We start from the raw sequence: 144,179 nt of genomic DNA on the forward strand, positions 1-144,179 counted from the left end.
AGCGTAATTAATTTTTCATCATTTTTTCCATTTTCTTTCCCACCATCATCAAACCCTGGAGTAAGTGTGTGAACGCCGTTTCACAATTGTCCATCGACACTGGGTGGGTTTTATGGTGGTTAATAATAACTAGAGTGAAGTTGTTGAGTTTAACGAGAAAATCCCTCCCCCTCCCCCTCCCCGGGAACGTTTATCTCCTCCCATACACATGCGAGAAGAAGGCAAATGGGATTGTGTTAAAAGTTTTCCACCGACAATTTTCATCATCCTACAACCGGTTCAAAACCGGCGCAAGGACTCATCTTTCGAAAAACTTCTTCAACAACCGGCAGGGCTTGATCTGCTTTGGTTTGGGTTTTCCCTTCTCCGACGAGGAAACAAGTTGCCGGCAAGTTGCGTTTGAGTGGGGAAGTTTTCCCCGGAGATAAAAGAGAAAATCAAATGCGGTACCGTTAAAGATCGATATGAACTCATTTCGGACGAGCATCGGTAGAGTTCTCGCCCCGGCAAAATGTAAGAAAACGAATGTACGAAACTCGATCGAAGGAAGGTTCGCTTTTAAAGCGCTCGGTACTTCGGTTTTTTCCTGACTCATCAGCCTCGAGGGAGGGAAAAAAGGCCGCCCGGACACTTGCTGCCCTGCCAACGGACGCAATCAGCCCAACCCGGAAACGTACTCCCGATATCGGAAAAAAGGACCATACGAAATACAATGCCTTCTGGGAAACGAAAGGGTTTGCTGAAGACGCTTGATTATTAACCCCCAAGTTTCAGGAACTTTCCCGAAGAATCCGATTTCCCTAGGCCGGTCAATATACTTTTTGCCAGCCAAACCGCCTCGAGACGCGTGAGAACATTCTCGGGAGAATATGGTGTGAGAATGTCCCGCTCCTTCGGTTGCAAGCAGCGGCCCGCGGCGATTCGGGGAAGTAGTACGAGAAAAAGCTTCGCGTGCTTATGAAGCTTTCCGGAAAGCTCACGGAGAGCGGAGAGCCGGAGGCAGAGAGTCGCGCAAAGCTCTCTCGAAGGATACGTCCGAAGGTGGACGTTTTTATTGATCCTTCAACCGGGAGCCGGAAAAAAGGCGCATCGCATGAAATATTAAAAATGTGTGTCATCATTTTTAATGAATAGCGTTTCGTAGGCACATTTTCGAAGGAGAGAACTCATTCTTTTTTCGAATCTAAATGTTCCAAAAAAAATCGTTTAAAAATGCCTTCTTTGAAATGGAGGAAAACCTTTGAAGCTTAGTTTAATTTTCACCGCGCGAAAACCCCCCTCTTTATGGTCGCACTCAAATAGAAGAAGTACTTATCCTCACGTTCTCTTCAAGACGATTGCTTCCATGCATTTCGCAAAGCATCCTCACAAAATGAATGTGTTCGTTAACGCTTCTTTCGGTGCTTGCATTTGTTCGCCTGTACTTACTTTTCACCTTCAGCCCACACACGCACACCTCCTCCGAAAGGGGGTTGGTGGGTGGTAGAATAAAAATAAAACGAAACAACTACTGAATTGGCATCGGTTTTTAGCCGGAAGGGGTAGGAATGCCAGGAGACCGAAACCAGAAAGTGGAGCTACGAAGGAGCACTCATTAAAACAATATCAAATAACTGCTCTGTTTGTGTGAGAAAGGACATACATTTATATGTATTTGTATGGGAAGACGCGAATGTGGCTCCAACCGTCGTTTGGAGTGCGAAAGGAGGAGGAGGAGGTCAACATGTTGGGTACCGTTTTTGTCGCGTACGGGAAAATCGCATGTGTTGAACAAGTTACGAGCAGGAGGAGCAAAGCAAAGCAAGGATGTTACACCTCGTTCGCATGTTAAGCCCATGTTTAACATTAACAAAAAGGCCTTACCGTACTTTCAAATCTTTCGCCGTCCGAACGGAGGAAGGTTAGATTGCGGTGCAATATTATTTTGCAACGTTATGTTTTCAGAATGAGAATCTTTTACGCGTTTTATGGAACGCTTGAACCTTTCAGATGAGGTCCTAAACCGTGTAGTGTATGAAATTGCTTGTTACAGTTCCCTTTCCATAAATCGCTTTGACTGAACCTTCAGTAAACCATTTTTTGGATTTATTTCCAATCCATAAGCTAATGGTGGGTAAATAAACATGTTCAATCATGTTGACACAAATAATTAATCGCTCTTACTACATGCTTATGAATGTATGGGCATTCAACCAAACGCATTTTCGAAGTAAATGAATCGTTAAACTATCCATGTTGGTCCAGTTTACGCTCGATAAATTCAAACGCTTGAGCGGAAGCGTCTGAGCAGTTTGCGCCGAAATGTATGCCATCAGTTGTGCGTGTAACCAGAGTTCGGCAATCTGCAGAACGCAGGTCGGGTGAGTACATTTCTTACTGCGCAAGGGAAGACTAACGAAATCAACTAATTAATTACTTCTGTTTTAGTATCAGTTTCACACTGTAGCATAAATCTTCTTAAATATTTTTTTTCTTGTTATTAAAACTGAGCCATTAAATATAAAGTTACTAGTAATAAATATTAATGTTTGGTACAAGTTTACCCTTTTTTACCCTTTTTCATCAATAACGTGCAATTTTGTTTCGTAAACGTTCATCAACAAGTTAGGTCTTGGATATTCTGCTATGATTAAACGAACCCATAAATGAAACTATGTATATGTCGACCCCTGCTATTTACCGACTGATAATTTGTTCTACACACGAATGTCAAAAATGTATGCAACATGCGTCCTCAGAGGGGGAACTTTGTCAATCGGGGGAATTACAAGCCTCCCCGTACCGCGGGAATCCCCGAAACAAGCCAGGTAAGGTAACTGTCTTTAGAAGTAAAGATTAATCTTCCCCTCGATGGTTAGCCGTTCTTTGCTGGGATTTATCAATTGTCTTCTACCATGCGGTAACGTGGTGGTGGTGGTGCCGGTCCGGGAAGTTCGCGAAACACCCTCCGCGACCTTGCCCGACTCACCGCGAACTCGATCTTCCCGACCCCGGCTGTGTTCCGCGGGGTCGTACACCGCTTGATCGGTCGTTAGAACTCGTTTTTCCAAGCGGCTCGATCCGGTCTCGCGGATTGTCCCATGGCTGTGTGTGCGTGCACGTGTGGATGGGTTTTTCGGTGTTGCGTCAGTGGTTCACTCATCCGAAAACAAAACCTGATTTCACCTGGCACCGGGCAGGTTTAACACAACACGTAAAAAAGCCTTCGGCCAAAAAGCTGATGCCCGCCGCCTGATGCTACTACCACTGGTGCGCGGTCGCGGCCGCATGTCGTAGCCCGTTTCGCTTGATGGTGTGTAACCGCAGCAACCATGATCTCCATGTATCGCGCCCGCTTACTATCGATATCCGTGCGCGCGCGGTATCGTCATCACCTCGTCGGCCGGACCTCGAGACGCACAGACGCTTCACAGACGCAGCCTGCCGGAGAAGGGCATCCGATCCGGTCAGTGTCGATTCGGACGGCACAGGTAGCGGACTACAATCGCGGTTCGCACGCACGCGGCGAAATAAACGGCCGTGTAGAACTCTGCCGATTTTGTGCGTGAACTCTGCGATCGAGGCGGCATGGCTTTGTAGTACAGTTCATTCGATTGCCGAAGTTCGCATCTGGCAGTTCGAGCGTTGTGGCACGGAGACTCGGCGCTGTTCCTAAAGCAAAAGTATAAGCCGACCTACAAGCAAGTTGGACGGGATTTGCGCAAGTGGTTTAGGGTGTATTTTTGTCCCAGATTTTATCGCGTCTGTGTGTCAAATTGTGATAACACTTCTGTTCTAGTGATATTATTGAGGGCAACGAAAAGTGACAGTGTTCTGGCACCTCTTATCCAATACAAGAAATGGCCTCTCCAAGGACACTGTGTGCGCTATCGGTGTGGAGTGTCGGCGTCGCGGTCCTGCTGCTGGCGATCGTGCCCGATCGGACCGACGCCAACTTCATCACGTATGTCGACGATTCCGGGGAGAGCGTCACGGATGACTACGTGATCGATCCGCAGCATCGGCGGAAAAAAGTGAACCCGAAGGACTACAACGAAGCACTGGATCGGCTGATCGCGACGGCACTGAATCAAAGCACGCCGGCAGGCAATGACTCCGTGTCGTCGGAGCTTGCATCCAGCTCGGCGGAACAGAGTGTGGCCTGCATCGGAGACCGCAAGGTAGGCTAGCAGGCGAAGCAAAACACACACCAGAACCTCCCATGGCCAATGTCGAGCTTACGCAATGATCGTGGTGAGAGCAACCAGGATTGCCAAAGACCAGGCCTGTCTTTTTGTTTTGGGGCAAGAGGCTACCTTTTCGGAGCTTTTTTGTTAGCCAACCTTCACCCCGAACTGGGGGATCGTAACGAAACGCCCTGGTGAATGTCGTAGACGCTCGAATAGCATCATGTTTTGCCGTTTCGGTGCAACAACAGCTGTACGGTTAGTGGGGCGTCAACATATCCAGATTTACACAAGTGGCGCCCCTCGCGCGGTAGCTTCTTCAAAACAAAATAAGGAAATGTCATCAATTATCCAGCTGGAGTTGTCCAGTGTTTCTAAAATGTAAATTCCCATCCCCTAACTTCAGTGGTTCACCTTGATGAAGTGATTTCTTATGCCTGCACGGGGGCAAGTGATCATCGGTGGTGTGCTTGTGTGCGAATGCACTCACACGGAAAGTGCGAGACTCATTTAGCGTCCATCAGCACGAATCAGGACGACCGAAGCTGTTAATTGCATCGACCCCAGCTACCTGACAGGCTGGATGTGGATCTCTTTCTGTCTTTACTGCCGAAGCCCCCTCCGGGACACTTTAGTTTCTTTTCTTTTGTTTCATCACATCAGGTTAATAATGAGGCGGTATATGGCACTATGGCGAGTTGAAGTTATTAATGCTGTCCCAGCCGGGGCAATAGGTGCGTTGTATAACAGTCCTAATAGCACACGTCCGCCGTAACGGGCACACACGTGTGAGGTTTCCGGGCGAGCAAAACTAGATCCATGCCTGTGTTCTCCTTTCTACCCAGCCTGACAGGGCACAAAATGTTAAACGGCCAGTGTGCGAAGCTGTGTCGCCAGCAGGCTTATGACATGGGGCACTAATCTCCGGCTTGCCAATCGAGTTCCCTTTATTGCGGCCTATTCCTTTTGACGCGTTTGTCGCTGACTGCTCAGAACTTTCCTCCGCGGTGATCACTAAATATGGCCGTCATCGGTATAAGCGGTTCCCAATAAAACTGTTCCAGCCTAAAACTCTGCGAAAAGCTGGCGGGCTAATCGCTTGCAACATATGTAAATGGACGGTTTGTGTTAAGTCTGGCGAACGAAAGCGCCTCCACCGTTTTTGTTGTTGTTAATGTTGTTATTGGCGTCTCCCGCCGATGCCGTTTTTGCTACATTCTATTTCCATTCCGATGAATTATGCATACCGAACGTCATATCAACGCCAGTATCACTGACCTTGGTGGCTTAGAGATATGGAACGAGGAAGCGATCGAACCACAATCCCACAACGCAGCCTAGATTTGAACGACTCAAGCGCCCACCAGTTGCAGTGATCAACGAAAGGGTAAACGGCAATCCCGTTCTGATGATCAAGCTAGATATAAAATGTTTATCAAGTTTAATATCAATAGCCTACAGTACTTGTTGCACCTGCGATACAATCTTACCCGTGCGTGAGCTGCATCGGATGGTGCGGCAGGATTTCTTCACCTTCGTAACGCTCACGAAGGACATTACTTTCTACCGCTCGCCTGCATGCCTCGGTGCCATGTGGCATTCGCACAGTAGGAGGTTAAAAATTGCCAAAGTTAACGTGTCCGTTGGCTTCTCTTCCACCCCGGTCTTACCGCGTACCGTGTACCGATGCACCGGAAAACACAATACCGATCCAACGTTGCACATCTGAATTCCGCATGGACGTCGGAAACTTGATCATGAAACCGAACTGGAATCGTTTCGCCTTCGCGTTAAAACGCAACGCTTGAATGCAGTCGTATCGCGGATCGGATGTGCGAAGGTGCACGATTTGTTTTATGTGCTCAACCTTCCAACCAAGACCGGTTAGGGAAATGTTAAAGTTACCTCCGTCTGGAAACTCGGTGGGGAATCGGATTCCTTTAAAAAGGTTCGTAAGTGTACCAAAAATTTGCCAATCGACCAACAATTTTCGACGAAAACCAAAATGAAGCCCACGAAACCGGACGAATCATGTCCGAGAGGAGTTTTATTTATGGCCAAACTGGTTCCCGATGCGATCATTTATTTTGTGCCAGCGAGCCTTCGCTGGGATCGCGCTGGAAAAACCTTGCCACCAACTCTGCTGGCACTCTGCAGTGATTGATATTAATCGTTCTGGGAGGAAATCGTATCGAAGGCATCTTTGGACTTTCAAAGTAAAAATTACCCTAAATCCAATGAAAGACACTTTCTTCGCTGCCGAACGATTTCTTTTTTTGTCAGAACTGGCTACGAAGTAGGCTAAAGAACGGGTATGCAAATATAATCTTTTTAAAAATTAGCATAACTTATGGCAGCTTCCAGATGGAGACATGGCTTTCAGACAGAGTATCATTTCGGAACATTTTTCTATTGCACCGAAGTAAACGTTTGGGAAGGCAATATGTGTCTAGAAGTCTCGCCAAATTGATTATGAAATCGCCTTTCAGAAGATAGAAAAACAGAAAACCTAAATGTTTACCTTTTTTCCTTACGATAATAAATAATTGTAATCGAAGAAAGATTTAACCAGTGACAGGATAATCATTAATTTGACTATGTTTCACGTTTCTTCCTCATCAATAATCACTCCCCCGGGGATGTAGCCGCTACAGATCCACACCCTGGACAAGCTGACCGTGCGCAAGTGCTGCCCCAAGGGCCAGTCGTTCCATCGTCTAAGCATAACCACCTGTCACCCGATAGATCTGTACGAGCACATGAGCCGCTTCTCGTTGCTAGCCCGCCAGCTGGACTATTACGGGCCGGGATGTCACGAGTACGGCAGATATCTGCGCTACAACACGACGATCGACAAGAAGTGCGTCGGACAGCGGTAGGTGCCAGGCGGTGATCGAAGTGACATAAACAAACAAAACTAATGACTGGAACTGTTCGCTCTCCGGTTTCCCCCAACAGGTTGATATTCAACGATCGCGGCACACAGATGATGCTCATCCAGAACGGATCGTTGCTGGTGACGCGAGGCGATCGGTTCGAGTTCTACGATGACTTTTGCGTGGAGGAATCGGGCAACATGGTGCTGGCGGCGCACATCTGCGAATCGCCGACGGCCGAGACGGATCTGTTCTCCGGATGGTTGGGCACGGTGATGATTGTCCTGGCGCTGATCGCATCGGTTATCACCGTGCTGGCGTACATCTTCGATCGTACCCTACCGCATCGGTACGGGCCTCTGATAGGGAGCCATGCGGGATTCCTTGCGCTTGCCATTCTGTTCGAGCTTCTTTTCGACACTATCCACGAAGGTAGGAGGAAAAGAAGTTGAAGTCGATTTGACGGCGATAATGACACGGTGTTTCCTTCCCGTTCATTCCAGAACAATACCGCCCGATCGTGGAAGTCCTGGTGGAGATTTCATACGCCCTCTTCGTGCTCTTCAGCTCGATACTGTTCTTTTCGTCCGCCACCGGAACGACCAGCATTAACTATCGACTGCTGCTGGTGGCGGTGTTCTTCATCTCCTCCTGCTCGCTGATCGCCATGGCACTGACATTCTACTCCGAAAGCGTCCTATTTCTGACGGTCTTGGCCAGTTTGACGATCACGTTGACCATCAGTGCGGCTAACATCTACACCTCCTTCGGACGCAACCATCTTGGGTTCAATAGCAGCGAGAATCCGTTCGAAATGATCAACGAAGGCAGCACGGCCAAGCGAATGGACCAACGAAAGGAGCTGTACGTATAGTGGTACTCGCGTATCTCCCAAGGATCAACTGACATTAATCGCCTGTGTCTTTTCTTCCAGCACGATCGTTTCCACGTTCGCCTGTGCCACCCAGATCATCGTGTGGATACCGTACTCGATGAACAAGTATACGCTGCTCTCCGTCCTCGCCTGGAATGCCATCATCATTTTCGTCGTGTTTGTTGGCCTGAGGCGTCGTTCGATCGGCCTGTGCAACGTTGGCCAGCGGCTGAAGGCCCAAAATCCCGGAACTCCGTACGCCGAGCATCAGATGCCGCGAGATACGCAAACGGTCCTACCTTCGGGGTACGCGGATGACGATGCGGACGAGCTGCGGGTGGTATGAAAGGACGTACCACTTGCGTGCCCCTGATCCGTACTTAGAAGAGATTATTCTTAGGCACCTCCATAATTCGACTTTATTTCATTAAAACTAGCATATAGCGGCATTGTACATAAGACGAGGACGCTGGGAGTTGATTATAGTTTGTTTCGGGTAGCGGAATAGTAAAAATTGTAACTCACGGCCTCACTAGGAGTCAGCATCGCACAACTTTCACGAAACCGAGTCACCACTTCGCGCAGGCTGCAGCAGCCCCGGGGACATTTTATTTTGCGAAGAAAATATAAAATAAATCAATAAAACAAACAAAAGCCAACGCGACCACGGACTGTGGGTTTTGTTTTTTGGTTTTATTTGCAGAATTAGTGTTCCCGAGAAGAAGCGAAACAAACTTACCAGCCGGCTCAAACCTGGGCGAGAACCGGTTTCCGGGCCGCGACCGAATCGCGGCAGTTTCGAGCGGTTCGAATCGGGCCGGCTGGTGGCCTTGAAGATGCTTTAGGGTAGCGACTTTTGTGGCGATGCCTTCTTTCTTTCGCGAAGCTCTCGATTTTCTGCAGCTGACCGAGGTCGCAAAATGTTTTACAGCGTTTTCGGTTCCATACGAGGTTCGCTCGGTGGCCTGGTTTTTGGCGATGAGATTGCGAATTCAACCCAGACGGGGGTCATGTAACAAAATTGGCAACAGCAGTGTCAGCGCAGCCGAAGGTGAGGCTTTTAAGACGACTTCCTTTTGGCTTATGTTTTGTGAATGTTTTTCTGCATTAGCATGAGCATTTTTATGAGAAGAAAATAAGAAAAAGTTCTTTATTTACCATTGTAACAAGTTGCGTTATATTCTTTATTTATACATGAGTGCTTTTTTGACTGTTTTTACAATTTACTTGCAGAAGTGAATGCTGTCAGCAGAGGGTGATTTAGGGCACTACAAGAGGTAACCAATGGTGGTCATTTCCAGCGACAGGAGAAAGACATGTACACGTAAGTACCAAAAATGGATAAGTTTGGGCGAACAACGGGAATAGCAATGTGAAACAGCTCCCACAGGGGGAATTAAAAGAAAAACATTAAACAAAACCCATGGAAAAGAAACTTTGTAGTACAATCCTGTACGCAGGCGTTAACAAACAACAAAAAAAGGTAGTGCAATTAAACTATCCCATGCACATTCACCCTGAGGGGAAAATACCCAACCCACCGCGGTGGGGTAGTTGGATTTTCCAGCAGTTATAAAAACATCCCCATGCGATCGGGTACATAAAGCGATAAGACGTCCTTGGGTGAAGAAAGGTATTGCTGGAAACCTGTTGGCGAGCGAAGGGGTTTTTTTCAACTGGTGACGCATCCTCGAATGGGAAAATATGTTCAGTGAGCTGTTGGAGCAGGGTTAAAGTAGTTTGATTGGTGAGAGATTACTTTAAACTGATTTTGGTCGACTAATTGTGATGAATAATTTCAAACATTTTGAAACACGTTTTACTTCAAGCTGATATCACATGTTTCACTTTAAGATCAATATTTTAATTCACAGAATCCAAGAGCCTTGAGCATGATTAATAAACTTTTTGTTTATGAGTAATTATTTAAATTTTATTTTTTTTTTCCCAATTGTTCTGTTGAATCAATCGCAACAAAAATTCAATTCATTCATAATAAAAAGGTATAGAGTTAGTAATATGATTAACTGAGAATTTTTTATTTTGGGTAAAGTTGTGCAATGTGATGCAATAAAATGTAATACATTTTTATATAAAAAAATTATAGAACATTTAAATGGTCAAAAAAATACCAGCATCAACTGATGTTCCTTCCTCCGTATAACTTCGCATCCGTTGTTAAGTGTCACATTTCAAGAAGAAGATCAAAGAAAGAGACGTTTAAAAAACACTGCTCATTTATGCATGGCATGCTCCGACGAGCTGCACCCATCTGCGTACAGCTCGAATGATCATAGCGATCTGCCTTCCGACAACAACAGAACAATAAAACAAAAATCTACCGGAAAAGGAAGTGTGCTCAACGCTCCCGCGCATGACTCCCGGAACGAAGTTATATCGTTTTTAAACCCTTAAAGGAATAGTGTTGGTTTTTTTTTATTGCTTGAAACGTTTCACTTACTTATTTCGTACCGACTGTTGACAGATAATATTGAGAAGATCGAAGACATCGAAGTAAACTACAGAAAGAAAGGTAAGTAAAATAACCGAAATTGATAAATTTACTTCAATGAAATAACAGAAATAATCAATTGTGCGAATAAATTCCAATTTTAATAAAATTACGAATTACGACGATGACAAGCTCAAAATCGATGGCCGCTCCTTCAAACAACTACCTTAAGGCCGTAATATGGCACTTGCTTTGTATCCAAAGAAAAATAATAAAAAACATTTGGGATTCCATTTAAAGAGAGAATAAAAACAGACTGCGCTCACAAATAGTTAGTCACAAATCAACTGTTTCTTTAAGGCGTGGCCACTGTGGTTTTGTTGACCATCATCGTAGCACTATTGTCGCCATTGCAATTTGCTTATTGGTCATCATAGTTTTGCTTTGGAAAAGTTGCTCAGTTGGAAAGAACTATAAAAATGGGGTAAAAGCTGTTGATATAATTAAAATTTTTTCATAAGATTTTCATAAACCGAGATTATTTATTGCCTTTGATTATTATCATTTCATCATACAGAATCATTTATTCCGTCACAGGCTGTCAAGGGTTGAAAATAAATCTCCAAAAAAGGGTAAACCTTTCGATATGTTTACGCTATGTTTGCTTGCGTAACCCAACATATTGGGCTATTAGGTTGGGCCGGGCTGGAGGAGTGTGTAGTTGTGCGATAAAGGGTTTTGTGTTTCGGCTGCATTTCTGTTTGGCAAACTCGTATCGAAAAGCGTTGTTCTTCGGAGCACGGTAAGATTCCGGCGTTTCGGTAAGATTAGATAAAGCTTATCATTCGCCGCAGGTTACCACGCAGGCGAGGGTGAATCCTAGTAGCAGCAGGGTGGATAGTATTGTTTCGTCTTCAACCCGGGGCGCCACACGGCGATCGCGACCATGATCGCATTTTGGTTGGGTTTTTGTTTTTTTCTAGACCACTCTGAGACCGGTTCGGAAATCCAATACCGTCATTTGGCTTTGGCGCGACCGGATCGTGAATAAATTAGCTATTGCTCGAACTGCCTGGTCACAATCGAGCTCAAGTTGTGTGTGGCCACAGTAGTGCCCGATCGCGCACATGGTCGCCGTCTGTCGTGGTGTGTGGAGTTGCGCGCGCGTTTCCAGCTTCAAAAGAGAGCTCCAACTCACCCCCCGAGAGGGTGCGAGCTTTTCGGAGTTTTTGTAGCATCCCCGTGTTGTTCGGTAGAATAGTCCACCCTTCTCTGGAGTGTGTGTATGTGTGTAAGTGTGGTTTAATCTGTAAAACGGCACAGAGGCGTGCATCAACCGCAGTGCAGCCCCGAGGGCTTAGTAGCTAAGTGACGCTCTGCGGGGGTTTGCAAGTGTGTCTCACTCTCGTTCTCAATGTCTGTGGTTCTCTCCATTGTCATAGCAAAACGACCACCAGTGCAAAGGGTGGATTCGACTCCGCAGGCTAGTGCTCAAACTTCCGAGCTCGATCATCAGGCTCCAATTGCCGATCAACACCCGTGGTTCGATGGTGCCTCGTATCATTAGTCGCTCGATACGCGCCGTTTCATCGTTTAAGGTGTGGCCTACGGGTTAACACAATTCGTCTGCCGACGGCGGACACGAAAACAAGGGTGCGAAAAGACGGAAAAGTGAAACGATAGGCCGGACGAACCCCGGTTGGTGCGTTATGCAAGCTACCTGGACGGTATCCGGGTGTTGCTCCAGTTCCCGCAAGTAAAACAAACACGGTCCGTCCTCGGCCGGGCACGGGTGCGAGCAGGTAAGGAAGGGTCAATTGGAAGTGCGTGCCATGACGTTAAGTCCGTGCGCGTTTGCGGAAAGTGACTTGGTCCAAAAATATCTCCCCAAAGCTTGGAGAGTTTAAATCGTGACTGATAAATTTAATACAGCAAGATATCGTCCTTCCTAGACGGTTATCTTCCCGGTTGGTTCGAATCGGTGTCAGTAGTGTTTGTGCTAAGGTGAAGAATCGACGATCGACAAAGCCCTCCAGGGACCGGCACAATCCACCCCACGGAGATGCCATGTGGACGTGACGTGCAGGCGTGATGAATCAGTGCTACCGGTAACCGGTTCGCTCGTACCGCGTTCGTGGTGGTGAATTAATAGCACGCTTCGCCGAGCACCCAAGAGCTGCGTAAGACACCTCGAGCACGAGCTCGTCGACGTCGGAGGTTGCATTTGTGCTGCGGCGGCCGTCAGACACACGGCCATATAACCGGAGGGTTCTTGTTGCTTTCTGGAGTGTGCGCGCGTGACAAATCCGGTTGCGCCATGCGGCTACAAGTGGGATACCGTCGCCGATGGCTGTTGGCGCTGGTGGTGCTACTGGTATCGCTAGCGGACGGGAGCTTGGCCACGATAGATAACGCTACCGGCGCGATACGCGAGAACTCGCTGCCAATCCCGGGTGACGTGCTGTCAAGTGTCGCTCCATCGAACAGTGCAGAAGTTGATCAATCAACTACTACCGAGGTGCCTCCGGTGAGCGCGGATACTACGACCAACGCACGGCCTATTACGACTCCTTCCACAACGACGGAGGAGACCACGAGCACCAATGCGGCACAAGTGGTTAGCACAACGCGTGTGCCGACAACAACGACCTCGACAACGCCTCCAGTCCCCAGCACGACGAGTGTAAAAACAACAAGCGTCGCCTCTGTTACCACCGGGCGAAGTTCCACCGGGGACGCCGGCAACGATGATGACGCACTGCCCTCGAATTGCTCGGAATTCAACGTAAGTAGAGTAGTACGTTTTACATGCCATCGCCGTGACTTGGCGTGGTTGTGATATGGTGGCGTCAATGACACCGATAAGGATGGGAATTCGTGGATATTCACAAAGGTGCATCATTCTTAAAAATGGCGCATGAGCAATTGGGCGATATTGGTTCGTACCTATCCTGAAGTTCTGCTACCGGGGGTCACCATCTCATAATTGCCATTTAATGACCGACGTCAAATTGTCTCGACGTTTGGCCATCGAAAGAAATGGAGTGAAAAAAAATCTATCCCAGACGGACGCAGTGACATTAGTCTCGTCACACACCTATATCTAGTCATTCTGTCGTCATCGTTTCACGACGACCATGAAGGAAGCAACCAGTCCGCCAAACTGTACGGTCGAACTCTTTTACGATGACGTTCGCCCGGAAATGGACGAAGAAACGAAGGGTGATAATTTGATATGCAAATCATCATCGTCGCATTGGGAGTTGGGTCCACTGGAGTCGTAATAACTACACACATTTGTGTAGGACGTGGACGTTCCGGAGGAATTTAAAACGTATTGAGCTAATGGGTCGTGAAAGATTTGAAACCAGGAACATTCATTGGAACACAGGACGGGTGCGATGTTGACGTCGTCCCTTTATTCCACTGAGTGTATCCAAATTGTGGAATGTCCCCCGGCAATTAGCATAATTTATTCTCATGCTGAAAGAATCATGGGCATAACGAATTCATCTTCGGCCGGTTTAAAAAGATGTGAATCGAACGATTTATTGGAAAGAGTTGACGGAAACGGATGTGTCTTGTTCCATTCGCAGGTGTCCTCCATCCGGCTGGTGTACAATGAAAAGGCACACATTCGCAAATGTTGCCCCAAGGGGCAGATGATAAAGCCAAGCAGTAACGAGTGCGTCCCGGGAAACCTGGAGCTGAAGATCGAGGCGATCGACGCATACTTCTACGGCAACAACGAGTGCATTGAGATGGGCGAGGAAGAAATCACCCTGGAGGTCCAAGGGGACCAGGACCAGTGTAGGGATGAGATCGCTCTGGTGTACAGTGCTGACCAGGGCGATTCAATGTACGTGCTGCAGAATGGATCCTTGCTGGTGCTGGAAAGCGGATCGACCGTGTCCGTGTTCGATGCCTACTGTGTGGAGATGACCAGCGACGCCGACAATATGCTGCTGGCGAAGGTGTGCCTGCCAAAGTCGGGGTGGCCCCGGTGGCTCATCATAGTCGGTATCACCCTGGCAACGGTGACGCTGCTGTTCGCCGCTCTTTGCTACTCGTTCGTGCCGAAGCTGAACACCACGTTCGGGTATCTTATCGCGGCCCATGCGGGCACGTTTGCGATCGGGACCATATTTTTAGGCCTTGCACGATGTGGTGTCGGTTGCATCAGTTCTGGCGGCATAGGTAAGAGTAATTTTCCGGCCCTGACTTGGAAGCTCGGAAATAACCTTCCTAATGGCTTTTCCCTTTTTCTGCTTTTAGGCGTGATGGAAATGTTTGCCAACGGACTGCTCGGAACTTCGGTCTTCATATTCTTCCTTATGAACGTCTTCAATATGATGTACGTGAGCTATTACATACCGAATGGGCTGGAGTACGATAACAAGAACAAGCGTGAGATGTACGCGTTTCTAGCGGTGCTCTATACCATCACCTTGATACCACTGTTCCTGTTGCCTAAGGGTGAGTTACTTAGGGTCCATATATTGGTTTTTTTTTTACTAAACTAACCTATCATTACCTGATTCTCCAACGCAGGTGCCCTGATATGCATGGTGTTTATATACTTTGGCGCCATCGTTGTATCGCACGTCCTAGCCTATTACTTCGCAGGAAGGCTTTCCTCGGGCAGCTATCGAAGCATAGTTGATACGAACGGGGGGCAAACAAAGATCGATCAGGAACGATTGAAATACATCAACCAACAGTAAGTTCATACCCGGTCCATAACAGTTCTAGAGTATCGTTACTAATCGCTCCTCCGTTCTCTTTATCGGTACAGGAAGAAACTCTGCCTCATGGAGACCGTTTTCTCGCTGCTGTGCTGGATTTTTTTCGCAGCACTTACACTACAATTCGGTACGTCGGCAGTGGCCAAAGTATTCATCGTGTACAGTGTCGCCCTGCAGGGCATGTTCATCGGACTGGTGTATACGACCGGCCGGCAACGTTGGACAATCATACGCGAGTGCTGGAGCAACTCGGGATCGTTGAACTTGCGTGATGCGGAGAATGGCACAGAAATGAAAACGCTACAGCGAAAGATGCTGCATACCGTGAAGAACGGAGATGCATACGAGTAGTGCTACTGCTGATCCGGAGATACTCGTTAACCCGGGCACCCAAGAGCGCCATATGCTACGAACTGTGATGAACGACGTGACGGGACTGTAGAATCGCATTTGCACGCTAGAGACCGCTGCGGTCCGTTTGCCAACGACTGAGCTCCTCCCGCGCACTGGTCGATTCAATTCAAGTCAGGATTATGAGTGAACAAAGTCTAGTGTCGGTTAGAAACTATATAGTAACTAAACGCTGTCGAGTCCGTGATTACCAAATGTTTACACAACGCTTCAGGAAACCAGAACAGAGGAAAATACCTCACGAAATAGCAGTTTACCGCGCGATCGAGAGTATGTTTAGGGTATTCATGTGCCAAACTGGACAGGTTTTAACGATCACTGGGTTCCAAAAGCTGGACCAGCCGTTTCGAGATCAAAACTATTCAAAACCAATGTATTCGAATGTAGGCAATAGCTTTAGTTTGTGCTAGCGTGTTAATTAAGATATAAATAGGAAAACTCACTGGCGAAATAATTGAGATTCACGAAATGAAAAGAAAATCACGGAGCACTTATTTTAAAAACTTAATTTTAACACTCGGTCGATTCCAAAACTATTACGAAAGGGAAATAGTAATAGTAGTAGTAGAAAAACAAATCCCGTTGTATTTTCCCAAAAAACATATTTATTTGAGAATAAGCGAGTCATATTTTAAGATGCACATAATAATATGAGGTCTTTATGTTTTGTCAACATTAAGTTTATGTTGATTATCAGGTTAAGGGCGTGTTCTGTAAAAACAACGTCGTTTTTCTGTAACTGAGTTGAAAAAACTTATGAATAAAGAATAACTGAACAAACACTATAGGCCTTGGGTGACATCCTAGTTGGCTTCTTGGATTTGAAAGAAGTATAAAATTATAGGAGGGCATGATGTCGGCTGAAAGGTTTTCCGTGCATTAACAATTTTATCCAATAATGTAATAATAATAGGGACTGCATCGCCTGAACACGTCAATTTTGTGTCACAAAACAGGCCACTGCTATTAAGCGAAGTGTAAGTACATACATTCGATGTCAGATCTAAATTGGTTCGGTCACATATTTTACAGTGCATCGCAAACCATGCGTTGCGTACACCACGTTCTACTTCAAAAGGGCGAGATATTGAGCCGACATCTCATGACGACGGCGACCCACTCGGTGGCCGACTATCTCCGATCGGTAACGCTACGGACGTCGTCGTCATCGTCTGTCCTTTGTCTCAACATGGCGATTTGTACTTGTGATTGCTTGCCCGCGCTCTCGGCCACACATATTACATAACAGGGCCATTCCCTCCACAATGCGGGTTTGGAGTTGTTCAAATATTCACTTCCGGTAATCGCTGATTAAACCGCGCCAAAGTTCATACATTTATCGAAGTCCAAACATTTCCCGGCGAACGTTTTCGGAAGGGAACGGTCTCTTCCCTCAACGTATTGGTTATCTGTATGTGGTTCCTGGCTGATAAAAAAAAACAGGCCGTCTCCAGGTCGGCATTGGCGTCTGGTAGAAATGTAAGTGAGATGGCGATTTGGGAAGCTACACAGGTGCGTTGGTCGGCGGGGTTCGGGCACCACAATGCCAGCGGTTTCCGTCAGTTTGCGCCGCGCTGCGATCGACTTTGGATGCATCTTCACGCAAATCGAACGTTTTGTGTTTGCCTCAACGCATGTGCGTTTTATCTTTAGTCCCACGGTGTGCATGGTTTGTTTTGGGGTTTATCAACATCCAGCCCAAAGCAGCCGGTTTCGGACGGGTGGAGTCGAAGGCACACCCTTAAACCCGGCGATCGTCACGGCCGGAAATTTCGGAATCACTTTGCACCTCTTGCAGCGAGTCGTGCATCAACTCCGCAGGCTGTGGTGTAGTGGTAATGTTCGATTTCGCAACCGTCTTCGTCTCTCTTGTATCGGTACAAATCGGTATCATTTGTCTACTGACCGGTTACGGCGGTGATTAACGATTCAGCTATCGCTTATCAGTTTATCAGTCTGTGAAGCGCCTGCTGTACGGGTACGTCTAGTGTTTACCCAAGTGAACGAATATTGAAGGAAGAGTATTCAAGAGTGAGCCGCCATCAGAGACAGACCCCAGTAACGATGGTGCGCGGCTAGTGTTAGACCTAAGTTCCGCCCGAATAAGAGAAGCTCAAAAGTCACAGAAGTGTTTCGTGTGAGTGTGTTATTTGGTCAACGTGGGTAGCAGGAGCGCTTTGACGACATTTTCAAATACCCTTCCCGATGTGGGCCATATAAAACCTGTCCGGCAAAGCTGCGGTGTTTATCTATCGATCGCGGTGTGTATCTGGGTAGCTCGTAGGGAGTCGGAAGTAAAAATCGAAGAAGAACCTGAAGTGGACTCTCCAAACACGACAGACCTCGTGGTCTGGGTGCAGCCAACAGTTTCGCGCATAACCCTGAAGCGAGTGCTTAATCAAGCGTTAGTGACGATGCTGCTGTTTAGTAGAGCGGACGAATCCTTTCGGAGTTCGGTGGTGTTCTGGTGTGTCTTGATGGTGTGCGCGGTTTTAACCATGGGTAATGCCGCACGGCTTGAAGGCAGTGGACAAGGTGAGTACTCCACGTACGAGGAGTACGACGATGAAGGTCCCTATCATAGGCCGTTCGAATTGCCCGACACGGTCGGTGACGATGGGCTGGAAGATTTTGAAGATCACCGTCTGGTGGTGGATGATGTGCTCGATCCGATCACTGACGATGACATTTCTTACTCAGGATACTACGACGAAGATGGGCAGGACGTCGTGTCCGGAAGTACAGTGACCGCGGGTGAAGGAAGTTCTGTCGTTCCGAAACCGAACGTGTCGGTTAGTGGTACTCCAGAGCACGCTCCCACGGACGTGCAGCAGTTCGTGGCACCAGTGAAGCAAACCACAGTGAGTTCCAAAGAAGACGTTGACCTAGCCGTGGAGAATATCTATACCAACATGACCACCATAGATGATGCGATGCCCATGCAGAATGTGACGACCTGCGCTGGATATCAGGTAGGCACCGGCAGATACCGCCCATATCGCATATTATGTCATACGTTTGGCATGCCGTTATTTATGGAAATGAGGGATCGAACATGGCGATAAAGTTTGAGTCACGCCCCGCTCTTTCGAAACGGGAGTATTACTCGTCATATCAACAGCACGTAGGGCATTTGCAAGAAAAAGTGTTGAATTCCAGACAAACGTGTTACATTCTTGCGATAAGCTTCCGCCGTGCAAAACCCATGATGTCATTGCTATATTGCTTCATTTTGATTTTAGACACTCTCAGAACAACCGGTGTACATTGGACCGGCGGTGAATTTTATCCGAAAATGCTGCCCCCAAGGACAGCGTATGGTGCACGACAGGGTTAACATAATCTCCTGCCAGCAGGAAGGGCCTCAGGTAAACAGTTCCACCATGAGCGCCATCGTAGCAAAATTCTATGATGGATGCATCGAAGATTTAGAGGAAGACGCTGGGCTTGGGTTTAACTACGGTAATCCGTGCGCCACGGAGCGGGGTCTGGTGAGCTTTGGGGCCCACTCCATGGACACACTGTACGTCATCCAGAACGGGTCTCTGCTCGTTATCTACAAGAGGCCATACGATTTCGAAGTCTTCAACAGCTACTGCTTGGATTACCACGCCACGGAGGGTACGATCATGGCGTATGTGTGCCCGGAAGAGGTTACCTTAGGCACGGACGTATTCGCGGGCCAGCTGGTTTTGCTCGACGTGTGCCTGATATTCGCCATTCCGCTGCTGCTGCTGACGGCTACCTTCTATATGATCATCCCGGAGCTGCACGATCTGCACGGGAAGGCGTTGGCGATGAATTGTGTTAACTTTGCTATCGCACTGCTGCTGGAATCGTTCTTCCAGCATAAAGCCCGCGGAAAGCGGATGAACGCCGAGCAGGTCGTGCTGGAGAACTACGCGGAGTACTTCGTCCTGGCGACGTTCTTTTGGCTGCTGGTCAACAGTGCGAACAACACTTTCCATGCCTGGTAAGAGATGCTAACAGGCGGCTGGTGCTAGTGGATACCCAGGTGTAACCCGTGCCCTTTCCATCCATTCAGGTTCTACACACCGAGAGCAAAGGATGTCACTGCACGATGGGAAAACCGTCGATTTATCGGATACGCTTTAGTAGCTCAATTAGTTCCTCTTTGGATCATACTATCCTTCTCAATCACGTCGCAAGGTAGGAGTGGTGCTTCTCTCTTCTCTTTCTCTCTCTCTTTCCGAATTGCTTCATATTTTCCCTTTTCCCCTCAGGGAATCCGGCCATAAAGCATTACTTTTTCTGGACGATAATGGTGATTTTGGTGCTAACCTTGGTTTGTCTGACCGCCTGCTATGTCGGTTTACGGCGAGTGATAAATCTTTTCACATTCTACCACGAGGTCAGGCAACGCTTACTAGACCGGGGGCACGAATTCAATATTGGGCAAATGGCTCCAACACATATTCCGGCGAGAAAAATCAACAAAGTTATCTATATGTGAGTTGGGCAACTGCACCCCATTTGCGTGAAGCAATCAAAGGTAGGCCAGCCGATGATCGACCGTATCTTCTTCTTGTTGTAGGACAAACTACACCGCCTTACTTTTCGTCGTGATGGCGGCCGTGTGGACCGTCATGACGGTGACGTACTACACCTCGTACGAGCTGCCTATCTTCTACGACATTCTTTTCGGCCTGCAGGGTATCCTCATGTTTATCATTTTCGTCTGTTTGCCCAAACCGTTGGCTACGGTGAAACGGTGGCTTCGGCATAAAAATTGTGGCTGTACCTACGTGGAATCGACGGAGTGCCCACCGTGCGAGCCTGCCAACGGTCACCTCATGGCCCAACGGTGCGTCGCACCGATGGAGCAGTTCGTAGATGTGGCCAAACTTCGCAAATCCAACGTCAACAATCCCTTCAAGTATTTACCCGAGTAACGCGAGTGGCTTGGAAAATGGAAAGCCGTCCTTTTTTCATGTCGACCAATTTCTCTAATATAGGTGTTTAATATCTTATCATTTATTGATATTCGGCCATAGTCTCCCGAAATTGTCTATTTTGGATAACATTCTTCTCAAAAATTATTTTCACTACACTGATTAATATACATAATGACAATTCCAGAAAAAAACAAACTTAGGAGGGTAAATTGAACGAATAGGTTGTAAGAATGGCATAGTTACAATTACACAGAGAAATATTTTTAACAGCGAAAATAAAACTTACGCAAAACATTATATAAACCATAACGATCCGGTAGATCTCGTTTAACAAAATTTCCTTTGGAGGTTTACTGCCATATAGAGTAGAACGTCGAGCATCCCGGGTGTTCGGGTTGCCGGAAGATTGAACCATCATCCGAATCATACTGGATTCGTCAAAGAAAAGTTAATTGTACCCAAAATAGGTCAAACAACCATTTTTATCAATCTAACAGTCTTTAAAAAAAATCCAACACGTTTGGGTAGCTGTGGACCCACGAATAGACCGACCAACCCCGGATAATCGTCGAATATTTTGTGAAATCCATTGATTTTATTCGATATTCGATTCGATTTGGCCCCTAGTATGCTTGAAAATGATAGTACACATTGTCGAAGAGAAAGATCGAGTCAGTTGTATTCAGAGAGTGATTGGAAGAGACAAATTAAGTAAGCACAAGGAAACCTGAAATCCTTCATACAGCATCCTTCTTATTGTTCGCTTATCTACTTAAACTGTACATTCACCGGTAGACTTAGTGTATCTTCTTAGACCAGGATCAGAACAAACGATAGAAAATAAAAGTAGCATCTTTCTTTTGTATTTTTACATTTATTGGTCGTATTCGTTCATGCGAAAGACAATGTGTTTTAAGATTCACAAGAGCAATGGAAAATTAACAAGTAGAATATAAGGGACGTGACGTCTACACTTTTCGGCATTTTGATTGGCGTACACATTTGCTGGTCTGGAATTTCTGCTCTTCTAGTGGTTTGGCGAAACAACTAACTTGTAGTGTTTAAGTATATGCATGTGTATAAATATCGTAGTAAATGGTACCCGTGATGTGTGACCTACACTCGTGTGTTCAGGTGGAAAGAGAGAGAGAGAAAGTGAACATTCTTATAACAGAAACAAAAATAAAAAAATAAAATGAACCAAATAAAACTCTTCACAAAATTGCTAACAGTAAACTGTTGCTTACTTAAGGTAAAACATGTTGAACAATCAATCGGTTACGTAATTCACCCTGCACACCAGTCGCTCTAAGGCGGTCTAAATTGAAAAATCGAATGTTTGATAATGCTATTTTTGCAAGCGATAAGTTCTGTTGATAATAGTTTGGCGGCAGCTATATGGTGCTCATAAACAAGATCAGATATCAGCACTGATATCATATAGCTGAATTGAACTGATCGATGTGTAAGTGCACCGTGAGTTAAAGTGTTTAATTGCATTAATCTAGGTAAGCTTACGCAGTAAGGCCTCCATCCTGATAAAGTGTGAATTTCTTTGATTCCGACAAACCTTCGCTTGCAGACAATGTATGGCGCTCTGATAACGGTGACCGGGACGGGGAAATCCTTTCACCATTTCATTTTGATGGTATTGTTTGAAATATTGGAAGATAATTCTAACCGACAACGGTTGTAAATGTTTTGTTTAAAAAGAACGAATTAACCATTGTAATACGTGTCCCGAAACCTATACCGTAAGAAGGTTTCGGTAACGAACTGTGATTGACCACCGGGCGAGGAAACCACCGGTCGATCATCGGATTTCCCCAGCGATTTTTTTTCGTGAGGGACGTCCGGATATCGATCGGGGTTCTGTTAGTAGCGTTTCACCCGGTGCAATCAATCGATATCGTCGAAGGAGGGCGACGGGCAGCGCTTCTCGACCGCGAATGGTTCACTGATACCGACGAGACCGGTAACACCACGCGTACCGGTGCTCTGGAAGTAGAGCAGCTGGTAGCGTTCCCCTAGCGGGAGGCTGACATTCTCGGAGAAGGTCAGCTGCACGGTGCGTGTGTTTTGCAGATGCTGAATTTGCTGCTCGTTCAGCTGGTGCTGCTTATCCTTGTACGTTTCCGTATACTCGTACGCAAGGTATTCGCTCAGACTAGTGAAGTTTTCCTGCAATCAAGTGTAATAAGTTAAGTGGGAGTATTAATAGGAACACGGTACGATCGTCGCCCGGAGAACCCGACGAACCACTTACCCGATAGATTCCGATCCAGTCGGCATTGCTCTCCTCGAAACCAGTCGGAATGACGTACTCGATCGTGTTCGGTTCCCCAACGAGCCATAGGTCGATCGGCCGGAAGGTGATCGTACGCTCGGTCGTGTCCTCGTACACCTGTCCGTCGGTCAGATCCGCGACGATATCGTCGAAAGAGTGAATATCGGTATTGTTAGCCATGGCGAGCTTATAACTGAGCCGATTATTGTGATACTTCCGGAAGTGTTCAGCATTGTACTGGGATTTACGACTGATCTGTTTGTGGGTGTGTTTTTTTTAAACGAACCGCACACAGCCAACACGTGCGAGTGCGAAAATAGGTTCGAGTGGAACGCGGTATAAAGGAAACGCCACAGCGCCGATTGAAAGGAGACGCGCAAAACCCGGACCCACGACCGGACCGTGCACATACAGCAATCCGGCGGCAAACCGGCCATGGTTTGGCCATGATGTTAGTTTGGTGGTGATACGAGTGGAACGTAGGTGCGGAGCGTGCGTGCGTGCGTGCATTTTGCGGACATACGTTACGATTCGATTTGTTTATTTATTATTGCGTGCATCCATTACATTACGATTACGTGCAGTTAAGTAGCAGCGTGCCAGTGAAGTTGTTGTAAATAAAAGAAAGAAAAAAAAGGAAAAAATACATTTACCACCCATAAGCGAATAAGGCAAACTATAAAGCAACAATTATTGGTTAAATTAGTTTTACCCATATACTGAAAGTGTGTTAGTAACAAGCTAAAGCATGCATTTGAAGTGACAAAACAAAAATATCTCACGCCATACAGTACAGTAATAAGCAGGAAAAATAAAGCTTTTTCCTAAATAACTTTCACCGGTTTTGAACAAATAATCAAATAGGAAAATGAAGTAGTTTTTTGCGGAAAGTACTAGAGATTGAAAAGGGTTATTCTTACTATTTAATACGATCGCAAGAATCGCCTTATGTTTTTTGCCTCTAAATACGAGTTGTTTTTCTAAATATTTCATGTTATTTTTGTTCAACTCCTTTACATATCTTATAACAAATGCTAATTTAGCTACACAAGATACATCAAAAAGTGAATTGAAAATGCTTAGTTTTGTTGCCGTTTTGAAATCTTGAACAATTTCTGATTAGATATCGATTATTTCTATAAATGGATCTTCTTAGTTTCATTCTGTTGAAAATATAAGTTAAAATTTGGAAATTCGTGCATATTCACATAAGCAATCTAAAGCAGTTAAAGTTTCTTTTCCCATTCGAATAATACTGTTCAGTGTGGTCAGGAAATCCTTAATCAACTAAACTAAATACCAAAGTTACCATGCCTTAAAATATATGATAAAGTGATCGAAATGGTTAAACACACACGGTTTGCCAACCATCTTCCCGAATGAATGAACGGAAAAGGCTGTTTGTGCGATCGATAAGCGTCCTGAAGCTAGCGGCTTTACGCAAGACCGGCAAAAGTCGAACTCACCCTAGCTGCCTCCCTAGGGGTGTCAACTAGTGCGCTCGTTCGGTTCGGCGCCACGGGACGTCGTTTCTTGCGCCTTATCGTCTTGTGCTTGCCGCTGGCCGCCTGCTCGGTGGCGTACTGCACATTGCCATTCTCGTCCTGACTAACCCCAAGCGAACACTGTGTCAGAGGTCGGGGCCCGCGTATCAACGGGCGCCAGTAAGGTAGGACGGTTTGGTTACAAATGAAACAGAAAGGAAGTTAGAAGGACAAGAAACAAAAAAAAACAAACACAAAGACACACACACAAACAAACATACAGGGCAGGTTTTTTCGCAGACGTTATGGAATGGAATGGGAAAATGGAAAACTCATCGAACATCGGGAGATGGGGATGTGATTAGATTCTCTTGTAAACATCACAGCCTGATCAGGCACGATTGAGGACGGAGGACGAAATTGGATTTCCTTGTCGGTTGTGGCTAGTTAGTAAATCGTTCAATCAGGGACCCTTCATGGTAGCACATGAGCACATTGATCACCCGGTGTGCAGATTGATCACCCGGGATGAATGTATTTGTACAATGGTGAACACCCGGAAGATCCTCGGCGGGTGAGTGAGTGGGAATAAATGTATCCTGGGTGGATGTGTTCCAATGGAATGGATAACTCTTTCGTGTTGATAAACACACACATATGTATCTTAACCACACCACATTGTTCACACAAACCCCTTCTTTCCCAGGCACGCACAAAAATGACCAGGTCTCGGAAGCCATCGTCATGTGCCGCCAGCAATCGATCACGTCACATACCTTGAGGGTAAACTCACTGGTGACCGGCTTGTGGTCGCTAATACTGTAGCTCGGATGGCTCTTGTAGGAGGTTTGCTCCACCGTAAGCCGCACGTTGCGGTAGTTGTTCTCATTCACGGCGTACAATATCCGATCGGTCCAGGCGGGTCGTCGTCTAAAAGAAAGTATCGTTAGTTATCGCTCCCGATATCGACTATTGCAAGATGGAGTGGTTTGCGCTCGCCTATCCTTACTTCATGTCATACTCGCTCGTGCCATGCTCGAACTTGAACGTCGGCGGAAACTGAGGCAACCGTTCCTGGAGCTTCTGGAACGCGCGGCCTTCGCGGCGCACTAGTAACAGCTGGTCCTTTTCGATCAGCTGCTTCAGCTCGTCGCGAGCCACCATGGCACGGATTTCATCGGCGGACGTCGTCGCTTCACCGGTCAGTCGGAAGTTCAGGTCACCGAACCAGAACACATAACTGGCAGTGGGGGAAAAGAAATGGCACGGATTAGCGCAAGGTGGTTTCAGGGAAGTACTCGCACGATGTTTACTCATGGTCAAAAATGGACTCCTTCGCCTTGATGTGGAATTTCTGCTCCTGCACGATACGTTCGTAGTCGCTAATACGCTCCTCCAGCATATGGTCGTGTGCGGGCAGGTGGGAGTTCACCAGACAGATTGAGCTACCGTACACGTTCAACCGTATGCTGACCGCTCCCTTGTTGCCCTGCAAGAAGCGTTCGATTTGTTGTTGGATTAAGTTCCCTTGGCCCACCGTTGTTTCGCAAAAGCCCTACCCAGATTCCACCGAGACCCGTACGGGTGTACTCCGTTTCGACCTGGCGAAGATGCAGCAGGTGTTTCCGGCGGGCAAATACCGACAGCAAAAGCCCCTGCATCTGTTCCGTCTTGATAACGACATAGTCCCGCTCCTTCAGCACCTCCTTGAACTTCTGCGTCCATAGATCATCCTTGAACAGGTTGAACAGCGTGTTCTGCGGCTGAGCGTTTACCTCTTGCAACCTAAAATCGAACACAATAACGCGATATAAAAGTGGGTCATAGAAATATTTTCGTTTCATTTCCGTTTCCACTTACCCAATCACGAAAAAATCCGGAAGGTGTGTGTCCTGTTCCGGTCGGTTCTCCAGGCCGAGCAGTTTGTTGAGCGAAATGTTTTCCGGAAACTTGGTGCTCACGTTCCAGGTCACGATGTAGATTCTGAGGGTGATGGGAAGCAAAAAGGTAAGACTGAAGGTTTACATAGACGGTCATAAAGGTAGATCCTAGTACTAAATACACTAAACACAATAGATTAAGTTAGATCTAATCCAACGAAATCGGTGTTGAAAGTGTACCGAAAATATCTCAATATCTGTATAAAAAATGATCAGTAAAAAAATTCTGTTAACTAAAGGATGCCACGATTCATTTAAAATTTATTTCGTAAGGAATGACGAAATTAGTTAAATTCAAAATACACAATCTTCAACGTAATGCTGCCAAAGCATGTAAAAAACTAAAACAAGGAAACATAATAAACAATAAAGTTTACAGACATCATACACGACGTCACTGACGGAAGCATTAAGAAAAAAGACTAATGCTATTACCCATTATCCTACACTCTCTTTTTATTCGATTAATTCACTGAAAAGCGCGTTGCATAAACCGCATTACCCAAAAAACCTTCCGTTCACGTGCAGGAAGCAAAGCGTCGGCATGTCCATCATGTCCGATGATTTTTTTTTGCATTTTCCGTTCGAAAACCAATTTGCTATCAATTGGCCTTAATTTCAATCCTTCGTTATCAACAGTTCCGCATGTGCATTCGCGTACGATATACGAGCCACTTGACCGTTCTACGAGTAGTTAAGTTTTAGTTGTAAAGATAAGGGCTCGCGATGACAGGCAAATCTTTTGGAAATTAAAGTACTCCGACTTTTTGAGGTGCGGCATGAATTGCTAGCCACGGTGGGCTTATGGCCTGCTTTGCTACCCAGGGTTATCGTTACCTATGCGAATGGTGCGTTCGATACGCCTGCTTTGCGGGATAAGATTTCCGACGACGCTTGGAAGATTTGCGCCCGAACATTGTTGTCGTAAGTCTTCTCTTGCACACGCCCCAAAAAAGAATGTCTCTTTGTTGGGAGATAAAGATCACAGATGAAAAACGCTAGACAGGTTTATTGTACACTTCTTACTCGAAGCACGATCGTTAAAAACACAGAACCGTTTGCAAAAGCGTCACGATTCTTCACAAATTCGCTCCCGGTTTTCCACTTTCCACCGATCGGACGCGTGCCTCGCGCGGGCAGTAGCGATCTTGAACTGATGATGATCGCACTGGATCGGATCGGATTTCGACTCGGAAAATGTTAACGGTGCCTCTTCACGAGCCCGCACGCCCGCGGCTGGCCGTCAGCTGGGGTTCGAGGTAATATCAGCCAAACGCACCAACACACACACGGTGGTCAAGTGGCCGCCAACAATTACCAGCGTAACCCGAAAAAAAAGCGCTTCCATTGCACGCGGAAAGCGCGGGGAAAACAAGTTCGCATGGTAAGGCCGGAAAATAAAATTTCGCAGCGTTTGACTCACGAAAGGGTGTATGCGTGTGCTGGTGCCTTTTTCCTTTTTTTCTGCCGTAGCGGAATTGACCGATAAAAGCAGCAGGCCGTTTGGGGTGGGTTGGGTATCTCGGAGGGGCAATGTTGCTTTTCCGCGGTCTAGCGGAACTTAAAGGAACAGTGTTCCAATATGCACCTTCCAGCTTAGTGTTTCAAAAATGATTAATCCATTATCACATTTAAATTTTTATCGTTAAGAAACAGCTTTAAATACGTTAACATCTTGATTACTAGCTACTTTTAGCAACTTCGAACATTTTTAACTCATTGGTTCATGCGATCCATCCTGTGCAGTATGGATTAAAAGGTAATGTAAAAGTATATTCACCATTTAACCTCCCGTGAATGATTTGTTTAAACCGTTATGTCCTTTAAACGAACCGCTAGCGTTCAAATATTCGAAAAAAGGCATGTGTCACGTTTTGCATAGCTTCAGGATCGCGGTCGGGGCTTCATTTATATTTTTACCTTTTTTGCTTTTTACATATGGCTGGAGAGGTTTGAGTTTTTTGTTCATGAATTTATAAATATGAAGTCATTCGATTGCGACGAGAAGGGGGCCTTATTGGGGATTTTACTCCATATGATTCAAGATTAAACAAAAGGTAAAAGAGTAAATGAGGCCCCGGGCTAGATTCTCCTCTTCCTACTGGTTTACATTAAGCGCCTGAAGCTATGCAAAGCGCGACGCATGCATACTTTTCAAATATTTGATCGCTAACGGTTCGCTTAAAAGAACATAACGGTTTAAACTAATCACGCAGTGGAGGTTGAATGCGGGTTAATATACTTTTACATGTTAAGTTACTGTAAGTTACTAGTAACTAAACTATACCACACATGATGGACAGCATGAAACAATGAGTTTAGTCGAAGAAATGAGTTGGAAACGGCGGCGCGCCCGCAGCGAGCGCAGCGAGCGGACTGCGCTAGGTCTACTGAAAAAGAGAGTTTGTTATAGTTTTGAGAAATAAGGGGGGCCCGTGGGCCCCCCTCATACCGCACCCCTAGGTTGATTGCGTAGCCGAAATTAACGGTACACACTACGATTCAAATACTCGTAGGTTGAATTTAACGAATTAATGTATCACCAATTGCATACATTCAGTTTAAACGTCCACAAGAGGTGTACCCACGATCGAAAACATGGCGGCCGGGGCCTCATTTACTCTTTTACCAAACAAAATTTTTATCGTCAAATTTGCGGGCCAGCCGAATTTTAAAAGAATGAAGCAAACGAATTTAAAAACATACAATATTCTGCCCAAATAGGTACGGTGCCTTTCGCCCCACCGGTGTATATTGGAACACTTTCCCCTAAGCTGAACTAAAAACTAGGACGAATTGCAATGATGATCGGATGGGCCTTAAAAGGTGGGGCGGCTGACGGGCGTGAAAATCGAATGTCATTATTACCTGCACCGTTTTTGTATTTTCTTTTTCCAAACTATAACCATGCATTGCAAATGTACGTTTCCGCAGTGGGTGAATCGATAAGTTAGATGAAGGGGATTTCAATCGAGTTTTAGTTCTCAAAAATGGCTGTAAAAGTAACTATTATGTCGAGTAAAAGGGTGTCAATGTTTTCGAGCAATAACAATTGCAACACTTTGTACGTTTTACTTGAAAAACTACATAAATAAAGCAAGAAACGATTGGGAAACATAAACATGCGTTATTTATGAGCAGATGCTCTTTACTGGCCCGTTATTAATGTGCGCTTTTCACGAAAACTGTGTGTACACACCGATGCCGGTTTCCTCATGCGCATGGCAAAGAGCGAGGTTGTTTTGATGCGATTGTCCTACCGCTACTACCACTCCTTCGCCTCGACACCACCGCTCGAAGTGCCCTCGGTCGACGCAATTGCATACTAAAGGCTAGGCGCCACCAGCCTTTGCCCAAATGTTGGATGGTCTGCGTTCGCCGGACATTCATCCAAAAGGCGCGACGAAGTACCGTGACGGAATTCCTCACCCGCAACCGAATCACCGGCAACACGTGGATGCCATTGCGCAACCTCCACCACCACCACAACCACCCACGGGGGTGTGCACGCAAACAATTTGGCAAATGAAGGAAAACAATACACTTCGCCCAACACCTCCACACCGGCGAGGAGGTTGGAGGGGTTTAACCATCGTTTCTGGCAGCAGGAAGCGCAAGCAATGGTGATGAATTATTTGTCCATTCCTTTCGTGAACTGCAAACCTCCTCAGGTGTAAAGCAATGATGGCAAACCTAGTCCCGCGTGTTTGATCGAGATGATGTTGGAAAGGTACTTTAAATTTTATGTTTTCCATGCTCGCGAAACCCGGGTGTACAATTCTACTGATTCATTGCGAAATTAATGACCTAAGGTAAAGGGTGTGCTGTCGTCATCAGCTGGAGATCAGATTGCGATTATTTAACACTACAATTACTCCAATTTATTTCTTAAGTTTAAACAATTCTACCAAATGTTAATGCATGACTTTCACTCATCGAATAGAATGTTAATTTTTATATATTCAAAAATAAAATTCTCTTTTAAAAATTAAACATAAACCGCGGTAAAGTTTCAAACGTGAAAATCGCGATAGTTCTAGTGTTTACCAGCAGTTTAACGCAGTTTAAAGTTGTTATTTAGCTTGGTAATATCTTCTATGGATACATAATTACATAAGAAAAATAAGGATCATGAAAAAAATGCCTTCAACTGCAATCACGTGCAGTGCGAAGTCTCGGGAATTCCCGGAAGATTCATTAGGCGCTAGCATTCTATTAGTGTGCCCCCTAGTGACCCATTAATTTGCCGGTGGTTGGCGCGTGTCTAGCGTTTGGTGTGACCGTGCGCAGACACTACCCACACTGCGATTGCCAGTGACGGATGCACCGACATCGATGAGCAGCATGAGTTCATCTGATAATGGCACGTGATGTCATGGATGGAGTTTGTTTTCTAATCTACTTTTCTTTATCGATATAGGCAAAGAGTAAACATGTTGAAACCATAAGAAGAAAAAAACTAGATTACTTTTAGGAGGCAGACTAAAAATTGATAAACTGTAGATTAGCGGAGGACTACACAGTTCGTCTTCCAGAAAGCAAATTTATTGTAAAGAGACCATGCGGAAAGTTGGCTTGTCACCCATTGCATTCCTTTAGGCACCATTGTCCAAACAAAGGGTGACCGAGTAGCCCTTTGAGGCCTAGCCTTGGCTCACATTTGTGCCGCAAGCTATGCAAAGCGTAACACATGCATTATTTTCGAATATTTGAGCGTTAACGGTTCACTTAAAAGAACATAACGGTTTAAACTAATCATGCACTGCCCACACTCGCATATCAGTCCCATTTGACTATTCATCACTTTTGAGCACACCATGACTAATTTTCGTTTTCAATATATTTTCGAAAAAATATCTCAAAATGGCCATTTAGTGCATGCAAATGTGAAAAAAAATACCATATTGATTGCGTCCCATATTGAAAGTCTCATATATGTTTTCTTTGCTAAAATTAAAGAAATGTCATAGTTATTGAAACTTTAACAATTTTGTAATATAAAGTAATTGAAATAAACAACAAATGGTTGTAATTCAAGCGTTTTTTAAAAATTATATTATACTCTGTTAAAGTGCAAACATCCGTATGGAATGAAAAACCAAACATCCATGTTTTTACGTCCAAGGTAAACAAAGTATCATATAGGATGGGACTGATATGCGAGTACTTTTGCTTTCGCCTTCGAAAGTACCCGCATATCGTGTCCCATATGGTTTATTTTCACCATTTTAGTATTGAAAAATTTATTTAATATAAATGTCGTTCTCAAGGAAATGTTTGTGTTATAATACAAAAGTTGTGATCAACCAAACATAGATTTTATATCACTAATAACAGCAAAACATAATCTTATGTTAAGATTTTCAATCGCTATTTTCTCAATATGATGATGTTTCAAATGGGACTCATATTCGAGTATAGTGCAGTGGAGTTTGAGTAAAGGGGTAATATACTTTTAAATATTAATTAATCTTTTAAATGATACTACACAGGATGAATAGCAGGAGTTTAGCCAAAGAAATGAATTTTAAACGCGATTTGTGGCGATTTATTTATGCAGCAACATTTTGGCTTGGCGTAGTTTATTATTTTCCTGGGATGGAATGCATAGTACAATTTTAATTCAACGCTTTACACTCAACCCTACTGAAGATACACAACATTAACCAATCACAAGATAATGGAACGCTAATGTCCTACAAACCTGTGGACATTCTAATTTATGTTCCCACCGCCATTAGGTTTCGTTGGTAAGGCTCTATTTTCGATATGTTATTATCATTGAGTCTATGAGGACTACTTTTCTTCAAAACCGAGCATTGAATGATATTTTAATTTTGCTAGACAGCGTAAAGGTATAAAAATAATCATAAAACCAGCCCAAATGTAACGCTGTCCAGCTGTCTAATGGGTTTTACCGGTAAAAATAGATTCTAAACCAATCCAGACGAACCTAGAGAGGCAGGTACGAGACCGGGATGGAGTGTTTTAGAGCGCACAAACTACCTCTCCGCGGTGTCAGGATGTTTATTTTTGAAAACTTACCATTGACCTGTTGCATCGAGATTATGCATAAATAAATTTTGCATGTCTTGTGCGCGAAAATGGTTAGGGGAGGGGAGTAAAATAGTTTACCCCGAGAACTGGTTTAGTTTGCGTGCTCTAGGGTGATCATTTCCTACACCATTCCAATGGTACGCAGCTAAAGAGGAACGTTGGGCAATAAACCTAACACCGTGCAGTACAAACCCTTTCCGGCAGGAGCAATTGCAATCGCCCGCAAGGATAGGCACAAATAGTGGCGAGTGCAAACATGAAATATGCAAAATCAATAGTTTTCCAATCCGGGAGCGTCGTTGCCTCTTTCACTCTCCTTGGTTTTCTCTGTGCATGCGACTGCTGGGCCTGCACACACACAATACGGTAAAAAGCAAGCAGGACAATACGAAAACGGAACTACTGGGGTGGGAAAAGGCTCGAGTGCCTCTGGACGGAAGATGCCCTTGCAGTGCACTGCACCAGAAGGGGCTACTGCTATTACATAGTCTTTTTCGTTCGCTTTCAACGTCCGCGGTGTTACGTGAGGGCAGCACTTTTAGGTCACCCGATGCTTTTAAGATGAAAGGGTTCCTCCCGACCCCCAAGAGGGAGGTGACGATGGGACGCACGCTTTCGCGGAGGTCATGATCGATATCGTGACACCACAGCTGGTGCACGCCGCCAACATGGTCATGAAAACGGTGGCCCCCCCCCCACCAAAGGAACACGCCATAATGACATGGGCAGACGAGAGCTCCATGGCGGCGATGTAGTTGGATTTTGCGTCAGAAACTAGTGCGCACTCGTGGATAAGGATCAGATTGTGTGGCGGCCAGATAATTGAACGAAAAGTAATACAAAGGTAGTGAATGCACAAAAGCAGTAATTTTACCCACATTGAATGTTCAATGGATATTATGGACACAAGAGTAGTGTTGGGCCTTATGAATCTTTCACCTAAGATTCATCGAGATTGATTCGTGGATCTTTTGGGATTCGAATGTTGAAACATTAACGAATCATATGAAACCTTAATAAATCTTCATGCATTTTTTTGTGAATCTTAGACGAATCTTCAAGATTCTTCCATCAACGAGGCGAACAAAAAAAGGAAGGCCTCTCTTCCCAGTTTTTCCTTTTCGTTGGGTTTACTTTGCTGATTTTTTTAACATTAACGAATCATTGGGATTCATTTCAGATGTCAGATTTTTATTTTGAACATTTTAAAGCATCATCAAATTAATGTATAAGCTTCAAGAAATTAACGTACCTAAAAACCACTTTTAGTAATTTGTAAAGCATTTGATAATAAGAATGTTTTCTACAATTATTTTAACTTTTCATTGTGTGTTATGAAAATGTGTATGAATCAACGATAAAAACTCTTTTTCGTTATCTGGTAGCTGCATTATGGCTTACGCAGAACATGACAATTTTAATAGTTTCTGTAGTGTAATTCTATTAGCGTAAGCATAAACTATTTTTTGTTTTTAAACAAAATTTAACAAAATTGTACCTTTAAGGGAAATTTGTTGGTACTTTTGTTAAATTTCTATTGATTTACAATTTGTTTGTAACAATAATTTACAACAACAAAAATTTGAGTTGAATTTGAGAAAGTTAGTTAAATTTTTTTCTTCGAGTCATTTGTGGTACACAGCTAAAATTGATCCAAAATTACACAAAATTTGCACAAATTTAAATTCAGCTTCTTCTGACTTCTATTTTTTTCACCTTGGTAACGATTTCGATCGTAGGACAGGAGAGCTTGGAGCTTAGCTTGAAGTTCGCAAACACCTCAATGTTCCAATTTCCCAGTACGTGTTCAATTATCTCTATACAACACTCGCCTCGCAATCAATGAACGCGATGGCAAACGATTGCTTTATCCCTCGGATTTGCCTCATTTGGTTTCCTCTTTGGGGACCACGGAGGGGATGCAATCGATTCACATGCTTCCCACCCTGCAGCATCACGACCACGAGAGGGCTTAATAACAGCGATAGCGAAATTCACCCCAAGATTAGCGTTGCACAAGCCACGCGACCTACGACGCAAGGAGAGAAAGGAAGTAAACATGTTGTGACGTTTTGCGGGGCTGGCCTTTAGTCGCGAGTGACATCAGAGCACGGTTAGTACGGGTGAGCGTATTCGCGGTACGAGATTTTCTTTAGGATTGCATCTTACCACAGTCATCTTTGGTGATTGCCACGTGTTCTTTTTTTCTGAGAAGGACCTTAGAACGTTAAGGTACGAAAAAGATTGACGTCATTTGGGCATCGTGTCGTGTTGGTTGAACAAGAACCCTTGCGCAACCTATGACGCCAAATGTGTGATAGCAGCTGCACAAACTTACTCAAGCGTTCTTTCAGATTGTAAATAACGTTGCCCCGGAGGGGCGAAAGGGGTAAGTCTTAAGGGCAGCTGGCATCGTTTTAAGTGTACAGAGGATTAACGCTACCAAGATGTAGGATTATGGATTATTTGTATGAACCTAACGTACCATGGCACATAATTTTTTTTTCTACCCTCTACCCGAGGATAAGGGCATGATAAGCGCGATAAGTCAGGAAGTCTTCCTCAAGTTTCGCCGTTCCTAACGGTTTGATGTTACTTGAGCAATCTTTGCTAGGAAGCACGCGTAAATATGATTCGACCCCCTTCGATACGATAAGGGTGCCTCCTTCGGCCACTTATCGTCCACGTCCTATCGATTCGCGGTTCCTTCCTTCCAAAGCCCTCGGAACTTCAATCGATAGACGGTGGGGCAAAAACAAAGAAACTCGTAGACCCTTAAAGGTATATTTTTACCCAACCATAACAATGCTACTCAAAGGCCGGGGAGGAAAGAAACGGGCACACGATAAAGCAAATAAAATTCAATCGATCCAGACCGGGTCGGATTGTGCCTTTACGTAGAGGCGTTATGTCATCAGCGTACCACCACCTTCCTATCGCTAACGGAACCGGTGACCCCTTAAGGTCTGGTCACGCCGAAAAGGATACCGAAAATAAAACATGATCAATTTTATTGAACCTTTCCGATTGGTTTCGCATGAAAAAAGACGCATCACCGCGTCAAGGATTTTTTTTTTGGGGCGCAACATTTGTGGTAAAACGGTAAATACGGTTCGATGGAGCTTTCGAAACCGTTTAGCCCTTTGAACTCTCGGCTGGCGGAGTTCGGAATCAAAACGTTTACATCAAGCGTCCTCCCGGAAGACCACCTCCTTGGTCGAGTATGTTTGGCTTTGGATCGATAAATCGGTACTCACTTCACATCCCAGCTGCTGTTGCAGAAACTCATGTTGCTCTCGATCGTTGTCTCTGCCGGTGTTCGTCCTTAATTGGTGTGGTCCTCGTCTCGGACTAACTGTCTTCCTGGGGTTTGCACTAAACTACTGGCACGTAAGTCACGACTCCGGGATGCACCGTGGTCCGTCGATCCTGAAGGTTTGTCCTACACTGCGCGCCCGGATCGAACCGATTGCGGCTTCATCGGTTTTCCCCTCCGGCACTGCTGCTACTCGGGTTTGCTGCTGTTTGCGGGGCGGGAAATGGGGACAGGATCAACAACACACCAAAACGGTCACTCTAACCACCAAAATCCCGAAGAAAATAGACTGCTTTGTGAAATGTTCGCAAACCGCAAGAATTTGACTACGACGCGAGCAAACAACAGATGCGTTTGATCGCCGGATACGAATCGTGTTACCCGTGTTTGCGGTTGTCCATCTTGACGCGTTCCAAGAAAGCAAAAAGGGATGAACTTCAGTTCGATGTTATCTTATCGTTATCGCGCGTTTCTCTAACCGCGAGCGCAAGCGAGTTTGACCACCCTTTCCGTGCTCCTTCGACTCCACCAGGTTCGTTATCAAATAATTATCGCATTGTTATCGGATGTTGGAGTAACCTTAAAAAAACCCAACCTAAACCAATGCGGTGGACTCATGTTGGTGCCTTCGCGAACGGGGACTTTTAGACCAAATTCCTGCAATTTGGTCAAACAAAAATTTGATAAAATGTTGCAAATCGTTTGGCGGACGAAGGTGACCAACCCAAGCGCCACAAGCTTCGGGTCGAGATAGGGAATTCAATGGGCAAGAGCGAGATGGTGATATCCTTGTCTCTTTTACACCAACGCAGAAATTTCCCCGTCCCGCCACTGCCAGAAATCTCTCCTTACCGCGCCCATCTGTTGCCGCGGCAGCTGATCCGAACTGAAAAATCGAGGTTTGTGCATCAAAGTGCGCATGCGCAATGCAATACGGTACGAAGTTTAAATGCCCTGCGCGATCGGGTCTTCGAAGACCCAGCGCGAGCGATCGAAAACCCAGCGCGAGCAATCGTAGACCAGTCGAATACCCAGCGCGGTCGAATACGGACGTACGGGTACCCGCACGGGTATACCCAGCGCGGTCGAATACGTACGTACGGGTACCCGTACGAGTATACCCAGCGCGAGCGGTCATTCATTCTTACGTACGCAGCGCAAGCGATCGCTAAATGAAGAGCAAAAACCGAAACGCGGTGGCCATATGAATTCGCTCCGCGAGAGGTTTAAATGGCTAGAGCGGGTTGAGCGCGAACGATGCATTCCCATACAGTCCATACAAACGACTACGCAGTAGATATATATTGGGCCTTTAGCACACCGTTCTCAACAAAGAGCGACGGTCTTGCGGTAGGTGCGCAGAGGCCGGAGTGGAAACAACGCGGTTCAATTCCGCGTAACAGCTCGAGACATGAGAATGTGTAGAAGGAAGAGAAGAGAAAAAGAGCGAGGGCCCCGAAAGGGGGCCACCATTTTTCGTTTTTGCCGCGGCAACTTCGGTTTTGCTTCGGAAATTTCCAACCAAATCTTTCTGAATATTCGTGTCCCGATTTGGCCACAATTTGGCTGGCTTTACTTCGTGCAGTGTTTCGGGGGAACGTCGCTGCCACCGGGCCACGGTCACCGATCGTAAATACATCGCGTCGTTTGGCCTTTCGTTCAAAATGCCGCCACTGTGAAGCCCCGACTCAGTCGAGCTGTATTGGATGCCGGGCGGTTTGTCGGTTCACCCCCTTCTATGGGGTTAGCTTTTTTTTTCTTTTAATTTTCAAAACCGGCTCGTTTCCATCGACTAGCGCGCGAACTGAACTGCGCTGCCAAGGTAAGTCACTGCACGAGTGGTGTGTGATAATGGTGAGACTATGACAAGCGTGTCTCGGCCTGTGTCCAGGAACTTTCAAGGTCATCGCCGGGGGCAATGGTGGAGGGTGGTGGAGGTTTGTTTCACGCTCCAGAGCGTGATCATGCACTCGAGGTGTCCGTCGGATTGCTAAAAGTAAAATAGTTTAGAAAACCGATTTAAATTCCATACACAACTCTGAATGATATCTCTTCAGTCCAGCCAAGCTGCGACGTTGATCTTCGGTTGCTTCGTTGTCCTTTGTAAAAAAAAAACGCATATCTACTTCTTGCAGCAATTTTAACCTTGTGCGCAAACAAGATTTTTCCTCCATAAACAAAATGGTCAACATGCGGCCTTGATGAAACGCTGTTGTGGCGTTTTATATTGGTTTAATGAAACAAGCAGCTCGTTTTTATCGTACCACAAACCGCCCGCATCTTTGGCGCTGTATCAGTTTTGCGGGACATTTAATTGCGGTAACGTGCTTTGAGCACTTCTTGCGGTTGCTTCGATGGAGGAAGGGTGGACATTTTGGCAGTATGTTAAACGGAGTAACCTTTGCACACATTATTCTCTAGCAACCGTCGTTTCCACGGGAACTTTACGACCTATTTTTTCTCCCCCACTGTAGGTCGGTTGGTGTTGTTTTTTTTATCGGTTAATAATCTATACTGGGAAACACTAGCCGCGAGGCTATTCAATTATAATTTGTATAGGACGGTACCTTTTCAAATGCTAATTGAACATCATGCTTCACACCACAGCACCATTCAGCAATTTATCGAGTTTATCCGACTGTCGTCTGACGTCGTCGTTTTCGCGTTCGTTCTTGTATGGACGCCTTCTGGCGGGTGTATTGAACGGATTAGTAGTGTGTTGTTGAATCTATTTTTAATGCTCGATTATTAACAACCAACACATGGTTGGCACACACGTTTTTCGCGTGAATTAAGATGCGCTGCTCGGGGAGGAGGTTTACGATTTTCTGGATGGTTTCATTTTCATTGCCGAACCAGCATTCAAACCACAACTACACTTCATAGGCACTGCGAGTACGTACTTTTAACTGTGTCACACATTTGTAAACATTCCAATGTACACAAGGAAAAAACAACTGGGCCAGACACGAAACTGGGGAGCACACTTTCGGCGACGTAGGGAAGCAAACTGATACGGCCAACTTAGCATAACAAAGTACCACAAATTCACAAACATCCGATAGAGGCTAATGATGCACGGCTAGAACACGACACTGCAGGCATTCATTAAACACGATTAACGAACGGGGTGTTTATGTCCGTTTCCATCCACGCCTCCCGAACCCATCGCCTAATGAAAACAAAACACAGCCGACAACAACACCCCACAATTCTTACCTATCTCATCAAGAGTCGAAGAGAAACTGCAGATTAGTGTTGGCAGAATCGGGATTCGGAAGATTCGAAGATTCGATTCCTAGACGGATTCTTAAGATTCGAATCCTATTTGACGGATTCTAAAGATTTGATTTTATTAGGATTCGAATCAGATTTGATTAGTTTGGGACGTGATTTGATTCGATTCTGAGTTGTTCATAATCTATTTTAATCGACTCAATGATTAGCCGAATTAATCGCATAACAAGTCGATCTAGAGACAATGTAATTGATTTCAGTTTACTCAAATCGAACGCTGGGTAGAATGGATTATTGGACATAGATTGAGTTTTTTGCGCGACTTGGAAAAGTTAGACTTTTAGCGTACCCGACCGGGAAGATAGAAGAGGCTGTGCGCTCCTTGCGATATGAGGTCTGACCGGTGTCCTCGCTCGGGTGGACTCGCTCTAACGCTCGGGTTTTTAGATCCGGATCTCTAAATGGATTTGAATCGAAAGATTGGATCCCAACAGGTAATCGATTTTCCCAACACTAGATAGAACCTGCGAGTCAGCTGCCGAGATTCTGGAGTACTCGATCGGGCACTGCAAACGACGGACGTCAAATCGAATTATCTACGCATACAGCTTGGCTGCAAGCATCTTGGGCACGTTTGAATTTCGCTTACCTTAGCTTTCGATACCGCTGCACGTGATTGTAACGGAATTCAAAATTTCGGATGGTTGACAATCGTGTGCAAAACTAACAACACGCTCAATGATTTCTTCCTTTTCTTTTTATTCTCATAGAATACCTAAACCTACTTTCCGTCCGGTCGCGTTCGTTGTGTTTTAAATCGCTTAAAATCTATTGCTAGACATCTCTCGGTATATTATTGGAATGTAAAAAAAAATTGACGGAAGGGCTAAGCGAAGGCGAAAACGCACCGTTGAAACCGTCGGCTTATTATAAATTCTACTATATACACATTACCGCAGCCGCAGCTATGCGTTCAGACTTCTTTCGTACAGAGCTTAGTAAAAAGGGGGAGAGGGAGTTCAAACAACGTTGTTCTTGATGCCAGCATGTTTAACTGCACTGAAACCTATCTACTTAATCTCGAAAATGAAAGTCGCTCCTATCGGAAAGCGGCCATCACAGGCCATTAAAATAGTAAGGGAGTATTCTCTACGTTTTCCTTAAAACGATCTACGTCAATCGTATAAAAAGATGTTCTACTGATATACTGAATGGGTTAAAAGTATGAAGATTCTCGCTCGAGGTGTAGTTTGTATTTGTCTTTATCTTTAAGGCAACACTTCCTACAATTGTACGCTTCTGGAGTGATCTAGAGAGTGTCTTCGATTATGAAACTAATGAGCTTTTCTAACGTGCATCCTAGGGAAGATCAACTTTTCCGTTCGGGGAAGGTGAATCCTATCCTACTGGAGACGCACGGTAATTCATCTCCGCCTGGTAATTCTATACACTTTGCGTTTATGAAATGAAAAAAAAAAAAAATGGTAGCAATCAGCAAAGAGTGTACCTGTATCTAAATTCAAATCGTATGTGACATTAAATGTTGCTCCTGACAACTACTTTGAAAACTTTAGGAGGAACAAAGGAATTGGATCGTGAAACTGTTGATTCGTGCTTTGTTTGCAAGCTTTTCCTCTATTTGCTGTGACTGTGATGATAAATTGCACCGATGATTGCAGCGTCGGTTGCTCAATTGAACATTTTGTACCGGTGGTAGCTCCTCCAATGTATTTGCTTTTCTCCTCGGGCCCTCGTTTCCAAGCGGACCCGTGTCCTTCCTTTCCACCGTTTTTCGCCCTCGTTATAGCAGTTACCGTAGAGAGATCACATTTTCTCGTTTACTCTAAAAGTAAAAAAGGAACCAAAAATGGAAAGTATTCATTAGAAGGATGTTTTGGTAGTTTTCACAAATATTTGACGCTGTGATGGATGTACTTACTAAGTTAACTAAATGAAAACTATCGCACTATAGCAGCGTCCGGGTTCCCGATCGTGTCTCGTTGCCCTTTCGTGTTGAATGGATTTGCGGTGGTGCGTTCGTTTGTTCGCGCGCGTCGTCTCGAGTTCTTAGCATCTAAAATCACCTCTTCCGCCAACACGGCAGCACAACGGAAGCATCCTTAGTACGAGACACCACCCTCGTTGCCGCTGTATCTCCTCCCTTATCTAACCTTAGCTGTATCGTTCCGATTTACCACACTATCATTATCGCTGCGACATGTCTCTCGGCTGCTCCCATGCGCCCTGGCGGCCTTTTGAGGCCCGTTGGCCGTAACGAACCTTCGACCCCGGTCAGTACATCATGCCGGGATGTACACCGCCACCACGCTGGAAGTACACGTTCGGATTGCTGCTCATCGTTTGCTCGAGCGTCGTGTAGAGGTTTGTCTCATCCGGTCGCATAAACAGCCCTGGGGATGGGGTGGAGCGGAAAAGAAAGCAAAGGAAAACATCATTAAACATTGCGCCATCAAGCTAAACATAACCAAGGTTCGCGTCATTGTGAAGCATGGGGAATGTTTTAGACATCAGATTTAAAAAGGAGGAAAAGTAGCAGAAACTGCAGCAACAGTCGCATCGGAGACGCATCGGTTATATCAGCTATCGAGAGGAAACCGAGATGGAAAGAAGAGAAGGCTGGCAGCAGGGAGGGTAAAGGTTTGTAAACACGCGAATTATGAGCTGTACCTTTTCTGCAGCATGTTTTTCGAGCTTATTTTTGTAAATGGACCATCTTTTCGTACCCGCGCACTAGTTGTAGCTATTATTTTGACAAGCGAAATCTTTCCCCGGCCAACGAGTCGGAGGCTTGTTAATTAGGGGAAAGAAATTTACTACCGCCCCGCCTACCCTTGGCCATACCCGCAAACCCTAGCCTCAAGCTGACCGGAATGGACGCTTTTCACACAAGACGGAATGGCGGCGGCCCAAAACACAAAAACTGGCGCAACTGGCCCCACGGCACGGCGGTTTCACTTTCGGATAATTGGCCAAATGGTTGGTGTTTTGTTTTTCGTTGTTTTTTTTGTGTTCCACTGGGCGCTTAGATTGCGTGGCCCCGTCCGGGGCGGGGACTCCGGGAGGGATTAGTTTGAAATCGACCGACCGACCGGTGTGATCGAACCCGCACCCGAACCGTCCGCGTGTTTCGCCGTCGTTTATCTTGCCGCCCCGGTATGTTCGCGTTTTTGAAGTTTTGCTTTTAATGCTTCAAGCATAATTAAATTTTGGTTTCGAACGTTTTGTTTTTGGTTTTTCGCGGCAGTGGAAGGAAGGGCATTGGGGCCGGCGAAAGGGAAACAAATTAATGAGTTAACACGAAAATTCCATCCGAAACTGAGGAAAACAGTTTGCAGTAGCAGTTGAAGAATGCATTCCAAAAATTTTGATTAACTTTAGACGACTGGCAAAGGTTAATATTCCCGAGTTGTGTAACGTAGCAACAGTGCAGCTTAATTGCGATTATAATAACCCTGATCTTTTTAATTGATTTTTTAGAAAGACTAATTAAACCTACAAATTTTATCCTATACAATAAAACGAACCAAAGATTTTTTCCACTCAAAAGGTAAACTTTCGATACAAGTGAACTCAATGGGAACTTGTTTTAATTCATATTTAAATGCTACTGCAAAAAGTCACCGATCCTTTTAAGTTGCCTCGGGTCGTTTAAAATCGTTCGAAAGTTAACTGATGAAAAGGCTACCTGATGACGCACGTCGTCGAGCATTGTGTGACGGATTTTAAAAATTCAAATTTTCCTGAATCAAACCGTCGATACAGACGGTTCGCTTTCTTCGGTAGGGGAGGATTTTATTTACCAAAAACGAGTTGAATCAAATTTGTTTATGCGCATCGCTAACCGGGACTTGCCGGTTGAAACGAAGTGATTTAGATAATTTATTTTCACAAGGATGATAAGCCAACAAAAGGTTTTATCTGCGTCCGTGACGTAATCAGCCTTTCGCCGTAAATGACAGGAAGAGCTTTACGAGATGGTGAAACCGGCCAAGACGATGTTTCACTCCGGCGCGGAAAGTGGTTGAAAAGTAAGCTTTTTTTTTAAATTATCGGGAGATAATGATAAAGAAGTGGAGAAAAAAGAATCTCAACGTGAGGAAAGGTGTCAGTTGTAAAAAGTGACAACACATTCGAAGGCGCGCGCGCTCGGGAGTAAACTCCGTTGGGGCGTGTAGAAGTTTAATTTAATTTAGTAGCAGGGAAAATAATAAAATAAAAACGCACAACCACTCGAGTGGCGATAGTGTGGCCTTTGCAGAAAGTGAAAACCCCATGGCTCGTAAATTAGTTGCTCCGCGCGCTCCCCAAAACCCGAGCGAAAGGGAAGCGGTGCATTAAAATGGCGCACGCGGGCAAAAGCTTTCCGGCCCGCGAGTAAGAGCTCGGAGTGCGGAGTTGGGGTTGATTAAGTAGCTTAAGAGACTGCACCACGGAATGCAGCCTAATCCGGCCAGTGTTGGGAGGCGAAATCTGCTGCTGTAAGATCCATCTATTGTGCCACCGGTCGGGCCGTATTGAAATTAATAACAAGGCGCTCAGACAAGGGACAACAATAAACCGACGAACGAGCTCGCGAATCAGTGGGGCGCACCTAAATGGCCAGGGTGCGCTGAATGCGCGATGACGGTGAACAAATGTGCGATTACGCGCCAGATATCCGTCGCGGATCGCTCTGCGGAGGGAGTTGGCAATCCGGAGCAACTAGGCGGGAACATAAAACTCGTCGCCCTTCCCCCCCGGAACGAGGGGAGGTGCGCGCAACAGGGGCCAAGAGGAACACTTTGGGCTAAGAAAGTGAAACCTGAGTCGACCCCCACACATACAGTCACCTCCTGGGAAACGCAGCACCCCATCGGGCCTGAAATGGTGGATGAAATGTAAGAGCGGACGATTGTATAATGAAGCATTACGTCCACACGGTGCAGCTTCCATTCTTTGCCTTGCTCAACGGAGATTTCTTGACGGAGCGAAGTGAAGAAAGAATTTCTTTCATCTCAGGAAAAGCATGAAGATGAAAGCAAAACACTTCAACCAGGCTCCGGCTCGTCCCGGGTTGGAGTGGGCGTATGAATGCCCGCAAACATCGTCCCTCATTTGACTCCTCTCACTTTATGTAAGGTCAGTTTAGAGGTACCAACGTTGTTTTTTCTTTTTGACGTTTGACTTGTTTGACGTTGTTGAGATATTGACATATTTTAAATAAAATATTTCTCCTCCCTTCGTTGCGACATTCGCCATCCATCATCTCCACGTCGAGATGATCATTTAGTGAAGTGAAGGTAGTGTACGAAAAAATTGAATTTTTCAACCGCCTACAAACACCGTCCGAGGTATTTAGGGTTCGTTGGGAGAAGCGGCGATTCCCGTGTACCGTAATGTGTTACGCCACCAATCCTCCGTTAGGCTCGATTTGTTAGAAAAGACAACGCACTTCTTCGCCGGTGCTTGCCGGAGGTTAAATGAACCAAAAATTTGCATAATCGGAAAGCGCTTCATTAGTTCGTGGCCGCAAGGGTATGACTTATCGCGTAAATTGGGAGGGTGGGATGGTAAAATAGTGAGTTAGTGCAGCAGGTAGCGAATGAAAATCTTATAATAAACAAATTAAATAAAAATGCTATAAATATAAAACATTCAAAAGCCATACTTCGCGTAATCACAGCGAGCATAAATGTGTGTAGTGTGTGTATGTGGATGCCCTACCCAGCTGCTAGGGTTTCGTCAAGCAAGGACACCCAATATTAGGGGGGATGGATTAAGTATCGTAAGGAGGGTGATCATGGCGACTACGAACACTACACGTATACGTACCTGGGTATCGGGCCTGCTGCGGTGCCAGAGAGGGGTAGTAACAGAAGGGGTGTGTCATGTGTGCTGGAAAGTAATGATACATGCGTGGCGTATAGCTCGGTGGTGCCGTAACCAGTGCAACGCGATCTAGAAAATTAGGAGCAGAGAAACACAACGGTATTGGTTGGTTTTTGGTTGGTTTGTTTGTTGCTCGGCTTTTTGCCCCGTCGTTCAGGGGGCGAGTTCCCGGTGGAGGGGGGGAGAAAGGATGGAATTGGATGAGGGTTGAGGTTCTTGCCTCCTCTAGTGGTCCAATATCCTCCGTGCATGAAACCGACCGCTGATCGTGCAAAGTATGTTGAGTATGTGTAAAGGTTTGGGTGATGGTGAAAAATGTACAAATTTGACAGTGACCGATGCGTGGATAGGAATAGTAACGTGAAAAACACTCTTAAAAATACATAAACCAAATGATGAGGTGATTTGTTATGGCCAGTTGCAAAACAAAAAAACATTCCACAAACATGAACACACTTAAACATAACGTAAAGCCATACCCGCCTGAAACCGAGACATCAAAACACCAAAAATGTAAAAAATAAATTAAAACGAATAATAACCGCAATCAACGCCGTTGATAGAACATCAACACCTCGCCATTATGTACAATTTATTTACACGAACGTAACGATTTAGAATCGTTAGGGACGCGAATGAGCAAATCAGCAAACACTAGCAAGCGAAGGGTTAACGAAAGGGAGTTGTTCGATTTCAGTCTAACAGTTTCATTTTATGGGACAGATACGATCGACATTGAGCCAGCTAACGAGCTGCCTGTGGCTACATTGGCCGAAGAAGGTTTACGAGTCAAAAGTGTGTTTGGGAAGAGAATAAAACTCAAAGAAATGTGACTAAATTATGTTGAGAACGACTGTAAATAGCAAACAAAAGATAAATCGGAAGCTCCAAGAACACATCATTAAAGTAGAATCCAGTTCTGAAAAGTCGACCAAAACAATAGATAATAATCTTACATAAGAAGTGTTAATGAAAACTTTTGATGGTTCCTAATTCCCTTCATCCCTCCCTTCCGACTAAACAACTGCAGTTATTCCATCGTAAAGCAAACAACACCAATCTGCATTTTATGGCAGACTATTAACTTTATGGCGAAGTGCATTTGTTCGGTGCAGCGCAACGTTCGCCACCGGAGCATGGACAAACATTTGATTCATTATCACCAACTACCACCGAGCAGCTCGCTTCTTCGCCCGGGCCAGCCCACGTTGCGAAGTTGCGTTTCGTGGAAAAGCTTTTTACTTTCCGCACAAACATGTCATCGACGCAGCATGTCTCGGTGTTTGCATGTGTTCGGGCGGCGGGCTGGAAGCTGCGAGAGCTGGTGCCTGGCGGTGGAATATGCATGTTCAACAACGTGCTTCTGCGCCCCAGAGCCGGGTGGAGGGTTATCGGTCCACGATGCGATGCACTCTCTCGATGAACCGCATCGAACCGGGTTTGGCGAACGGCGGTGGCCCGGAGTTTTCCAACCGCGTGCATTGTTTACCGATGGGTCCTCTCCAGGGAAGGGCATTAATATTCTAGCCCTCCTAGCCGGCTAGACGGTCGTCCTGGCTGGTCGTGCGAAAAAGAAATGAAAGGCGACAAGGCGCGTACACAAAAACTATGCAAATACGCCGGCCAATCGTCGTACGTACGGGGCACGGGTAAAAGTGCCCCTTCGCCGAGCGAAAGGGGACGGCCTGCGATGCGTTAGACTGTTGCACGGTGCGCTGGCATTCCTTACTCTCCCGATTCCGGCACTTAAGGCGTCCCCGCGTGAGAAGATAATGAGCGTGACTGGTTGGGGACTGTGTGTGTTTTTTTTCCTGCCTGCATTACCTTCCTTACGCTGGCTTTTTCTTCACGGCCACGTTCAACCGCGGCGTGTCAGTACGTCAGCGGTGACAATACGGCACCCTCAACCCCGTTGGCATTAGCATAATGCGCCGATAATCAATATATCCGTGCGCGAAACCATCTCGCGCCATCTTACGGTACGAAAGACTTCAACCTACGGACAAACGACGAACCGCACGGAGGCTCCGGTGGGATTGTTTTATAAACAAAATAAAAAAAGGGAAAACGATACCTGTGGAATAAAGGAAGGATGCAAGTCGGAATGAAATGTGCCGTCCAATGTGATCATTCCAGCCGATTTCCAACGGTGTCAGCAAGCGAAACACGCGTTCCGCTGCCGGGACGATAATAGCGCGAGCAAGTTAAAAATAATTTGAAAAAAAAGAACGGAGGTTACAAAAACAAACACATCGGTCCGGGACCTTCTTTCCCCGTTCGGGGCCACTTTTTTCAAGAGCTAAGCGGAAAAGAAAACCACCTTCATCATGCATCGACCCGGCACGGGTGGAACGACAGAGGCTGAAACGTGCGACTAACAACCATGAAAACTATTTCAAAAATTCGCACTCCACTCTCGTGATTGGTTTTGGTGTATGTTGTTCTTGGCTCAGTCCACCCGGAATGCCATCCCCACCGACGTCTCAAAACGGATGCAGATTTTTCTGCCGCCCTTGTCGCACCCGAACGCAGGTGATGATGGCAGGAACATTATTCATCGCGCGTGTGCTTTCCGCACAGAAGATTCTGCAGAGGTCATCCCATCCATGCCACGGGCGGGAGGGTGGGGCGAGTGGTGCGACCATGCATAAGTGACCACCAGCGCCGGAGGACTTGAGGGTGGGCAGAAAAATTGCGATAATTTCAGCGCTCAAGCGAGAGGATAATTTATTGTTCCAAGTCGGTAGGGGTTATGGGAGGGAAAGGGGAATGGTGGTCCGAGGCATGGAGATAAGGAGTGACCCTGGGCGAGTGGATGGTGGCGAGGTTAGGAACGCAACAACAGCAACAACAACAGAGCGAACAACATGTACGCTCACGCTTCGTACTTGACATCCCGCCGGCTTCAGGTCTCGCAAAAGGGTCGCTGAACTTCTTCCCCACTCTTCACGTTCCAGGAATTCAGAGGGCTTCGGAGAACCTTCCGCGCGACAGATAACACGTAACGCCGAGGACCTCTGCCGTCCCTAAAATACCGTAGCCAGCCACGGTGGACGAATCTGAGCCGCATCTCGCTGCCCATTATCCGAACCTCTTCCGTCACGATCGGCGAGTCGCGGCGCGAGATGAGATTAATCGTCGGCTCGGGTGTCGAGGATCGCGCCTGCACCCATACCGGGCCTCAACCTTGGCATCCCATCTTCGGCACGCCCGTGACCTCCGGACGAGCCGGTTCGGGTCTTCTTATTTTGCCTTGCTCAAACTCGACTCACTGCGAAAGTCCTTCCTCATCCCGCCTAAGGTTGCATCATCACCCACCCGGTGACGCATCTCTCCGCCCCCCTCTCCCCCCTCTCTGGGTCGATGAATCCTTCCACGACGGTCAGACACATTCCTTTGCTGCTCAATTTCAGGAGTTAAGGGAGTTGCGTTCGTTGGCCACCGATTGGAAGGCACTTTTTGACCGATCGTTACCGGTCTCGATGGTCGTCCCGGGAGGTGGGGGGGGGGGGGGGGGGGGGGGGGGGGGAAGTGGAGTGAGGACTCTCCTGCGGATGGCAGCGCAAATTTGGACGATGGTACTTAACACGAACTCAATCAGTACGAACGAGAGAAGCGAACGTGTTCGCGTTTCATTTCAACAGACACGCAAACGACGGTAAACATAATAACACACCATTTAGTGGCGGTAATCTGACAGAATGCAGTTAACACGGGAAGATTTCTTTACGTGTTATTCTTTGGATTCAAACGGAATGCTTGGGGGTTGAATTCGTAAACATTTGTTTGTATTTTAAACATACACCTCATTTTGTCAGATGCGGACTACCAACAAAACGTCGAGAGTTCAAGTACTTTAAGTCAATATAAGGAGAAATATTTTTATTTCGAAATGTATAGCATGGTTTATGATCATACGTCTTTGAGGAACGTTAACACAGCTTTTTACTGTTATGTTTTTTTTATTTCATTAACATTTCAAAACTGATTGTTACCTCTACCATTTACAAGGTAGCATACAGGGTTAATATTTATGTAAATGTCTTGCTTTTGTTTTACCTATCCTTTAGTCGTTAAGAGGATTTAATTCAGATGGAATGATTGAAAAAGTGGCATACATTTAAAACTATATATAACTTAAAAATAATAACTTTCGTTCACGTAGAACGAAAGAAGTAACAAATAACATTGGAATATAGAGTCCTAATTAGTGTTGTGCCTAATGAATCTGTTGGCGAGATTCATTCATACGAATCTTTCACCTAAGATTCCTTCAAATGGATTCATGAATCTTTGCGAATTCGAATCTTCAAAGCTTAATGAATCTTTCGAAACCTTAACGAATCTTCATGAATCTTTCATGGATCTGTCACGAATCTCCCCGATTCTTTCGTAGGAGTGGACAATGCGACCAAAAACAAAGGGTCCCTCAACCCGTTTATGGCTGGTGACTTTCCATCAGTTGGTGTGTCTTTAGAATTTAGGATCTCTCGACGAAAGAATCATGAATCCCTTATAAGGGAGAGATTCATTCAGTTTCATTAATCTGAATCAGATTTACACAACTCTAGTCCTAATAATTTTGCTGTGAACAAATTTGAATGAATAATAACAATAAAATCATTGCGATAAAAAAATGTGAAGGTCACGTATAAATTCATACAGATTTCGTAATAGATGGCAATGAATACAGAACGTTTCCTTTCTAGAACGTGTGCTTAAAAAAGGTTCTGGAAAATAAGAATAAGAGTTTGAAGAAATTTTCCAGATGATCGTTTTATTCACGTTGACATTAAGGAATCTCAAAAAGTGTTTCTCCGTCGAGTAATTATCTGTTTCGTGTAAAATACCAAACAGAGTGCTAATAATGAAGATGTTTTCCCCCCGAACATGACTGGCGACTAGCGCTTCGAAGGAGGCTAATGAAGATCGTTCACCTCCCGCCCGGTACGCGTTGACACCGGGGTGATACAAATGACTGGCGAGAAGGACGGCGGATGCAAGAGGGTTGCCATTTAGTCGAGACTGCCGGCGAAAGTCACCCAGCCGCATGCGGGTCAGAATGGATCCGTTCCGGCGTTCATTAGTCCGGCGGAGGAAGGGGACGACATTGTGCTTTCAGGGTCCGTTGACACGAAACCCCGGCGATGAGATCTCCGAACGGGTGATGTTTGTGTGGCCGTTAAGAAACGAAAGGAGCGCAAATCGTATTCTTTCATTGAAACATCGACATGCGCTGATGACGATGTTGGCTCGTGGTGATGCCGATGGTTTCACGATGGTCATGGTGATCGCGATACTAATGACGCTGCTGCCGGAGAAATGCTCCTGCGAGAGCGAAACGAAAACGAGCAGCAGCATGGAAAAACAAAACCACCTCGTCAGTCGAATGACGAGCAGAAGATAATTGTTTTCCACTCTACTTGCGCTGAGTCGCGTGAGCTGGGGGAGGGGGTTGGCTGGTTGGTTATGTCTGTGGGAGGACTCTCCGAAGTGCATGCCGGTGGCGCATACCGCACCTTTCGGTACAGGGCTTTGGCGTGTGGCGCAATTTTCTTCATGTTCGTTTGCGCTTGGCGGCGCAAAAGGCGTCGGCGGTTTGGGTGCAGCTTTCATAGTGAAAATCGTTACCCTCTCCCCCCCCCCTGCCTCCTTCATCTCACCCTTCGCCACGGCCTGGGGGAGATGCTCGCGATAAATCGTCCCTCCGTGCAGAATGAATGATTTATAGACGTTCATCAAACGGTCGATCGGCGAGCGAACCGAGATGCGACGGTTTTATTACCGCTTCTGGTTACGATCTCGCCCGCGGTTTAAGTTTTTGGGAAACAGAAATCGAATCGGCGTGCATCGATCGTGCATCACGGGATGCTCGGAATTGGTGCAACCGAGCGGCGTGGAGAAAGGCGCTCGCTGGATCGAAGCAACCGTGGCCATTTTCACTCGTCGTTTTTACGCCCGAACGGTTATTTGTTTGGTTCGTTTTATGTCCGAGCTGCCGTTTCGAACGGAAAACTGCCCCACAAATGAATAAAACAATTACGCGCAGTGAGAGGAGAACAGGGGGGCAAAAAAACTTTCGATAAACCTTATCAGCCAACCGGTACGCAAAGCGCAGCATCGCAATCGGTATCGGTTGATGGCGCAATCCGAAATCCGGCCGAAACGCCAGCCGAACGGAACCAAACGCAAACGAGCGCGTGTGATATGTTTGGTTGGTGGCCGTTATTTTTGTTTTTCAGAAATCATTGCTGTCGTGAAGGATGCAAAACGAAACCGTCCCAGAGGGGGGGAAATGAAAGAGAAACCTCATTTGGTGCCATGCGTTTTTTATTCAGCGTGTGTGCAACTTTTTTTCCCTTCTGCTCGCCAAAATGGCGCAGGAAAAGATGCTTTGGTTTATCTTTTCTTTTTGGTGAACCCGGCAACAATTTGATTGATTTGTTCGCGAAGCTCGGTCTCGAAATTGGTTGCGCAACGTGCTCCGTCATCGGTGCGCGTTGATAAAAGCCACGCTCGGGTTTGGTTGGAAGATGAAGACATTTGGCAATTATCGGGGATTAAATTTGACATTTAAGATCGCTTCCTTGCTTGGAGTTGACGTAAACCAGGGGTCGACAAAGTCAACCATCAAAACATCTAAATCCGTGTTGGCTTTTGAATGATACCACACATGGTTTTACCATAAATGAATGTTAAAACCAATTTTAGTCAACTACCTCGAACAATTTCTTTGAACTTTTTAAATTATTTTTCAAATATAGGCCGTTTAAAAATGTTTTAATTTTATGTATCCTAACCGGAATCTGGTTCACAGTATTCAAAACTTTCCGCAACTGAGCTATCGTTTTTTCTGAGTGTACTTAAATAAGGTATATATCAGGCTTTTTTTATTGTAAAATATTTGGATTGTAGGAATACATTCAAGTATAACAAAATAAATAAGTATAGAAGGAAACAAATGAGAAAAATGAATTGTTATGATTTGTTTTTGCTTCAAATGTTATGAAAGAAGCTTAATATTTTAGTAAATTTTAGTAAATGGTTCAAGGAAAAACTTGAGCTATTCTAACTCATGTCATTCATGTAGGACACTTTAAAATTTAAAAAAATTGGTGAATAACATTTAAAAGTGACTTAATAGCACTTTCAAACCATTAAGCCAATTGTTGGTAACCAGTTCTGATAACTTTTTACTAATCAGGGCCCTTTCGGGAAATGTGTGCCAACCCCTGAAGCAAACGATAAGCTCAGGCCGAGAACGTTGATGCAATGTAATAGGATTATTTAAGCTTAAAAATAAAACGTGTATCAAAAAACTTCAAATTCATTGGACACAATGTGTTAAAAATGTGTGCTTTAATATTTCCTGTCATGCTTTTCGCGCAACAAAAGATTTTGCTGTGATTATTTTGTTTACGGTGAGCCCCTTACGTTCAAAAGATACCAATCATGCCCCATGCATTAATATTTGTCCTGCGAAAAAAACAAATGTTGATCATATCCCGCCGTTTAGATGAACGCTTCCGAAGGACGATAGCAGGGAGTAATTATTTCACGCTCACTAAGCGCTCATACTGGTTCCGGTAAGATGGCCCCCCATGTCACTAGAATGTTCTTCTAGTTGATAGAAGTTGGATAGGCTTGTCTTTCAGTTTTATCTGTCTTTTCAGAACATTACAATGTTTAATTTTATGTTCCGTTCCGCAACAAGGTAGGGAAGGAAAATTAATCCACGCACGTGTGCATTCAGTGTCACTTGCGAAAGGTTCGCCGTTTGTCTTCAGCGTTTTTGATCGTCTGATTTGAACTGAAGCAAGACGGCGGTTGTTCAACAGTAATCAGATTATCTGGATTATATCTTGAACTGGTTGTGTTTATGTTTGGGAACGTTTGGTGAAAATCAAAATAATGTTGTATGTATTGCTTGATGTCGGCTTTCCGTACAATGCTGGCCCCGGCAGAGAGTTCATCCACCCGAGTCCGACAGACCTAGCATTATCTAATCCCTGTGGGGTTTTTCCACCACCTGCTGCAGCTGGCGTTTACCGGTTGGCCTATTTCCATGGCCGCGCTGTTGCATCGGTGTCTGGTTTTTGGCTGCAGTTGGCTGCACATTTCCCCGCCCCAAGAAGCCAAGAATGCAACGGTAAAGGAAAACTCCCCCACCCCCCCCACACTTCCGTCTTCGCGGTCGACGATCGTAACAATATGTGCCCGTCTGCCCGTGCGATAGCGTGATTTATGGAAGGTAAATTGTACCACTAATCGCTCCACCCGGCAAGAACCTTCTATGTGTGTATACATTCACCCTTTTCCTGTCTTTGGTTTTGCCACCACCATCACCTTTTCCCCTGGATAATGACCGCCTGCCGGTGCATTATTTTCGCGCGTCGATTGTTTGGCTACGGCACTGCCGATTCTTCTCGTTCTTTCCCCTTATTTTCTACTCTGCGATAATGTTTTACCTTGTCTGTGTATGCTGTTACCTTTACCTTTCCCGAAAGCCAAAGCATTTTATGCGCATGATTTCCGGTTTATAGAAATGAAAGGATTGATCAAAATCCGTCGCAACAATGTAGCTTGTCCCCATTTAGTCTCTTCCCGTTGCCTAACATCACTACAGTGAAATGAACTCAGTGCCGTCAATTTTGTCTAACACGAAAATGATCCGTATCGGAACCTGGAAAAAGGTGGAAAGTCTTTCTCTCTCCCTCTGTTTTGTTTTGTACTGCGGAAAAATGGATGAAAATTACTATTATGATAATTTTCCGGTCGGTCGCCAGCGCGCCAAAGTTATGCACCAAAGCTGAATAGTGGGCTTTCGGTAATGATGTGTTTTGCGTCTATGTGCTTGGGTTGGTGTTAGTGAGTAGGTTAAGAGGTGGATGAGTGATCCAGTCATTTTCTGCAATATTGGAAGAGCTGCTGTCAAACATAGTGTTTTCCAACTGCCACGAGGATAAAATCCACATTCATATGCAGGTCACCGTTTCCTTTACCTTTAGCTTCAGCTTCAAAAGGCGCCATGATAAATGCATTTAGGGGAAAGCATCTCATTACAGTGTAGTTTTTGGGTTATCGATTCAGAAAACGCCCTTAAGTCCGTTCAATCAATCCATTACATAAAACATGCGGAATTGATCGGAAAATGGAACCCACCATCAGATCCAAATGTCAGGTTTTTCTACGAAACCATTTTTCTTCCTAAACTTCTTTGAGGACGGGAGTCCCCACCATCACCGGCGAGAAAGCAGGGCCTTCTTAAACCATTAATGCCCAGATTAAGCGTTGTCAAACCCACCCAAGATGCCTTTCTCCACGATGAACACCGTTGGGTAAATTTTTACGACCTCCCAGACTATCGAGTGCTGAGGTTCTGACATTCAGCTACGGCACAAACGTTTAACGGAATAGCTTTTAACACCCGGTGTGGTCTGTAGATAGTGGGATACCATCAACGATAGACAGCCATGTCTAGTGAAGGAAAAGTGTGCACCGGTCATTACTCAGGTAAGTTTGTTGGGACATTCTTGGGCCTGAGTCTCGCGAGAATTGACCAACAGATATAATCCTGTCTTTTTTCGCTATTCGACTTCCGGTCAGGCATCAAGAACCTCATGAAGTCTGGGAATGCCAATCACTTGGCAAGTTACTACTGCAAAGTAAGACCACCAACGCGGATTCTCACGTAACTCCAACATTGGCCACGACTGGTAACGACTCCCATGTAAAAGCAAGAACCTCCGCAAGCACTCTCCAAATATCCTCTGGCAATAGCGGTACGTTCGATGCATTTAAATTTTTTCCTACCAGTTATCGGCATGAAAGTGTCAAACTCACGTTCTGAAGTTGTGACTTTGTGTTTCTGTCTTTTTCTGAAAATATATCACGCACATCCCGGGCGATGTCTTCCTCTGAATGGTTATGCAACTAAGGGACGGACGAAGAAAGAACAAAAAGGGAAGGCAGCGAGTCTTTATACAACAACGAAAACCAACCATTTATGTTGTCCGGAGGTCGTTGATGCACCCGCCGGGTTAAATGTGCATAATTTATGTACCATTTAGTCGACTCATAACCGCAACCTGTCTTGCGGCCATGTTTAAGGTTACGCCTGCACTCTGACGCAATGGGTGTGAAGTTGCCTGTTGGAGCGGGGTTGGGATCAGGGCCGTTGAGAGGTCAGTGAACAAGCGACAGAAGGTCTGGTGCCGTTTCGAAGGTCATCGTTGTGTTTGAAAGGGAGGCGTTCATATTTCTCTTCCCGTGTCATGAGCCCCGCCGAAGAGACGTTGGGAATGTTAAGTAGCTCTTGACTTCTTGCGGGGACTTTCACACTCTCCTCGTACGATCGAGCTCGATTTAAAAGAAAATCGAAAGAAATTTATCCAACCTACCGTCGACCATCGAAACATCGGTTCCATGGTGGTTGGCTAGCGGGCTCCCAAAGCAAGGACTCATATATCCATGGAATCTACCGAGGTCTGCGATGTTCTTTTCCGTGCCTTTCCTTTAGATCTTTCTACCCTCGAGGGGTGGGAGCGAGTGAAAGCACGTCAGGCGAGGTTGTGTGTTGTTGAATGTTTTGACGGTTCACCGAGGCTCGGCGTGGCGTGTTTTGGAAACGGTATCCCCACGTGTTCGCGTGAGCCAGCGATCATAACGCGTTGGGGTGTGTCGAGGCGCATCCAGCCTCGCTGCTTCGCCCAGCATTCGGTAGGCGGGTGGAGTCGTCGTTCATCCAACGCCAAATGTTGACGACGTGAATTATTATGTTTCAACACCCGTGCCGCTCCATCGTCGTTTCTATCTATACTATGTTTCGTCAACAACGCTCGAGAGGCCACCCCCTGATCGCTTTCTTCCCGAACGCTCTCTTGACACCACTCCGTCGTCGCGATCCCTTAGTTTGGAGTTTGATGAACCCTCCACGCCACGGTACGCCTCGCAGTGTGTGTTTCTACCTCTCTCCTTCGAACCTCTGGAAGTGCTGGGATGGCGTCACTGCACCGTTGCATTTCTAGGTTAGATCGACGGCGCCGATCGCACCGATCACCAGAAAGATGGATACATTCCTGACGTTGTTGGACGGCTGGACGGTAGAAGCTCTGAAGGAAGTCGTCAATTTACAGACTGAAACGCTGGATCGAATGGAACTGTGCCAAATGATCGACTCCTTGGAGAAGTTATGCGAATCTCTCACAATTGCTGTCATTCTACTTCAATACCTTGCTTACATAACGGCCTGTCAGCCGACTAGAGACCCGAAAGAAGTTCCTGCGAAACGGAAACGATCGTAGGTGAATAATAGAAAAGGCAGCCTAATCATAACTTTCAGCACAGCCGTGAAAACGTAAACCAAACCCAAATCCGTTCCGTATCCCCGCGGGACGCAGGCGTTCATTGATTAAGCCGTCGTAAATCCCGCCGGAAAACCCATGGCAAGCAGATTCCATTTACGACACCGCATGCACGGCGCGCGCGATAAAACCCCGAAATCAAAGGCATCACAGTAGGCTCCCCTTGAAGGTAAACCGCGGGGTTGTTAGGTTTTGGTTAGTGTGCGAATTATTTATTGCTGGAACTTCGAACCTTTCGCAGCGTCGATTAATACAGCAACACCAAAGCAAACTGTTGGTGAGAGTAGTGAAGCAATCAGGTATTATTTATTTTATGTTTTACATGTGAAAGATCGTTTTCATTTCGTTCCACAGGCTCATGCTGATTAATGGCATATGCACAATTGAGCAGTTGCTGGGATTGGGCAGAATTTTTATTTCTTTCAACAGTCAAACTAACGGTGGTGTTCTGAAGCTTTGCAGATGTGATTTGAGAATGTGATAACAATTTTGAACATCGAACAACCAGCCTCCTGGAGTCGCTCTTCCTATCCACACTAAGAATGTTTACGAAACGGCATTCCCATCGCGACATTGACACCCTTGGCATCGGAAACAACGCAACGGGACCCGGCTATAACAATATGCAGACTTTATCCACCCCGGTCTCTTGATAGGGCTGCAGATAATCGAACACTGATACGGGGTTTATGGACCGGTAACAAGGATTCCTGCGCTGGCATGTTTTACGACGTGCAAAAACGACACCGGTATGACCGTGGCGATAACGAACATCTCGATTCGGGGGAGAGATATTCATAGACCCGCGAGCTGTCGGCCATACGCTGGAGGCGTACGCCATTGCCGGCGGAAACTGACGTTCTCCAACGCACCGGAACCAGACCCTGAGTTGGGGCGTCCGTCTCGCAAGGAGCGAACGAACGAACGGTCGAACAAATGGAGGTAACAACCAATAATCATCATCTTGCCGGTTCGTATGTGAAATGGCACTGCTCTACCTCGGGAATCGTCTGGAAGTCAGACAGGCAACACCCGATAACAGTACTTTAACGGCCCCTTAAACTGGGGCCTCCGGTTCGGAATTGGTTTGTTTGGCTCAGTTTACGGTCGTTTCGTTACGTCCGCGTAACACTGACGCACGTGGAGCGATCGGGAGCGATCGAGCGTTCTGGAGCGAAGCACCAAGTTGAGTTTTGGGAAGTGGCCGAAGCCCGGAGCGAACGTCCAAAAGGCCCAAATGGTGGTTGAGTGATTGTGACAAATTAGAGTCAATTTTGGGGATGGATTTGAAACTGGGTCATATACGCCGTTTGCCGAAAACTGGGCCGTAAGGTGAACGCGGGCGACACCTCGTCGGTTTGGGGAAGTTCCAAACAAATTGTCTTAATGGTCGCCGTTGTCGTAAACCTGATTCGTATAAAAATCTGAACGAGCCATATTTTATCGCTCCGAGGACATCCGAGCTGGTTCGGAGATAAACGATTCTGCGTCAGATCGAATCAGTGAAGAGATGACAAAATAGGTCTGTCGTTTGGGTCCCCACCTGCTTAAGACTGTAGGCACAAATTCTACCTAGCTCCTTCTTTCGTGAGTCTTTGTAGATCTGAAGTTTGGGGAATTCAATCCAACTTCGTTTCCCGTTAGCTCGGCAGCTGTTGACGGTATTCGGTAACTTTGTCTCTGGCCCACTGACTCCGAAGTGAACGCGGCGCGTGCACTGGACTGATTAATGTGCTACCCCGTTCGCATTGTTTCCGCCGGGATGATAAAACTTTCTCTCTAACCGACCGACCGTCGTTTTGTCACGTTGATTAGGTCACACATCTTGAGTCCGCGCTTCAAAAGAGACGCACGTTTGCCCTAGAATACCTTCCGATGATTTTTCTTCGTCGAAGATCCACGCGGAACTCCCGCGCGTCTTCCATTTAATCGATTCCCTACGGTCCAGTTGGCGCAGATACGGATCACTTTCTGCGTTTCCCAGTTTCCCGGCACGGCTTTTGGCGAGAAAATTGACTCACTTTTCCGACCTGATTCTACCGCCAGCTCCACGGCACACACGTTTCGTCACAGCTAATGAAGTTAGCCGGTCGCGTTACTTACTCGGGGAGAGAGATTTTGTGGAAACCCGAAAACCAGCGCCACTCTCGGCTGCGGACGCACGGATTATTCACGGACCTTCGGTCATCCGCAAACAGTCGGTGTGTACTGTACGCCACCGATGAGTTTTACAGAGCGCGGACAGCCCTTGCCCGGTTCGGCAAAAAGGGAAAACTAATAGGCAACCAGAGCGGCCGATGGAGAAGATTAATGGCGTTGCCCGCGTTTCATTGAACGGGCAAAACGTAGGGAGTGAGGCGCACGCTGGACATTATCATAAATTTTGGAGCACCTTCGCCCGGGAGGAAGGAAAAATTACCTCCACGGAGGAAAATGGGTAATGGCGGGCGCGCTAGTTCACGCTTCCCCATCGACGCATGGGGTAAATTAATAATCCTCTCCAGGTTGGTGAAATACGTTTGTGTTTTCATGCACACTACTGCCGCTTTCACCGTGCTTTGTTCGGATGCACTAGACACAGGTTTGTTTTCTTGTCTCTTCAGACCGATCGGAAGCTATCAATAGGACACGACACAAGACATAACCTAAAACAAAGAAGTCACCGAATGAACCTAGAAACCTTCATCTCAGGCCAACCCGAACCCATTCGAGGAAACGGTGCACGAACTATCACGCGGGCATGATCACGTGCGTGGAGGACTTGAAGCCTAAAATCAAGGTCAGGGTTTTTCGAGCATCACATTTAGCATAATGTACCTATATGCATGAGCATTTGAAAAGAAATGGACTGCCGAACCTTGCGATAGATTTTAAAGGTCCAACTTCCAGATAGACTGTAGCCTTGTCTTTGACATTGGACCTCCCCCGCCGGGTGGTCTATCTCTTCCAAACAGTAGAAAACAAAATTCGTGTAAATTTAATTCAAAAGACCAGCAATTAACTGTTTCGCGTCAGCATGTTCCAACTTCGCTGGGAACAACGTTGCGGAACCACAACCGCATCGCTTGGGCGAAACATTGAACATCGATCCGCTTTCGCAACCGCTCTCCTTCTCTGTTTCGCTCGAAACTGTGTGTTTGTGTTTTAATTCCGGAACAGAACAGTTAGACGTAGAATAACTAGACACCGTGGCCCTCCCCAGGGGTTTACCAAGGGTGCTTTCCTTCTCTCCAAAAGGTACCTTCTTGTAGGGAAACCCGGAGGAGATGGTGAAGACGGTAGCGGACGACAATTGGGCACCGTTTGTTTCGTGTTGTGACTCGGCAGTGAAGGAATTAGAAGAATTCATATTTTCCCAAAATTCTCACCTTTCAACGAGTGAACGAGTTACAGCAGCGAAGATTAACGAAGATATTAACACACGACACAGTGGCAGATAATGGACTCTCGGACGATGTTCCTGGTAGGAGATCCATCATAGGTCATTTAATTTCCCTCCTTCCTTTTGTTTTTCGCTGGACCACACGTGAACATGTTGGAAGAACGGCGTTCGGTTGTAAAGAACGTGGTGCTGTATTTCAGCCTCGAGGGAACTCTTTGATTGCTTTCAACTCAATTACTCCGGAGGAAAGAATAGGAACGTCTAATCCAGCCTCTCCTCCGAAACGTTCCGTTCTACTGCACAGCGTTACCCGACGGCGGTGGTTCCGGTTTTCCAGTTCTTCGGCTAGCCGAAGGTGTTGAAAAACGTGCTTTCAAAAAATAGATCCATCCCTGCGTCGAGCGCTCAGTATTTGGGTCAGTAGTCAGAACGGTTCTGGTGCCGCGGGCCAGATTATTTGGGAAATGCGAGAAAATGGCAAACGGGATACACTTCCATTACGCTCCAAGGTGGAGAGATTCAATTTGAAATTAACGGTCTTTTGTTCGAGGGTGGCCTGAAGTGTTTGGCCTCAAGATCACTACGGAACGGCTTTCTTTTTCGCCTCTCCGTTGCATTAAATACTTGCCTGGTGACCTGTGTGGTGCAGTTTGACTCGAAAGTGTCTTGCCTGCAGGTGTTATGTTTGTCACACACTCACCTCAGGTTCGAGAAGGGCTTGGGGAGCCCACTTCTATTTCAATTAACCAACTACACTTCATCCGTGGTGGGTCGCCATTCACACGGGATTCGTTAATTTCACAGCCTCCTGAGTCGGAGGATGTCGCATTTGGCAAGCCCATCGGGTGAGAAACCATGAGTTGACACTTTTGGGCCTCGGTATACCCTAAAACTCAAGAAAGAGGTTGGGAAGAGGGAATTAGAGGTGGTGTACACCCTTCTGCAACAACGATGCCTGTCTGGTCGCGGGTTAAATATGGGTCATGCGCCTTTTGAGAAGGAGTATGAATTATTTATTGCTTAAGCCTAGCGCGTGTCTGCTCGGACGGCCTACACTCCGAAGGAATATGTTCGAACACCCATTTTTGACACATTGAATGGGCTTTTGGGCTTGAGCAAACACACACCGCAGCACACCCAACACCGGAGTGCGAGATTTAGGGTGGACAGAACAACATTCGTTTCTTTTTCTCGTTGCATTGTTATGGCGTCGGTTCCTTTACTTCTTCTTGGGTTCTCCAGTCCTCATCTTTCGCGTCTGTTGCTTTAATCCATTATCCAACCTGATCTCGTTGAAAGTAAAGTCACTGAGGTGAGATGACCGCGCTAGGGACCCTGCGTGAACCCTTTTGGAGTACCGACGAGACTCCGCGGTCGGAATTTAGGATAAGCAACTGTAGTTTTCCCAGCATTCCAACCTTTTTCCTCCCGCCCACCGTTGGTCCCGGTGTGTGTGTGTCCGGTTTAATCGCGCAAGATTGTATACCGCAGAAACCGCAAAACCTGCGAACCCCCTTTAGGAGCCTGAAGCCACCGCGCACTCTCGGGACAAACTTGTTTCGGTTCGGTGGACGCCCGGACGATGGTGGAGCCTCATTCTGAGGTGCAAGCGTGCGTTACATCACAAGATCGCGGTTTCTGCGGATTATGTGACCGACATTCCTCCCGTGCGCCTGAAGTCTCCCCGGATTGAGGTTAGTAAAATTGTGCAGCCACAGCGAATTTAGGACACGCAGGTCCAGAGACTCCTCACATCTCTTTAGCGATGGAGAGTGTCCCTATTTAGAGCCGGTTCGATCCCTCTCTGTAGAGCCGTTCGTCATATGTTAATTATCGTTATTAGTACTAGGCTGGGTCGGTTTGGAGGAATCAGGCTCGAATGACTCCAATGATGGTCAGGCAGCTATCAAAGGCTCCCCAGCATCTCTGCGGAGCCATTTATTATCCATTTACATTTATGACATGATGAGATGGGCAATTAAAAGCAATGAAATTGTTTTCCGAACGCAGAGGCGAAGTTCCGCGCTGAAAGAGTCAACAAAGGCGAATGAGTTTCGTCATCCTTGAACTCACTGACACCTTCTTAAAATTGGATGACTCTGTGTGTTTGTGTTCATATCTGAGACTGACAGCAGGTGTCCGGAATTCTTCCACACACAATCTTCGGTTTGCTACAGGAATCAATTGAGGAACACCTCCGGTGGTCATCGGAACCCAACTGTGTGTAGAAGTCCAATCCCTTCCGATCGGATCCTACCAAACACGATTGTGAAGGCTAGACAGAGAACCTACACCGGTGTTGATCGGTTGATCGAGATTTTGCGAGTCCTCGCGAAGACGCAAGAAGATATCGGAGAGCTCAAGATGCCAGCACGTTCCACTCATAACCTGTGCCATCGAACGGTGTGCACGCACGATCGCGGCCAGCCATAGCCGTTATTGATTCCCCTGCTCATGGTCAGCTCGTCGAGGGCGACCGTCTTGTGGTGCACCTCGCTGAAAGGAGGTTGACGACGTGGAAATCCTGCAATGACTGAGGAATGGGAAGCCGACAAAAGGATCGACTCGGCATTCCACCGCGCTGACGGTTGTGGAATCGCTCGGGAGGATCCGCGGACTGGCAAGGCAAACTTCAGTTGACTTCATATCAGTCAAATCAATCTTCATTGGCTCGTCTTAAGCGACCGGGCGTCGCAGGTGACGTCCGTGGTCGATTTTGTGGCAGGTTTCGTTCAGTTCTTCTTCTCTTCTCGATCTTGTGCGTCGGGCATCATGATCGCGTGCGATCGCGTTCATTCCCCGCTCCCCTTGGGAGTTGTCCGGGACTTTAGAAGAGCATCGCCGATGGAAAATATCGCGTGTGTGCGTTTGTGCTTCGAGACAGAAAGGGCATAAGAATAAAGAAAAACCACAGCAAGAATCTTCCAACACTGGCAACGCATCTGAAGAATGCAATTTGGTTTCTTGTTTTGTGCCGCCGACCAACCGACGCGACTCCAACAGTAAAAAGATAAACGATCTTCCAGCATCCAAACGTAGAGTCGCGCGAGAGATTAGACTGGAGGTCTCCAGAGATCTCTAGTGTGTCTCTCTGACCGGTTTCGTTTTTCGCTCGATTTTTGATTGACGTGCGGACCCCTCGAGGGATTTATGGGTACTTGAGTTCTAAACGGGCGACTACGCAGAACAAAAGTACAAAACGATCCGATGCGCTCCCAACGGCTTGCACACTATATTTAGAAGTGCACCAGCGTGGATCCCCCATGAATAGTGATAGACCCGAGTCGAGTCGACTCGGAACGGGACCATCGAGACTCGCATGATTGATGGCCTCGCTGATCGTAGATAAGCCACGCGGTGATAAGGGAGAGTGTTTTATTTTTAGCGCAAAAAGTTGTCATTATTTTGCGATCAATCAAACTCTCTCGGTACGGCCGCGGGAAAAGTGAAAGAAGAAAAGGAAAACAAACACGCCAGAATATGAAACATCTTCGGGAAGATTGAAGTGTTGTATCCAATCGAGGGAAAACGGTTTGAGGAAAAAAGGAAGATATAGAACAAGCGAGAGAGAGAGAGCGTCATCTGGGGAGCTGTAATTGGTAATGATTGGATTTTAATTGATAAGGATCGTGCGAAACCTATACGCTACAGGATTGCGGGCATTCCTGATGGTAATCACATTATTTCAAGAACAATCAACATCGATCGGACAGTGTGGTAATATTTATAAGCGCTATTCTCCTTCGTTACATGAAAGTTTTCCATTCCATTTGCTTGTTTGACATCACACTTGACGAGGATCGTTCGATTATCACCTTTTGTGTTATTTTTTCACAAATTGTTTTCTTCTTAACTGTTTATGACACATTCCAAGAATTTCTACCCATGAGTGTGTTTTTTAGATCCTATGAAACGCTACTCGGTACAACATCACTCGCTAACGGTGGAAAACAATCCAAAGTTCATTGGTCTAGCTCAATAAAATGCTCAACATTAAGGATGAGATCATGTGAGCGAGTGCTATTAAATGTCGCCACGAATGGCCGGTTCCGGTTGCATCGGCTTCAAACGAAACTGTAAACGGTTGTCGTCTGATTTGAATAATAACCACACTTGGCGTAGCTATCATTACCATTAATTGTTAATGAATAACTTTTCGTCCCTTTCCTTCACACAGCATGTGTTTTCTTTCGTTTGTGCGTTCCTTGTCTATTCCGTGGTACCAGCATCCTTGATAAGGACGGAGCCACCGCGATTAATTAAAAGAGTAATTATTAGCGACGGAATTGACTGGCGATTATTTTTACTGCGTTTGTACAAGGTGGCTTCACCGAAATCGAACGATATTCTCTTCATTCCCTCGGCGACCGTCATGGTGGAGCAAACACAAGAAACGCCCACCGGTCACCGCAGGAAGCGATCGGATCCGTTTAATGAACCAGTAAGCTACCGTGAGGCCTCGCTCGAGTAATGATTTGCCTTTATAGCACCGAAGCAACAGAGCTTCTCAGCCGTCGAAGCGCTGATAAATCTTCCGATTGTTCTGCAAATATTGCACCATTCCGGGGTTTCGCCGGAGTCGGGATAGAACCCCGTGAGCTAGAACCCTGTTTACCCTAACGAGCCGCCCGGTTCAGCCTTGTGTGTGTGTGTGTGTGTGTGTGTGTGTGAGTGGGAATAGATACCTTCGGTGCAATAAATTGATACCATTAAATATTTATTGCTTCCCGTCCTCGAGGCAGCATCGGGCGTAGGCGCTGATCGATCTATCTGCGTTTGGGTTGGAAAAAGTGGAAAACTTTATGATTCATTTGGAGTGGAGCCGGCTTTGGGAGCTGCACGAACCCCATGGTGCATGGTGGGATGGACAAAAGTGACAAACTGCTGTCAAGGCGAGATCAATCTGACAGCCATTGCTTCGGGACTGCACACATCCGGCCGGCAGATGGCGTCGCGTGCAGCCTTAGCAGGGAAGGGGAGTGACGCTAAAAATAGACCACCTCAAGCCACATACACACACCGGTTGGTAACGAGTTCAGTTCTTTTTCCGCTCCCCACAAGCGAGCGCTCGATTTACAATTCAATGTACCGCCACGAGGGTGAGCACGATCGAGAACCTTTCCTCCCTCGAGGGCCTTCTCCTATCGGATGGTAAATTATGCCAATCGGAAAACAATTGTTTATTTATGCGCCTGCGCTTGCGGCGAAGTCCGATTGCCCAGTCTAAGTTCCGTCGCGACTAAAGACTTCTGCTGGTGCGCCGCAGCTAGACGAGCGGTTCCAGTTGGTGCTGGTACTATCGTTCTAACCATCTTCCCGATCAGCGCAGAAGGCAAACTCGAGGAAAGTGCAGGTTAAACGGTCCCAGAACCTGGTACGACAGTCTCGTCCACGATTGTTTATTGAAATAAATTTCAATACTAAATGCTGCGCCTAGTTCTAGTCCCTCCACAAACCGGGGCCTTTTCCTTCCCAACGCACTCCTCGGGAACGGTGATTTGCGTTTTGATTTATTAATAACAAATTGTTGTCGAAAAGGGAATTCATCTTCGTCAAGCGGGTCTACACTTTGGGCTGGAAGGAGGGGAATAAGGTAGGGTGCGCCGGCGAGAAATGGCACGGGTTGCATTCCTGCAGTTTCTGTGGCGAGTCAGTTCGGTTTTTTTATTTGGTTTCGTGGTTTCGGGTTGTCGATCCGGTTTGTTTTTCCTAGCTTTTGAGCCGGACTTTGAAGTTTTGGACACACGTGTTTCGAGCTGACCGGTCGCCGTGCGGTCCTGGGGTGGAAATAGAAACCGGTTCAACACCGGGGTCTCTCTTTGCCCTTGCGGTTTGATTGATCGAAAACGATAAATTTCAATTAATCCCACCAGCGCCCAACTGTTGCGCTAGCCCTCGCTAGAACCTGGTAGCTATTTTTGCTAGCCCCCTTTTTAGTGGGAGGGGAGGGTGAGTAACCGGGAGGCAGTGGAGGAGTGTGGCTAGAAACACCTCGGGAGAACGGACCACATTCCTGCGGAGTTTCACTTCGACACAATTTCGGAGTACATGAACCAATTCCCCAAGCCTAGCCAAGATCATACGGCCGAAGATCAGTTTGAAACGAAAGCATATGGTATCAGATCGAACACCGCCAATGCGGGAAGAATTGGTTTCGATCGATTGCTTAAGATAAGTACCAGCAATGTTATTATCGCACACCAGAAAGGTGGGAAAGAATTTGGAAGAAGCTTGCATCGAAACTCACAAAACATCGACACAATGTTATGCCGAACGTCAGCGTCTCTGAGGTACAAAGGCCGGTCTAAAGCTACCACAACTATGGCGCAGGTCAAGGGAGTCGCACAATTCTTGTAGGTTTCGTCCAGTAGCACCTATTTTACTTAGCTCCACAACCGTTTAATTAACCACAGCGAATGATACCCTCTGTTCGGTACAACGACCGACGACCGCCGCCTATTGATCGTTCCATCCAAAGGTTCGTGGAGTTTATGCGGCTTTCAATTGATTCGAAAAACGCCGAAATCATTTCCACTTTATGTTAAGAAGCTTCCTCACTTCCGGTGCGGTCTAAGATCTGGCCAATATAATAGCAAGCTATAGCAAACGACTACAGCGACACGGCGTACAAAGCAGTAATAGCTGCGGTTTCTTACCAAGTCCTTCTCTCTGGCTGACTTTTCATTTCAAATGACCAAAGAGGAGACACAGGTCGGTTTGAACAAAACCACGGGTGGTTTTAAATGACGAAAAACCGCAAAAAAATCGCCGCCTTCATCACCGAAAACCGTCGACGTATGTACAGAACTCCCACTGGGGGGAAGATGTACCCATTGTTCTGGAACCGCTCCATCCGTCGAGGCGAACGATCGGTGTGAACGTGCATAACAGGAGGCTTTACTTGGACCCAATCAAAGCAGCGTTTGCTACTCGCGCTAAATCCTTCCGAAACTCTCAGAACGATCTCGTTAGGCAGTTCAATAGCCAAATACAGCAAACCGACCTTCCTTCTTTAGGGTAGAATATTGGAGAAGTGTGATCACGATCTCTCGACGTCTCGCTCGACGAAGGTGAAGACATGGAGATGAATTCTCCACCACCTAGTTCCCATCGCAGACGGGGTCTTCCTGCAAGCTGTCGTAAGTGACGTGACTTCTTAAAGGCAGAACGGTGGGTGGCTAAAGCGTAGGATCTAGTCAAGACACCAGACGCTCCCGGTCGATCCCGGCCGCGTTCCCCATTCACTTTCCAACACCTTTGCAGTTGATTAAGCATTTACTTCGCGAGTCGCCGAGTGCCAGTGAAATCAGCGAAACTGAACTGGCGGCAATTCTGAAACGCGAGCTTCTTGGCAGAGTTCGAGACCCGCAGCTTACTGGAGCTTGAAGAAGTTTCGGTTGATTCCCTTTTCGACACCCGCGGGACGCTTCAAATGCTATATAATCTGGATCGACTTACGTTCTCCCGTAGTTCAAGTTCAGGGATATGGACTTCCCTTTCCCGGGTCCATTGAAATCGGCCAGTATTCTTGGCGGCGGAAACTATCTCACTCTTTCTCTTGCCTTTTCTCGATTTCTTCTAACAGGTGTGGCTTAACCAAACCATGCAACCTACAAACGCTCTCTGCATGGCAGGTATTCTGGTGGGAACAGGTGTGAAATGTTTGTGAGCGCTATTCATTAGGGTTGTTTACCCAGACGCGGTTCCGCCAATTTCTAAGCAATTGGTTCTGGCACAGGCTTTTGCCAGTTTCCAAGCCTTTTTTTCCTCCACCAGTGTTAGAGGAGTCGTTTACCGCAAGACCTCCACTTGACAGCGAGATCGTTGATCGTGCCCTTATCAAATGCCTGCGCACAAGCGGGAAAAAGGGAAAGGAAGAAAATCGTTTGGTAATCGAGCGATTCTACGTTTGATTTGTGCCTTGCTTGTGATCTTCTGGTGCTTGTGAAAGTGAAAAAACGTTTCTGAACCAGTTGTCTATCCCTCTGGATGATGGGTAAGTCAGTTCCTTCCTGATACCGCAGCGAATCGTGAGGGCAAGCAATAACCTTAAACTATAAGCAGTTGTATTTGTTCAGGTGCATCTTCTAGGTCGTTCGCGTGCCATGGTTGACGTGGAAGACACATGGTTCTCACAAATATGCCATCCCACGATTCCATTACGACGTCCACCTTTGCTGGATAAAGGAAGATTAGACCACAGCAGGTAACAAGCACCGAGTTACCCGTTCCGGTGAGTTCAATGCATCCGGCAATTGCGCGAGTCCGTAGTCGCAAAGTTCCATTTGCTGTATAAAATACTGCTTGAATCTGGGGCATAAATATGGGCCCTCCTTTTTTTCAGCTACGGGTCTCTTCCACGATACGTGTACCCATTCCCTGTTCGGATCGTAGAACTGGGAGTGAGCCGGGCGGACGGGAGTTAATAATTTTAATATTTATTAATTAATTTACATGCCCCACTCGACTTGGAGCACGCGAGTGCGTTCCGCTTTCGACGAAGGCGAAGCAGACGATCGCCGTTGTATGTCGTTGCGAGCACAGTTACACGGACCGCACCGAGGGATCGTAGGACGTATCGGGCGTCGGGAGTAAAATAGTAAACATTGTCATTGCGCATATTGGATGACTTCGTCCGGATAAACCTGTTACGGTAACGGGTAGGGAGCGACTGAACCGACGACGGTTGCCGCTCGTGGGAAGAGCGTTTTGACTGAGCACGCATTGAATATATTAATTGATAGGAGGGAGCGGAGTCTAGTTGCTCGAAGCTCCACCAGAACTCCCTACTCAAGGGACGTACCAAGGGTTTTGTCCAATGTCGTTAACCGAACGGCTTCCGCTGTTTAGAAAATAGAAATTAGTTCCCTCTGAGGTGGAGAAAAGAGCTGAAAAGGAAAACCGTCCATCGACTGCAGGGGTCTGCGATCGATCGGGCGATCCGGTGAATGAGCCACAAGCACCCCGACTCACAACCAGCAATTTCTTCAACATGGAAGCTAACTGTTCCATTTGTAACTGTTTTTATGTCCGCGGAGGACGGCGCGCGCGAAGGGTTGGCTGTGTTTTTCTAGTCTCTGCATGACTTCCAGAACTCCGGACGCTCTGGGGAAGGGGGATGTCTACGATGTGGCTCAGTGCAGCTGACCAGCAGCAAAACCACTCCACACCCGGTGGACTGATAGGAGGTAATATCCGTAATCATTGTTTGTGGTTTTTCGGATTGTTAGTAAGCGAAGTAAGCGCTTGTTTTTCCTTCACCTGGCCAGATGGAACCCTTCTTTCTCTCGGTGGCGGTATCTAGAGAGGCCAGATTTCGATCTGGAGGGCTCTCGAGAAGTTGAGAACCATTTGCCTGTTCCCCTCAGCGTGGCGTTACCGGGAGGTGGTTTGTTTACATAACCTCATCAATCACACACTATCGTGGATGGATGGCGCAATCTGGCGTCAGCTTGATTCGGTGGCCTACAAAACGGTCGTACCGAGGTCGGTCGAGCTGTGCGAACGGTACATCCGGTGCGGATTTTTCCGCTGACCATCCGATCGAACGCAGGAGGAGAGTTATTTAAATTATTAATCCAGCTCATACTCCCAGGGTCTACGATTGGGATCTCGATCGGCCTCGATTGAGCCGCTAGTTACTGACGCCCTTACTCAAGTCTGGAGATGGAATAATGGTCTTGCCTAGAATGATTGCCTCTCTGCCGATGGTCAGACCGTTTGGTGTTTTCGTGAGCTAATGGTTGCGTATGTTGGTTTCTAGGTCAGAACTAAGAACCAAGAATAGCTTGACGTTATGATGATTGAGCGATACTCTCGTAACGGCATATGCGAGAATTGGTAGCATTGGGCTCAGAATTGAGACCGCAAGCTCCAGATTTCTTCAGTCTTTCGTTCTGTTTCCAGTTCTAGCAACTCTGCAAAAGTGGTACATATTCGAATCGGAGCCGAAACAATTGGATCGAAACTGATCGCTAATTAAAATCGCACCAACGGTTTGCCGCCGCGGAATGAATGTTAGATTGAAAAGGAATTATGAATAACTCAGGAGCTCGAGCATGGGATATTGGACGGTGGTTGAACACCCACTCCATACTGTCATTTGTTGCCAAGCGACTTACTACTCCTAGAATATCTTGAAAGCGATTGCTACATCCCCGGGGATTGCACTTAATTGCGTCGATTTATGAAACCGGGAGCAAAGACGGGTGGGAAAGGAAAAATATGATCGCAATTGGTGATCGCCAGAGAACATTTTCATTTCATTCGAGACCCACTCGCCCTCGTCGACGCCACATATGTCGTGCGGTGGTAGCATAAATGAGCAATACTGGTCGTTCGGTATTACCCGAAGGTAGATTGGCTTGCCGCACTGAAAACAATTTCATTCTCTTCGCACCTCACATTGATCGGTTGCGTGACGATCATGTTAAGTTCAGTTTTCTTTTCCACCGACCGAAAGGTGCGAATAGGCAAAGCAAGGTAGCATCGTACACCTTGTCCACCAGATTGCAACCGTCGAAAGGCTCTTCGAATGGAGGTTCTACCCCATGCCAGTTGGTAAAAAGAATAACACGAGAGAAAGAAAAAGAGTATCCGAAGGACGTCGATCGAATGTGACGAAGCGCACGCCGACCCGCGCCGGAAAATATTGATCTTAAATATGGTTCTACGTTTATGGGCATCATTGGGTGATTGGATTGCAGCATCGTTAGCTACGCCCCGACAAGCAACTGTTGCACTGGCCCTTTTGATTACTGTGCGGAAAGAAGAGGGGGGTGTTAAAGAAGAAGGGTGTCGGTTAATGAATACACCTGTATCATGCAGAATTGAGCGACCAGTTTTTTCCTCCGCGTGCAAGTTTCTGGATGATTCCAGAGTGTAATTTGTTTCTTCCCCTCTCTGTACTTTTAAATCATTTTAAAGGAAAGTGTTTTATGCTAAAATACTTCATAATATGAATCTGTCAAAGGAAGTATAAAAGAACGGTTTAAACACATTGATTTGAATAATTTTAATACCGTCCTTTTATATTATTTCTATTTCATTCCATTTCTAATCTATAAATTGATTATGGGTCTACTCTTTTCCTGGCTCAACGTATCCTTCCGCTACCCTCATCAACATTCTGTTGGCCTACGAGGTGCGCAAGCAAGCACGATGACACTCTCAGGTGTCGCTCGATGGCCTGGAAAGTGAAAAACAAGAACGAAAAACATGCTTGCATGCTAGTGGTGTGATAAAAACGACTTCTACACGCCCCGGGACGGCTGAACGGCTACCATCCGAAGGGACCTCCAATTGTCATCCAGTACAGGGTTGTTCTTTTCTCTTCTTCCCTTTCCTTTCTTCCCGTCTCCGATCAACTCTCTCTACCGTGGAAAAGGGGAAGGATCTCAGGTAGCTTCTTGTTGGTTTGCGATGTAGTAGCTTCGTTGTCTAGATTCATGCCCCCGGGAGAGCATTTGCTATTTTCTTGCAGAAAATACACACACACACACAGGCATATAATCAAGCCCTTGGCCCTACCGCGTGAATGCGCAAATGTTCGCGCAAATCAATTGTGTGTATACACAATTATTTATTCGTTTTCTCACAATCAGCGCTAAATCAGTTTTTCAAACATTTCCCCCGACGCCGTTCCAACCCCTTGCCAGATGGGGATTTGTTGCAATTTTTTGCCTTACACCCTGAATGGAAAAACTAGATGTAACCCCCCGTTTCCCCTTCTTTTAGACTCGATTTCCCTCTGCGGACAGTTTTCCGTTTTGAGCCACCGAGCCGATTCGCTCTCGAGCAGAGTTTGGTTCTTGCGTTTGCCACCGTCCCCTCCAGTCGTTCGTACCCCTTTTGGGAGGAGTAAATTAAATAAATTAAATATTGTGTCGCACAATCGTCGTCGTCGTTGTCGGCGAGGAAAATATTTCTGGACCGCGTTGTCCTGGCGTGTTCCCAGCGCATTCCGGGCTCCTGCTGGATAATGAGGAGGAAAATCAGGAGCCCGACAGTCGGAGGGGGCGATGGGGGTGCGAAATGGTCGCTTTTTATTGCACATGCACGACTCTGGTTTGTTTTTTTTCCAGCTTGTTTGTGTTTATTCGAGCGCGTATTTTCTTTTATTCGCGCAATATCCCTCCTTCAAGCGTATCGAATCGTCTTCGTCGCGGCAATAATGGCCACAGCCGATGTTGTCCCGATGCAGGCTACGATCACATCCTCTGTCTTCGTGCCGGACCAAAGAAATGTATCTGATCGTGGAGAGTCGGAGGACGAAGAGACAAGACAAAAAGAAGGAAATCTCTTTTCCGCTACGATAACGAAGACCAGTGGTGAGTGGGTGGAGATGCAGGGTACAAAAGGAGAGTAAAGGAGAAAAACATCCTTCCAGAACCATATCAAACCGAATCCGTGGTTTCATGCGGCAGATTCGTTGCCTATTTATGTATACACAGCGATATTTATGCGTCCCGACTGGGATCGGATGTTGTCTTTGGCGTCGTTATCGGAAAGACACTCTCGGGTCGGTGGACAAGCAGTGGACGTTCGATTTTATTCTCTTCCTCCCATTCGTACCTCTGGCTCCTTTCCCGGTATGAAATCGCGAGCAGCACGATCATCTTCTCTGCACGATCGGTTCTTTTTACAACATTCCCGCGCACGGCATGTACATTACCCTCGAGCGGAAGGCCTGGAATGTTCTGGCTCGAATTCAATCCAACTTGCCAAAGGGACACTGGATGTTGTCGTCGTCGTGTTCGAGTCGGCTCGCGATCCCCTTCTAAGGGATGGGCAAAAGTTTTCACTTTATTTGCTCGCATCGATCGAACGAGAACTTATCGGAACACATAGATTTCCGTACGATAAGGGTTTGAACGTATGTTTGGTTTTCGCTTGCTTGCTTTTGCCAACGGAATATTCGAATTAATTGCCTGTGAATCTGCCAGCTCAAGCACGGCCTTATTTGGCATACCCATCGATCCCGAGACAGCTCGGTTAAAAATGTACTCTCCGTTGCCCATTGCTATAATGTTTGGTATGCAATTTTTACTGCAGCGAAAGAATGCCAAGACGCTATGAGGTCGAACAGTGCCAAGTGTAACACCTACGAACGATGGGTGATTTCTTTTCCCGGGACGAACAAATCGTACTATTTGCTTACTCCATACGCAGGATAAAGAGTCATTCGGATTTTCTCTCAATATTTAACAAGCAACACTCCAATGATCGAGATTGAATAAATTTAGCAATGCTCTACCTAGACATTTACACGAATTAGTTATCTTTCGGCTCATTTATCTTTCCCCGCCAAGCTACATTTTTTTCGATTTCAACCACTAGAAAAGCAACATTGTTGCCTTGAACAAAGTCTCAACCAGGTTCGTTTCTGATCTGTTTATAAAACCTTTTCACGGATTTGTACCAATTCTTCAGTTTGTGATTTCGAGGTCGACTAGCTTCAATCGGACAAGACAACCGTCTCTTTGGGTAAAGAGAGGTCGGAGAAAGGGAGTGAGATGCGCAAAATATCGCGCCCACTCACAACATCATTTCACGGTTTCATCTTCACTTCGATGGTTATTATCTCTTCATGAAAACAAATAGTTTATTTTTCAAGCTCCTGCTTTATTCTCTCGTTCGAATGCAGGGGTTCGTCGCTTTAACCCTCGCTGGCACAAGTCTTTCGTCTTTTCCACGTGTTGTCTGTTGGTTGGGAGCTCTTTTATGCCTTTTCCCACCCCTTGCCAACCCGTTTGGGCTGGTGGAACAATTAACAACACTTGATCGTGTTCTCCGCAGCTCGGCTCAAGCCTCTTGTCCTCTCCCCTCTCCTACCCCATTTTCCTAGTAGAATTGGACTCTGTTTTTTATTATCAGCTTTCCAGCGGCTCCTATCGCCGTTGCTTTTGTCGACCTGGCTGTCGATGGCTTCTTTTCCCAAACCCGCCACGCCACCCCCTCACTTTGCCTGTTTACAGAACTCTCGTTTGGTTCTTACGGAGGAAATATGTTCGTTTCCAATGAGTTTCCTTTTTTCCCTCTTGCATCCGTATTCGTCCCTTACCAGATCACACTTTTGTTCTTCCCAGCACAATGCACACCTTAATGATGATTCCGAGGGCTACAAATGGTCCGACCGACCTACCCGATGGCTTGTTTGCTTTGTCGTGCAACGTACGAGGGATGAAACCGAAATCGAGCAGTTCAAAGATCTCGAAGGAAGATGCGGAGAGGACGCCTTAAACGGTAGCAACCTCCTTGGTGGCTTGATAAGCTTTTTCTTGTGGTGTGGTTTCCCTTTTTCTCCAAATCACAGATGAGTGCCGAGGAGTTCTAATTAATCGTTCTGCTTGTCATGTTCTTTTCCTTGCGGCCGCACTGTTTACTTCTTTAGTGGCAATAAAAACTTGGGATAGGTTTTGCCGGTGTTTTATGACGAGCTTATTACCGACTTGAATAGGTTGATCCATTTTCATGACGTGCGAGCCTCCTGAGCCGCCTTTCGGTGAGGGTATAATTTTTCATTGTCGTTATAAAGCAAACTGAATAATTAAATATTTTGAGATCAATGGAAAATCTCTGGTCTTTTTCTAGAAAAGTTGGTTAGTTAGGTTTGTCGTTCTTGTGGAAAACATTTCATTCTTTGGAATAGTTTTATTCGTAGAAAGCACACCATTTCCATCATGCTTCAAAAGCGACCGCGGGGATAAAATGGGTAGAAGGCAAGTGTTTAGTCGGATTTTCCTTGCCACCCGGCCGCTCGTCACTTGTTGAAAGCTCTCTTCTTCCCGCTTTTCTTTCCTCTTTTACGCCACGAGCCTGTCAGCTCGCCGCCGGTTGTAACAAATTTCATCTCATTGTTTGGCGTGCAATGGTGCAAAAAACTCTCTCTCCCTCCCTCCCTCGTCCTACCCCATCAACCCACCCGCTTTTCCGTGGTCACGGTGTGGTATCGATCGACGGTTACGTGCGGCGACGTCACAGTGTGCAAGCCTCCTCGCGCGAAGAGCACGCTTTTCTTTGCAATTTTCCTCGCTTGGAGTTTTCCAGTTATGTTACGATTAATTGCTCAGCGCCTGGTTATTTGTTGCGCTACCCCTCCTACCCCTCGGCAAGCGTTCCGCGGCGAGGCGTTATCTTCCCTTCTTTCACTTCCATGTTACGATCGGAGTTAAAAATCGACCAGCTGATGCTGACGATTGCCGACGACGATGTTTATTAGTAGCACCACGTTCGCCAGCATTTGAACGAAAACGTTGTATCCAAGCGGGAACGTAACGTGGTGGCGGGTTTTGCTTGAGGGAGCGGAGGGTGTAGAAATAAAAAGGAAAAGCTGTCCACGAAACACGCAGAAACCATTTCGAAATTGCCCCTCCATGCATGGATAAGGGAGATAGGGTGGTCAGCAGGAATGCCACCCACTCTCACCCGCACACCAACACTCGTGGCTTTCGCTGAAAATTCGTCTGTCAATTTCGCTATCACATTCAGGTTCACCAGCTGCGCTCAATGTTCGCCCACAAACAGATCGTGCTTCGGAAGACTTTAAAAGGTTTATCAAAGTGTCCCCAAAATTCGGTTCGGTGACCACCCATTGCGAAATGGTTGACAACGGTGTCAGGTACCGTTACTTCCTCGAGGCCAAGCCCACCATCTTGGTAGAAGAATCGGAACTACGAGAAGGATTAAGAACAAACAAGCAAGTGAGAAACAATCTCCTTTATTGCGTTGGGAAGGCTTGAGTGCGAACTTAAAAACTTTGTTCACAACTCCTAGCAACAGCGCACGAAGGACTGTAAGGGTTAGGATATAACAATTCCAATCTAGTTTTGGCCAGATTGAGGAATCGTTAAAAGTCGGACGATTTTTGTTCCTTCCTTTCTTTCATTCAATTCCTCACTTCTCAACGCAACCCAATCAATCAGCCTTCTATCAGCGGAGTCTTAATGTGGGAACAAACAAGATCCACTTTTGCGAGAAGGGATGGAATGCGAGGCATTGAAAGGGGTATAATCAATCGTATGTCAACCCGAGTTGGAAGGTAGGATCTTTGAAACCGGAGTCAAGGTGGACCATCGGGTTACATCGGAGTTGAGCGTCTATTTATCAGCATGCCACTCTTAACACCTCGTTTTTCTTACGCACGAGATACCAAATCGAATGGAGTGCAATGGCCGGGGATCTTGATTTCAATCCATCGTGAAAATATGGCTCACCAGATGAAACCGATTGCAAAAAGACACGGTAAGATTAGGAATGTTTGAAAAGTATCTGGAATTAAATAGAATACAATTCATTTACCGACAAATCAAGCAAATAATCAACCTCTCTTATGCCTCTCTGGATGTTTAATCAGAAATAACTCCATTGCGGAGACCTTCTTGCAAGCAATGTTCACGAAAGAACACGAATGAATGAAAAACAGGAAACCGGTGGTCAGCACTTTCCGGGACCCAGCGTATGATAATAAAATCAGTGAAAATTACACCAATATCAATTATCGTAATGAGTGCACATTAAGCACCATTAATTACGACTGCGGTTTTTCCTCCCTGGTCCTGATATCTTGGCACGTTCGGCCTAGAATCGATTCCTAACCAATGCTCGATCGGATCGCCGGGCAAGAACGGGCCTTTGCTTTCGAAGAGCAAGCTCATTCTGCCAGGGAAAAGGGCAAGAAAGTAGTAAATTTCTGGATAATGCCAATTTGCTCTTTTTAAATTTTCTTCAATGCCTTGCAACGTCCTTTGGACCGATCATGATCGCACGTATTCTGGATGTAATTTGCGGTGGTAATAATTTCCCAAATTTAATTATACACATACTTTTCGTGGACTTCGGAGGTGCGAGCCACTTTTGGAACATGCTTTTGATTGAACGAAAAAGAAGAAAAACAAAATAGACGAAACAAGCAAAGGGAATCCAACTCTGTCATATCAGAGATCCTCTGGCATGATTGGCAAAAATTGGTTTAACCTCAAATTACTACCTTTGAGTAAACTGCATTTGAAGATTGATGAATCGAAGTAGATAAGAAGCTTATTTTATTTAGAACCTGGGTTCAACTCGGCAAAAAAAGTGACAAAATCAACCCAGCCAACCCGGTAATTAAACCAAGAGCTTAAGAAAGTATAAGAAGAGATCTTTCGAGTTGAAAAGATTTGAGAGATTTGTTTTCTTAATCATACATAAATGTACATGGCGAATATGTTTCATACATGGAACTCATTTTGAAGTTTTCAAAAGAAATATGATAATTTTTCCAACTTCGTTCAGTTTGCTCAAAGAGTACAAAAAACATGTAATTTGATGATACTTTATTTTCCTGACCCACTTCCATCTCTTTGGGGTGCAGTAGGATTGGCTTTCTTCTTCTAAATCAAATCACCAATTATGAGTTATGAGGCAGGAGTCGGCAAGTTCACTGAATTCGATTCAACACAGTATTGCAGCACACTTCGGACGATAATGATTCGATTAACGGATGTATTGTTTTCCGTTTGCGCCGTTCGGTTCGGAGTAGGTTAATGCGGTCAGAATTGCTAACTACAAGCCTGTTGCATCAAACCCCTCACCCGTTTCGACCCCCTCGAGCATCTTCGCGATCGCGTAACATCATCGTTTTGTCATTCATTAAATTCGCGAAACATTCCGCCCCTCGCAATCTGGGGTTTTTGGCAGATGCGTCACAATCGGTGGCTTGCATCTGAGGCTGGTGATTTTTTGTCTCATTTTGCGGTTCAGTTTCGGGGCTGTTTACCCCTCCCGATGGAGTACCACACCCTGTTACCACACCGACCCGGTCGAAACGGCCGAAGATTTGGGCGAGAGAAATTTTCACTTAATTTAATTTTGATTACCATTTTCTTTTCTTTTCCCCGGCGGCGAGCTACTGTCAGCGAGATCGTTTTTCTTTTCTTTTCCCACAAAAGGCATACCTAGAGTGTCCGATACATATGGAGAGAGAGACGAGGAAAAGAAGCACGCACGGCATTCGATCGTTCCGCGCTGATCAGCTGATTTAACTGTGATCTAATTTCCCTGCGCTCGTGGCCATTTTCGTCGGCTACCATTTCATACGGCGCTCGATCGTCGCCAAGCGCCAAGCTTTCCCGCCACGTTGACGAGCGGGAACATTTGGTAACAATTTTTGTTTTCTCCGCCTGGCGGGTTTTTCTCCGTCGCGCGGAATGCGAAGAAAGCGTTTAATTTCGGTCGGGAAGGGAAATGCGAGGAACTAATGTGTGGAACGGGTAGAAAGAAAATGGTGCATTTGGGTTTTTAGAGAAGGCCCCATGTGGAAATTATGAAAGTGCTAGGCGAGAACGGAGGCGATCGGATCGCAGAAGGAAGAAAGAAACCCAGATCGTACGGCAACGAAAAATATGAATTAAAATAAAAGCTTTACATCGGAAATCTGCAAGTTTGCAAATGAACGATGGCGATCACTGAAACAAGCGTAAAAGCATCGAAATTCTAACGTCATAATTCGGATCTCGGTTTGGTTAGAAAATCAAATTAATAATTTTCAAGCATAGATTGACCAATCTTGCCGTCCGTGAACTGGCGATCAAAGGCGATCCTCCTTTCTTTACCACTTTACGACCCTCGGAGGACCATCGGCTGACTCCTTTCGCCTGAGAATCATGGCTTAAAAGTTTCCTCCCCACATTAACGACCAAACGCTACGCATTCGTCCCCACCGAGTCGACATCCTTATCTTTCGCAAAACGTGGGGATGGCGAGATTGAGTTTCCAGTTTTATGTTATTCGAAGAATTGTTAACTCATTCACCATTTCCGAGGGAAAACGCCCACTCCAGCGCTTAATATTTCCCTCCTCCATTACTTGCAGCGTTTGAATGTTGAATCATTTATTGTTTCTGTTGCCTTTTTTCGCGTCTGTAACGCCGAGAAGATACCTGAATTCGCGTTCGCCAAGAAGATCATGCTTCGCGCGACTGTATCTCATTTCGGGGGGCACTTTTCGTTATGCTGCAGGTTCGATCCTTTTCAGATCGCTTGTCCTCGGCGATCAGCCAACCCTTACGAAAGCCCGGAGTCTTTCCACGCCCCGAGTGTGGAGCCACCCGCTTTTATCATCCACAAATGTTACTGCAAAGTGTTTTAGTTTTTGTTTCCCTGTTTCGTTCTTGCTCTTTTGAGCTCTTCCTTTTTGTGTCTTTTTAGTTTTGTCAATCCCCTTTTGCAGCTCGTTTTGTGTCTGCGCCGAAACTTAACTGAATCGTTCGCTGCCGGTTGCTAATAAAATTTTCAACCATGGGCAAGAAAACATCAGCTTCTTTGCGCATCCTTCTCGGGCATCCTTGAGGAATCCGACCCGAATCCGACATCGCGCCAAAAATGGAAGAAACACTGGGCGGCTAAAACCTTTTAGTTGCCATTTTCTGCTTTCATCCTTCGCGCAAAGGTGGTAAAGTCTTGGTTCTCTTTGGTAGGATTAGGCTTTTGCAAGGATTAAAGATCGCCATTAGCGGGAAGGATCTTCAGTGGATCTTTCGCTTGCGGCGAGTGAGAATATCAAATTATTTTGATTTATTTCCAAGACAAAACCAATTACCGAACGATGAAAACCATCTTCATTCAGGAATTTTTGTATTTCCCAGCTACGAATTGAGAGAAGCGGTTGGAAAACATTTACTTGCGTTCATACGTTTGGTTTTATTTATGTCGAAATTTGTTTACTATGAATATTTTTAAAAAACTTAATAAAACACCTATTATCACACATTTGATATGACCTCTGAAGGCCTATCCTCTCTACGTCACACTAAACATCTCGCTAATGGGAAGTGAGAGCGTCGCGGAGAAATTATTTTCCAGCTCATTATGCATCGAATCAGCAGGTGCACTTTCACAACTCTGCGCGCCCGGGTGCATCTCATTTCCATATCAATATCCCACGCTAATCAAGCAGATTTACTCATACGGTTGATTGCAGTGCGAAAGGTAAAAGAAAGAAGAAAGAAGAGGGACGGTAAACAGTTTCTGCGCGATCAAGCAAAGGTTCGCCAACAGGCGTTTGATCATAATCTTATGTAAAACCGTACACGACACACACATACACACAAACTCCCGCGCAAGCAAATATACAGGCACGAAGGTAAAGTGTGAACTAACAAGCAGCATGGACCAGATTTTTGCCAAATCCGCAGCGCCGGAATTTGGCTCGACTTTGCGAAAGCAAAGGGAACGAAAAGTAAATCGATTATTGTAAGATCCAAAACCTGTATATGCGAACACACATAATTGAACACAAACACGCACATTCACACACGAAGGTTGAGTCAAGTTCGCCGTGATCGCACCCTTCTTGTATCTAACCTAACAAAAACCTCGAATTTGCACACAATAACACTGGTTGGAACTGTACAACAGCTTGGTTCTGGTACGTAGGAGAGGAACGTAACGAAAGTAAAACCTTCGACGCAAACGCGGATGACCTCATCCGGAGGTGACACTTTGGGAGGACACGAAGAAGGTTCGGCAGGCGGGACTTCGGAGCAGCGGGGAACTTACCTCCGCCAAGCGTTGCGACGGCCTGGTGCTTGGTGGTGGTGGTGGCCGTCCCGACCATCTGGCCGCTGGCGGTCTGGAGCGTGGGCGACGGTCCCATGACGCCGTACTTGATGGGCTTGAAGTGGAAGAAGGAGGGCGAGTAGCCGGAGCCGGCCCGGCTGAGCGAGCTGAAGCGCTCCTCCCGATCCTCCACGTACAGACCCTCCTTGCCCATGGCGGCCAGCTGGCGGCCCTTGGGCATGAACATCACCAGGAACACGGTGGACGAGGTGGCGACGAGGCCGAACGCGAGGCAGGCGTCCCGGTGCCGGTCGGCGACGGCCAGCCCGCACAGGGTCCAGCCGAGCCAGATCGGGATGATGCCCCCGATCGCGAGCCCGATGTACGTCGCCTCGCGGTAGTTGTCGCGGATGCCGCGCGATTTGATCGCCAGGATGGCGACGAACACGATCAGGAAGACGATGTAGATGAGCGAGAGCAGCAGCTCCGAGAAGGGCGTGTGGCAGAGGGGGATGGTGGTGGTGGTGGTGATGGTGGCGCTGTTGGGATGGGCCGTCGAGAGGTCGCCCGCGGCCAGCAGGAGGTGATAGCGGCTCGAGATGGCAGAACCTGGAGCCTGGCCCACTCCTGCGACTGGACCCGCGGCCACGGAGACGCTGTCGACGCTGGGAGGCGATGTCAGCAGCCACTGACCACCGACGGCCACCTGGATGAGGACGGCGAACAGAAGTAGCAGGCCCTGGTAGGGCGCCGGAAGGTAAACGCCGCCGTTCAGGCTGATGAGGAACACGCACTTGACGAGCAGTGAGGCGAAGACCAGCGCGAACGCAACCCCGGCTCCGAAGCGCATAGTGGCGCAGGATAGGACCGTCGGGTTGACGGTGAGTACCGCGGCCAGCCCAGAGCAGGCAAACAGTCCCAGCAGCAGCATCTGGCCGAGGAAGAGATGTCGGCGACTGGGGGACGTGCGCCACGCCTTGCACAGCACGAACACCTCGAACGCGGCCATCATGAGCATGGACAGCGAGGCCAGTACCAACACCGGCACGACCCACGGTTCCTTACGCAGGCCGCTCGCGTAGCCCGCTCCGGCCGCTGCCGCTCCCGTCGACACGATCGTCGGAGGGGTGGCGGTAGCGCGGGGTCCAGCAACCAGCAACGGGGGTGAGGGAGGGTTCCGCGCCGCCAGGATGACGCCGCCCGGACGGACGGTGGTGGAACGGGACGCGGCAGAGGCCGCCGTCGATGGCACTACGAAGAACTCGGTCGACATCTCGAGCCGATGCGCCTGCGCGGAAGACGCATTGTTGATGCTGACGCTGGTGTCTTCCGCCTGCACCACACTCTCCCCTCGCACACCCTCACCAACGACACTACCCTCGTGGACGGCCGCTTCCGCGTAATAGTCACCCGCACCAACACCGACACCAACACCTCCCGCATGGCGGCTATTGGACGAATCCGCGTGCCCTACACTCGCCTGCACGTCCTCAACCTGCTCGTCCTCTTCGAGGTTCACAGGCTCTTCTTCGTCTTCTTCTTCCTCCTCCTCCACTTCCTCTTCCACTTCCTCGTGCGCGAGGTCCTGCGACACTCCACCCCGTGCGCCGGTAGCACTTCGCGAGCTCACCACCATCACGTCACTTCGCTTGATGTCATTGTCGTTCGACTGGATCGGGGAGTGCACCAGGCCACCCGATGGACCAGAGGCACGTCCCAGGAACTGACCTCGCGCTTGCCTTTTCGGAGGACTCACTGCCACCGACGGTACCGACACACCCGGAGCGGGCCCGGGCCCAACACGCGGCGACAAGCGATCACCGAACTTGGGCAGATTCAGCAGCGCCCGATGGTGGTTGTTACTCTCGGCCGCCTCCAGATCGGCCTCGGCACTGTTTCTCGGTTGCTGGGCCGAACTGCTGCTGCTGCTGCTGCTATGCGCCAAACACCGATAGTGCACCAACGTGGCCCAAACCAACGCTATCGCTAGCACGAGCGACGACCGTTTCGGTCGACGAGCCATACCGGACTGACGGACGCAACTGTACTGGCGATCATGGCGTTGATCGCACACGCCCCAACCGACACAACGGGAACTCACCTATGGTGGCGAGAGAGAAGAGAGGGAAACGCTACGCGAGCGAACCGAGAGAAAGAGTGCCGGTGCGCTCGCCGTTCTCGGAACGCGATCAATGACTGTTTGAGCGAAGTTCAAGTGCAGAATGGAACTCACAAGTCGAAGGCGCCCCCGCCTCGTGCACTCTCTTCTGCCGGGGTTTCGTCAGAAGAGAGAAATGCACGCGCTTGAAACGAAAACAATCATCGTGATCGATGATGATCATCGCGCGTGTGCATTTCCCCTTCTTTTGAAACGAGCCTTATTTGATGACGACCGTTCGTCGATCTTACGGCACTCAATAGCTGTACGTTCCCCTGTTTTTGCGTTTTGCGAGCCTACAAGACCCACATGTGTGTATTTTTTTTTTGGTTTTGTGAAAGAACCCGCCATAAAACGGAGAGGAAACGAAGTTTTTTCTTTCACTTCGAATTGCCGGTGCCATAAACTCGCTTTGCTGCGATGTTTTGGCCCCGCAATGGAATGTCGGCGGTTGTTGTTATGATGATTGTACGCTGGACATTTCGCAATAGGGATGCGCACTGATTTGATTGCATCGCCGTGCCATAACGGCACGATCGCGCTGGAACCCGACCCATTGAGTGCTTTATGGTGGTGAGGGTTCATAAATGTTTCTCAATTAGATAATCGCAATTACCGGCGCGTTCGGTTTGATTCTTGAGTTATTGTACACGGTGTCATGAAGGGTGTGGCCGGTCGAAAGCAATCCACAAAAAAGAAGGATCACTTTTAAGGACGTTTTACAGTCCTGTCCGCCAAACCAGGAAACAACTTTCACATATCTACTCATACCTTAGATGGGATTTTGTAGCCTTAAGAAAGCTCTATTATTCTATTCTTTTCAATCACACCCTGATACGGACATCAATATCTCTTCGATGGTGGAACACAGAAACTTGTTTGAAAGTGAACCAATCCCCCGCCGGCTTTACAAGTACAGTCCTCTTCGAATAAAGAGGAGTCGAGTCTATCCGTTTCTTTTCCTTCTACTGCATTCCGTTCTGATGCGTTTCTTCGTCTGTGTGCACGAAAACTTTTTCTCTACTCAAGGCACAACTCATCAATGGGAGAAGTGTGATTCCCCACGCACATGATCCTGCACCACGCACCGATGACGCAATCGGTACTTCTCCGCCTAGCAGTCCGGTCTATCGATATGCAATTCCCACCTTTTGCCACCTGGTTTTTAACACTTTCCGGGGCCATCTTCTAGCTCGTGCTGGAAACTCGTTCAGACGAGGCGAAGACGAGGAACCTTGGACTGATGAATCCCTTTTACACTTGCACCTCGGAGGTCGGTACGAACCCTGTGTGAACGGCAACAGCTTAGCCAAACAGCAACCAGCTCCACCATCTCGTGGTGTTGTTCGTAACTCATTTCTGGCGTGTCTTGTTAGCATGCATGACTGACATGATTTCACGTTTGTTACGATGCTTCTTTCCAACCACCGAACTGAACGGATGAAGACCGAATGCTCATAAGGTGCTTGCGGAGGGCAGCTTTTCAGCCTCAACTTTGCTTAGGGTCAAGGTAAACCGTTCCCATACGATGGACGTCTAGATCGGGAGATGTGTCCGACGTTTCTCGAGCGATCATTTCCGATCGAGTCGAACTTGTCCACCCTTAAAACAAATAAAGGGGTGGCCAACAGAGGGAGAGGGACATTTCCCCCATGAAAGGGAGGGAAAAATTATCAGAAACACAACGATCACGACCGTGACCGTGGCCAGTGATTGAATAATCTACGATCGTTGACATATAAACATAACGCTTTTTCCATCCTTTTTCCCCATGCGAAGGTTGTTGCACAAACTGTCAAACTGTGGTTTGTAATACATTCCAGTTGGGTTTGAGATCTGCATTTTTTGCTTCCTCTACAGGGTCCATCCTCGTTCTTTGGCTTTTTTTCCACCCCGTTGTCGGATGGCAAAAGCGACCCGCGGAACGTCATCGTGAAGCCGAACTCGCCGGATGTCATTGATTACGCCGTTCGACAGCGAGGTCAACAGTGCAACAATGTTTCCTGCTACAATCCGTGACTGTCCCTCCGAACGTCGCATCACATCTCCTCTTCCCCGCTCTCTGCATTGAAGCGGACTTGAGTCGTTTTATCTGCTTTTGTTTTTAATTTTGAACCCTCGACCTCACGACGATGCAACTGACGCCAGGGTTCGAGTATTCGATTTGCTCACGATTCGTGGTCTCCATCCTGCATCTCTCCGGTTACGGCATGTTTGTTTGTATTTTTCGGAAGCACAAGTGCAAGGAAAACTGGGGACTACATTCGGAAGGTAGCAATCCCGAAATGATGCATAATACTGGCGTTGGTTTTCAAAATGTCCTTTCAAGTACAAGCGAATCTCTTCTGGCTCTCACGAGAGGTCAATGGCCGCCAAGGGATGTGCAATTCCTGAAAATAATGGAAACAGCTCGATCGATAAGCCTGATCCTCGGTTCCTTTTGTTTCCAAAAGGAGGATCGTTTCGGAGCGGACAAAATAAAAAGTCCCAAATTTTCCACCTCTTTGCTTTCGGTGCTTCGTAAACAGTACACAACATCTTCAGAGCAGTCCAATCGTGCTTAACTGTGTTATTTAATTCGACGTTGCAGTTTTGTCGTGCACTTTTATTTAATCGGTTTCCGAATTACTTTGCGATGCAGTTTTGGGCTCATTTCTGTGCATTTGCAGATTTAATGTAAACGGCCTCGAGGATGACGATGGTTGTAATTCAATAAACTTTCGATGCCAAACCCTCGAAAAGCGAAACGCGACGAACGTCGGCGTCTGTGCTGTCGAGCGAGAACGGAAATGTCCGGGAATGCCGAGGAACGTTATTTGGGAGGATTGGGAAGATGAAGTTTTGCGTCTCCGGTTTGAAGTTGCTCTCGACGTCATCGGCTCGTCGGGTTTTGCCTTTATTTGCACCCACCTTTGGTTTTGGAACGTTTCCTTTTATTTTCTTTAACACACCGTTTTGATGTCTCCTCCGCAATCGTAAACCCGAGTTCCGTGTGATTACATGGCATAAAACTGTTGTGGAAATTAAGATATGTAAGCGAGGTCCCCGTCTCATCTGAAAAAACTACCCCAAGTCTCGATGTCAAATGCAACGCAAAAACCGGAATGAACCGCATGAGCATGCATATTTATGAATCACGTCGCGCGCTTCTCAAACTCCACCCCAACCAAACCCAAGGCGAAGGTTGTTGACGGGTGGTTTCGGGAACTCCAAAGGGTTCCGAAAGCCGCCCAAAACCTCCCTCTGCGGTGAGGATGCGCTCGCACTGACATAAAGATTGTGGCAAACAAACAGTTCACTGTCACGTTGCGTACTGTTATCAATTGTTCTGAAATCTTGCACGTTTGCTTTCGTCGCCGCCGTCGTCGCCGTTGTGCACTACAATGCATTCTTGATGCTGTCGTTTCTGCTCTTTCTTCAGCTGCAGCAACTTGAGGAAGCTTTAATCAGAACGTGTTGATCTTTTCCTTTCGTTCGTGGCACATACGAGCGAAAGAAAAATTGTGTTCTCTTCATATGGTGTGTGGTGTTTGTTTTCGTCCCTTATTTATCTTGACCCTTACGTTTTGGAATTGAAGGGCATAAAACAACAAGCTAACGAAAACATAAAGATAAACAATTGAGAAAGTACTCGATAGGCGTACGAAATATTCATGGTGTATCAAGAAATAAAGAAATATTCTGGAATTTTTCGAAACCACCATGAAAGGGTAAAATAAACATTAATTCTACTTTACGAGAGCAAAATCAAACAAAATCTTTAAAAGACGTCAAACCCTAAGCAACAAAATTGTATTTAAACTGGAAAAAATCAGTTTTCAGGAAGCACAAATAAACTTTGTAAAAATAAATTTGAAAATACGGTGACAGCTTTGAGCAGAACTTCGCAGTAAATTCGTAAGGATGAAATGCTTTTATTTTTGGAATTGCATTCACCCATCATTAAAATTTTACCCATCATTATATTTGTTATACCGTTATGTTATACCGTTTAGCAGTTTTCATTGCAATATCTTCGCAAAGATCATTTTCGTTCTTCGAGGTTATGTTACTTTCATACCTTCTCAACCAATGTTATTCCACCGACTTTCCACTGAAAATCAATCTTAAAGCAACAAACGGGACGAGAAAGAAGGAGCCCGAGTGCGGGATTTAAAGTTTGGAGGACGAAGTCATAAATGTTTCCTGCAAAATGTCGAAAAGCGGCATGCAAAAACATTATTACGAGGCGTCATGATTCATCCCTCGTGGAGTTGAATAAAGTTTGTGTGTGTGTGTAATAGGCATGCCACAAAAGACACAAATTTAAACGTCCTCCGAAATGCGAACGGGCAACAACTTTTCACGGCGATCTTTCGCGGACGCCTCGGCATCGCATGGCGGTCAGTTCGGTGCAGTTTTGTTTCTTCAAAAAACCCGTGTGGTTCCTTCAACTCATCATCCCTGGACCGCACGCCAGAATGAGTTGGAATTAGTCTTGGGTCAAGTAACACTTTTCGATGTGCCGTACTGTGGTACCACACACAATTTACTGTGCTGTGCATTTGTGGTAGCACAGTAAAGTGTCATACGGTCATACAACGTCTCTATTTATTCAGCAAAACCGTTTCGATTCAAAATGGTCAGTGTGTGCAAAATGTTCAATTTAATAAGGGTGTGCAGAGTGTTAAAAAAATCACAAAAGGATGCAAAAGTATCCCTGAATAGAATAATACAAAATTAGTGCACAGTTTCTAAGGAACAACACGGATAAGGTGCATAATTTGGCTTGATATTATGCATGCTCGATAAGGGCTGTAGCTTAACCGTAATATATAATCCAAAAGCGATTAGAGCCAGTGTTTAAAATGAGTTCCTTATATAAAATCATTTGTTGTTAAAAGCTGATCTATTCGAAAATCCTGTTTTTGGAATTTTAGATTCTTTTCGTTTTTTTTTCAAGTATATTTGAGCCTATCGCGCTTCAATTGCAGCCTTTTTTTCGTATGGTGGCAGTTTTTTAATACAAATAATAGTGTTTGGATTATGTAATTAACGATGTTCAAAATTCTAAAGACTGGACAATTTATTGCTATTCTGTGGTAGTTATGGAATTAGTACACAAAGAAAGCAAAGAACGATTCATACAAATCATTGGTATAACGTTATAACTGTATTATTTGGTAAATTTTTACTGTGGTACCACAATTTTTTCTGTGCCGTGTGTGGTGCCACACTTTAATGTGCTGTGTGTGTTGGATAGCACAGTAGCACACGACCCAACACTAGTTGGAATGCATCGAAATGAGCGAAGATGAGTTCTCTCCACGATTGGGCCATCCTTTTCCATTTCATTCGTCTTTATAATGCTGCGATGCGAATGGGATGTTTTGGGGTCGTGTTAATTTTATGTCTAAATTTTATGATTTCTTGCAGCCATTAGCGAATGCTATTAAATGTTGGAATTCAATCTTTGGTGCTTCGTTTATATTGATCGTCGATTCACTCTTCTACAGTTTGGTTTCGTTCCTTCGGCATCTTCGGACAGTCGCAGTACATCTTGTCAGACTTTTCACCCAATATTGCATTTGATTGCACCGCGGAACAGAGACATTTTAATAGTACGAGATCACGTTTCCTGCGAATTTCCCGACTACGCGGGATTGTCGGAAGATTTGGGTTTTTGGCCGGTTCTTTTTCAGCTCCCGCCTGAAGTTGTTAGAAATGATAAATTATCAGCCATTTGTGAGGTGATGAAGAGGAACGTTGAAGGAGGAAAGGGAATGGAAGATAACAATGTTTCGGTTACAGCTCATTAGTTTCCACCCGTCCCAAAGTGCTTTAGCCTTCTGTCTTTCCCAGTCCCGAAGCTGACGAAGATGCGAGATTCAGTTTCCTCTTTTGGTTGCGAACATCCTGACGATATGGCGACGGTAATTAAACGCGTTGCGCGTTCTCCTCTTTCTCCTTCGCGTCTTTCTCCCATGGCGCATGCAGCTCGATCGTGTTCGAGTTGCAACATGTCTCGAGTTCGAGTGCAGTTTCGTTTTTCGCGAAGATTCAGTCAAGATCGCTTTCCTTTTGCCCGTGACACAATCCTGTTTCTGGTTTTTGACCACAGTGGAACGTTTATACTTACGGAAACAAAAAGAAAACTCCATCCGTTGCAATGGCAAAGGGTTTTGAACTTCGGGACAAAAGCTCGACTCCACCTTGGTAAAGGAGATCATTTATTATCGTTATCTGAAGAAGATGGGCTCGTGTTTATTTTTAAATCCACGGCGATCTCGGCGACAAACGGGCCACGATTTTCAGGAAAAATAATACCATTCCTTTCCACCAACCTTACATACGGCAAACCTCAATTGCGTTGGAATAAAGATGAGCGCAAGAAAAGTCACTGGTTTACGACCACCCGGCTTAGCCGCGACACAACGGTATGAGGTTACGTTCACGGATAAGGGTCCTTAACATGTTGTCTTCGCTTTCGAATAAACCAAATCTCGAAAAGAGAGAAAGACAGCAAGTGACATTGCAAAATGGCGAATGAAAGTACAATGATCTGTATTCGGTACGGTTACGTTCGCTGTTTGCTCAACTTTGTGTCCAGAATTTGGAATGAGGTACGGTCCTCTAAGTGATTCTCTTTCTTGAAGCTTGGTTGTGTTATCCATTGGAAGTGAAGCTGTTTATTGCGTGATTTCACTCGTTTAAAACCATCTCTTGGTTCCAAAGTTTTTCCACTACTTTTCTTTAATACAAACATAACAAATCGATGCTGGTACAGGTATCATCCAAAACAAGCGATTATGTGATTGTTTCCCGTTTCCACTTCTTTGATCTGAGCCACCTTTCCCTCCGTTCCTCTCTCTTCTTCCCGCATCGCACCGTTTCAGCTGCACTTGAACTTGGATGAACTCGACCTCGCAGTTGCATCGCGTGAGCCGTGTCGCAGTGCATTCCGGCGCGATCTCTTGGCGGGATCCGCGTGCTCCGGTTACGATTCGTCATAGTACAGAAGAAAACGAAAAGTGGATAGCGAAAGAGAGATATGGAGAAAGAATAACCTTTCGTTGGGGCATAAAGAGGAACAGAGATTTCCTTTCTGTTCTTTTTCCCGGCCAAGGAATGTTGAATATTGTTTTAAAGCACTGGAGGCTAAAAAGTTCGAATTCACGGATCTGGTATGATGTAATGATTGAAAAGGTTCCATCAGTAGTTTTTGCAGAACATTTTGAAGATGCGTCGCACATATTACATAGCTTTAACTTCCACTTGTGGTGCTTCAATTTCCAATCGATTATTTAACTTGGGATCATTGCGAAACATTGACAAACGGGGAAGAACATCGCGAGCATAATCCGCTGTTGACTCAAGCATAACATGCGTAATTAAGCTATAACCATAGCCCACGTAATGAGTGTGCCAATAAGTGTAATGGCTGCAGTTACACCATCCGATCACGCGCATGTAATAAAGCGTCTCGACGTGGTAACAGTCCGCACATTGTTTGCCGGGTGGACCAGCGTTGACCACATGCGCAAACACATGGTGTTCCGTATGGATGGGCCAATACTCTACGCTCATTACGAACCATCGCCAATTCGTCAAGGGTCAGCGCAGCTCTCAGCCGTGGAGGGTTTCTTTCCGGCCCAGAATGAAGGTTCCTTGTTCCACGGGTCGCCGACGGAGTACGACGAGTTCGGTTGCCATCCCGATCGATCGATGGGGGTTTGCGCATAATTATCGAAAAATCCTTCATACTCACTCAACGGCGTGAGGGAGCAATTGTCGGAGGATGAAGGAGAAAGGGAGAGGAGGATAGGGACAGAGGCCGAGGTCAGTAATAACATAGTTTGTCTTAGGGCAACGCAAGCTCGTGCCAAGCCGTGTCTCTGGGGGCGGATCCCGGAGTTCTGTGGCCTCGCACAAATTGACCACCCCAAGACAAACCTCCCTCCCTCCCTCCCGGCAGATCGAGCATGACTCAGGAGAAATGCAACCGAGCGCGCGAATCTTCCAGCCGGGGTTATAGAGTTTCGCTTCTCGATGGTTTTCTTTTCCATGCGCCATGTCCAGACATACCCGGGATGGATCCAAATTGGCAATCCTCCGTCGCCATCGCCATCGAGCGACTGGAATGTGTTTGGCCTAGCCTGGCTGAGGGTCTTGGTTTGGTTGGATTTCGTGACCGCGACGAGTTTAAGTGTGCTTAGGTCATCTTTTTTGGTGGCTTTCTTTTTGAGCACATGAACAACTTATGCCAAAGACAAAGCTTCTTCTCTGTTATAAAAGTTATAACTCCACCGATAATCCATCAGTTTCAGGTCTCGATACGGAACAGATGGTGACAGTTATGTTGATGTAAAGATAGCCTATTTTGAGTTTTACCTATTATAATTCACCCGTTTTTATATCTTATCAAAACATTGTAACATTTCATGAACCGCTCCGTGTTGGAAAAAGCACACATACACAGAGTGAATCTTCAAATGATGTTAGATAACGTTACTCGTCTATTGGCTTTTTAAGCTAACTGCAAGTTAGTGAAACTCATTATTTAATCGTATAAAGCCGCGCGTAAAGGAAATATTCACAAATCTTTTCGCTGTTGAAGAAAGCGGTTTTGCAGCGTGGAAAAAATAAAAACGCAAATTAACACCACTCCACCTTCAAGCATAAATCGATCCCATTTCTTACGTACTCTTGTTTCTGGTGTTCGATAATTAACACGTTGGTCTGAGGCAGCGGGTTTAGTTTTTTACTTCGGCCCAACAACTCCCAGTATAAGTCAAATGAGGTGTACGATCAGTGAACCAATCTGGAAAGAGAGGAACTAACACACGGGCACAAGTGAAATAATTTAGACCACCAACTGGTGGAGCTGGGGGTAGAGCGAGGAGCCGAAACCAGGCCAAATGGAGTGGATGATTACCTACTTTTAATATTCCCCACCAACTTGAGTATGCTATAACGTTCGTATGGGGATCCTCGGATGTTTGGTTTACGACAAATAAGGCAACACAACGCCACCGAAGTCCTCACGAGGTGAACCTTCAGTAATGGTAAGTCCTTCAGTTCATGTTAGGCAAGGGAGAAGCTTCCGTGGTTTTTTACCAAGGCACGTTTTACCGATGACCCGAAACGCGACCTTGCATTCTGGATCAGTAGACCCTGATCTTGGTCTACATTTATTGCATCTAATGAGGGTGTTACGGGAAAACCATGATGAATTGAATCCTCCTCCAACTGGAATGGACCACCGGGACTACCGGCATGTTGTAGCAGCGAGACGATTCTCCAAACGATCCTAAAGCTGTAAAGACGCAAGGAAAAAACACCTCGTTCAACCCTTCTAAGCCCTTGGAAGGTCACCCAGTCGCGAAAGACTTGTCACGAGCTGAAGGTACTTTAGCTTCAGTGGTCGTGGCATACCGGGAAATACTCACCACACGCCCCGAGGGCTCCCATTAAGTGGTCGAGCGTCATCCAGAGTTGATGAATTGCAATTACCGATACGAACGGTAGGACTCGGTCGGTCCTGAGCTCGAGATCATAATGAGAGCTGAGCATCATTAAACGGGTATTTCGCTAGTGGTAATGCTCGCTCCCGACTCCGGATGCCAATTTTTCGCGGAGCCTCCGGCGCAACGCGACCAAAACAACACACGAAAGAAGGTTAGCACATTTCGCCGAAACGACCCTTCTTCACGTCGGAAAGATAGAGAGTCCTTAAATGGAAGGAATGAATTAAATTTTACAGTTAGACTACTGTGTTCCGGCAAGAGGACGCAGGTCGGCAATATGTCGGATCAGGAGCTGCCACATTCCCAGCCTGGGCACATACTTGAATATTAATGAAGATGAGAATCGATAAATCTTTTTTTACTCCTGTTGTTGTTTCTCTTCTCCTAGACAACCACCAACACGTCTCTGTACAGACGCGTACGGAAATTATTTTAAGATGAATTTGAGAGTCATACTTCCACTTAACTCACACGCATAAGGGTGGTGGTAAATTCTGCCCGGTACAATGAATCTAACCCGAAATAAGTAACTTAATGAAATGCACACGCTGCATGCTGTGCTAGCTTTTGGGGGTGTCTAGCTATGGGTCGAAATGAGACAGTCGTGCTATAAAAAGAAAATGGACCTGGAAAGAAAGGGAACCAGAGGACGAATGAATGGAAAGCGCTAGTCGATCCAAAACATGGAAATGTGCTTTATCGGAGGAAAAGGGCTTAAAAGGGCATCCCTCACAACAATGACGACGACGACCATGAGTCCCATCTGGAACCACCAGCCTTAAGGGACCAATCGGTACAAATGTAGAATAAGAACGATTCAAGTTTCAAATTAGCATACAGAAGAATGTGACCAAAAAAAGAAGAGCAATGCCAGACACATCCTTACCATTCTGTATGCTTTTCTAGGTGAAAAGGTTGTCTTCGGGAATGTTGCACTTGGATTCTTCCATCTTCCATCTTTCAGAGAATATTTTTCAAGTGTTCGTTGAGAGTTGATGACGACAAAATTCATTTCAATAATCTTTTGAAAGATTAAGGTTTTTTCTAGGATACTAGTTCTCCACTGTTTCGAAACATTTTGGAAATATATTTTCACTGAGTTTTGACGACATAGTTTACTTTGACTTACTCTCAGCAGAAATATGGTAATAGTTTAATTCTTCTTCTTCTTCTTGACGTAACGACCTGTTGGTCATGCCTGCCCATTAAAGGCTTACGAGACTTGTTTCCCTGTTGTACGTGGATAGTCAGTCCTCTCGTACAGGGGAGGGTCCGGTCTCGGTTGGGATTCGAACCCACGCCGTCGAGGTGGTGAGCCCCGGCGCTCATGGGCCGATTTTCTAACCGGCGCTACCGCTCGGCTGTCGCGGACCCCCCCGGTTAAGTAGTTAGTTTAACTTAATTTAATTTAATAGTTTAATTAAAATTGCCTAATATTTTCTCAAACTTCTGATCTAGATCGAGCCTAATCATGGCGTATGAATTCCTCCGGGATACTGATACTACGTCGGAGATACTGTAAGTCGTGCCGGACTCCCAGCACAATGAAAAGACACTAAGGCCAGAGTAATTTCCTGCCAATTTGGAATAACACGATAGATTAATTTGATACAACGGAACTTCTTGGTTGTTATGTTTGGTTCCTTTTCTTGGTTGTTATTCTTACACCGCATCTAGACGTGATCTGGATGTTAGTCATAGGACTGTTAGTTAGAACTTTCCACAAATCCGCATCCGATTCGTCTTTACTTTCTTAATGTACACATTACTTACAATCTATAGCAGGTTTGATTAATTGGAATCCCTTTGCTAGTCAATATGGGTTTTATTGTGCCTGCTTTTAGTCTACAAGGCCCGATGTAATAATGGCCACCGTGCGGCTCTCATATTTCTCCTCGGGCTGTATTCTCTCGGCAGCTGTACGTTCTGTCTGCACCTTTTTTACTTCGATCGTTGGTCGGACGGGTGCAAGATCGTTGTGTGTGCTCTGCTGCATTCTATAGATTGGTTACAGTGGTTTAAAGCTGTAATTGCAAGCCACGTTGCTCCGTACGCTTGATGCGCTACCCGATTCGACTAGATATGTTAGTCGATCGAATCAAACGAAGGAGCTGGGTTTTGGGCAACGGGGAAACCAAATACAAATCATTCTTGTCGGTGCAACTGCATTCGGATTTTGCATTGGCCGACAAACCACCAAGGAGTCCGATGGAGCGCAAAGTAATAAAATCGTTCCTCGATACTACAAGCTGCCTGTGGTTTCATCCCGGAGGAAGCTTGCGGTGCCATTTGCTTCGTTCTTAATATTATTGTGGACTTTGGTCGATGCTTCCACGGAAAAACCTCTTCGTCATCCTATTGAAAGCCCTTTCGCCACCGTTTGAATTGGAAGGATTATGCCCGAGGTTCCTTAAGCGAGTTCTACCGAGCCGTGGAATCACGGAACGAAACTCCCATGATCGTTTTATTCTCGCTAAGAAAAGTAATGTAGTGGAATTGTGGTTTATTATTTACCGGTCTTAACTTCTAGCCTTCTCGGGGAGCGCAGAATCAGCAAACCACACTGATTGAGCCTCGAGCAGCACAATGCTCATTCGTTAGCCAGTTGGTACAGGAACGTCTACGGGATCGACAATTTATTCCTCCTCGGAAGCCAAGGAGAAACGCACGCGCGATAGGATGAGAGTTTTCGTGGGAGTTTCGTGTGGCTTAAACTTGGTGGTATAAGGTGTTGCACCGAGGATACTGACTTGTACAAATTGCACATTCTTCCAGGATGGCCATACCTGTGTCGTTTATTTAATTTGAACTAATGGTGTGCAGTACCATTAATCAGCTCGTGTGCCACGAGTGTGTTTCGAGCGGGGGAAGAATATAAATAATTTTCCCTGTTGGTGAACCCTGTTTGTTCACCGTTCAATGTTGGAAGACGATTGACCAGAAAAACAAGCAAACCCTTCCCAGAGGGAACCGTAAGTCTGGAACAAGCCGTCGCCACGGTTCTATTCCATCGTGTCCACGCTTTTCACGATTAGGCATGTGTGTCAAATATCTGTAGACTCTGGTATGTGCTTCCTGGATCGCGTCATGAAAATTCCATGCTACACCAAGAAAAGCGGGTCATTCGATCAGCCGAAGATGCGATGGCGAACGAGAAAACAAAGGCCATCTAGCATCCCGCAATGCGGCCATGTGTGGAAGACCCCGCGGGCCTTGGAGCGTGTTCCCGATGCGAACACCTTCGCAGTCATAGAACGGTTGGGATGACCGAAATTCACAACCAATGCCTTGAGCGATGGCGAGGTCAGGGATCGCAAGATTGTGCAACATTCTATCGTTATCCCTGTCGTCCCGAGACACCGACCTGGGAGCGACGCTAGTGGGTTGGATGGGGCTGATGGTGATGGCATGCAAAAACGCGTAAACCTTTCACCCAGTTACCGATGAGTGACCGTTAAGCTATGGTCACTTAACGATGCGAAACCAGCTGTTGGTCCTCGTGAACCTCAACTCAACGGACCTTGGCGACGTCGTTGCATTCGTGGACAACCATTGCAGAGGGAGGACTTTAGTTGGCAGTCATAAATTATGCGCTGCAATTTGCGCCGAACCAGTGGCCTGCGGGTTCCACAAAGTCTCCCGATGGGACGAAACGATCAGCTTCAGGAAAGGCACTCTAGACATCGATACGCCTTCTACCGGCGATGGATCCCGAACGTAGCCAAATATGGCCCATGAGAAGCGACATGGCCGGAGGTTGTCATCAGCGTGAGGCTGTCGATTGGAATGCGCACTTTCCGGGCCCCGATCGACCCGAATCCACCCAGTGTTGCATCGGTTGACGGAATTGGAAGGTGTGATGAATACGATGCGCGCAGTTCCGAGGTACCGGTTCAGGAGTTATGCAAAGCAGTATCGATCGACCCATATAGCTCCCTGGCTAGGGTCTCCTTCCTTGCTCCGTTTACATGGCTTCACAACGACGAACTCAGCCTTCGAAGTCGTTTATGGGCATCGATTGTGCTCCAGTGCTCTGTTACATCGTCGTTATGAATTGCAAACTCACTGGACTTTACCCTTCTTTCGATCATAGCCTCCAGTATGGCTTTTCAGCGTACCAGAATTCGGTCCCCAATCGAGGGCAGCATGTCTCCCACCCCGGATGAAGCGTGAGGTCGTTTGGAGAGGCTGCGATCACCAGATAAGATCAGCAGGACTGGCCGGACAACCCGCTCCTTCGGACATTCAGGGCCGGAAAGGTGAACCTCTGAGGTGACAGAGAAATGCGATAATCAATGGCCCTAGGGCGCCCCGGTATCTCGTTGTGGGAACCGTGACCGTTTCTGCTGACCGAGACCTTCCGAGCCACGAACGACGAAGTCATAGCTCTGTTGGATCGTGATGGAATAAGCCTAGTTTCGGAAGGGTTATCTGGTAAGCGGTACGGTGGAATGGGGTGCGAGGCAAGGCGGACAAAGTGGACAATTTTATGTAAAGGCAAAATTTATGAATTTCCCTTGGATCGGTGGGAGTAATGTGCGATTAAATTATGCAAGGGGCGAGCAAAGTGTTGCACAAGAAAATTGTTATAGTGCACTTATTCCGGGTTCTCGGTGCTTTAAATCATTTTTCATTCGATACGGTTGAGCTTAATGCCGATCTTTTAAATGAGTTAGGTTATGTTCTTCCAACGTACGCTGGAATATTTGCTTCGTTCGCCTAAGAACGCTTGGAATGAATGCAACCGTGCTCACTTTTATGAAGAACGTATCAAATATTAGTCATTAATCCAAAAATCTCGATCTCTAAGGTCTGTACAATGTCCGACCGGTAGATGACACAGCACTTCTAAAATATGCTCACAATACTCGAGCAGAATGTTATCGGCTTCCCTTGAACGTAGCGTCACAAACGGGAGTTCTCGTTTCATTTTCGAAGCAACAAACCTTTGAACCACTGTTAAGTGACCCTGCTCAAAATCCACGCTGATCAACAAACACAGGGTAGCAGACCACAATCACACTGCACCTCTGTCATCGCTTTCCGAGTAGAAAGCTTGGATAAACAACACTCCCCAACACGTTCGGATTGATTATGTGTTATGTTTTAAACTGTTTCGGTCTTTCTTTCTCCCCAAAACCTGATGTTGGGGTCCCCAAAACCCGCGGATGTTGTTCACGTTCTACTACTCGATCTAGAAAACTAACGGAAAATGACTGCTCTTCAAATGGGTTCCTCTTGGCGATGATAAGGGTAAAATCGTGTGTGACGTTGCGATCGAGAAGGAAAGGGAACTTGCCGAAGCCGGAGATGCGTATATCATTAAAGCGAGACTTTGGCTTTTGGGATTAGAGAGATTGGGTGTTTATTTTCTGTTTGGTCAATCTTCAGAACAAGCCTAACCTACACGAATACACACCGTTGGGCAAACTATAAATCAGAGGTCAAGGGCCACTGCGCAAAGCAGGAAGAGGTGTAATATGTTCTTAGCGCGTAGTTTCAAAATGTGCTGACCAGTTGCCGGACCCTCCTTAAGAATGGTTTGTAAAAATACGAGAAGAAAAAATGGCCCAATGAACTTTTGAACTTTTTTCATACTTTCCTCCTCGTGCTTCGTTCCAGCTCTCGTACTACTTAGTACAACGGAGAGTGCGCGGTCCGCCATATCTTGATCGATCGAGATCAAGTCCCAAACGAAGACGATCGAATCGAGTGGATCCAGGGTGGATTGATTTTTTTACTTCTTCCCCAACCGACTGAAGAAGACCGACCTTCTGGCGGCATCGGAGTAAAGAATGAAAGCATCGGTTTATCGGCATGGGGAATCGGGTTTGAAGTGCTGCTCGATCCGTTACTCGGGGAGCGCGGGACGACTACTTATACGCCGAAAGGGAGCCCCTAAAACCAATCAATTGAGAATTTTCATTATAACCGTTAAACCCCGCGGTGACCGGCAGCTCACGTGGGCGCTGGAGGGAAATCAAGGGTTGGTCGGAGGCAGGGTAGCACCCGAAAGGAAGAAGAGCGGGAGCCCATTACCGGCGGGACGATTTCCGAGCATCACGAACAAATCACGGGTCTTTCGCCGGTGGTCGATCGTGTCCGTTCAATATTTGTTCTAGAGCCCGTTTTGGAGCGGCAAAGGGAAGTCCACCGCGTAGGGAAGACATTCGATTATAGTAAAAAGCGACTTACGCTAAGGGCAAGTAATCGCGGGCTCGGGGCAATAGGAGAAGTTCGCGAAAAGCGTGATCCTCCCGAGGAAAAACGAACCACGCCGGAGCATGGTTTGTAATCGAAGGAAAAAACAGATTTGATATATTTCCCTCCCTCAAAAGGAAAGACTGTTGTCATTCGAGTTTCTTGCAGCGCTTCAGAATATCTGAACGACAGTTTTCCTCACAGCAATCCAACCAGAAGCAAACGGAACAACGTAATCCCGGGTGGAAAACAAAACGCATAAGCCTCAACGGACCGGTTCAATACCAATGTTGTCCCAATCATTCGGATGATGCTGGTGGACCATAAAAAAACAAAGATTGTCAGTAAAACGGTCTGACAGGCAGATTTGGGGAGACCCTCTGAAGGGATGGATCGATAAAACGCCACGGTCAAGCGATTTGTAGTCATTATCTAATTTTCCAGTTCCGTGGAATGTTTACGGTTTGTTATAAAATACGACTGCCTCGAAAGCTAATGCAGTCGGATGCATATCCGAAAAAACTTGGACCAGATATAAACATGATTCTTTATGAAACACTCACCCAGACGACCTGAAAATTAATTCACGTTCAATTTGGTGGAGGATGTTTGGTGTTCGTCAAATAATCAGGAAATTGACTAGTCTATTATTACTATAAATTGCTTCAATGCTAATTTCATTACAAATATGAAAGGAATAACAGACCAATAAATTGAGGGAGCCGTAATTGTTTTGTTGATGTAAAATAGCACGTTTCTTTGAGGTGTTTTTTATGTTACGACATTATGCCTGTCGATCCGAAAAAGTTCACTGACCTAAACTGGAATGATTACACGAAAAAGCAAAAAGCTCGTTGGAATCATTGAAGTAAATTAGAACTGATGAAGATCGATCGGTGTTGCGTTCGAAAGGGTGCAATTAGTATGTGCCTATGAACTGTGACATTTGCACATTTAATTAGGTACAGCATGCGGATCCATGAGCCCCACCGAAGGTGGTTTATATGTTGACTTCATTTTTATGTCATCAAGGACTGGTGCTGGGAAACGACGGGCGAGTGATTAGATTTGAATAATTTTTCGATTCCAACCGGTCCACGTCCGCAATCGTGCGATGTTTTCGATCCCGTTCCTTTTTGTCTCTCAACCAAGTCCTTAGGTTCAAGATCCCTTAAGGGAGAACGACGAAAAAAGAAGTTTACGACAGGCAAGGTTGCCCCGCAACGCTGGGCTTGGGGTGAGGTAATAAAAATAGTCGTTCAACCTGTCATTAAATGAGCTGCAATCAACGCCATAAATAACAGCACTTTTACCAACTACGGAGCGCGCGATTCGCCGTGCGCGTCGACGGAAAGCGAAACCCGATCGTGGAGTTTACATCGGAAACGTCATTTTGCCTTCTTTGGTATCTTCCTTGGAACTTTGGGAGGATAGTGGAAATGAGTGGTGGAAAAGTTGGAGAAGATTTTCATTTCATTCTCACTCGTATTCGTCCATTTCATCCTTTCATCTTGTTTCTATTCAAAAGATCGCGATCCGTTAAGCGACGCGTCCAACGAAACTGCTACAAACACCGAAGTTCTCAATTCCTTTCAGGAAACACCAACAACAACACGTTGGTGAACCCGGGAGATGAGGTGATTTGAGCCACGGTTCGATTGGTCTTTTCACACTTTGACCGCACGGATGGGTCGTGAATCGATCCTGTATAGTCGGCCATAAAATACTTAATACTCGACGTTGGGAGATGATGCGTGGAGAACCACTTGTGGGGTGAGGATAGACGTAGACAAGTCCATAACAGCCCAGACGAACCCAGTAGCCAGATCTGATGTCTGCATCGGGAGCAGGTCGGTAAGAAACAAGTCTCTGCCGGTCCCGGTGTCGATCAATGACTTTCGATGGCCAGAACGTCTCGACGGACTTAGTCCGCTTTTCTTTTCAACACTCCTGGAGTTCCTCGGACGTCGGCCTTTCGTTGGACCCTTGCATTCAGTTTGTCATCAGTCAACAGATGGAAGAGTGTCTCGAGAACAAGGCAAACACACCGTCCGACGAAGATAACTGACGACAGATCACCCTTCCTACAAAGTTGCAGATCTGGCGAGGACGTCTTCGGAAAGTGTCCGGAATGCCAGAAGAAGAACCTTTAAGTGCAGAACAAAAAAAAGGTGGAATCATCAAGAAGCCTGCTGGAAGACTGGTCTCTGAAAGGGTCCCTGGAGTCCTGCCCTTTCTTCCCATAATAAGACAGCAAACTTCATTAACATAATGGCGGTCATGCGAGATGTGCCTATGTTTAGTCCTTTGGTGGATACGGGAGTCATTGCGCGATCAAGCTAGTGCGGCATTGAACATTGTATAACCAACCTCATAGGTCCGGTTTAACGATGGTGAACCCGTTGAACTATTACGCATCCTTCAGGGATCCAGGGAGAATCGGGTTGTAGTGAGAGCAATCCATCGTAAAACCCCGAGAGCTGGACGGTGGACTTGAGTATCAGTTTACCTTACTCGTCCGGTACAAATAGCATTTTGTCCATCGGTTAGAAGAGACTCTGCGCTTCGAGCTGATCGACGATTAAGCGCACTCGTGCGTAATGGTGTCTAGAGTCGAAAAAACAATAAATTGCTACGAACTTGTGGAACGGTTTGAGAAATTGCCATTTCGCACTTTGCATTAATTGATGGAAACTCATTGAATGTTTTTGTTTGAGTTTCTTTGTTTGCGAGTAGGTAGCCAACGTTGCACAACATTTGTTGTGGGTCTTTAAGTGCTCGCCTTTATGGACCCAAATATACCCGTATATTCTCACCGCTTGCTGACAAGACGGTCAGTCGAACTGGTCAAATGTCCACCATCTTTCGAGGGTTTGGTGGATGGATGACTTCTTCCCAGATTTGTATCTTGTGTGTGTTTACCACGGCAGTTTTCCACACGGTCGGCGAAAGACAATCTCTTCCACGTACCGGCCATCGGCGTGCTGGTATGTCGTTTTTCAAGCCACCCCCGCAAACACATCACGTTTCGTAAGCGTCGTACAACAGCTGATTTATTTCGCCAGCTCAAACTGTCGGTTCCGAAGTTCCGTTCTTTGATGCCCTTTCCACCTCTTTTCCGTGTATTTAATTATATGTAGCATCGGATTCCGAGCGATTCTCCACGTGCTGACAAACAACAGCTTTTGGAGCGACGCGCTACCACGTACGTTTTGACCAAGGGCTCCAGTATCATTCTTGACATTTCCTACCTTTCTCTTCCGTTCCTCTAACTATGCGGAAAATGTGTAGTTACATCAACCAACCGTCTTTTCAAAGAAAGGATAGAACCCCTTCGTTTGGAACATTAGTAAGGGGATGGGGTGCGTGACGAATGGAACAAATCTTGTTGTTGTGTGAGACTCTGTTCTGAACGTTCCATCTGTAGTGGTTCGCGAAACGGCATTTGATTCTGCTCAACGATCGACGTGAGAAAGACGGTAAAGCCGATAAAATGTCATTCCTGACTAAACCGAGTCCTTAAACTTTGACCTATTACCTGAGACCTGAGACCTTTGCGATATTGGTATAAAAAAATATCGCTTGGAAAATGTGTTGCGAGATCGGAAGGAAGATGTGTTAACGTTTCATGGAAACATGGAAAAGTCTCGCTAAACTTGACGTAAAATTCTCCTTCATCTTCAATAAAACGTTGGGCTACAAATAAAAGAAAACTGTGATATTCATCTTGTTTACAAATTGAAATGCGATGCTACAAAGGTGGTGCTTTATCTGATTTGGAAGACTTCATAACAAATATGATTTCCACCGTGGAATGTGTTTCTGGCCCACCAGTCATGATCCGCATCCCACAAATAGCTCTTCGCGCCGTCAGTGTCCACCCAAACTTCAGAGGACCACAACATCGAATGGACCACAATCGTAAACCAATCTCTCGTCTAGCACGGAAGATTTACTATCTGCTAGGCCCTCGATGGCACGATGTTAGATATGACCGTCGGGGGTAAAAAGGTATCCGCACGCCAGGGAAAAATCATTCGCCGCTCTAGATTCTAGAGGTCCACTCTACCAACCCTGTCTTCGTTCCGCTGGGAAACGCTAAGTTGTGTTTGTGTCGGGACCTTGAAGGGCCCGGCATGATAAATTGTGAAAGTGTCCACTTCGAAACTACGAAACACTTGTGGGTAGGCGGAAATGTGGTCGAGTTCATGCGAATAAGAGAATAAATGGCACGAACTAGAACATGGAGCACGAGCTTGATACTGGCCCGTAAAACGGACTCCCCGTTCGAGGCTAAGAACACTTCAAGAAGGGAAGATTAATGCACCGAAGGCTAATTGACTGTGACCGGGAGAGGCTGAGCCCGGGCGAAGAGGGTACGTCTCTAAGGGAATTGCAGAACTTTTCCGCCCGGGATGGATCGTGAGGTCAGTTTTAGTAAATGAATTCAATAAAATAAAATAAAGTAAGTTTTTAATGATACACATTACACTCCTTTACCACCAGAGAGAGTCCAAAGGGCGTTCATCAGTAAACCTCAGTGAACAGCGAGTTCAAAGTTGTGGATAATTTCACTTTATCTTTAAGTGTCTAATTGAAACTCTTCTCTAAAAGTAACCCGTACCATGTTTGGATGCATTTTCTAGAACCTTTTTAAATGAAAGTTGTGTAAAGCGAAAGACAAGTTACCTTTGACGGACAATTGTCGGCATTTCAATGACTATATCGTCCGGTAAATCAGACCAACGCACTCTGGGAAAAGGGGTGGAGCTTGGGGAAAGTAATGCTTGAATTATATTGGATTGGATTGGATTGGAGATAAGCCTAGAAATTGCTTATATGAAAATGTGTTGGAAGTATAACAGTCTCATGTAGCGCCTGTTTTGCATCTAGAATAAAGGAGAGCAATTTTCAGGAACAAAAACGTGTCCGACAACAACCTTATTAATTAATCTACGACGCAACAACAAACTATTATGACGTCACAAGGATCAAAAGGTATTTTGAGTGTAGTTGTTTTCGTTTATACACAGGTTCTATCTTGATTTACATCAGGTACATCCACGGGAATTATGTCAAACAAAACATGTCCATCTATCTCTCCTACTTTGTTCTACTGTGAAACGCTATAAAGTTGCCGCAAATCCATGGTAGGAAAATTTAACGTTGGAAAAGACGACACGAGCTTGGTCCCTCAAATCGAAGCCCTCGGCTCAGCGATCGGATGGTCCGAGACGCCAGTTGTTGATGTATCGATGAATCGCGGATGAATCAGGGCGTTAAGATTTTCACCCTCAAACCCGAGTCGGCGACCATTAAGTGATCATTTTCCGGCTCGTTGACTTCGTCCGTACTGGCAAACAAAACTTTTCTTAGCGTTTGCATCACTCCGTCCGTCTTATGCAGGCGGCTTTTGTCGTTTTCCTTTCATATCGCAATGCAAACACGACCGGTGGAAAGAAGTCACAGATTCCTGGCATCCATTGGCTTCTCCGAAAGCCGAGTCGCGTGATCAGCGTGAAATTAATTTGTTTTCTAAAACACCTACATCCATCGTAGGTTTGAGATTTCGGTCGATCAAACAACTTGGATGAAGTGTTGTCTTTACCATTCGGAAGCTTTTTCTTTTCTGTGGTGAAGGGAAGGGAATTAGAAAACGCGTTCGACTGTCTTTTTCACTCCTTCATAATTTTGTCGGTGAAAGAGACAAAAGATAAACATGGTGACGCGTGGCTTGACAGTTCCTCGGCAGGACATTCCTGTCCGGCTCGTTTCGATCAAATCCAAAGGGTGATTATCCAACAATTTTGTTCCGACGTGGCCACAAATCATCTTTTCTTAGAAAGAATTTGGTTTCTTTTTTCTAGCGATGTCTAATAGGTTTGAAAATAGCAAGGAACTGTAACCTTCTCCGAGCAATATCCCCGGGCTGCACGTGAAAAACATCCTTGCAGGTTGCAAACATAACTCTCCGGCGCAGCACTTCACTACGCTTTAATCTGCCATTTCCAAACCCCGTTTCGCAGTCAAGAGTCGAAAACCACACAAATGCACCGACCAGAACTGGCGGCTTCCCTTTTTACCTCTCGAGTGTAATCGATCATTAGGCTTAACAGGGATCACTCGTTCGGTGATGCGGGCCTTGCATGTGGTTCTGGCCGTTCGACACCTTTGGAGCGATGTCAGAAGGAACTTTCCGATTCGCTGCAGTTGACGGGATTGAAGCGGGAAGCCTTGTGATTTTATTCCGTATTATTTTATTAATGTGTCCTCTCGGTTAGTCACGGACGAGAAAGGCCAGTGAAGATGAAAAACTGTAGCTAAGGATCGGGTATCGGGTTACGGTGTCCAGCTTCCAGGGAGTGAGGATGCATCCTTCTCACCCTAACTGATCGTTGAAGTCCGTGTGCAACTGTCACGGTTCTGTGCAGCACGCAGACTGTATTCTCCACAATTCTGGTGCAAGAAATCTTTCGAAGGCAAATGCAATACAAAACAGACCGCTAAGTGGATTTATTTAACCATCCGCTTCAGCTGGGCGTGCAGAAATTGATACATGACGAGCTTAAGGGAAAATGCTCTCAACAAGAGGAATTGACAAAAACCAAACTTCAGGGCGATTTCTTTTATTAATATAATGTTCAGCTTTATTCTGTAAGACTGCTCAAGAGGACCTCAATAATTACCCAAAGAAAAGAATTCACACCAAGCCCCAGGGTGTTCCAGGAATGCAAGACCCAACGGTAGCAAGTAGATTCATGTGCCAAACTCTAAAACCATTCTCACATCATTTTCTTTGGCCCTTCTTGGACAGAATAATCATATTCACGATGCAAATTAAAAATTTCACAGTGAAATTGATTCGAATGTTGCATTAAAACGATGCTTTTATCGCCATTAATTTTGGGACCTGCTCCTCGGGCGTTCTGTCAAGCGGTCAGTAGTCGGTAGTCAAGTCTTGCGCTTCCTTCAATATCCAACTTGAATATTTCGTTTCGGTTTTCCTTCAATTTCGGAACCGGATTTCTCTCCAGCCAGGTTTCGTCCTGGGGCTAAACTGACGCAACGCATGTTTGATTAATGATGCTCATTTGTGATTATTGCGAAATTCCACCCGTGCGGAACGTCCGGGAGGCAGGGCGTTGGGAATGCTCCGGAATGCCTGCTCTGTTGTCCAGCAATGCAAGGGAATTCCGTTCATCCTTCGAGGGTTTCTGTTTTTGTGGGAATGTATTTCATTTGCAAATTTTCGGCGATCCTTCCATCTCGCCGCTCGCCCGACGGCTTCGATCTAATGGTTTTGATCGAAATCAATGATCGCAAGCACACAGTCAATGGTTCCGAACAAAGTGTGTGTAATTAGACCTGTCGTCTTCGTCGTTGAAACGAGAAGCTGGTTTCTACGTTTGCTGGTTTCTTTTTAAGGTTTCCAAAATGAACTTCAGGAATTTTGACATTCCCCAAACCTGATCGATTCCATCGACGCTCCAATTCCAGTAGCTTCGGAAGGGATCGCGAAACACTGGCAATCTTGTTTTTCTTTCCAGTTCACCTGATTCTCTTTTTGTTTTGCATGCTCCATTGGCCATCCGTTCCTCCTTCCTACAATCTTATTTCAATTGGCTTTTTTCCTTCTTAGATTTGGAAAGATTTCTCCCCTCACCACAAGGTGAGGAGATTTCCGGTTAATTATGCGCCACATTGATCGTCAATAAAGGGAGGGACTGTCAAAATGTTTCAATTTAAGGATGAGCGTGTCAAGTGTTGTTTCTCTCTTTCTGTCTCTTTGGCTGGCGGTGTTTTTCAAGCAATGAAATGATTCATCAAACGCCAGAGTCTGTTTATCTTCGTTTTGTATCATTGTAGTTTGACAACTCCTAACGGGGATTGGTTGTTTGAATTTTTTTCTCTTCTAGCGGTCCCTGCAAGATGCATAAGCAAGTGATGAAGCGGTGGACGATAAACGAACAAACTGTTTTAAAATTGTATCCACCTCAACCGGCCAGAACTGGATGTCATATTTTAATGTTTCGTTTGATTGATTTGTTTGGCTTTTGATCTGAAGCATATTTAAGGATTACCGTTAGCCACCATCAAACGCTTATCAGCTGAAACACTCGATTGATTTCGAGCAGGTCGGTGAAAAATCACCTAATCAGGTGAATGACGGAGACTCTGAGAATCGACCTAGGGTTAACAATTATCGATAGATTCAACCAAGTGCTACCTCACACTTGATTCGCTCAGTAGCCAACTTGTATTTCTTGGTCAGCTTCTTGTAGCAATCGTCGATAAAATTACAACGCTTGGCTAGAACCGTCCGAGAGAAGGTGTAATGAAAACCCTCAGAACAACCCGCGTCGTTAGAGGGTGATCTAATTAAAAGATGAGATATTTTCTGTTATGATAAGTGCAATTAATGATGATCATAATTATCGCCAGGTGATGATGGCTGCAGCCAGAGCCATGACGGGAAGAAAAATGTATCTCATCCCATTCCCGAAGGCTTCCGTACTGGTTTACGATCTGGGAGTCCTGGGAGCTACCGGTCGCGTCCAATGTTCGTTCGGTGTCCGAGGCACGACCAAGTACTTACAATTTTCACCATTATAGCATCACGTTGGGCCGCAAATATCGCTGCGAGGAGAAGCATAGTGTGAAACACAGAAACCGGATTGGGATACTGAAGGTTGAAATCGGTGGTCCTTTCGGCCGGTAAACAGCTGACACTGAGGAAGAGACTTTACAGTGAGTGTGAGAGGCATTTAAGATTTTCTGCTATTCCTTATGAACTAGTACTTTCGATTACGCAGCAAGAATGATTGTTTACATTACTGGAATGAGGAACAGTAAAAGCAGCTTCTGCATTTTGCATTATTTGATTGCATTGCAAATGAGATTATTTGAAATGTTGTTCTTGAACTGCTTCTATTTTTAAATAGAACTTAAATTACTTTAAAGTTTACCCAATAAGCAACACCACTTGTCGTTGATTGGAAGCTTCAATCATCTTAGATGTGATGCCATAAAAGATTGGAAATGAGAATCGAATCAATGTGAATCAGATATAGTAAGCATTAATTTAAAAAATAAGACAATGGATTGTTTTGTCAAGCTGCTTGAACCAGCACTAGTAAAAAAACGAATTGATTAATGTATTCAAGAGCAATAAAAAATGAACTACTCAAACAATTCACGTAATTTAAGTAAACGTGTGCTTGGTTTTAGGTTCAACAAAAGTTTTACTGTTAGCGTATGAAATGAAATCAAATAGTATTCAGAGCCAGATGAAGGATCATCACCAAAGATGCAGATTTTTTTGCTACGTTTATACTGGTAAGTTTTACAGTGAATTTGATGACAGAACAAATAATCGTCATTTTCATACACTTTGCATCTTGTGACTCAATTGTTGCTGGTCTCAAACAGCTTCTGGGTGTATTTTAATTGAAACGCTACTGACTATGCTTGATTCCCCACGCCAGCTTCTGGTCATTTCTCTCGGTAGAAAAGCGGTTCTGGTAGCCGAACAACCCCAAACTCTTCGAGTGACAGTGACAGTGACGTTCGGTTTCCTCGATGCCGTTACGATGAAGCGAAATTCGAATTCAATCGTAACGGCTACTGGAGCCCATGCGAAAGAAAACAACATCGCCTTCTTCCTAGCACAAGAAGAAGCAGGAGAAAGAATTAAAAAAGTACATTCCGACGTGCCGACGTTCGTACATGAAAAGGCAGCAGAAGAACAAACATTTCCAAATCATACTCACAAATGAATGGGAGCAAAGTGTGGCTGCGTTTCGCCGTTGGCCCTGTTGGCGAGAATAGAAAAAAAGTCGAATGAAAATAAATACAGATTGTTCCCTGGAGGTGTATCGACTAAGCAACTAAATCGTCAAACCACCAAACCGCGGAACGGCAGAAATCCGTCGAGAGCAGCCAGTTTGTTTTTACGCCGTGGAGGAGTCTGCGCGCGCCACGGAACGAACTTTTGCCACCGTAAAATAGCCCGCCAGGGAAGGGTGATGTGGAGGGCACAACCAAAGATCCGTTAACCGCAATAACTAGCTGTTGTTTTAATTATCTCGCGGACCAGCTTCATCCATTGGCACCTTTCATTCGCGAACTCGCCAGAGCCCTGGGGCAGACCGTAAATAGAACTAGAACAGGCTCGCGGCGCGCACCCTTGGGCACCCACGGGTGGTTCTGGTTCCTCGTGGCAATCCACGCAACCCCAGCCTTCCACCAGTTTCACCTTTGTCCGTGTCTTGTGGTAAGGGTCCGCGCTCCTGGCAGGGGTGCTCTAGCAATTGTTTCGTAATCAAGCGGCTATCATCTTGTACTTAGGCTGATATTGAGTACCATCCCGAGGAGAAACACGCAGGAAGAAATGGAGGACGCGGACAGTCAGTACCGGACCCGGTCTCGGACACCACCGATGCAACTAAATGTCCCGCCAATTCTACGCTTTGTCTGCCTTTACACAGTAGCTGCCACCTCGGGTCTTGCCAGTTCGGGTTATCTTGTCTCTTCGTCCCAGCATCCGCAACAACACCAACAGAAGCCCACGGGAGCTCCAGAGCGCACTTATTACACATTATCTCCTCCGGTGTATACCTCCAGCCGGGGAGGAATGGAATTGAACTCATTTGCTTTCCGAACGGTTTTTGCGAACCGATGTTACAGGATGCGTAGCAGATATTTTATACGCAATTATGTCTCGGGAAAGGGGATGAAGGACGGGGTAGGCAGTGCGAGTGATGCCGGAAGGAAGGATTACCGTGACGCTAGTACGACTCCGTCGAAGGTGTAAAGAACGCGTGGGGAATGCCTAAACGTTGTAAACACAATAACAGTTGTTTCATCTTGTGATACATACATTCGCTAACAAAATGGTTCTCGCTCGTTTCGATCGCGCCATGTTGTTCCCTGGCACGTGCCAAAGTATTCTTTTCTAAATATGAGACATACAAGATGTTTAAAAGATTAAAAAATTAGTGAAAACATGTTGAACCTAAGTAAAATGTTTGTTTGTCAATTTGCTAAACTTCAAAGTATTTGAAGATACTTTTGCAAACAAAGAACAGATGGTGTTTTGCAATTCTTAGGTGTTTCCTTGTATATTAGTTTACTTATGTTTTTGGTTCGCACGTTCATTAAAATGTTATAAATAAATGTTGCTTGGAGAGTATAGGAAGCATTTCAAAACTATCCGAAACCCTACAAAAAGAGCTATTGAAGAAACTGTTCTTGAGCCATGGAAATTGCAAGAAATATGTTTATCTCACAAAACATCGTCATGCAACAGTTTAAAAATGTCTGCAGCTTTGTTACAATAAACATAAATAATAAACAGATACTCAAATAAACCAAAACAAACTGACGAATTTTCAGTACATTTTCATAATAATTCCTATCCTTTACATACAAAACAATGTTCACACAGTTTTAATGTACTGAGTTATCATAGCAGATAATCGTGAAATATGATTCAATCCCTATTTGTAAGTTTTAAATATGTTGGCTTGATGCCTTTCGAAGATAATCGTATGAACATCTGTTCGAAATATAGGGAAGCATTAGGCTTCTATTGAAGGAAATAAAACCGGTCGATTCAATCAATGCAACCGTATCGATCGACGATTTTCGATGCGCATTAGCATACCCATATAGACGCGTGTGTTTATGTGCCCCGATTATGCATTGACGCGGGTAATCAACACCCTACTTACCTCCTTCGCCTCCATCCCCCGCGTGTGTGAAGGGATTTTGCGTATCCGACCGAATGACTGACTGACTGACTGACTGACTGGCTGGCGACTTACCCGACGATGGCGCAGATTAGCTGCCCACAAACGCTTCGCCTCCCGCAATGCGCAACCAACTCGGACCATCGGTGGGCTACCCTTCCGCGTAAACATATTTCATAATCAGACATCGCAAATCGTAACCGCGGGATGGAAATGACCGTCGAAGGATGGAGGAAGAGGGCAAAAGAAAAAAAAGGCAAACTGCACAACGTATAACGCTCTTACGGCGGTGGATTAATCCTTCCAGGGAGGCCTGGTCAGGAAAACGCATTACATGGTAGTTTTTAATCAAGAATTGCATCATCGAAGAATCCAAACCTGACTGAGTAAAAGTTTACGAAGGGCCGCAAGCCGATCGAGTGGCGATCAGTATGAAGTCTTCGGGTTTGAAGCCGACACTCGACATCGACGCAAAGATCGACGGAAGACGCGAGGATCGGTGCCAGCGAAATTGCAGCTTAAACCGATATTAAACGGCCCGGTCATATATCTTTTGACACGTCGATCGAAGGAAATGGAAAACTCGAGTGGAAAGAGGAAGGTAAACAAGTGGTTGAGCTGTAAAAATACATAATTAACTAATTGTACGATGATGAAGAAATACGAAGCGGAATAAATTATGCTACGCCCAGCGTTTGGGTGTGGTCCGGGCAGAAAATGGACAACCGACGCCGATCGTAATCTTAATGAATATTGGAAAGAGTAAGACAAACTCGATATGAACCAATACGACCAGGTACACAACGTTCGGAGATGTGTGTGTTTTTTGTAAAACACCAAACTCAAGCAAACAAAATTCTCAGGCAACGAAGATTCGAAACGAACCTCATTTGTCAGAACTCTCACCAAAATAAATTAAAAGTCCCAGCGACAGATTGGTGGACAAATTAGTAACAATTTTCTGTGAAACGAGATTGCTAAAATAAAAACACTAAACTTTACAATGCCGACTCCCATTAACGTTTTATATTATATTTGCTTACCTAACAAAGCCCTAACGAGAAGAATTTTGCACGAATCAGAATGCCTGAAAAAGAAGAAATGGGAAAGAAATTTTCAAATATGAAATCTGATCCCTGACCGTTCGTTAAACTGTCGGTAGCTTGCGTTGGAAACAAATTACTTCCTGATAGTGCTTAAATGCGGAGTATTAACCCTTTGCACTCGAAAGCGTTTTCGCCTGCGCGAACCAGCAACTCGAGGCGAAATTGACCAAATTGGTAAACGCCTAAGCGGATTTAACGGTGTTGAGACTAAGTGGCCGCGGTGGGCCCCGAGCTCGCAAGGGGGCCTGAATCTTCAAGGGTTTCCTTCATATTTAAACAAAATTTCTATAGACTTGATCAATTTTATTCAAAGATCGACAAGTACTAAATTGTAACCGGTCAATAACGGAACATTTTACTGTATCCTATAAAAATTATTGCCAAGAACCATGACGAACTAATGGAAAGATGGTCCGGTATATAATCAGAGTTGAACAGTATCAATTGTAAACAAGCATGCATTTGCAAAAAAAACAACAGAATTTTCGAATATGTCAAGCATAGGCAGTTTCAATGAAAGCAATGCGTTTTTGACATGTCCTATTAGATGTTGCCATACATTTCAAAAAGCTGCAAATAACGCAGAAAAAGTTTACAGTTATGTAGTTCATTAATCAATTCATCGTAAATATAAAAATGTCTCTTTGAACGTTGAAGCGCATGGATCAAGAACTGCAAATTGAGTAAGACAGACCGGCTCACCAGCTTCAACCGGCTGGGCGCCGTATCGACGCCGCTCGAGTGGAAAATGTTAATGCTTAAAACAGATGGAAAGGTGCGGTTTTTTATTGAAAAGACTAGTTAAGGAATTTGAAAGCTTTGAATATAAGGCTTGTAATTAAAATTAAATTTTGTTTTCGTGGATCACAACAAAACTAAATTTTAATAAGTAATCTAGAAGCCTTCGCTAATTGTAGATTTCGTCACATTCACATAGAAGTTGAGAATAACACTAGCAAGTACCACTTTACTATGGTTTATTTTATTATTTTTATTTCTAAAAGCATCCTTTGATCATAAACCAAAAATAATTTTCGCAGCTGGAATCAAAGCTGGTATTTGTGGTTTTATTGTGATTCACGTAATCTTCGGTTTCGACTATTGCAGTTGTGTTTTTGCATTTAGTATAGATTTTTTTTAAAGAAAAACGATTTTATAGCATTTAACATTGTTGGGAAAATAAGGCGTTCTTAGATTACATTCCATTCCTCGAACACATTTCCCAGTTTCTATATCCAAATCCAAACCATCGCGAAGGTAGGATAATTGCGGTGATTGCATAGTTTATGGCTCATTCTTTTCCTCCGTGGACTACGCTACACGTTCGTTGTAGGTTCTTTGAGGCCCTCCGGGTCCGAAAGAGTGGCCGGTTCTTGGTTCGGGGTGAAATATGTGTGTTTATTATTGCTCTTTAATTTGTTAGTTTCGTGCGTATGGAGTGTTGGCACCGGGAGATAAGCTGACCGATCGCCGACCGATGGCTCAATGGTGACGACCTGGTGTTAAGGTTCAAGATCCCCTCCACACGAGCCCTCCAGAAGCCTCGCCCGAACGTAAATAAATCCCAGGGAAAAGGGCAATTCCGCGTCGGGATAATTGACGGTATTTATGGGATTTATGGATCGATCGTACGGTTTTCTTTCATTGCTTCGAACGTCTTTTTTGAACGAGAACATGGCTCGATTCGTGTTCTCGGGCGAAGCCAAGGCGTCTCCGTTTACAACCGCCATTCCGATGAAACACCGTTCGTCAGGGTTTGTAGGAATCTCACCGATCCAAGGTTTAGCCGACGAATCTCCGTTAACTAGGGAGAACAAATCCATAATGGGCTTCCGTCACAGCGTATCGGAGGTGGCTGATGGTTGTCTGGTTCCTTCCACATTTGCCACCGAATACTTCCAGCTAATGAGTGGTTGTTTGGACTGGATCAATGAGAGGGAGCCACTTTTTTCTGAAAATAGGTCCGTAGTTTTATCGAAATTGCTCGAATTCGCTTCATTAGAAGAAGTTTGTTCTAAATTATTCTTCCCTTAACGGGGTTCCACTGCCCTAGATCTGTTTACTTCGTCATACGAAGGATGGTTAAGAAAATTCTTTGAGTTGAGTATTCTCAGAGGGAAAATGTTATTTACCTCAGTCGGTTAATAGTTCGTTGGTTTTTCGTGTTTAAGCATCTTCGCTGTGATGGCAAGCTGTACACCATTTTCGATATATGGAGAAAATAGAATGAGATAGATTAAACATCCATCGACGTTTATCGTCAGCTTTCCTCTTCGACGTTATGTCGTTTTACACAATTTCCCTGCGCCATATTACTAATGTAGCGAAAAGGTGTTGGCATAGGCATTTTCTCATGCGGAGTGCATTCTTATTAGAAAGTGAAGGAAAAAACACGGAATGCAACGGTGTATGCAACCAAGTCTTCTAATGGCCGTGAAACCCTTTCGAGAGCGCTAAACTGCGCGGTTCGGTGCATTCAAGTGAATTAATTTCACTCGCTTTCGTTTTTCTTTACTCTCAAGTGAAGGAAATAGTTGGCATGATGCAAGAGAGAGAGTTTTCACACTTTTCAACAAAACATTTATGAATTAAAAGACGTTAAACTGCTTTGGTATGATCAATTCAAAATTGAAATATGTTCATTAGGTAACAGTAAAATAAAACACGTTTCTATGAATTTCATAAATCTTCTAGTTTTCTTTTATTCATAAAACATCCCAAAGGGTTGAATATTTATTATTATTATTTAATAATCTAAGCCCATAGGTTATCCACAGTGCCTTTCTCATTTGCAATAAAAATAGCCAATATTATTTCAATTAGAAAATCTTAAACGATTTTTACAACTTGAATCAACCATATTATTTCCGTTGGAATTGTGACTTGAAATACACGTTTCATACAAATATTCTGTTCAAACGATTCTAGTTTCTTTTTCAAATGGTTCATATCAGAATGCAATATTCTAATAAATCTTGCATTAAATTGTTATGGTTTTTAACAGCCAAACACTCTCCACTCCTTGGACAAATCGTACGTTGCTTTTTGCTTACCGCTGGCTTGTGAAGAACCGAGTGTATTCCTTTTCAATTATTTCCCATAACAGCTCAACGACGATGAAAGGCTCACACAGAGGGATGCGTTTCGCCTCTCGCCGGACGCAAGAACCAGCAAGTAAATCCTTCCGTCACGGACGAATGAATATTCATCAATTTTACGACGATGACACAGCTAATTGCGGTCCTCGGCTAGAATATTCTTCAAGGGATTGTGCTTGGATCTTGGATGGAACGATTTCTTGCTGATCGACAACCCATTTTGAGGGTACGTTGCTCCCAGCGGTTCATCGCTAGCAGAGGTTGCGCATCTTTTCTCTGCCTCCGCAAACAATGGCGCAGAGTTATTATTATTGTTATTGCCCAGCAATATCCCAACGCATACATTGTGCTCTATTTGTAGAGAACGAAGGCGATGCCTGAGCGAGTCTTAAGCCATCACCGGTGCGAGAACGGGGATGCAACAATTATTCATAAATTATCCTACGCGCCACAACGTTAGCAACCGCAGACAGAGCTGTTTTGTGGTGTTGGTTTCTTCCCAAGAACGGTGTTTATGTTCGCAAATCGTCCAGACACCACGAGGGTTGACCTATGCCCGTCGGCGTTAAAGACAAAGTTCTTCCAAACGACTCATTTTGATCGAGTCAAGGTGGCCGTTTTTCACAAAACCAAGCTTTTGCTAGAAAGCTTTCAATTTCATTGCAGAATATTCATGCTGCATGTAAATTACAGGTTGCTCACAGCCGGAGACGGAACACAACTCGGATCGGGGCCTTGACGTAAAAAGAACCTCGAAATGTTCAAAATAAACTTTTTAAACTAACAACTACTTACGGGATGTTGAAAAACTTGAAAAAATATTTCTTTTGACACACTATAGAAGTGATTTTGTTTTTTTAGGCGCCAGCTTTTTTCAAAATTTTGACACAGAAGCTCCACCAGGACCGGTTGATAGGAACTTAAACATGCGAGGGCCATGGAAAACACTGTCGAAGTCGATCACGATCGACGCTGCCCATAATGGTCACCTTCACGGCATCGTCAAGGCCACCGTCGCTCGGTGCAGTAGCCTTCACCTTAAACGATCCCCGCGGAATCGAAATTCCTTCTCCGCCCTTGATACGTTTGGTGTTCGGACTTGCAAAACGGTGCAAAGTTGTTGAGCACCCGAGAACGACCCGAAAACATCACCACAACGCGATATCGGCAAGATTGTTGGCGAGAGATTTAAATGCGACCACAGCCCATGAACCCGAAAAACAAAACAATGTTTAACGATCGATAATTATTATAAATCAATAAACTTTACATGCTCATCTTAACATTCGGCTGCGCTTTGGGAAGAACCTGCCGAAGGGCACACGACCTGATGGAGATATTTTTTTAGATTTTCTTTTTTCTTTTACCTAACAAGATTGATGTTTCGTGAGAGTCGTTTGCATTTGCTTTTTAGTTTTTGCGTGTGGTCACGTATCCTCTTATTTGACCGTGAAAACCAGTCCCGAAGGAAGATTGGTACAGTTTTCGTGTCGAAATCGTTTAATCAAATTAACATAGCCAACGATTAGGAAAGGGCTTCCCATTTGCAACTTCGGATTCGCCGGGCTTGCGCAGTTATCGCAACCGTCAAATTATCTCGGCTTTCCCGAAGTATGGAGGAAAACTAAACATTAATGCAAAAAAAAGGGTGGACGGAGAAGATTGAGCACAAAGAGACTTGAAAATGTTTATGATGATTGCATGGTGTGGAATGATTGCGAAAATGAAGCTCTTTTCAAGTGTGCTCATAAAAGTTCCTAAAGGATGCTAAACATCTGACCTTGCGTATGAATTGGTGCATCTCGCTAGACGTGGAGATTTAAATTCCGTCAACAGGGCGAGAAAATAAGTCCTTTACTATCACAACCCCACAGGCAAATATTGTGAACCAGCATTCGAGTGACGAAATGATTTATTAGCCTCGAACGATGGGAATGCAAAACCGTGTTCACAACAGACTGTGCGGAGTGCAATTGCACCGTGTGAGGTGTGCAATTACCGTGGCCGTTGCATGCAGGCGAACGCTTTTCAGCACGTCAAGGACTCGGACGCGGGCATAGAATCGTCAAAACGCGTCAACGTCGGACTCATCACCTTCTTCCTTTCCCGATGCAGTAGGCGATTTCATCCCGGACTTCACTCGATTGAATGCAGGAACGTATTCGCAAAGCTCGCTTCCCGCTGGGTGACTAATGGGTGACATGGACGAGTCTGGCGAACTTTCGGTTTGCATTTTCTACCCTTCGTGTCTTTGTGGGTTTGCGAATGCTGGCGAGATCTTATTGAAGGAACTGTCAGAAACAGTGATGGTTGGTTACGTCAAAGAAAATGCTCTAACCTGCATGTATTTGTTTTATTTGTATTCCCTGTTTTACGTGATTACATAAGCGATTGCGTTTTTAATCTACTATCCGTTCTGTGGTAGAAGGATTTGTTTGATTTTTACCTTGTTCCAATCATGACGGAATCGTTTTTGTAAATTTGAACAGTTTGTTCTGTTTAAAATTCTTTATTTATCTAATCATTTTCATATTTTCAGTATTTTTCAAGCATTCATGACATAGTTTATTATTACTTTCACATGATGAATATACCATCTTCAGTAAACATAAGCCTTACAATAAAATGTTCTTGATTTGAAGTTACAATAAAACGCAATATCCTACTCATCCTTATATTAAAAGTTCTCAGGCCAACAGCGTTGATCATATACATGTCTTGGGATGTTTTCTCGGGTGTTCGTACTGAGCCTACCCATTCCCATTTCCGATGCATCTCTGTAAAAGACAGTCGTTCCAGTGTGTTTCTCTGCCAATTGGAACGAATTGTGAATGCAATCGAACCGATCGAACGAATCCCGACTGCAGCCCGGGTTTTCCACGTCGTTTTGTGGAACCACAATGGGGGAAATGAAACGATTCCCGACTAACTAGCTGACAAGCTACAGGAAAGGCCATGGGCTAACTGATCGCGCCCCAGTCTCGATTGACATTTGATGCGCAACGAGCGAGGGATACAAAAGTGCGAACCCAGGATGGGAGGAAGCATTCCAGCGGTGTGGTGGGATGTGGCATAGGGAAATTTATGGGCCATTGGTTTACGGGGAGCATTCACCTAGACCTTGGATGGAACATTACCGATCGCATGGATGCATTTCAACCAGTCGGAACGTGGGCTCGGCTCGTCGGGTCTGAAGGATGTCAAAATTTTGATTGCCAATCGATTTCATTCCGTTTTTGGGAGTGGGGAAAATAAAACGGAATGCTGATTGTACTCATATGTTTTCCTATGAACATTTTATAATTTCTTTCCCTAACAATCCTTTTGAGGTCTTTTGAAGGAGATGGAACTGTCACCGTTTGTTTTCCCGTATCGCTTTGAAACATAACGAACTCACCGTCACGGAACTGGGAGTTGGTCTGCACGTCCGCGCCGAGTGGCTTCGAGGTTTGGTCAAACGTTGACAGCTAGACCAGCCCATCCCCGAGCCGTATGCAGTGAACCTGAAACAGACCAAAACCGATCCATCTTTACAGCCCGCGTCAGAAACCGCGCTCCACGGTAAGCGAAATATTACAACCGCAAGCAACATAAATTTACCCTATTATTCTTTTGCTGTGCATATTCGCTGTACGTAGGATGATAGTTATGGACGCATAGTGTTATGGCAAGGTTTTGCGAGAATGTCGTTTTACAGCACAAGAAAAAACTTGCGAAAAGGTGTAAAACGCTCCAGCAATCGGAATAAGAATATTTTTTTTTTTTAATACAAGAATTTTCCTATGAGAACTGTTGCAGGGGGTTAAGCAATTAGAGTAGCAATTTTTTTTCAAAAATGAATGAAGCTATCTATCTTTGTGTAGGAAACAGGTTTACATAAAAGATCAGTAAGCATAAACAAAAAACAATCACGTTTGTTCGCCTTCTATCCGAACTTCCATCTCAAGCCCAAAGTAGAGCTTTTGATGCAAATTTTGTCTCTAACATAGTGCCATTTCTCAATATTTTCTTTTCTAACTGTCCTACAGTAACGCTCCTACACCCCAACTCATTCAGTCTCTCATGCATCCTTGTTAGCAAATCCATTTTTGATCAAATATCCTCCGGCAAAACTGTAGGTCTGCGAACAACCCTTGGCTAATGCATATTCATTACAACAATCGACCAGACGAATGATTTATGGACTAGAGTTGATGTTTCACGAAGTTGTTTGAAACCCATAGTTGGAATGAAACGAAAAGTTCAATTTAATTAAAAATGCACACAAATAGTGTTTTAGAGAACGTTGAACTAAAAAACACAGAGTTAAATCAAATCATAGTCGCTCATCATGCAAACCAAGAGTCGCCTCTGAGTTGAACTGTTTGGCTTAAATTTGAAGCATTTCACGTCCAACTAGGGTCCGAGCAAACATTTGCTAGGGTTCACAGAGGCATTTAAGAAGCGAACATTGAATTACTTAAAAAGTTTAATTTATCACGAACAACACTTTCTTTAAATATTTAATTTAGTATTAATCCTAAAAACATAACTGCATTTCGTACAACTGATTATTATGTTTCGCAAACGATTATCGCTAATTAATTTACATTTTCCCATTCTCGACTGTTCGGGCTCAGCAAACAGGATCAACCCATCGAGGTGTCGGATCAAATTAGCAAATTACCTCGTAAATCAAAGTCCCCCAGAACGGCACAGCGTTCTCGATGCTTCAATTGGCCACAAGGAACGACCCCAGGGAGCGTATTAAACCGCGTTCCGTACGCCTGCCAAAGCGACATTGACGCAAGATTTACCGTCCCGTCGATATAATTAGAGCAAATCATCATGTTCCCAAGGTCTTCATTGTGATACTTTTCCGATGAATTATTATTGCCATACGCCAGGACCCCGGGGACTGTTCGATTTAGAAACCGATAAATCATCATTAATAAATGAGTTCGCTTTTGCACTGGTCTGTGTCGGATAGCGTCCGACCTTCCCGAGAAACAGCCTGGATTAGGTGGATCGGTTAATTTGTCGGATTAGAGCAGTGAGTAAGATATCAGCGGACTGGATGAAGAAAAAGATATAAATACACCTCTCCCTAGTAAGGATGCCTTCATACAGGGATCAATTAGCGCCCGCAAAGGGTTTGTCCAAAGCTGTCCTTCTGGTAAGTCCACCACAAAGGCAACAAGGACCTGTACCTCAATGTTTACCATTCCCCGAAGTTCGCTGCCTTTTGCGACCGCGATCGCACGATCCAGCGCAAGACGCTGCTCTATGATCAATTGTCGCAGCGTGTACTTCATCTCTTCGTGCACTTTGTCTTGACCATTACCAGAGTTAGGCAGTGCACTTCCAACCGAATGGTACGACGATATCACGGGAGGAGAGTGGTGTAGAATTTATTCTCCATCACTTTTGATTTGTGTCCTCAGCGAACGAACGCCGGACTCTCACTCACTTCCCGAGGAGACACTGTATCCGTTGGGAGCAGCTTATTTATGCTGCCACAGAATAGCAAGGCGGATGTATTTTCACCAAACAAGGGAAGAGCGGGGATAGGAAAAGAATAATACACCGATGGGACACATGCACATGGGGAGAATTACTCGACGATGACTAATAAGCTGAGGTCGAACCGCAGAAGACTTGCCGAAGAACTTGGTAGAATGGAGCACTACCACAAAACCATATGGAAAGGATGTAACTCATAGGTATTGTTCTTGACGTCGCTTATCAGTCCATTAAGAGCAGAACATTTTGTTTTTGCAGCCTGGCTATGGTTGGAGATAAGGATTTTGAAATGAATAATAAGCGTCTTTTAAGTCATTTTTGTACCTACTGCTTCTTATTATCTTCGTTAAATGTAACAAAGAAACGACAAGTTTTTGATGATTAATACTGTCATAGCTTCAGTTGTTCAGGAACTTCAGTTGAAGTTCTGATAATATAAAAACATTCTTTAAGCTGCCCACATTGCTTGCCATCGTCGGAAGGGTGAATCATTAAAATCAATAACCATTCGATGAACGATCGCGATCTGCTCTTATCGCCCCCGCGGGAGCGTAAAGAAATTCTTTAAGATTCTATCACAAATTGCTCTTTCCATTCCTTATGCTATGTGGAACAGGAATGCATCTCTTCATCATCTCGTGTTCATCGAATCGTGCTTCTAATTTATGTTCTAAGGAACGCGAAACATGTGTCCGTTCAAAGCCGATCGAAGGTTAAGGACAAGGATTGCCGGACTCGTTTCGCCAAGGTCTCTGCAGTACGAAGGCGCGAATGAAGAAGACCATCTTCATGGACCACATGAAGACCATCTCCAACAAAACCGCCTTGGATGTTTCGGTCGAGACCAAAAGTGGCGACAAGATGATTTATCACTCCCAGTGGAAGGGACTGTTAAGTGGACGGAGAAATCAATTTATGATTCACGACGGAGTGGACTGAATCAGAAATAAGAAAAATAACGAACAAGAAATAAGATGGAAATGTAATTATAGACAGGCAGAAGTGTTCAACAAAGATCGCCCTGTGGCTTCACGAATTTGGCCGTGGTTTCTATCGATCCGTAGCTTTGGGAACCAACAAATTTAAACAAACCGAAGTTCACGTCATGAACGATATGCAAAATAACCTTTGATTGTAGCTGAATGCACCGATTTAAATAGAATTATCATGTGCGACAAGTCTGCAAGATTCTTTTGTGATAAACATGTTTATGCAAAATGAAATGAACTAGGTCTTGCACTGAAAAATGTAACAAGTTAATAAATAACTAAAATGAAATCTTTGAAAAAAAACACACATATCCTGTAGACCTGATGCAAGAATAAAAGAGTTTAAATAAAAGTTTTAAAAGTTTTGTAACTATCCAAATAACAAAATAAAATAAAAAGTAAAAAATAACAAATCTTCCTTGGTTTTGTGAGGTGCCTGCTGTCGGGAGTCTGCATTAAGAAGGCTAAAATTTCGCTCGTTCTATTCGACAAATCCTGTACTTTCCATCCCAGAATTCGTTCCATCATTCGTTAATTTATTCCGTTCTGAATTAGAAGACGAGAGTATTTTATCGTTTCTCCGTTTCTATTTTCATATTTGCAAATGGTGGAGAACAGATGATCGATTTTTATGCTTAGTACCTTTATTAAACTTGGGTTTTCACTGTCACTCGTGCCCAAAAGTTTACCATTAAATCGCTCAAAATTTGGTGTTAAACAGGCGGTTTGCTAGCTTTTTCTCTATTCATCCTTCAAGAACTTCAAACTCCTTATGATAGAATGTTGGATTATACATGAGCGGGCGGAAAATTTCTAAGCCCGAATAGCAGTAAACATGCACGTGTTATAAGGGTATAAGACACCGTCGCTGCTAAACTGAGCACGAAACAATCGATCCTCAATCGCTCCCGACTCCAGTTGGGTTTTGTATCTTTCGTTTTTCTTTTCCATTAGAAACAGATACCAGCTTTGTCCTGAACGCAACCTCAGAAGACGATGTAGACTACAATAAGAGATAAACTTATAATTATGTACAGCCCCACGCAATCGTCATCGCCATCGTACTCGTCGTCGTCGTCTTGTGTTAGATTTTGAGACGTCGTTACACACGCACATTGACTGCGTTTGCGCCTATTCTCGCACGATCTTATGTCGCATGAATCTGTCTCAAATCGTTCTAAGATGCGCTCTTCTTCGCTCCACACGTGTGCATGAAGAATCGTTAGATCTGCGTCTTTGTGGATGCAAATTAGTTAACGGAAAAGCGATCGGTGACTAATTGCCCTGGGAAAATGTGTGGGTGAGGAGATGTGTTCCAATAAGACCTTTGGAGTGAAGTGGAAACGAGGAGAAACTATTCCGAACGTCCTTCAGATGTGGTTTTCTCCCAGTTTGGTCTCGATCTTTATCGATCAGCAGAATTTAAATTACACCACGCATCGTGGGATAATTATGTTGATTTAAAAATAATCAGTTTTCCCCATCCGTTGCTGGGGGATGCACTTTCGATGCACATAGTCGCCACACGCGACCCAAAGCATGAACGTTGGTGCTAGAACCAGTCGAAAAGAATCATCGGAATAATGCTGTGCTTGACGAAAACAACAAAACCTCCACCAATTCCGCCACTACGCATAGTTTCCACAGTTGAGATCTGTCAGAATGATTTGTGGGCTCGCGGAGCCTGCTTGCTTACTTTCCATTCTCCGATTGGGCAGCTGGTTCGCTTTCGATCTTCTTCATGCTTCGATGCTGCGTCGTGACTCCGCGATACGCACTTTTTCACGTTGCGGTCGTTACAGGCATTTAAAAACCAATTCACCGCGGGATGTGTAGAGAACCTGCTTTCGAGTTTTCAAAAGCAGTGGCATTCCCACACGCGAACCTTTTTCCGTCCAGAGCTGTTTATGGAATTTCATAATTTTTCAAAGAAATTGAAGACATAACCAACCGACTGCTCAACAACCAGCTGCCAGATTTCTCTCCGTATTGCTGGCAGTGCTTTAGACAGAGTGAGGGACCAGCATGAGTAGCTAGGATCAACTACCCCCCAAAAAGGGTGTAATGCGGAAGCGAATCGTACTTTTAATTATTTTTTAGAAAACCGGTCATTTTTCAATGGTAAGATTCACATGGACACACATGAGAAACATTGTTCCGGGAATATGTAATAAACAGTATTTTGACACTTTCGTTAATAAGAATCACAGGTTGATACGTCGAAAGTGATTACACCAAAACATGTCGATCATTTGATAGACATACAGTACAAAAAAAATCGAAACGATTCTGAGCAAAGCTGCTCTGCCGTGACCTGTATAAGTTTACAGTAACCCACACCCCAACGGATGTAACGTCTACGTCATCTGGTCAGCAATACCCTACCAGATGGGTCTCAACACTCTTTCGGATATCAAATTTACATGATTGGATCTTAAATGCAATCACTGAGGAGTTTACACACCTTTTCGGATATGGGGTTTACAAGATCGGACCGACATTACCCTTAACTAACAACTCCTAATATAGTAGCTACATGATTAGGCAAATGTGGAACAGGATGTCTTTATACACTTTCAGATATTACATTAATAGCTCCAGACTAGTAGTAACTTCACACGGAAGTTTTCATTCACGTGTTAGTATTACAATCACAGATTCAGCATTTTCAACACAGAAGAGTCTGTATTGAAGTGTATTACATATACATCATCAAGTCAACAGTACCTCATAGGTGATATTACACTTAAGTGACGTATTTATTGGACACCCTCCCAATCGGACGAAACCCTCCTAGCCGTGTCCGAGAGGAAGATGCTCAGGAGGATTTTTGGCCCCGTATGTGAGGAGGGACAATGGAGGAGCCGATATAATGACGGGCTTTACGAGGAGACCTCACTGTCGTACAGCGAATTAGATCCAGGCTTCGGTGGGATGGCCATGTCATGCGAATGGCACCGAACGACCCAGCCCGTAAAGTCCTTTTAAGCTATCCTCAAAGACAGAGGAGGCGGAATTGGACCAGTTAGGCGAGCGACCGTGAGCGGTTTCGGATAAGTAAGTAAGTAAGATTAATGTATTCTGACCTTCACATGACTCTCTCTTTGATGTAGCCCTGCTCAGTTTCCAGGGTCAATGCTTGTCTGAGACTTGTCGTAATCGGATGGTGTTCAAAATAGACATTTGCTTCCATTTCGGGCGATACGCCTCAAACGTCAGATGTGGAAGCAAGCAGTTTTGTGCGCAGATTGAGGTACTGTATGGAGCCTCCTGTCATTCAAATAAATCGTTTGTCTTCGGACCATACCGTTTGTTACCTACAAGAACGTACTAACTTAAAATCCCGGTTTACTTCTGAAATCATCATTTCGATGGTGCATACATTCTAATAAATACCAAATATCTGGTGGGACTCACCATCATCATCAATATGGTTTCTTTCAGGTAGGGAAATGAATAAAATAATTATATTTTATATCTTCAAAAAAAGGTGAAACTTTATTGCTACTTCATATATCACATTTTACCGTTTCACTTACCTCAGCTCAATTCATCCACGGCTGTCCAAGCTCCTAGATCACGCACTTCAGGATCACCTTAACGCACCGCAAGTGCGCTCTTCACGGGAAGCAAAGATCGCAATACTACGATTGTCGGCGAACACTTACCAAAATTTTCCTTTCCGATCGATTGCACTTTTAAGTTCCAAATATAAGCATCAAGTGTAACAATTATTGCATCTCTATAAAAAATGCAATGAATTTACAAAACATCAAAAAAACGGTGAAATCTCTTTGTGTATACAGACATTTTGTTTTACCCTGTTTGATGGGTCTGTGTAGGCTGGTACCTTTACCTTTCTCGAAAGGCAAAGCATTTTATGCGCATGATTTCCGGACTATAGAAATGAAAGGATTGATCAAAATCCGTCACAACAATGTAGCTTGTCCGCATTTAGTCTCTTCCCGTTGCCTAACATCAGTACAATGAATTGAACTCAGTGCCGTCAATTTTGTCTAACAGGAAAATGATCCATATCAGAACTTGGAAAAAGGTGAAAAGTATTTCCCTCTCCCTCTGTTTTGTTTTGTGCGACGGAAAAATGGATGAAAATTACTATTATGATAATTTTCCGGTCGGTCGCCAGCGCGCCAAAGTTGTGCACCAAAGCTGAATAGTGGGCTTTCGGTAATGGTGTGTTTTGCGTCTATGTGCTTGGGTTGGTGTTAGTGAGTAGGTTAAGAGGTGGATGAGTGATCCAGTCATTTTCTGCAATATTGGAAGAGCTGCTGTCAAACATAGTGTTTCCCAACTGCCACGAGGATGCAATTCACATGCAATAACAGGTCGCCGTTTCCTTTACCTTTAGCTTCAGCTTCAAAAGGTCACCGTATGGTACTGGTAAAGAAAGAGACGCCATCGTAAATGCTTTTAGGGGAAAGCATCTCATTAAAGTGTAGTTTTCGGGTTATCGATTCAGAAAACGCCGTTAAGTCTGTTCAATCAATCCATTACATGAAACATGCGGAATTGATCGGAAAATGGAACCCACCATCAGGTCCAAATGGCAGGTTTTTCCACGAAACCATTTTTCTTCTTAAACTTCTTTGAGGACGGGAGTCTCCACTATCACGAGCGGGAAAGAAGGGTCTTCTTAAACCATTAATGCCCAGATTAAGCGTTGTCAAACCCACCCAAGATGCCTTTCGCCACGTTTAACACCGTTGAGAAAATTTTTACGACTTTCCAGACTATCGAGTGTTGAGGTTCTGGCATTCAGCCACGGCACAAACGGAAATTAACGGAAACGCTTAACGGAATAGCTTTTAGCACCCGTTGTGGTCTACAGATAGTGGGAAAGCATCAACTATAGACAGCCAAGCCTAGTGAAGGAGAAGTGTGCACCGGTCATTATTCAGGTAAGTCTGTTGGGACATTCTTGGGCCTGAGTCTCGCGAGAATCGACCAATAGTTTGGTTGAGGTATCGGATCATGTCTTTTTGCGCTATTCACCTTCCGGTCAACCACCGAGAACCTCATGAAGTCGTTTTGGGAATTCCAATCACTTGGCAAGTAGCGAGACCACCAACGCGGATTCTCACGTAACTCCAACATTGGCCACGACTGGTAACGACTCCCATGTAAAAGCAAGAACCTCCGCAAGCACTCTCCAAATATCCTCTGGCAATAGCGGTACGTTCGATGCATTTAAATTTTTTCCTACCAGTTATCGGCATGAAAGTGTCAAACTCACGTTCTGAAATTGTGATTTTGTGTTTTTGTCTTTTCTGAAAATACATCACGCACATCCTGGACGATGTCGTCCTCTGAATGGTTATGCAACTAAGGGACGGACGAAGAAAGAACAAAAAGGGAAGGCAGCGAGTCTTTATACAACAACGAAAACCAACCATTTATGTTGTCCGGAGGTCGTTGATGCACCCGCCGGGTTAAATGTGCATAATGTATGTACTATTTAGCCGACTCATAACCGCAACCTGTCTTGCGGCCATGTTTAAGGTTACGCTTGCACTCTGACGCAATGGGTGTGAAGTTGCCTGTTGGAGCGGGGTTGGGATCAGGGCCGTTGAGAGGTCAGTGAACAAGCGACAGAAGGTCTGGTGCCGTTTCGAAGGTCATCGTTGTGTTTGAATGGGAGCCGTTCACGAGTCTCTTCCCGTTTCATGAGTCTCGCCGAAGAAACGTTGGGAATGTTAAGTAGCTCTTGACTTCTTGCGGAGACTTTCACACTCTCCTCGTACGATCGAGCTCGATTTAAAAGAAAATCGAAAGAAATTTATCCAACCCACCGTCGATCATCGAAACATCGGTTCCAAGCTGACTGGCTGGCGCGCTTCCGAAGTAAGGACTCATATATCCATGGAATCTACCGAGGTCTGCGAGGTTCTTTTCCGTGCCTTTCCTTTAGATCTTTCTACCCTCAAGGGTTGCGAGCGATTGAAAGCACGTCAGGCTCGGTTGTGTGTTGTTGAATGTTTTGACGGTTTACCGAGGCTCGGCGTGGCGTGTTTTGGAAACGGTATCCCCACGTGTTCGCGTGAGCCAGCGATCATGACGCGTTGGGGTGTGTCGAGGCGCATCCAGCCTCGCTGCTTCGCCCAGCATTCGGTAGGCGGGGGGAGTCGTCGTAGATCTAACGCCAAATGTTGACGACGTGAATTATTATGTTTCAACACCCGTGCCGCTCCATCGTTGTTTCTATCTATACTATGTTTCGTCAACAACGCTCGAGAGGCCACCCCCTGATCGTTTTCTTCCCGAACGCTCTCTTGACACCACTCCATCGTCGCGATCCCTTAGTTTGGAGTTTGATGAACCCTCCACGCCACGGTACGCCTCGCAGTGTGTGATTCTACCTCTCTCCTTCGAACCTCTGGATGTGCTGGGATGGCGTCACTGCACCGTTGCATTTCTAGGTTAGATCGACGTCGCCGATCTCACCGATCCCCAGAAAGATGGATACATTTCTGACGTTGTTGGACGGCTGGACGGTGGAAGCTCTGAAGGAAGTCGTCCATTTACAGACTGAAACGCTGGATCGAATGGAACTGTGCCAAATAATCGACTCCTTGGAGAAATTATGCGAATCTCTGCCAATTCCTGTCATTCTACTTCAATCCCTTGTTTACGTAACGGCCTGTCAGCCGACTAGAGACCCGAAAGAGGTGCCCGCGCAACGGAAACGATCGTAGGTGAATAATAGAAAAGACAGGCTAATCATAATTTTCTGCACCGACGTAAAAACGTAAACCAAACCCAAATCCGTTCCGTATCCCCGCGGGACGCTGGCGTTCATTGATTAAGCCGTCGTAAATCCCGCCGGAAAACCCATGGCAAGCAGATTCCATTAAAACCCCGAAATCAAAGGCATCGCAGTAGGCTCCCCTTGAAGGTAAACCGCAGGGTTGTTGGGTTGTGCTTAGTGTGCGAATTATTTATTGCTGGAACTTCGAACCTTTCGCAGCGTCGATCAATACAGCAACACCAAAGCAAACTGTTGGTGAGAGTAGTGAAGCAATCAGGTATTATTTATTTTATGTTTTTACATGTGAAAGATCGTTTTCATTTCGTTCCACAGGCTCTTGCTGATTAATGGCATATGCACAATTGAGGAGTTGCTGGGATTGGGCAGAATTTTTATTTCTTTCAACAGTCAAACTAACGGTGCTGTTCTGAAGCTTTGTAGATGTGATTTGAGAATGTGATAACAATTCTGAACATCGAACAAGCAACCTCCTGGAGCCGCTCTTCCTATCCACACCAAGAATGTGTCCGAAACGGCATTCCCATCGCGACATTGACACCCTTGGCATCGGAAACAACGCAACGGGACTCGGCTATAACAATATGCAGACTTTATCCACCCCGGTCTCTTGATAGGGCTGCAGATAATCGAACACTGATACGGGGTTTATGGACCGGTAACAAGGATTCCTGCGCTGGCAAGTTTTACGACGTGCAAAAATGACACCGGTATGACCATGGCGATAACGAACACCTCGATTCGGGGGAGAGATATTCATAGACGCGCGAGCTGTCGGCCATACGCTGGAGATGCACGCCATTGCCAGCGGAAACTGACGTTCTCCAACGCACCGGAACCAGACCCTGAGTTGGGGAGTCCGTCTCGCAAGGAGCGAACGGTCGAACAAATGGAGGTAACAACCAATAATCATCATCTTGCCGGTTTCGTATGTGAAATGGCACTGCTCTACCTCGGGAATCGTCTGGAAGTCAGACAGGCAACACCCGATAACAGTACTTTAACGGCCCCTCAAACTGGGGCCTCCGGTTCGGAATTGGTTTGTTTGGCTCGTTTACGGTCGTTTCGTTACGTCCGCGTAACACTGACGCACGTGGAGCGATCGGGAGCGATCGAGTGTTCTGGAGCGAAGGACCAAGTTGAGTTTTGGAAGGTGGCCGAAGCCCGGAGCGAACGTCCAAAAGGCCCAAATGGTGGTTGAGTGATTGTGACAAATTAGAGTCAATTTTGGGGATGGATTTAAAACTGGGTCGTATACGCCGTTTGCCGAAATCTGGGCCGTAAGGTGAACGCGGGCGACACCTCGTCGGTTTGGGGAAGTTCCAAACAAATTGTCTTAATGGTCACCGTTGTCGTAAACCTGATTCGTATAAAAATCTGAAGGAGCCATATTTTATCGCTCGGAGGACATCCGAGCTGGTTCGGAGATAAACGATTCTGCGTCAGATCGAATCAGTGAAGAAATGACAAAATAGGTCCGTCGTTTGGGTCCTCATCTGCTTAGGACTGTAGGCACAAATTCTACCTAGCTCCTTCTTTCGTGAGTCTTTGTAGATCTGAATTTTGGGGAATTCAATCCAACTTCGTTTCCCGTTAGCTCGGCAGCTGTTGACGGTATTCGGTAACTTTGTGTCTGGCCCACTGACTCCGAAGTGGACGCGGCGCGTGCACTGGACCGATTAATGTGCTACCCCGTTCGCATTGTTTCCGCCGGGATGATAAAACTTTCTCTCCAACCGACCGACCGTCGTTTTGTCACGTTGATTAGGTCACACATCTTGAGCCCGCGCTTCAAAAGAGACGCACGTTTGCCCTAGAATACCTTCCGATGATTTTTTTTCGGCGAAGATCCACGAGGAACCCCCGCGCGTCTTCCATTTAATCGATTCCCTACGGTCCAGTTGGCGCAGATACGGATCACTTTCTGCGTTTTCCAGTTTCCCGGCACGGCTTTTGGCGAGAAAATTGACTCACTTTTCCGACCTGATTCTACCGCCAGCTCCACGGCACACACGTTTCGTCACAGCTAATGAAGTTAGCCGGTCGCGTTACTTACTCGGGGAGAGAGATTTTGTGGAAACCCGAAAACCAGCGCCACTCTCGGCTGCGGACGCACAGATTATTCACGGACCTTCGGTCATCCACAAACAGTCGGTGTGTACTGTACGCCACCGATGAGTTTTACAGAGCGCGGACAGCCCTTGCCCGGTTCGGCAAAAAGGGAAAACTAATAGGCAACCAGAGCGGCCGATGGAGAAGATTAATGGCGTTGCCCGCATTTGATTGAACGGGCAAAACGTAGGGAGTGAGGCGCACGCTGGACATTATCATAAATTTTGGAGCACCTTCGCCTGGGAGGAAGGAAAAATTACCTCCACGGAGGAAAATGGGTAATGGCGGGCGCGCTAGTTCACGCTTCCCCATCGACGCATGGGGTAAATTAATAATCCTCTCCAGGTTGGTGAAATACGTTTGTGTTTTTATGCACACTACTGCCGCTTTCACCGTGCTTTGTTCGGCTGCACTAGACACAGGTTTGTTTTCTTGTCTCTTCAGCCCGATCGGAAGCTATCGATAGGACACGACGCAAGACGGAGCCAAACCAAAGAAGTCGCCGAATGAACCTAGAAACCTTCATCTCAGGCCAACCCGAACCCATTCGAAGGAACGGTACACGAACTATCACGCGGGCATGATCACGTGCGTGGAGGACTTGAAATCTAAAATCAAGGTCAGTGTTTTTCGAGCAACACATTTAGCATAATGTTCCTATTTGTATGCATGAGCATTTGAAAAGAAATGGACTGCCGAACCTTGCGTATCACCTTGCGATAGATTTTAAAGGTCCAACTTCCAGATAGACAAGGCTACAACATTGGACCTCATCGGGAAGTGTGTGTGTGTCTTTCTATTGCATCAGAGATCCCTCCCCCGGCGGGAGGTCTATCTCTTCCAAACAGTAGAAAACAAAATCCGTGTAAATTTAATTCAAAAGACCAGCAATTAACTGTTTCGCGTCAGCATGTTCCAACTTCGCTGGGAACAACGTTACGGAACCACAACCGCATCGCTTGGGCGAAACATTGAACATCGATCCGCTTTCGCAACCGCTCTCCTTCTCTGTTTCGCTCGAAACTGTGTGTTTGTGTTTTAATTCCGGAACATAACAGTTAGACGTAGAATAACTAGACACCATGGCCCTCCCCAGGGGTTTACCACGGGTGCTTTCCTTCTCTCCGAAAGGTACCTTCTTGTAGGGAAACCCGGAGGAGATGGTGAAGACAGTAGCGGACGACAATTGGCCACCGTTTGTATCGTGTTGTGACTCGGGAGGAAAGGAATCAAAGAATTCATATTTTCCCAAAATTCTCACCTTTCAACGAGTGAACGAGTTACAGCAGCGAAGATTAACGAAGATATTAACACACGACACAGTGGCAGATAATGGACTCTCGGACGATGTTCCTGGTAGGAGATCCATCATTGTTCATTTAATTTCCCTTCTTCTTCAACTCTTTTGTTTTTCACTGGACCACACGTGAACATGTTGGAAGAACGGCGTTCGGTTGTAAAGAACGTGGTGCTGTATTTCAGCCTCGAGGGAACTCTTTGATTGCTTTCAACTCAATTACTCCGGAGGAAAGAATAGGAATAGGTCTAATGCAACCTCTCCTCCGAAACGTTCCGTTCTACTGCACAACGTTACCCGACGGCGGTGGTTCCGGTGTTCCAGTTCTTCGGCTAGCCGAAGGTGTTGAAAAACGTGCTTTCAAAAATAGATCCATCCATGCGTCGAGCGCTCAGTATGTGGGTCAGTAGTCAGAACGGTTCTGGTGCCGCGGGCCAGATTATTTGGGAAATGCGAGAAAATGGCAAACGGGATACATTTCCATTACGCTTTCCAAGGTGGAGAGATTCAATTTGAAATTAACGGTCTTTTGTTCGAGGGTGGCCTGAAGTGTTTGGCCTGAAGATCACTACGGAACAGCTTTCTTTTTCGCCTCTCCCTTGCATTAAATACTTTCCAACGCCTGGTGACCTCTGTGGTGCAGTTTGACTCGAGAGTGTGTTCCCTGCAGGTGTTATGTTTGTCACACACTCACCCCAGGTTCGAGAAGGGCTTGGGGAGCCCACTTCTATTTCAATTAACCAACTACACTTTACCCGTGGTGGGTCGCCATTCATACGGGATTTGTCAATTTCACAGCCTCCTGAGTCGGAGGATGTCGCATTTGGCAAGCCCATCGGGTGAGAAACCATGAGTTGACACTTTTGGGCCTCGGTATACCCTAAAACTAAAGAAAGAGGTTGGGAAGAGGGAATTAGAGGTGGTGTACACCCTTCAGCAGCCCGATGCCTGTCTGGGCGCGGGTTAAATATGGGTCATGCGCCTTTTGAGAAGGAGTATGAATTATTTATTGCTTAAGCCTAGCGTGTGTCTGCTCGGACGGCCTACACTCCGAAGGAATATGTTCGAACACCCATTTTTGACACATTGAATGGGCTTTTGGGCTTGAGCAAACACACACCGCAGCACACCCAGCACCGGAGTGCGAGATTTAGGGTGGACAGAACAACATTCGTTTTTGTTTCTCGTTGCATTGTTATGGCGTCGGTTCTTTTACTTCTTCTTGGGTTCTCCATTCCTCATCTTTCGCGTCTGTTGCTTTAATCCATTATCCAACCTGATCTCGTTGAAAGTAAAGTCACTGAGGTGAGATGACCGCGCTAGGGACCCTGCGTGAACCCTTTTGGAGTACCGACGAGACTCCGCGGTCGGAATTTAGGATAAGCAACTGTAGTTTCCCAGCATTCCAACCTTTTTCCTCCCGCCCACCGTTGGTCCCGGTGTGTGTGTGTGTGTCCGGTTTAATCGCGCAAGATTGTATACCGCAGAAACCGCAAAACCTGCGAACCCCCTTTAGGAGCCTGAAGCCACCGCGCACTCTCGGGACAAACTTGTTTCGGTTCGGTGGACGCCCGGACGATGGTGGAGCCTCATTCTGAGGTGCAAGCGTGCGTTACATCACAAGATCGCGGTTTCTGCGGATTATGTGACCGACATTCCTCCCGTGCGCCTGAAGTCTCAACGGATTGAGGTTAGTAAAATTGTGCAGCCACAGCGAATTTAGGACACGCAGGTCCAGAGACTCCTCACATCTCTTTAGCGATGGAGAGTGTCCCTATTTAGAGCCGGTTCGATCCCTCTCTGTAGAGCCGTTCGTCATATGTTAATTATCGTTATAAGTACTAGGCTGGGTCGGTTTGGAGGAATCAGGCTCGAATGACTCCAATGATGGTCAGGCAGCTATCAAAGGCTCCCCAGCATCTCTGCGGAGCCATTTATTATCCATTTACAATTATGACATGATGAGATGGGCAATTAAAAGCAATGAAATTGTTTTCCGAACGCAGAGGCGAAGTTCCGCGCTGAAAGAGTCAACAAAGGCGAATGAGTTTCGTCATCCTTGAACTCACTGACACCTTCTTGATATTGCATGGCTCTGTTTGTGTGCTTGTGTTCATATCTGAGACTGACAGCAGGTGTCAGGAATTCCTCCACACACAATCTGCGGTTTGCTACAGGAATCAATTGAGGAACACCTCCGGTGGTCATCGGAACCCAACTGTGTCTATAAGTCCTATCCCTTCCGATCGGATCCTATCAAACACGCTTGTGAAGGCTAGACAGAGAACCTACACCGGTGTTGATCGGTTGATCGAGATTTTGCGAGCCCTCGTGAAGACGCAGGGAGATATTGAAGAGCTCAAGATACCAGCACGTTCCACTCATAACCTGTGCCATCGAACGGTGTGTACGCACGATCGCGGCCAGCCATAGCCGTTATTGATTCCCCTGCTCATGGTCAGCTCGTCGAGGGCGACCGTCTTGTGGTGCACCTCGCTGAAAGGAGGTTGACGACGTGGAAATCCTGCAATGACTGAGGAATGGGAAGCCGACAAAAGGATCGACTCGGCATTCCACCGCGCAGACGGTTGTGGAATCGCTCGGGAGGATCCGCGGACTGGCAAGGCGAACTTCAGTTGACTTCATATCAGTCAAATCAATCTTCATTGGCTCGTCTTAAGCGACCGGGCGTCGCAGGTGACGTCCGTGGTCGATTTTGTGGCAGGTTTCGTTCAGTTCTTCTTCGCTTCTCGATCTTGTGCGTCGGGCATCATGATCGCGTGCGATCGCGTTCATTCCCCGCTCCCCTAGGGAGTTGTTCGGGACTTTAGAAGTGCATCGCCGATGGAAAATATCGCGTGTGTGCGTTTGTGCTTCGAGACAGAAAGGGCATAAGAATAAAGAAAAACCACAGCAAGAATCTTCCAACACTGGCAACGCATCTGAAGAATGCAATTTGGTTTCTTGTTTTGTGCCGCCGACCAACCGACGCGACTCCAACAGCAAAAAGATAAACGATCTTCCAGCATCCAAACGTAGCGTCGCGCGAGAGATTAGACTGGAGGTCTCCAGAGGTCTGGAGTATGTCTTTCCGACCGGTTTCGCTTTTCGCTCGATTTTTGATTGACGTGCGGACCCCTAGAGGGATTTATGGGTACTTGAGTTCTAAACGGGCGCAGAGGAAAAGTACAAAACACGTCCGATGCGCTCCCAACGGCGTGCACACTATATTTAGAAGTGCACCAGCGTGGATCCCCCATGAATAGTGATAGACCCCAGGCTCGATCCAGAACAGTGTATGATCGGATCATCTTGGAGGTCGAGTCGACTCGGAACGGGACCATCGAGACTCGCATGATTGATGGCCTCGCTGATCGTAGATAAGCCACGCGGTGATAAGGGAGAGTGTTTTATTTTTAGCGCAAAAAGTTGTCATTATTTTGCTATCAATCAAACTCTCTCGGTACGGCCGCGGGAAAAGTGAAAGAAGAAAAGGAAAACAAACACGCCAGAATATGAAACTTCTTCGGGAAGGTTGAAGTGTTGTATCCAATCGAGGGAAAACTGTCCGAGGAAAAGAGGAAGATACAGAACAAGCGAGAGAGAGAGGGAGGGCGTCACCTGGCAAGCTGTAATTGGTAATGATTGGATTTTAATTGATAAGGATCGTGCGAAACCTATACGCTACAGGATTGCGGGCATTCCTGATGGTAATCACATTATTTCAAGAACAATCAACAGCGATCGGACGGCGTGGTAATATTTATAAGCGCTATTCTCCTTCGTTACATGAAAGTTTTCCATTCCATTCGCTTGTTTGACATCACACTTGACGAGGATCGTTCGATTATCACCTTTTGTGTTATTTTTTCACAAATTGGTTTCTTCTTAGCTGTTTATGACACATTCCAAGAATTTCTACCCATGAGTGTGTTTTTCAGATCCTATGAAACGCTACTCGGAACAACATCACTCGCTAACGGTGAAAAAAAATCCAAAGTTCGTTGGTCTCGCTCAATAAAACGCTCAACACTAAGGATGAGATCGTGTGAGCGAGTGCTTTTAAATGTCGCCACGAATGGCCGGTTCCGGTCGCATCGGCTTCAAACGAAACTGTAAATGGTTGTCGTCTGATTTAAATAATTACCACACTTGGCGTAGCTATCATTACCATTAATTGTTAATTAATAACTTTTCGTCCCTTTCCTTCACTCAGCATGTGTTTTCTTTCGTTTGTGCGTTCCTTGTCTATTCCGTGGTACCAGCATCCTTGATAAGGACGGAGCCACCGCGACTAATTAAAAGAGTAATTATTAGCGACGGAATTGACTGGCGATTATTTTTACTGCGTTTGTACAAGGTGGCTTCACCGAAATCGAACGATATTCTCTTCATTCCCTCGGCGACCGTCATGGTGGAGCAAATACAAGAAACGCCCACTGGTCACTACAGGAAGCGATCGGATCCGTTTAATGAACCAGTTAGCTACCGTGGGGCCTTGCTCGAGTAATGATTTGCCTTTATAGCACCGAAGCAACAGAGCTTCCCCGTCGTCGAGGCGCTGATAAATCTTCCGATTGTTCTGCAAATATTGCACCATTCCGGGGTTTCGCCGGAGCCGGGATAGAACCCCGTGAGGTAGAACTCTGTTTACCCTAACGAGCCGCCTGGTTCAGCCTTGTATGTATGAGTGGGAATAGATACCTTCGGTGCAATAAATTGATACCATTAAATATTTATTGCTTCCCGTCCTCGAGGCAGCATCGGGCGTAGGCACTGATCGATCTATCTGCGTTTGGGCTGGAAAAAGTGGAAAACTTTATGATTCATTAGGAGTGGTGCATGGTGCATGATGGGATGGTCAAAAGTGACAAACTGCTGTCAAGGCGAGATCAATCTGACAGCCATTGCTTCGGGACTGCAAACATCCGGCCGGCAGATGGCGTCACGTGAAGCCTTAGCAGGAAAGGGGAGTGACGCTAAAAATAGACCACCTCAACTCACATACACACACCGGTTGGTAACGAGTTCAGCGATTCTTCCGCTCCCCACAAGCGAGCGCTCGATTTACAATTCAATGTACCGCCACGAGGGTGAGCACGATCGAGAACCTTTCCTCCCTCGAGGGCCTTCTCCTATCGGATGGTAAATTATGCCAATCGGAAAACAATTGTTTATTTATGCGCCTGCGCTTGCGGCGAAGTCCGATTGCCCAGTCTAAGTTCCGTCGCGACTAAAGACTTCTTCTGGTGCGCCGCAGCTAGACGAGCGGCTCCAGTTGGTGCTAGTACTATCGTTCTAACCATCTTCCCGATCAGCGCAGAAGGCAAACTCGAGGAAAGTGCAGGTTAAACGGTCCCAGAACCCGGTACGACAGTCTCGTCCACGATTGTTTATTGAAATAAATTTCAATACTAAATGCTGCGCCTAGTTCTAGTCCCTCCACAAACCAGGCCTTTTCCCTCCCAACGTACTCCTCGGGAACGGTGATTTGCGTTTTGATTTATTAATAACAAATTGTTGTCGAAAAGGGAATTCATCTTCGTCAAGCGGGTCCACACTTTGGGCTGGAAGGAGGGGAATAAGGTAGGGTGCGCCGGCGAGAAATGGCACGGATTGCATTCCTGCAGTTTCTGTGGCGAGTCAGTTCGGTTTTTTATTTGGTTTCGTGGTTTCGAGTTGTCGATCCGGTTTGTTTTTCCTAGCATTTGAGCCGGACTTTGAAGTTTTGGACACACGTGTTCCGAGCTGACCGGTCGCCGTGCGGTCCTGGGGTGGAAATAGAAACCGGTTCAACACCGGGGTCTCTCTTTGCCCTTGCGGTTTGATTGATCGAAAACGATAAATTTCAATTAATCCTACCAGCGCACAACTGTTGCGCTAGCCGTCGCTAGAACCTGGTAGCTATTTTTGCTAGCCCCCTTTTAGTGGGTGGGGAGGGTGAGTAACCGGGAGGCCGTGGAGGAGTGTGGTTAGAAACACCTCGGGAGAACGGACCACATTCCTACGGAGTTTCACTTCGACACAATTTCGGCGTACATGAACCAATTTTCCAAGCCAAGCCAAGATCATACGGACGAAGATCAGTTTGAAACGGAAACATATGGTATCAGATCGAACACCGCCAATGCGGGAAGAATTGGTTTCGATCGATTGCTTAAGATAAGTACCAGCAATGTGATTATCGCACACCAGAAAGGTGGGAATGAATCTGGAAGAAGCTTGCATCGAAACTCACAAAACATCGACACGATGTTATGCCGAACGTCTGCTTCTCTGAGGTACGAAGGCCGGTCTAAAGCTACCACAACTATGGCGCAGATCAAGGAAGTCGCACAATTCTTGTGGGTTTCGTCCGGTAGCACCTTTTTTACTTAGCTCCACAACCGTTTAATTAACCACAGCGAATGATACCCTCTTTTCGGTACAACGACCGACGACCGCCGCCTATTGATCGTTCCATTCAAAAGTTCGTGGAGTTTATGCGGCTTTCAATTGATTCGAAAAACGCCGAAATCATTTCCACTTTATGTTAAGAAGCTTCCTCACTTCCGGTGCGGTCTAAGATCTGGCCAATATAATAGCAAACTATAGCAAACGACTACAGCGATACGGCGGACAAAGCAGTAGTAGCTGCGGTTTCTTACCAAGTCCTTCTCTCTGGCTGACTTTTCATTCCAAATGACCAAAGAGGAGACACAGGTCGGTTTGAACAAAACCGCGGGTGGTTTTAAATGACGAAAAACCGCCAAAAAACCGCCGCCTTCATCACCGACAACCGTCGACGTATGTACAGAACTCCCACTGGGGAGAAGACGTACCCATTGTTCTGGAACCGCTCCATCCGTCGTGGCGAACGATCGATGTGAACGTGCATAACAGGAGGCTTTACTTGGAGTCAATCAAAGCAACGTTTGCTACTCGCGTTAAATCCTTCCGAAACTCTCAGAACGATCTCGTTAGGCAGTACAATAGCCAAATACAGCAAACCGACCTTCCTTCTTTAGGGTAGAATATTGGAGAAGTGTGATCACGATCTCTCGACCGCTCGCTCGACGAAGGTGAAGACATGGAGATGAATTCTCCACCACCTAGTTCCCATCCCAGACGGGGTCTTCCAGCAAGCTGTCGTAAGTGACGTGACTTCTTAAAGGCAGAACGGTGGGTGGCTAAAGCGTTGGATCTAGTCAAGACACCAGACGCTCCCGACCGATCCCGGCCGCGTTCCCCATTCACTTTCCGACACCTTTGCGGTTGATTAAGCATTTACTTCGCGAGTCGCTGAGTGCCAGCGAAATCAGCGAAACTGAACTGGCGGCAAATCTGAAACGCGAGCTTCTTGGCAGAGTTCGAGACCCGCAGCTTACTGGAGCTTGAAAAAGTTTCGCTTGATTCCCTTTTCGACACCCCCGGGACGCTTCAAATGCTGTATAATCTGGATCGACTTACGTTCTGCCGTAGTTCAAGTTCAGGGATATAAACTTCCATTTCCCGGGTCCATTGAAATCGGCTAGTATTCTTGGCGGCGGAAGCTATCTCATTCTTTCTCTTGCCTTTTCTCGATCTCTTCTAACAGGTGTGCCTTAACCAAACCATGGAGCCTACAAAGGCTCTCTGCATGGCAGGTATTCTGGTGGGAACAGGTGTGAAATGTTTGTGAGCGCTATTCATTAGCGTTGTTTACCCAGACGCGGTTCCGCCAATTTCTAAGCGATTGGTTCTGGCATAGGCTTTTGCCAGCTTCTAAGCCATTTTTTCCTCCACCAGTGTTAGAGGAGTTGTTTACCACAAGACCTCCACTTGACAGCGAGATCGTTGATCGTGCCCTTATCAAATGCCTGCGCGCAAGCGGGAAAGAGGGAAAGGAAAATCGTTTGGTAATCGAGCGATTCTACGTTTGATTTGTGCCTTGCTTGTGATCTTCTGGTGGTTGTGAAAGTGAAAAAAACGTTTCTGAACCAGTTGTCTATCCCTCTGGATGATGGGTAAGTCAGTTCCTTCCTGTTACCGCAGCGAATCGTGAGGGCAAGCAATAACCTTAAACTATAAGCAGTTGTATTTGTTCAGGTGCATCTTCTCGGTCGTTCGCGTGTGGAAGACACATGGTTCTCACAAATATGCCATCCCACGATTCCATTACGACGACCACCTTTGCTGGATAAAGGAAGATTAGACCACAGCAGGTAACAAGCACCGAGTTACCCGTTCCGGTGAGTTCAATGCATCCGGCAATTGCGCGAGTCCGTAGTCGCAAAGTTCCATTTGCGGTATAAAATACTGCTTGAATCTGGGGCATAAATATGGGCCCCCCTTTCTTTTCAGCTACGAGTCTCTTCCACGATACGTGTACCCATTCCCTGTTGGGATCGTAGAACTGGGAGTGAACCGGGCGGACGGGAGTTAATAATTTTAATATTTATTAATTAATTTACATGCCCCACTCGACTTGGAGCACGCGAGTGCGTTCCGCTTTCGAAGAAGGCGAAGTAGACGATCGCCGATAAACATTGTCATTGCGCATATTGGATGACTTCGTCCGGATAAACCTGTTACGGTACCGGGTAGGGAGCGACTGAACCGACAACAGTCGGCGCTCGTGGGAAGAGCGTTTTGACTGAGCACGCATTGAATATATTAATTGATAGGAAGGAGCGGAGTCTAGTTGCTCGAAGCTCCACCAGAACTCCCTACCCAAGGGACGTACCAAGGGTTTTGTCCAATGTCGTTAACCGAACGGCTTCCGCTGTTTAGAAAATAGAAATTAGTTCCCTCTGAGGTGGAGAAAAGAGCTGAAAAGGAAAACCGTCCATCGACTGCAGGGGTCTGCGATCGATCGGGCGATCCGGTGAATGAGCCACAAGCACCCCGACTCACAACCAGTAATTTCTTCATCATGGGAGCTAACTGTTCCATTTGTAACTGTTTTTATGTCCGCGGAGTACGGGGCACGCGAAGGGTTGGCTGTGTTTTTCTAGTCTCTGCATGACTTCCAGAACTCCGGACGCTCTGGGGAAGGGGGATGTCTACGATGTGGCTCAGTGCAGCTGACCAGCAGCAAAACCACTCCACACCCGGTGGACTGATAGGAGGTAATATCCGTAATCATTGTTTGCGGTTTTTCGGATTGTTAGTAAGCGAAGTAAGCGCTTGTTTTTCCTTCACCTGCCCCGGTGGAACCCTTCTTTCTCTCGGTGGCGGTATCTAGAGAGGCCAGGATTCGATCTGGAGGGCTCTCGAGAAGTTCAGAACCATCTGCCTGTTCCCCTCAGCGTGGCGTTACCGGGAGGTGGTTTGTTTACATAACCTCATCAATCACACACTATCGTGGATGGATGGCGCAATCTGGCGTCAGCTTGATTCGGTGGCCTACAAAACGGTCGTACCGAGGTCGGTCGAGCTGTGCGAACGGTACATCCGGTGCGGATTTTTCCGCTGAACATCCGATCGAACGCAGGAGGAGAGTTATTTAAATTATTAATCCAACTCATACTCCCAGGGTCTACGATTGGGATCTCGATCGGCCTCGATTGAGCCGCTAGTTACTGACGCCCTTACTCAAGACTGGAGATGGAAAAATGGTCTTGTCTAGAATGATTGCCTCTCTACCGATGGTCAGACCGTTTGGTGTTTTCGTGAGCTAATGGTTGCGTATGTTGGTTTCTAGGTCAGAACTAAGAACCAAGAATAGCTTGACGTTATGATGATCGAGCGATACTCTCGTAACGGCATATGCGAGAATTGGTAGCATTGGGCTCAGAATTGAGACCGCAAGCTCCAGACTTCTTCAGTCTTCCGTTCTATTTCCAGTTCTAGCAACTCTGCAAAAGTGGAACACATTCGGATCGGAGCCGAAACAATTGGATCAAAGCTGAACGGTAATTAAAATCGCACCAACGGTTTGCCGCCGCGGAATAACTGTTGGATTGAAAAGGAATTATGAATAACTCAGGAGCTCGAGCATGGGATATTGGACGGTGGTTGAACACCCACTCCATACTGTCGTTTGTTGCCAAGCGACTTACTACTCCTAGAATATCTTGAAAGCGATTGCTACATCGCCGGGGATTGCACTTAATTGCGTCGATATATGAAACCGGGATCAAAGAAGGGTGGGAAAGGAAAAATATGATCGCAATTGGTGATCGCCAGAGAACATTTTCATTTCATTCGAGACCCACTCGCCCTCGTCGACGCCACATATGTCGTGCGGTGGTAGCATAAATGAGCAATACTGGTCGTTCGGTATTACTGGAAGGTAGATTGGCTTGCCGCACTGAAGACAATTTCATTCTCTTCGCACCCCACATTGATGGGTTGCGTGACGATCATCTTAAGTTCAGTTTTCTTTACCACCGACCGAAAGGTGCGAATAGGCAAAGCAAGGTAGCATCGTACACCTTGTCCACCAGATTGCAACCGTCGAAAGGCTCTTCGAATGGAGGTTCTACCCCATGCCAGTTGGTACAAAGAGGAACACGGGAGTGGAAAAGAGTATCCGAAGGACGTCGATCGAATGAGACGAAGCGCACGCCGACCCGCGCCGGAAAATATTGATCTTAAATATGGTTCTACGTTTATGGGCATCATTGGGTGATAAGATTGCAGCATCGTTAGCTACGCCCCGACATGCAACTGTTGCACTGGCCCTTTTGATTATTGTGCGGAAAGATCAAGAGGGGTGTGTTAAAGGAGAAGGTCATAGGCATGTATGCTGGTTAATGAATACACCTGTATCATGCAGAATTGAGCGACCAGTTTTTTCCTCCGCGTGCAAGTTTCTGGATGATTGCAGAGTGTAATTTGTTTCTTCCACTCTCTGTAATTTTAATAATTGTAATGGAAAGTGTTTTATGTTAAAATACTTCATAATATGAATTTGTCGAAGAAAGTATAAAAGAACGGTTTTACCACATTGATTTTAACAATTTTAATACCGTCCTTTAATCTTATTTCTGTTTCATTCCTTTTCTAAACTATAAATTGATTATGGGTCCACTCTTTTCCTGGCTCGAAGTATCCTTCCGCTACCCTCTAGGGACATTCCGTGGGCCAACGAGGTGCGCAAGCAAACACGATGACACTCTCAGGTGTCGCTGGATGGCCTGGAAAGTGAAAAACAAGAACGAAAAACATGCTTGCATGCTAGTGGTGTGATAAAAACGACTTCTACACGCCCCGGGTCGGCTGAACGGCTACCATCCGAAGGGACCTCCAATTGTCATCCAGTACAGGGTTGTTCTTTTCTCTTCTTTCCTCCTCTTTCTTCCTATCCCCGATCAAGCCTCTCTAGTATGGAGTAGGGGAAGGATTTCAGGTAGCTTCTTGTTGGTTTGCGATGTGGTAGCTTCGCTTTCCAGATTCATGCCCCCGGGAGAGCATTTGCTATTTTTTTGCAGCAAATACACACACACACACAGGCACACAATTAAGCCCTTGGCCCTACCGCGTGAATGCGCAAATGTTCGCGCAAATCAATTGTGTGTATACACAATTATTTATTCGTTTTCTCACAATCAGCGCTAAATCAGTTGTATTTACCCCGACGCCGTTCCAACCCCTTGCCAGATGGGGATTTGTTGCAATTTTTTGCCTTACGCCCTGAATGGAAAAACTGGATGTAACTCCCCGTTTCCCCTCTCTTTCGACTCGATTTCCCTCTGCGGACAGTTTTCCATTTCGAGCCACCGAGCCGATTCGCTCTCGAGTAGAGTTTGGTTCTTGCGTTTTGGTTCTTTCAATGGTGGGGTGTTGGGTGGGGATTTTCCACTGCCACCGTCCCCTCCAATCGTTCGTTCCCCTTTTGGCAGGAGTAAATTAAATAAATTAAATATTGTGTCGCACACTCGTCGTCGTCGTTGTCGGCGAGGGAAATATTTGTGGACCGCGTTGTCCTGGCGTGTTCCCAGCGCATTCCGGGCTCCTGCTGGATAATGAGGAGGAAAATCTGGTGGCCGACAGTCGGAGGGGGTGATGTGGGTGCGATAATGGTTGCTTTTTATTGCACATGCACGATTCTGGTTTGTTTTTTTTTCAGCTTGTTTGTGTTTATTCGAGCGCGTATTTTCTTTTATTCGCGCGATATCCCTCCTTCAAGCGTATCGAATCGTCTTCGTCGCGGAAATAATCGGCCACAGCCGATGTTGTCCTGATGCAGGCTACGATCACATCCTCTGCCTTCGTGCCGGACCAAAGAAATGTAGTCTCATATCGTGGAGAGTCGGAGGACGAAGAGGCAAGACAAAAAGAAGGAAAGCTCTTTTCCGCTACGATAACGTTGACCAGCGGTGAGTGGGTGGAGATGCAGGGTACAAAAGGCGAGTAAAGGAGAACAACATCCTTCCAGAACCATATCAAACCGAATCCGTGGTCTCGCGCGGCAGATTCGTTGCCTATTTATGTATACACAGCGATATTTATGCGTCCCGACTGCGATCGGATGTTGTCTTTGGCGTCGTTATCGGAAAGACACTCTCGGGTCGGTGGACAAGCAGTGGACGATCGATTTTATTCTTTTCCTCCCATTCGTACCTCTGGCTCCTTTCCCGGTATGCAAGCGCGAGCAACACGATCATCTTCTTTTCACGATCGGTTCTTTTTTCAACATTCACGCGCACGGCACGTACACTACCCTCGAGCGGAAGGCCTGGAATGTTCTGGCTCGAATTCAATCCAACTTGCCAAAGGGACACTGGATGTTGTCGTCGTCGTGTTCGAGTCGGCTCGCGATCCCCTTCTAAGGGATGGGCAAAAGTTTTCACTTTAGTTGCTCGAATCGATCGAACGAGAACTTATCGGAACACATAGATTTCCGTACGATAAGGGTTGACCGTGTGTTTGGTTTTGTGTGCTTGCTTTTGCCAACGGAATATTCGAATTAATTGTCTGTGAATCTGCCAGCTCAAGCACGGCCATATTTGGCATACCCCTCGATCCTGAGACAGCTCGGTTAAAAATGTACTCTCCGTTGCGCATTGCTAAAATGTTCGATATGCAATTTTTACTGCAGCGAAAGAATGCCAAGACGCTATGTGGTCGAACAGTGCCAAGTGTAACACCTTCGAGCGATGGGTGATTTCTTTTCTCGGGACGAACAAATTGTACTATTTGCTTACTCCATGCGCAGGATAAAGAGTGGGATTCGGATTTTCTCTCAATACATAACAAGCAACACTCCAATGATCGAGATTGAATAAATTTAGCAAAGTTATATCTCGACGTTTACACGATTTAGTAATCTTTCGGCTCACTTGTCTTTCCTCGCCAACCTACATTTTTTTCGATTTCAACTACTAGAAAAGCAACATTGTTGCCTTGAACAAAGTCTCAACCAGGTTCGTTGCTGATCTTTTTATAGAACCTTTTCACGGATTTGTACCAATTCTTCAGCTCGTGATTTCGAGGTCGACTAGCATCAATTGGACAAGGCAACCGTCCCTTTAGGTAAAGAGAGGTCGGAGGAAAGGGAGTGAGATGCGCAAAATATCGCGCCCACTCACAACATCATTTCACGGTTTCATCTTCACTTCGATGGTTATTATCTCTTCATGAAAACAAATAGTTTTTTTTTCAAGCTCCTGCTTTATTCTCCCGTTCGAATGCAAGGGTTCGTCGCTTTAACCCTCGCTCGCACAAGTCTTTCGTCTTTTCCACGCGTTGTCTGTTGGTTGGGAGCTCTTTTATGCCTTTTCCCACCCCTTACCATCCCGTTTGGGTTGGTGGAACAATTAACAACACTTGATCGTGT

At 45.9% G+C, this 144,179-nt stretch overlaps 5 protein-coding genes across 6 annotated transcripts; 3 read left to right on the plus strand and 2 right to left on the minus strand.

Moving 5' to 3' along the window:
- The first annotated feature begins 3,839 nt into the window (after window positions 1-3,839).
- LOC131288141 (uncharacterized) lies at window positions 3,840-8,531 on the plus strand. Its single transcript, XM_058317253.1, has 5 exons — window positions 3,840-4,160; window positions 6,812-7,041; window positions 7,125-7,474; window positions 7,546-7,906; window positions 7,977-8,531. The coding sequence occupies exons 1-5, from the start codon at window positions 3,840-3,842 to the stop codon at window positions 8,260-8,262; spliced, it is 1,548 nt and encodes a 515-aa protein (XP_058173236.1). The 3' UTR covers window positions 8,263-8,531.
- A 4,154-nt stretch (window positions 8,532-12,685) lies between these two features.
- On the plus strand, window positions 12,686-15,464 carry LOC131285579 (probable G-protein coupled receptor Mth-like 14). Its single transcript, XM_058314439.1, has 5 exons — window positions 12,686-13,153; window positions 13,965-14,565; window positions 14,644-14,844; window positions 14,920-15,088; window positions 15,164-15,464. Exons 1-5 carry the CDS (start codon window positions 12,686-12,688, stop codon window positions 15,462-15,464), a joined length of 1,740 nt encoding a protein of 579 aa, XP_058170422.1.
- Window positions 15,465-17,938: 2,474 nt separating this feature from the next.
- LOC131285580 (probable G-protein coupled receptor Mth-like 14) lies at window positions 17,939-20,679 on the plus strand. The gene is made up of 5 exons (XM_058314440.1): window positions 17,939-18,496; window positions 18,767-19,497; window positions 19,570-19,694; window positions 19,769-19,994; window positions 20,080-20,679. Exons 1-5 carry the CDS (start codon window positions 17,939-17,941, stop codon window positions 20,435-20,437), a joined length of 1,998 nt encoding a protein of 665 aa, XP_058170423.1. The 3' UTR covers window positions 20,438-20,679.
- A 621-nt stretch (window positions 20,680-21,300) lies between these two features.
- Window positions 21,301-35,716, minus strand: LOC131289965 (phosphatidylinositol 4,5-bisphosphate 5-phosphatase A-like). 2 transcript variants are annotated; one of them, XM_058319320.1, is made up of 8 exons: window positions 35,466-35,716; window positions 26,072-26,194; window positions 25,771-25,996; window positions 25,525-25,700; window positions 25,221-25,451; window positions 24,988-25,141; window positions 22,707-22,844; window positions 21,301-22,621 (listed from the first exon to the last, which is right to left on the minus strand). In XM_058319320.1, the coding sequence occupies exons 1-8, from the start codon at window positions 35,495-35,497 to the stop codon at window positions 22,340-22,342; spliced, it is 1,362 nt and encodes a 453-aa protein (XP_058175303.1). In that variant the 5' UTR covers window positions 35,498-35,716; the 3' UTR covers window positions 21,301-22,339. The 2 variants fall into 2 exon arrangements, with proteins under 2 accessions (XP_058175303.1, XP_058175302.1); XM_058319319.1 differs by having other exon boundaries at window positions 22,707-22,982.
- A 5,337-nt stretch (window positions 35,717-41,053) lies between these two features.
- Window positions 41,054-81,955, minus strand: LOC131285582 (uncharacterized). Its single transcript, XM_058314441.1, has 3 exons — window positions 79,933-81,955; window positions 44,594-44,719; window positions 41,054-41,172 (listed from the first exon to the last, which is right to left on the minus strand). Exons 1-3 carry the CDS (start codon window positions 81,953-81,955, stop codon window positions 41,054-41,056), a joined length of 2,268 nt encoding a protein of 755 aa, XP_058170424.1.
- Window positions 81,956-144,179: the final 62,224 nt, after the last annotated feature.

The sequence above is a fragment of the Anopheles ziemanni genome, chromosome 3 (genome assembly GCF_943734765.1).
Source record: "Anopheles ziemanni chromosome 3, idAnoZiCoDA_A2_x.2, whole genome shotgun sequence".
Taxonomy (NCBI): Eukaryota; Metazoa; Arthropoda; class Insecta; order Diptera; family Culicidae; genus Anopheles; species Anopheles ziemanni.

What these genes read in the sequence shown, in the direction of transcription:
- LOC131285579 (XM_058314439.1), top strand. Translation starts at nt 12,686, where the DNA reads ATGCGGCTACAAGTGGGATACCGTCGCCGATGGCTGTTGGCGCTGGTG. An exon ending in CATCAGTTCTGGCGGCATAG is followed by an intron (nt 14,566 to 14,643) that starts GTAAGAGTAATT and finishes TTCTGCTTTTAG; the next exon opens with GCGTGATGGAAATGTTTGCC. An exon ending in ACTGTTCCTGTTGCCTAAGG is followed by an intron (nt 14,845 to 14,919) that starts GTGAGTTACTTA and finishes TCTCCAACGCAG; the next exon opens with GTGCCCTGATATGCATGGTG.
- LOC131289965 (XM_058319319.1), bottom strand. Translation starts at nt 35,497, where the DNA reads ATGAGTTTCTGCAACAGCAGCTGGGATGTGAA. An exon ending in GAGTCCATTTTTGACCATGA is followed by an intron (nt 25,452 to 25,524) that starts GTAAACATCGTG and finishes CCCCACTGCCAG; the next exon opens with TTATGTGTTCTGGTTCGGTG. An exon ending in CCAGTGAGTTTACCCTCAAG is followed by an intron (nt 22,983 to 24,987) that starts GTATGTGACGTG and finishes ACCCACAAACAG; the next exon opens with ATCAGTCGTAAATCCCAGTA.
- LOC131285580 (XM_058314440.1), top strand. Translation starts at nt 17,939, where the DNA reads ATGCTGCTGTTTAGTAGAGCGGACGAATCCTTTCGGAGTTCGGTGGTG. An exon ending in CGACCTGCGCTGGATATCAG is followed by an intron (nt 18,497 to 18,766) that starts GTAGGCACCGGC and finishes TTTTGATTTTAG; the next exon opens with ACACTCTCAGAACAACCGGT. An exon ending in CTTCTCAATCACGTCGCAAG is followed by an intron (nt 19,695 to 19,768) that starts GTAGGAGTGGTG and finishes TTTTCCCCTCAG; the next exon opens with GGAATCCGGCCATAAAGCAT.
- LOC131288141 (XM_058317253.1), top strand. Translation starts at nt 3,840, where the DNA reads ATGGCCTCTCCAAGGACACTGTGTGCGCTATCGGTGTGGAGTGTCGGC. An exon ending in AAGAAGTGCGTCGGACAGCG is followed by an intron (nt 7,042 to 7,124) that starts GTAGGTGCCAGG and finishes TTCCCCCAACAG; the next exon opens with GTTGATATTCAACGATCGCG. An exon ending in TTTCGACACTATCCACGAAG is followed by an intron (nt 7,475 to 7,545) that starts GTAGGAGGAAAA and finishes CGTTCATTCCAG; the next exon opens with AACAATACCGCCCGATCGTG.
- LOC131285582 (XM_058314441.1), bottom strand. Translation starts at nt 81,955, where the DNA reads ATGGCTCGTCGACCGAAACGGTCGTCGCTCGTGCTAGCGATAGCGTTG. An exon ending in CGTCGCAACGCTTGGCGGAG is followed by an intron (nt 44,720 to 79,932) that starts GTAAGTTCCCCG and finishes CTAATTTTCTAG; the next exon opens with ATCGCGTTGCACTGGTTACG. An exon ending in GCAGCAGGCCCGATACCCAG is followed by an intron (nt 41,173 to 44,593) that starts GTACGTATACGT and finishes CCCCATCCCCAG; the next exon opens with GGCTGTTTATGCGACCGGAT.